Genomic DNA, 144179 nt, shown 5'->3' with positions numbered 1-144179 from the left:
ACGTCGGCAAGGGTTGGCATATAATCATCCCGGATGACAAATGATAATAATCAAATACCGGATTATAATTGAAATTAATGATAATAATAAAATTAATTGATGGTAGTCAAAGTATATGCTAATGATCAGACAGAGAATGGTAATGATATTATTTGATAATCATAGGAGGATATGCTAGGGACAATCATCCTGTGTCGAACTGCTCTGAACCAGATGTTGGGTTTTCACGCGGAGATAGCGATAGATCCGTAAATAACCCACGGACGGCACATGTTTGCAGGGTCAGAGCAGAGTAATGAACCTTTCCGTACGTCTTGTCGTATTGACAAGTGTAAATATTAAAGTAGCTTTTGAGTTAATGAACTCTACCTGGTGTGTTTGTGAATCTGGAAATAATAGGCTAGAGTTTGTCCGTATTATAAGTTCCCGTTTTTTCGAGGCGATAACATTTTCTACGGTGGGTGTCCGGCTCACCAGAATGTACATACCGGAAGTGTCTCATGTCCAAACGGAACGAGGAGACGACAGTAAAAGGTTACTGTCGTGCCTTCGTCGCCGAAAGAATATCTCCAGCGGTGAAACGTCCAATCATACGGATGTGAATTCGATCCCCAGTAACCAATTGGGACGAATTCACCAGATGTTTTACACTACCAGAGTAGTGAGGTAAAATCCAAATATTATGTCATTTATTTTTCAGGATTAAAAGTGTCCCAATGTAAATTTGTCATCATGTGTAGTATGCAAAATAAGTGAATAAATTGCTCCTCATTGCAATTTCAATAGGAAACAGCTTCCATATCTTTTCATTGTAGTTAGTCCAGTATGCCCACGGAATTTAAGTTGTCACTTCCCAGTCCTATTATGGAGTCAGAATTTTGTATCCATGAATGAGTCGTCCCCCGTAACCTTAAATTTTCATGCCCCGTTCATCCCTGTGTTCATTTGATGAGCCGAGATATAATTTTTTTTTTTGATATAAATTTTTTTTATTCGTTTTCGAACTGATCACCCCTGAGATAAATGCTAGTCTGGGACTCAGGAGGTGGGCGGGTGCAATACCAATCGGAGGGAAATGCCACGGTAATTGTTAACATCCCTTTCGTCCCCTTTCTTATGCAGTGGGTGAATCCAGGCATAAGTCATGTTATGTGAAAGTTTCTCGGTTTCCCAAATCATGTTGATGACGTCAGTCAATTTATCAATTATTCTGTCACCAGCATAACTTCCACAATTCGGTAGTTATCGAATCCTCACCTGGCGCCTTGTTATTTTTAAGAGATTGAATAATCTGTTTGATTTCTTCTTCCGTTGGAGGGGATGAATCTGAGTGGACGTGTATGTTATCTTCAAGTGTGAAAGTGGATACTGGAATTTCACAATTGAGAATAGATTCAAAGTACTTCGCTAGAATCTGGCAATTATCTTTGTCATTGTAGACTAGTTTCCCATCCGAGCTTTTGAACCGTAAGCTTGTTGGATTATACTTGTTTGGATTATTATTTATTTATTTATTTATTTATTTATTTATTTATTTATTTATTTATTTATTTATTTATTTATTTATTTATTAGTTCCGTTTGGGCCTGCTATGGACCACGCGGTTCTTATCTCTAGCAGCTTTCTTCTTTGACCAGTACTCCCTCATTCTTGCACTGTGAATGTCTATTTATTTATTTATTTATTTATTTATTTATTTATTTATTTATTTATTTATTTATTTATTTATTTATTTATTTATTTTTCATTCGTTAAGATCATCTATGGACCACGTTTACACTATCCACCGGATCTTCTATTTCTCAAACTTAGTCCCTTTTCTTTGCACTCCTTACGGATATTCTTAACGTTAATTTCGAGTGCAGTTTGAGGGTTGTATTTTAAAACAGGGAAATCTTTCATCAACCAGTTGGTATTTAACAGCAAGTTCTTGGAGCAAAATCTTGGCAACCAAGTCGTGGCGTTCCTTATACTCCCTTTCTGAGAAGTGTGAGCATCCGCAAGTAACATGATGGATGGTTTCTTGCGTTTGGTAGCCAAACAGGCACGAGATCCTCATGACTGTTATGCCTCTCGCCACGTTTTTTTTTCAGGTAGCTTCTGGTTGAAATGACTTGGTCTTGTATAGCCAACATAAAACCTTCTGTTTCGGGGAAATTTGCCCTGCAGTCAGCCAAAAGTTCGATGCTTCTTCATCGATATATTCTTGTCTAAGTAGGGATGATTCCCATGCGTGGTTTTGCTAGCCATGCTTCCAACTTTTACAAATCAGTTCTTACTTCTCGCTCTAGGTCTCGGTGGTTAAGAAGTAATGGAGTGACATCATCCTCTTCACATATCATTCGGTGAAGATTTGACTTTTCAGCTGATGTATGAAAATACTCCCTCAGTGATACTACTCGTATTTGCCGTGCTAGCTGAACTCCAATGTCCACAATACCACGACCAACTAGACGGTGTGTCAGGCTCCTTTCACACTACACGGTTTCGACCGTACGGCAAAAAAACCGTACGGCGACATTCCATTAGTGGCGTGAAGAAGAACATTAGACCTTTCACATTACACGGCACGGCGACCGTGCCGTTGCCGTGCCTTGTAGCAGCCGTGTCTTGCCACTGGAATGGACGGCTGCCGTTGACTCAGTGGCGCACGCAGCTAAATGCATGCTTTCACACTGCACGGTTTTTTAATCGTACGGCAGCTCTCGAGCAGCTGTAGAGGAGATAACGCGAGGGTATCTAGACACAAGTTATACGTATTGGTATCGTAGTGTTTTATTGTTTTACTTTGTTATTAAAATGTTCAGTGCATTGCTTTGTAGGATTTATCGTTGGTTTTGTGAAATGGCTGATGCAGATTCTGAAATTCTTATTACTCTGGTCCATACTGGGACATAACGCTAGACATTTATACAGTAGTGGCGATTGTATTGGACGTGTGTGTTAGGGGAGGGGGGCGAAATGTACAAACAACAAAACGTACCCGGGTTTGTGGTGTATAGCGTGAGGGTGTCGGGGTGTGTATATACACCAAAACTTTTAAGATAAGCTCAAAGTGGTAGGCTAATATCGACAGAGAGGTAAAGATTGTCAGACTACCAACTTAAGTGCGGTAATAGTTTTTTTTTTTTTTTTTTTTTTTAGATTTTGATTCAATCATCATCATCATCATCATCTGTTTACCCTCCAGGTTGGGTTTTGCCCTCGGACTCAGCGAGGAATCCCACCTCTACCGCCTCAAGGGCAGTGTTCTGGAGCTTCAGACTCTTGGTCGTGGGATACAACTGGGGAGAATGACCAGTACCTCGCCCAGGCGGCCTCATCTACTATGCTGAACAGGGCCTTGTGGAGGGATGGGAAGATCGGATGGGATAGGCAAGGAAGAGGGAAGGAAGCGGCCGTGGCCTTAAGTTAGGTACCATCCCGGCATTCGCCTGGAGGAGAAGTGGGAAACCACGGAAAACCACTTCGAGGATGGCTGAGGTGGGAATCGAACCCACCTCTACTCAGTTGACCTCCCGAGGCTGAGTGGACACCGTTCCAGCCCTCGTACCACTATTCAAATTTCGTGGCAGAGCCGGGAATCGAACCTGGACCTCCGGGGGTGGCAGCTAATCACACGCTAACCACTACACCACAGAGGCGGACTTTTGATTCAATTCCATACAATAAAACTTTCATCAAAGGAACAATTTTACACATGCACTAAAATTAAACAGAAGTACGGTGTGATAATACAATTAAAATTCGTTTAGTATTTGACTACACACTACGAAACTAACACACTAACGAGATTTCCAGATAGACGAAAACGCGCGGCAAGCGAGTGAATCATACCTCAGCGTCCATGACCTTGGCAATAAAATATACCCCTGCCACCCTTCCTCACAGGACATGCAAAGTCTTCACTACTTGGTATGGCGCTATACAAATCGGTTAGCCGCGACAAACTACATTCTGTGCGTATTTCCGCTAGTAATTTTATTGATAATTAAAGAAAATAAAAGAAAGATTTATCTGATAAGACAACAGGGCTTGTACAAATTGCTTTTTTAAACAATTAAATTAAGTCCTAGTTTCAGCCACCTAAAATGGAATAATAATGTAATGTTTTCTCCCCTAAGGACGTGGATTCGAATCCCCGTCAGGAAGTCGTAAAATTTAAGAAACGAGATTTTCACTTCCGGAGGTGCATATGGCCCTGAGGTTCATTCAGCCTACTCCAAAAATGAGTACCAGGTTAATTCCTGGGGGCAAAGGCGGCCGGGCGTAGAGCTAACAATGGTGTAAGCCTTTACCTTCCACTCCTCCAAAGGCCTTCATGGCCTGTACGGAGGTGTGTCTGTCTTTTTCCTCCACAAAGTGGGGCGGGGGCGATCGCACCCCCTCGCCCCCTAATCGCCGCTGCTGCATTTATAAAGATCCGAATGCGACAAGAAAAGCCTGGCGTGAAGTTTACTTAGAAATAAAACCAGATTTTGATCTAATTTAAGACAAAGAAAAAAGTGTGTTTGGTAACTTAAGTGTATTTTCAGTATATATATAGTGTATATTATTACATAATACAGATTCACAAATATATACTTATGATACAATTTCACAGTTTAATATTCAGCCACAAACTACTAATATTAAGAAATCATCCTATTATTAAAATGACTCTCTTGTATGACTAGCATCAAGACATGCACTGAGCTTCCCACGGCAAAAAAACCGTACGGCAAAAAACCGTTGCAGTGTGAAAACAACATCCACGGCGAAAGAGCCGTACGGTTTTTTTGCCGTACGGTCGAAACCGTGTAGTGTGAAAGGAGCCTACCACGACCAACTAGACGGCCAGAGTCAGTCGCTCAACTGCTGACTTCCTTGGTGATTATCACTCACCAGGCAGCGCAGTTTCTTCTCAAGATTTTCGTTGTTAGTCTCATTCCACTTAATAACTCCGAAGGAGTAACTAATAACTGGTATCGCATAGGTGTAGATTGCTTTAGTCACGTTATTGCTTTTCAGGCCTGATTTTAGGGTTAAACGGGTCCGTCTAACAAATTCCTCAAGCAACGCACACTTAACCACTGCGTGTTCTGTGCGCGATGCTTGCATTATTATTATTGTTATTATTATTATTATTACTATTATTATTACTATATTTTTTGAATGTAAAGAAGACGTTTGTACATTTCTTCTTTTCCTACCGCTTTTCTCACACCTGTGGTGTCGCTGGTACGAACTGCGTCGCACATGTGGATTTGGCCCTGTTTTACGGCCGGATGCCCTTCCTGACGCTAACCCTATATGGAAGGATGTAATCACCATTGCGTGTTTGTGTGGTGATTGGTAGTCTGTTGTGTGAATATGAAGAGAAGAGTCTTGGGATCGACACAAACACCCAGTCTCCGAGCGAGAAGAATTAATCAAAGGCGATTAAAATGCCCGATCCGGCCGGGAATCGAACCCGGTACCCTCTAAACCGAAGGCCAGTACGCTGACCATTTAGCCAACGAGTCGGAATGTGCAAAGGATTTTTCTTCAAGATGCATTTTCAGGAGGGGAGCAGTGGCTTGTTGTCCTTCCCCCAGTGTTTGAAAACCGAACGTGTTTTGTGTTGTTCAAGTACCAAAGAAACCGGCTCATATTTTACACAGAACTGGTCGTGAATCCCATATACAGTAGTCCATGTAAGGAAATGTAGACAATGGCACGCCAGTCGGATAGCGTGTCTCACAGTACGTTCGCCACCTTATTTAGAGTATAAGCTGCAGATTCAGCAAATTGCGATTCAGGGTGGATACAAGTTCACGTTCAAGAAGGAGGCTTTAAATGGACTTCTCCTTAGAAGTGGAGCTATAAAAAAAAACAGTGGGTGGCTGTTTCGAAGAGATGATTTGTTAGAAAGGCAAGCTGTATATGGAGCTGAGAGAGAGAATGTTGCTTTGTCCGCCTTTCAGAAAAGGTTTCGTAGGGCTGTGATATTCAACCGGGGTGTTCTTAACATTTTAAAATGTCGACCCTTTTGTACGAAACGTCCGGCTCCTTGGCTGAGTGGCCAGCGTCCACAGTCGCGGCGGTAGTGTGGGGAGGACAGTTCCTCCCCCGCCCCCTCCTCTCCTAGAAGTTTGAGCTCCAAAAGTTAATGTAGTCCATCCTCTCAGAGGTACAAGATTCTTACAAGGTTATGCCTGACAAACTTCAAATATATTTACAGCCACTTCTGCTCAACAGTTTATTACACACTGGTCTATAATCAATTACAATTTAAACAGGGGCAATGAGTGCCCATTCTAAATGGCCTTAATATAAAATGAAAGGGTTTAACATGATCGGCCATAAACAAAAGGCTAGGAGGTGAAACACTTGCGCTCCGTTTAGAAAGACTCTTAAAACCCTAAATGGGCGTATGGCCCGAAGTTGAAGAGGCTAAGCATATTCTACTGAGGTGTGACTAAACGAGAAATATGAAATGCCAAAAAGGTGTTAAGAATTTAGAGGTTTAGAAAATTTTAGTCACTCTATACCAAGTTGAATAGGAATCAAGAGAGAGTAATCACTCTTTGATCCCGTAGTTTACATGTTTCCCAGCCGGGATTTGAACAGAGTCCTCAGACTTGCCGAAAATTTACATTTAAATCATGAAATGAAAACTCTACACGAATAAAAGAAGCTTGAAACCTTCCCCTCAAGCTATATGCATGGAGCTATCACATATTAAGAATTTCTGCCATTATCTTGTTTGGGCCTTCCGAATGCCGACCTGCGGCCCCTGCCTCCTTAATACACGCCGCATAGGATCAACTGGGGCGATGAAGATGACAATATGGCCTGAGCCTGAGCCTGAGCCTTGCGGAGCGGCTGCTGCCGCTGTCGAGCGGCAGCTGTGGTTTGCTTGAGATTCCCGACCTCATTGAGTCCTTAATCTCAATTTAACTTGTGGCTCTTAGAGCGTGGATTTTTGGTTTTGTTTGGTATATTTTTGTAGTTATTTACATCTGAGAAGTGTGGTTGGTTTATTTACATGTAAAAATGTAGGCGATTGGTAATTGGGAGGTTGTGGGTGGGTCTCAACAGGTCATGCAGTATTTAAAAAATGTTGGAGTGAATAGGGGAGGGTTGTTGCTGTACAATTATGTACAGTCGTGCTGTAGTGTAGTGCGAATAGCTTACTTCCTATGGTATTTACAATAATTTGCAATATTTACATGGTATTTAGATTTGAACTGCATTTCTTTCTTCCTATGGTATTTACAATAAGTACAGTATTAACATGGTATGTGGTTCTGTGTTTGTGTTTTCTATTGTGCAATATTTACAAGTGGTTTTAGGATAGTGTGTTTCTTAGGGTGATGTAGCCGTTTATTAGGGCTTTAGGGTGTTTAAAACGGTAATACACGCCTGCGTCCATGTCGTTAAGTTGTTGTATTATGGGATCAGAACGTTCTTGATCTGGGTGGTAGAAATGTTTCGCAGCTTTTTTTTATTTATTTCTTGATAGAGGTAATTTTTAGTTAAATAAATATGAAACAAGTACGTTTATTAAAGTGGTCAGCCTATTCAATACAATACATTCGTGTGAATGTTTATAACTTAAGCATGGCACTTAAATTGGGACATGTTTCGCCCTTGTTTTGGGCGTCGTCAACCTATCTCTGAGCCTAAAAATCAATTGACATCGGGATCCCGATACATTCATATTAAACCAACATATAACTAAAAAAGTAGTATGGGTTAAAAACACAATGTGACGGTTCTTTACTGACAGGTAAACAAGGTTTAGTCTAGTTCCTGAAAGATCCTTTGAAATGTTTGTACGATATCTGGTGTTGGCACTTCTTAAAATAATGATCATGTGGTAAGGCACTCTCAGTGTTATGAAACAATGTTTAATGTTTAAAGAGTACATAAACACCTGATACAAAATAAGACACTATGTACAATAACTTTAACACTTGATATAAAATAAACATCATGTTAAGACACTATGTACAGTCACAAGGTAAGGATTTCGGATGTCTGGTTGTTAATTACAATGTTTGACGTCTGATAACATCTTTTAATCATCCTCGATGGATGTTATAAAACCTTTTGATGTTTCTATAATCGTGGTCGTATTTTAAGTTGAAGTCTTCTTACAAAAGGCATATCAACAGATTGTGGAATTGAAACAGCTTACGGACCAACCATGAAGTTTATTACATGTAATTATTAGTTGTCTGTGGATTTCTGTGTTCCCTAGATGGTAGGGGGGATTGACGTTAAAGTGGGTAAGAGACAGGCACGCTACCCCTACACCGCGGGGCCGGCCAAATGTCATCAGTAACCTTAGTAAAGTTTTTCAGAACGAACTAATCGAATGCTACTTGCATCTCTTATATTCACATGACAATTTTCGTACTAACACTGAACCAATAGAATGAAAGGGCAGTTCAGTTATTGAAGTAGCTGATATTTTTATTGAGATAACTTCAAACCTGAAACTGAGACACACCGAGCTTGATAGCTGCAGTCGCTTAAGTGTGGCTAGTATCCAGTATTCGGGAGAGTATTCGGACCCCACTGTTGGCAGCCCTGAAGACGGTTTTCCGTGATTTCCCATTTTCACACCAGGTAAATGCTGGAGCTGTACCTTAATTAAGGCCACGGCCGTTTCCTTCCCTCTCCTAACCCTTTCCCGTCCCGTCGTCGCCCTAAGACCTATCTGCGTCGGTGCGACGTAAAGCAACTTGTAAAAGAGAAAAAAAGAAAAAAAGAGGGACGGAGACTGGATCATAAAGACCAAGAAGTTTTGTAAAAGGCAGAGGATGAAGGGTTAACTTAAGTAATACACCGAAGCATCGGAGACATTGTATATTTCATACAATGAATACTTCAAGACCTGAAGTTGAGTTTTTTTAATTTAAATGAGACGTCACATGGGTGTTAGAAACAAGTTAATGCACAGAGGCCTTTGACAGGGTAGATCATGGAAGATTCTTGTCAAAAATGAGGGCTATTGGAATAAACATAAAAGTGACTGATTGAGTGGCTAAATGTCTCAAAAACAGAACTCAGAGAATTAGACTAGGTTAACCTTTATCTGAACCTCTAATAATTAAGCGTGGGATCCCGCAAGGCAGCGTTATGGGACCTTTGTGTTTTCATATATATCAATAAGGAATCATAGATAAGGATGTTGGTATACTGTACAGAATAATAAATAATTTACAGGATTGTGAGCGACAGCAAAAAGATCTGGACAAAGTTGTGAGATGGAAAACAAGCAAAGGTATGATGGTTTACGGGATGAAAAGTCAGGTTGTAAGTTTCACAAAGAAGAGAAGTACTCTGAGTTTGAATTACTGTGTTGACGGAATAACAGTACCTCACGGGGATCACTGCAAGTACCTAGGTGTTAATATAAGGGAAGATCTTCATTGGGACAATCGCATTAATGGAATTGCAAATAAGGATTAACGATCTCTTCATATGGTTATGGGGGTATTCAGGAATTGTAGTAAAGATGTAAAGGAAAGGGTGCATACGTACTGGCAAGACCCAAATTAGAGTATGGTTCTAGTACATGGAACCCTCACCAGGATTACTTGATACCAGAACTGGAAAAGATCCAAAGGATCGCTGCACGATTTCTTTTCCGTGATTTTCGACAAAAGAGTAGTTTTAAGAAAATGTTAAAAACTTTCGAGCGGTCAGTGGTGAAATGTCTTGGAATGATATTGGATGTCTGTTAGGTCATCAGCCCAGAGGCTGGTTGGATCCTCAAATAGCACCACCAAAGGTTATGTTGTTATAAGGAAACTCCAAAAACCAATGGCAGCACCAAAATGAGGCGTACTAGGCAAGATGAGGAGTGAGGTAGTTTGCCATTGCTTTCCTCACTGGGTCAGAAAGTACTATTGCAGCACGACTGATCCTATGAGCAGCACCTTTCATAACACTCAGATGCACTAGTCGTGCTCTTAATGTCATTACTCAGCACTACCCATACCGCAGCAGCTTCCATATTGTCACAGCCATGGATGTTGACTGGGACTTCAGTGGAAACTACACTTTACTATGGCCTGTGCCAAGAGATGGATGCAAAAGTACTGTATCCATCAAGAAATGACAGCAGGCAGAGGAATGATATTAGTAGACGAATAAGCTTGAGTGGAAGTTTTAAGAGTAGGAAAGGCCACAAAATGAAGATACAGTTGGAATTCAAAAGGACAAATCGTGGCAATTGGGGGAATTAGGCATTGGAATAATTTACAAAGGGAAATGTTTTATAAATATCCAACTTCTTTGAAGTCATTTAAAAACAGGCTAAGTAAAGAACTGTTAGGGAATCTGCCAACTGGGCGATTGCCCTAAATGCAGATCAATGGTGATTGATTGAATGATTGACTGAGTGAACTGTGGTCTCCTGTTATGAATGTTGTGAAATCACACCATCTCCAATCTCCATCGATTCGACTACATCTTCTGTGTGTTTTCGGGCTTATCTACTGTATCTCCGCAGGCCAGATGGGAGCGATGTCAAGACCTACTCGGTTGCAGCTCGTGAAGCTCAGCCACCTCGCCTTTCTTACGTTGTAGATAGACTCTATTACATCTTGGACTAGTTCAGTTTTGTTTGAATAAAAATTCTACATGTTTTCATATGCAGTAGACTTGAATCTTCTTTAAATTAAGATATTGAGACATTTAGGTCCGTCTCTGTGGTGTAGTAGTTAATGTGATTAGCTGCCACCCCCGGTGGCGCAGGTTCGATTCCCGGCTCTTCCACTAAATTTAAAAAATGGTACGAGGGCTGGAACGGGGCCCACGTAACCTCGGGTTGTCAACTGAGTAGCGGGTGAGTGGGTCGATTTCCACCTCAGCCATCCTCGACGAGTTTTTCCGTGATTTCCCACTTCTTCTCCAGGCAAATGTCGGGCTGGTATCTAACTTAAGGCCACGGCAGGTGAGGCTGCCTGGGCGAGGTATTGGTGTTCTTCCCCAGTTGTATCCCCGACCAAATGTCTCACACTCCAGGCCACTGCCCTTGAGGCGGTAGAGGTGGGATCCCTCGCTGAGTCCGATGAAAAAACCCACCCTGGACGGTAAACGGATTAAGAAATAAATAAATAAATAAATAAATAAATAAATAAATAAATAAATAAATAAATAAATAAATAAATAAATAAATAAATAAATAAATAAATAATAATAATAATAATAATAATAATAATAATAATAATAATAATAATAATAATAATAATGTTTTTGACCTCATGCCCCACTAACTACTTGTACGATTTTCGGAGACGTCGAGGTGCCGTAATATAGTCCCGCAGGAGTTCTTTTACGTGCCAGTAACTCTACCGACACGAGGCAGAGAGAAAGAAAGAATGAGACATTTAGGGAATTTTCACAATATTCTCAATTATTTCACAATTTTCCACGCACCAAGTCAAGTTTCTTTACAGATGTTATTTTCGGATACCAACAGATCTCGCGTAGACAAACGAACGGCACCCCGCGGTCCGTTCCATTAGGTCGCGGTTTCGAGTTCTACTGGTTGTGCCGCAGGCTCCGCACTTCGATTTTACCATAAAATGACGGATACCTACGCCGTTCACCATTGCTCCATATGGCTCTGAAAGCTATTCAGGTAGACTCGTTCGACGAAAAGAAGGATTTTCCTCCCTTCAAGTTGAAAATTCTTGTCCATACCACGCATTCAAGATTCGTGTATGGAGCCTGTGATCCGCGACTTCCGGGGTCGCTTTCGTGCGTAACCGGTAATTCATTCACACCAGAGAAACAGCGACGCTTCGCCGATTACTTGTTAACTGTTCCTCACAAACCGCAAATGCCGTATTGCGCAGTTAATGTTGTACAAAATTCGAGTTGCAGAGTATTTTTTGCTTCAAGAGAGGAAATGTTTACTTCGAGAAATCGAGAAATTCGTGTAACTGAATCTCGAGTGATAAAGAAATAAATACACGTGAAGAATAGAACAAACGGCCGGGAAATTTTGAGGCTTACATAAATGTGGACTCTGACGCTATAGCGGCCGAGCTTCCTACGGATACCATCAACGCTGAAGAAAGAGAAGATTCCCAACAAGAAGAGTTGGAGCTGCCTTCTCCTGTACCGCCAGCTTACCAGGCGTGAAGTGCAGCGACTATTTTTGCACGTTCAGAAACGGTATTCTCTATACCTGGGAATTTCGATAACTCGAAATAAAATTTAGCTTCCATGGTGATTCGAGATATCGAGGTTGCACTCACGGTAATTAAAGTGAGACGGTAGGTGTCACGCGCAGCCGGCCAGGAGCGTGTGACGTCAGCGGACTCTAGTCTGCCAGGCGCTGTAACTTACGACAAATCTATGTGCCGAGCGCCCCGCTTATCTTCCTTATCACAAACACGTTTACTTCATAATATAATATTTTCACACGAAAATCACTAAGATATTGCATAAAACTATTATTTTTATTAATTTGTTTGTGTGCTTTGCCGGCCCCGTGGTGTAGGGGTAGCGTGCCTGCCTCTTACCCGCAGGCCCCGGGTTCGATTCCCGGCCAGGTCAGGGATTTTTACCTGGACTTGAGGGCTGGTTCGAGGTCCACTCAGCCTACGTGATTAGAATTGAGGAGCTATCTGACGGTGAGGTAGCGGCCCCGGTCTAGAAAGCCAAGAATAACGGCCGAGAGGATTCGTCGTGCTGACCACACGACACCTCGTAATCTGCAGGCCTTCGGGCCGAGCAGCGGTCGCTTGGTAGGCCAAGGCCCTTCAAGGGCTGTAGTGCCATGGGGTTTGGTTTTTTTTTGTGTGCTTTCGTGAATATTGCAAACCTACTTCAAAAGCCAGAATAGTTTAAACATCATTTTTAAATGTTCTAATACACCGGAAATTTTAGTATATACATTTCCCATTTACCTGAAAGAATTTAAAGTAAGTACACCAAACACGTACAGATTAAATAAATCAAAGCTTAACAATCAAGAGTCTCCCATAAGGACAACCCCTCGTCCACGTCGTGGGAGATGGGCAACGTTAGAAGTAGGGGAATGCCTGTAAGGATAAAATACAGTGGGACCTCGTGTGACTCGGAACCGCTACGGCAGTTGTAAAGGCATTACAGGAACCCTGAAAATAGCGGCTAACGGGGCTCTGGTGAAGCCACTGTCTTGTAGTGTAGTATAGGGAGTGTGTTATCCAAAGGCTAAGGGAAGAAACCCTGATAGAAAATCAGCACGCCTAGATCCTATAGGAGACAATCCCTCCACTGGGCTTTAAGTGCTGTGGGCTAATAACTTGCACACCCGAGAATCAAGTATTGCAGAAACACATACAAAAGTAAACCGGACGTATATCTCGATGACAACTTTTGGAACGAAAACTCGGACTCGAATTGGTTTCTGGAATGTACTAACAATGTATGAAACAGGGAAGTTGGAACAGATTTCAAAGGAAATGGATCGCTATGAGATGATGGTCCTTGTACTGAGTGAAACACGATGAAATGGATTTGGAGAGCATCAGCTGAGGGATGGCAAAACATTGTTATATTCAGGAAAGTAAGAAGATGATGACCACCAAAGCGGAGTGGGAACTGCTGCTGACAAGAGAAACACGAAAATGCCTCCCTGACTGGAACCCTGTTTCAGACCGCATCATTAAAGCACGGTTCAAGACAAGAGTTAAAAATATTCACCTGGTACGGTGCTGTGCACCAACAGAAACAGTAGAGCCGGAAGAGAAGGATCATTTTTATGGACAGCTTGAAAGTGTCCTGACAAAGATTAAGAAGAAAGAGATCAAAATGCTAGTGGGTGATTTGAATGCCAAGATTGGGAATAAAAATGACGGGGTGGAAAGAGTTCTAGGGAAACAAGGAATAGGAGTCCTGAATGGCAATGGAGAGCGTTTTGTTGAATTCTGCCTAAATAACCATTTGGTGACTGGTGACAGGACATGTCACAAAGTAACACGGGTTTCGCCAGATGGAAGAACACAAAATCAAACTGATCACTTTGCAATCATCCAGACGTGGAGACTATCCCTCTTAGACACTCGGAAAAAAAGAGGCGCAGACTGTGGAAGCGACCACCACCTGGTAATAGCTGAAGTTAAACTGAAGATTGCTGCAGTAAACCGAAGAAATAAGCGAAGTGGAAAGAGAAAATACAACGTCTAAAAATTGAAAGATGATGACATTAAAAAGGATTTTGTAATCAAGCTGAAGAAGAGGTACAGTTAACTCGATCTAGATAACGCAGGAGGAGGCTCAAATGAAACGAGAGTGAATGGAAAATGGGAAATGATAAAATCAGCCTTCCTGAATACAAGTGAGGAGATATTAGAATTTAAGAAAAACATGAGAAAGGTGTGGATATCAGATAATACCTGGAAGAAGACAGAATAGAGAAGAGATATCAGCTAAATCATTGCAAAGATGAAACAAAGAAAAGAAGCTTAATAGAACTGTTCGGTGAAAGCAGCAAGAAATGATAGAAGAAATCAGGTAAATAGCCTAGCAGAGTTGGAACTGGAGGCAGCACTTAAAGGACACTCAAAACAGCTCTACAACATTACAAAACAGCTGTCTCAAAATAAATTCAAACAGTGCAGGCCAATCAAATCCAAGGAAGGTAAGAAGCTTACGAATAGTGTAGAACAAATGAGAGGATGGAAAGAACGTTTCAGCGAAGTGCTAAACAAAGTCATGGTACAGGAGGATCAAGGAGAGGAATATTATCGAGAGTTTCCGGAATTGAGAGTGAATATCAACCTGCCGACGAAGAGCGAGATCATAAAGTCACTGAAAAGCTGCAAGGCAGAGAAAACACCTGGCCTGGATAATACTGTGACGGAGGTGTTGAATGTAAACTACGAGGTGACTGCTGAGATGCTTTTGCCATTGTTCGAAGACATATGGAAGACGGAGACACTCCCAGAGGATTGGAAGAAGGGCATTTTGATAAAACTACCAAAGAAGGGGGATCTGACTTGTTGCACCAACTGGCGAGGAATTACACTCTTGTCTATAACAAGTAAAGTTTTTTCCCAGAATCATACTGAACCGATTGAGAGAACCGTTGGAGGCTAAGATTCGGAAAGAGCAGGCAGGTTTTAGAGAACACCGATCCTGTATAGACCAAATAAATAGCTTACGAATTATAGTAGAACAGTCCATGAGAATATCTCTTCACTGTACTTGGCATTCGTTGACTTTGAAAGAGGTTTTGATGGTGTACAGCTCCAAGCAATCTGGAGAGCGATGCAGGGGTATGGGGCTCCAACGAAAATCATCAACATGGTAAAAAAATGTTATACAGAGGTTACACCTGCCAAGTGCAACATGATAGAGACCTTTCAGAGCCCTTTCAAATAGAGTCGGGAGTGAGACAAGGGTGCCTGCTCTCACCTTTGCTGTTCTTCTTGACATTAGATCAGGTCATGAGAAAAGTGGTTCAATGGGGGATGACGAATCGTCTGTAAGATTTGGACTTTGCGGATGATATATGTCTATTAACTCACTCATTTAGACATATGACTGAGAAAATGAAAGACGTCGAAACGGAAGCACAAAAGGTGGGACTCAAAATAAACATTGCCAAGACAAAGGAGCTAAAGATCAATGCCAGAAACACGAACCCACTGGTATTAGTGAACGAGATAGAGCGAGTTGACAACTTCTGTTACCTAGGAAGTATTATTTCTAGAAGTGGAGGGGCCTTTGTCCAGCTCTGGCCGGTGTGGGAGTCCAGAGAATTGAGAACAACGACTAAATTGAGGATCTTTGAGACAAATGTGAAATCAGTGCTCTTCTACGGGTGTGAGACGTGGAAGATGACTGGAGAGATAACACGCAAGGTCCAGACATTCATTAACAGATGTTTAAGAACCATCCTAGGAGTGCGATGGCCAGATATTTTATCAAATCAGGAATTGTGGGAGCGTACCCAACAACGCAAGGCTGAAATCCAGATAAAAGAACGTAAAACACCGCGTAAAGGTCCTTACAGCATTCCAAAACACGATCTTGAATGGAATCCACAAGGGGCTAGAAGAAGAGGGAGACCAAGGATAACATGGCGTCGAATAGTAGAAGCGGAGGTGGCGTCAGTTGGGAAGTCCTGGAAGAATATAAAAACTGTGGCAGAAAATCGAGTCAGATGGAGAGCTCTTGTATGTGCCCTATGCTCCACCCAGGTGTAATAGGAATTAAGTCAAGTTAACAATCAGGGAAGTATATTAACCGAAAAAGTCTAAATAAAATACACATTAAATACTGCATGTTGTTACTTTTCCTGAAAATAGTAAGCACTGTACTAACATCATTGTTTTTTTTTATTACTAGCAAAAATCTATAATAATAATATTGTATATGCAGTAAAATATGGGGCCCTATTTTACAAAAGTACATTAAGACTGTAGTTTGTCTGTCTGTTAGGTCATCAGCCCAGAGGTTGGTTGGATCCTCAAATAGCACCACTAAAGGTTATGCGGTTATAAGGAAACCGCAAAAACCAATGACAGCACCACAATGAGGCGTACTAGGCAAGATGAGGAGTGAGGTAGTTTGCCATTGCTTTCCTCACTGGGTCAGAAAGTACTATTGCAGCACGACTGACCCTATGAGCAGCACCTTTCGTAACACTCAGACGCACTAGTCGTGCTCTGCATGTCATTACTCAGCACTACTCATACCCCAGCAGCTTCCATATTGTCACAGCCATGGATGTTGACTGGGACTTCGGTGGAAGCTACACTTTACTCTGGCCTGTGCCAAGAGATGGATGCAAAAGTACTGTATCCATCAAGAAATGACAGCAGGCAAGACTGTAGTTTATAAACACAAAATGTTTCAAAACAAAAGATTAAGAGTTCATTTTACTAAAGATAACAATAATAATAATAATAAAAACTACATAAGAAAAATAACATTACTATTAATTTAGGCCTACCTTTCAGGACTTAATTTTGTTCATCTTCTTCGACTTTTCCGTGCAGCGTCAGCATGCGCATCCGTAGTCCAGTTTTCATTCGCTGACCTCTCGTGTGCTCTCCTTTCATTCAGTCCCGAGCGAGTTAGCCGTGCGGTTAGGGGTGCGCGGCTGTGAGCTTGCGTCCGGGAGATAGTGGGTTCGAATCCCACTGCCGGCAGCCCTGAAGATGGTTTTCCCATTTTCACACCAGGTAAATGCTGTGGCTGTACATTAGTTAAGGCCACGGCCGCTTCCTTCCAGCTCCTAGGCCTTTCCTCTCCCATCGTCGCCATAAGACCTATCTGTGTCGGTGCGACGTAAAGCCACTAGCAATTTTTTTTTATCCAGTTCTTTCCTTGTAATAAATTAATGAGTTCTCACCAAAACACGTAACAGCGAAGTCATCGACCTCGCTATACTTAGGTCTGATGATATCTATCAGTTCCTTCATCACTCTTGGGTACTTCCTCAGCCCATTTCCGCAGAATCTTTGAACATCTTTTTTCTAGTTCGCAAACAGTGTCGAACCATTGGGGAGATTGATTCATAAGGCCTCCTCTAGACAAAGCCGAGATCCAGTCAGAGTTCCTAATATTGACGCATTTTCCAGTTTTTCCTCCGCAGATGAAGCTAGTGGTGATTCCTTTTTTGTAACTCGGTATGCAATATACCCCGCCAACATTTTTCAGTAAGTCCTTATTTTCATTATCTCATTATTTCATGTCATCTTCGAGATTGTGCTGCTCAGTAAACTGATCTATTAATGACTCAGCTATACAATTCAAGACTTCATACTCTGAATCAAAAATTTGCAAGTTAGTTTCCACTGATTCTATGGTGTCATTAATAACAGCACAGTTTACTCGGTCCAGGACGTATACAGTTAATGTTTCACACTCTTCCCTGTTGCAGTTTGCAGTTTTATTGATATCAGACACACTTTTGATCAGTAATAGGGACTTGAGTTCGCCTCTGTGGTGTAGTGGTTAGCTGCTACCCCCAGAGGCCCGGATTCGATTCCCTGCTCTGCCACGAAATTTGAAAAGTGGTACGAGGGCTGGAACGGGGTCCACTCAGCCTCGGAAGGTCAACTGAGTAGAGGGGGGTTCGATTCCCTCCTCAGCCATCCTGGAAGTGGTTTTCCGTGGTTTCCCACTTCTCCTCCAGGCAAATGCCGGGATGGTACCTAACTTAAGGCCAAGGCCGCTTCCTTCGCTCTTCCTTGTCTATCCTTTCCAAACTTCCCATCCCCCCACCTACGCCCCTGTTCAGCACAGCAGGTGAGGCAGCCTGGGCGAGGTACTGGTCATCCTCCCCAGTTGTATCTCCAGACCCAGAGTCTGAAGCTCCAGGGCACTGCCCTTGAGGCGGTAGAGGTGGGATCCCTTGCTGAGTCCGAGGGAAACGATGCCCACAACAGGTACCCAGAGAATCAAGTCCCTATTCGTAATCTGTTTTCCCTCTAAGGTCGGTTTTTCCCTGAGTCCCTGATCATAGAAAAATATGTCCGGGTCCATGGCTAAATGGTTAGCGTGCTGGCCTTTGGTCACAGGGGCCGCGGGTTCGATTCCTGTCAGGGTCGAGAATTTTAAACATCATTGGTTAATTTCGCTGGCACGGGGGATGGGTGCATGTGTCGTCTTCATCATCATTTCATTCTCCTCACGACGGCAGGTCGCCTACGGACGTCAAATCAAAAGACCTGCATCTGGCGAGCTAAACTTGTCCTCGGACACTCCCGGCACTAAAAGCCATACGCCATTCCATAGAAAAATATAACTCTAAAACATCTTGATTACATTTCGATGCTAGTAGATATTAATACCCTCCAGATTTTAGGTTTCGAAATAATCCTTGCTGGCCTTTGAAAAGGGAGTAAGTTAGTCTTTCCAAGAACTCTTGCTGATGAAAACAGGTCGTACATTTTATTTAGGATAATATCCTGTTCCTCTAACCTTGTTCCGTAAGCATTTTTGAACTTGTTTGTTGGATGATGAGGGATTCTGTTATTAAGAAAATCAAATCCATTATTAACAGTTTCAACAAACTGTGCTACATATTCATTCCCAGAAAAAATATACGATATAGCCTTAGTCACAGCACCAGAGAGAAGTTCAGCAGCTTTTCTTACGTTTTGTCGTTCACTAACAGTTACCAGCAAATGTTGCTCGGTTGGTTATTTTGTGAGTGAATTTTAAGTCGCCAATTTTCTGGTACTGTACTAAGTCCTTTTTTTTTTTTTTTGCTATTTGTTTTACGTCGCACCGACACAGATAGGTCTTATGGCGACGATGGGATAGGAAAGGGCTAGGAATGGAAAGGAAGCGGCCGTGGTCTTAATTAAGGTACAGCCCCAGCATTTGCCTGGTGTGAAAATGGGAAACCACGGAAAACCATCTTCAGGGCTGCCGACAGTGGGGTTCGAACCCACTATCTCCCGAATACTTGATACTGGCCGCACTTAAGCGATTGCAGCTATCGAGCTCGGTGTACTAAGTCTACAAAGATGTTTTCGTATCCGTTTTTCCAGATACAAGCGTGTATCCTTGGTCTAACAGATGGTTTCTTATTAACTTAAGGATGTGAGGAACGTCACAAAACGCCTAAATAACACGTTCATCAGTACATGGATTTTTTATGGAAGACTTCTCTGGACTTATTCCCAGGTCGATACTTAACTTTCGGTTGGAACCACCCGTATCACTCACAAAATCCCTTACGCGAAATCCCGTTTCCTTATCAAGTTTTACCGTTTCATGAAATAAATCAGTAGTGACAGTTTGTTCGAACAGGCTGTTTCCATTTGCGAGTTAGACTTCTTATTATGATAACCTGCACATTTACATGAGGCCCTCTATATACATCTTCGACACTATCGTAGCATATATCAGATTTAACTTTCATCTCGTCAATGCTCATCACTACATCTCTTTTAAAATTGTCATCCATAATATTTGCTTGACACTTTAGTAGGTTAAAGCTGATATCCAAAAACGCAGATGGAGTTGAAAATTGTGACAACCGAAGTGTTATTGTTGTTTCACTAGGAAGGGGATGTTTTAGAGTCTCCCTAACATATGACAAAGCTTTTCGGCTACATCTTCAGGTGTCCAGTTTGTGCACTTTCCCTTTGGTAAATACTGTTTTTGATAGTTAGAAAAAGATCCTCATAGTTCTTTAAAATTGCCCTCAATTTGGTTTCTTTTGTTCGGGATCTTTTAAAATTTTCAGTAAGTAATTTTATTCTTTCTTTAAATTCTTCATTTTCGACCACAACACCAGCTAGTTCACACTTCAAGGCCAAGTTGTCTTTCTTTTGGTGTAACTGTTCGTTAATTTGTCCTTCCTGAGGAAGGTCCTCAAGCTCACTTGATTTCTCTACAGATTTGCTTATTAGCGGTTCTAGAACTTTTTTACAATCCCGCTTTTCGTCGGATGTATTTCTCTCTAAATTGTCCATTGATGAAGAAAACTTGGGAATGTTTTTGGAAGGAACTGTTCCTTTTTTCAATAAGCGCTTAGGGGAAAGGCCTAACAGTTCAGATTGTAAATATTTTTCGAAACCAGAGGGCAGAAAGTGTTCGGAGCATATACATGTGATTTTAGAGTTAAAAGCATATTTTCTTTTACAAAAATGAACCCATTGTTTGTGTAGAGTTGGGTCTTTTGGGAATCTATAAAAGGAAAACTTACGATTCTTTGCAATGTTGGGATGGTTTGTACAGCTTGCAACCACACAACACGGCATTTTAACAGCATATACACGATATATACACTGGAATTCACTTCACTCACGAACGATAAGCACAAGTTCACGCCTTTCAAAACATTCGCAACCCTCGAAAGTAATTAAATAATTAAAGAAACAATGTGCAGACCACAGACAAACAACAATGCACCGAAATTCACTGCTTGAGTGAAATCACAGACACCAAAGAGTGTATAGACTGATATTAGCGCACCTATCCGTGTCGGTGCGACGTAAAGCAACTAGCAAAAAAAAAAAAAAAAAAAAAAAAAAAAAGAATATTTGCTCGCCAAACAATACGTAGTGTAATGGGAGGGACGGTCCAGTGACGTCACGACCACGGCAGTCTACTATGCACCCGTCTCGTGACACCTACCGTGTGGTTCCACTGTACTTCAAGCGGGTCATACAGCCAAGTGAAGCAGCATGGGCTGGGTGAGTCAGGTGTTAGTTAGGTAAATGCGGAAACCTTATGGATGGAAAAATACTGTTTCAATCTATGGGTATGAAGCAGATTTTCTGTACGCTGGTGGATGCTACATTCAGTATATACAGAATGACAGAGTGAGGTATAATTCCTTTTAATGCTGAAAACATTTTTTTAAGCATAAGTTACTACTAAAAACGTAAAATTAAGCAATTTTCTCAATTGTGCCGAAATTTGAAGGGCTAAAGGGCCCGGAAAGGTTTTAAATATGTGAGCTATATCAAACTTTAAAAAAATTCGAGCATCACTTCCGGCCAAAGTGCAGTTCCGGAAAAACAGCCTAAAATCAATAATTTAATGTTATTTGCTTTACGTCCCACTAACTACTTTTTTAAGGTCTTTGGAGACGCCGAGGTGCCGGAATTTAGTCCCGCAGGAGTTCTTTAACGTGCCAGTAAATCTACCGACACGGGGCTGTCGTTTATGAGCACCTTCAAATACCAGCGGACTGAGCCAGGATTGAACCTGCCAAGTTGGGGTTAGAAGGCCAGCGTCTTAACCGTCTGAGCCACTCAGCCCGGCCAGCCAGCCTAAAATCGCTTGTTTCTTTACTCGTTTTCTTTTTAAGTCAGATCCTAGCCAAATTAAGTTAATCACCGGTACATAATTATTTCTGTAAAGTGTTCCTTGGTTCAATACCCTCAGACATTTTTGACTTTTTGTAAAAACACCGAATGTAGTTATAAGGCCTCAAGTGAAACTCTGCATTGACTCACATTAGCGCTCGTAGTGGTAGAAAAGGGCAAACTACTAATCTAATCGACCAGATAACGATGATTAAGAAAAGGTTTGTAATTTTTAGGAATAAATAAGAAAATATTCTCATATTTTGTTATATTTCATTTAATTAAAATTCGTAGCTCATATCCCTAGGATGTTTTCAACACTGAGTCGTTTAAACAAAGGACTAGAACTCTGGATTTTTCTGCACTTCAGTTTGAGTGGTGTATAACATAATCAGCCTAATTTCAAGGCCACGAATAGGCTGACGCTTTTAATAACATTTGTGATTAACATGAAAGGCGTGCTTAGGAAGCGACAGATTTATTTCCTCTCTTTTGATGTCAGCATTTCTGCTTTACTTTTAAGATGACCCAACAATAAATGTCACGTATTACATGAAGTCAAATAACAGACATTGCAACAGCGAAGTGTGTTAAAGCCTTGTTGCTAAGGAAGTTCAAAGCCGTCCTTGAAAAGGATTCCTTAGGCCCAACGATACTAAAATGTTCGAGATCAAAGGGAAGCATAAATTGACCAATGGCGGTGAGGGATGGTACATGAAAGATAGAGGCCTAGAAATAAGGTTTCAGCAATTTCAGACTGAACTGAGGCCCAGTGTAGTCCATACATGTAAATAAAGTTTGGAGCTCGGAATGATTTTAAAAAATATTCTAAATTAACATATTTCTACTTTTATTGCAGAAATTAAAATTCAATTAAAAGGGGCATAGACTACTGGATACTTGATGAAGCTATACTTAACGTCGTTTTGTGCGTCGCGATTCTGTAATCTTAATTAAGTTTCGGATGTTAAAGAAAAGTCATATTTCTTTCCTGAGGTCCTTTTACCCGAAATCTGAAAAATAAGTGTGTATGATGCGCCCCTGAGCCCGTTTAAAGCAATTTGATGTTGCACATAAATGCATATTTCGGCCATTTTATTGCTTTTGTCATATTTTGCTTATTTTAGTGATATAAGGTTTTGTTTAAATTGAGCCGCCGTTTTCAACAAGGTACATGTTATCTGCGTCGAGTTTCAAACACAGGACTTCAAAATACTGTAGTAGACGTATTTTTTGTCCACCTCTGTGGTTAGTGGTTAGTGTGATTAGCAGCCACTCTGGAGGCCCGGGTTCGATTCCCGGCTCTGCCACGAAATTTGAAAAGTGGTACGAGGGCTGGAACGGGGTCCACTCAGCCTCGGTAGGTCAAATGAGTAGAAGTGGGTTCGATTTCCATCTCAGCCATCCTGGAAGTGGTTTTCCGTGGTCTCCCACTTCTCCTCCAGGCAAATGCCTGGATGGTACGTACCTTAAGGCCACGGCCGTTTCCTTCCCTCTTCCTTGTCTATCCCTTCCAATCTCCCACAAGGCCTCTGTTCAGCATAGCAGGTGAGGCGGCCTGGGCGAGGTACTGGTCATCCTCCCCAGTTGTATCCCGACCCAGAGTCTGAGGCTCCAGGACACTGCCCTTGAGGCGGTAGAGGTGGAATCCCTCGCTGAGTTAGAGGGAAAAACCAATCCTGGATGGTAGGTAGCAGTTTAGAAGATTCTGAAGAAAAAAAAAAAATGCTGTACGAACGTACGCCGGCAGATGCCAAAAAGAATGCTAAAACTTGGTTTTTTTTGTTTTTTAGGAAAACAGAATGAGAACCGCGCCTCAGGACTATGATAATGATTGAATGTATAAAGTTTTGATTTGCCTACTGTAGCTCTGTCAGTCAATTACCACCGGACTGAGCGAGGATGGAACCTGAAAAGCTGGACTCAGAAGGCCATCGCTCTACAAAAACAAACACGTTTCTTTCACTGCGTCCGTTCGCATTCTTTTGTTCACGACACGCGGGAAGTACCAACTTCTGAAATGAGCCATCTCACAAGATCCTCGTGCAATTATTAAAGAAATTATGATTGATTGACTAAGCATGTCAATAGTGGAGTTTGAAAAGTGGGGCGTGGCAAAAACAAGGCTTCACATTATTCTTAATTTATTTGTGAAATCATATAAAAATGCATATAAATCATACATATTCTTGTTCAGGAAGGCGCGTTTTTCAAATTAAGAGCAAAATATTTGTTTTCGAATTTTCCGCTCTATTCACGTACTTCTGCCCTGAGCCACTCAACCCGGGGAATGGAAAAACGAGAACAGCTATCCAGTATGTGAGGAAGCTTCAAATCATTTCGGATTCTGGTTAGTGTCGCTGAAGAGGACTGGAATACTGAAAAATAGAGACCTTTTTTCTTTTACTTGCATCCTGGAAGAGACCGTTTATTTTCCCAAATAAGACTTACTACAAGTGATAATGTAAACAGAAAATCTAAAAAAATATATATATTTTCCGGAGTCCACCCGTTTGGTGTAGTGGTGAGTGTGATTAGCTGCCAACCCCGGAGACCATGGTTCTATACCCGGATCTGCCACGAAATTTGAAAGGTGTTATGAGGACTGGAAGGGGTTTCACTCAGCTTCGGAAGGTCAACTGAATAGAGGGGTTCCATTCTCACCTCAGCCATTCTCGAAGCACCGGGCGAATTGACCGTGCGGTTAGGGGCGCGCAGCTGTGAGCTCGCATCCGGGTGATAGTGAGTTCGAACTCCACTGTTGGCAGCCCTGAAGATGGTTTTCCGTGGTTTTCCATTTTCATATCAGACAAATGCTGGGGCTGTACCTTAATTAAGTCCACGGCCGCTTCCTTCCCATTCCTAGGCCTTTCCTGTCCCATCGTCGCCATAAGACTTTTCTGTGTCCGTGAGACGTAAAGCAAATAGCAAAAAAGTAGCAAGCATCCTCGAAGTGGTTTTTCGTGGTTTCCGATTTCTCCTGCAGGCAAATTCCGGGATGGTACCTAGGTTACGGCCACGGCCACGGCCACTTCCTTCCCTTTTCCTTGCCTATCTTTTCTAATCCTCCCATCCTCCACAAGGCCCCTGCTCAGCACAGCAGGTTAGGCCGCCTGGTACTTCTCCCCAGTTGTATCCCGGGCCAAATATCTCACGCTCCAGTACACTGCTCTTGAGGCGGTAGAAGTGGGATATCTCACTGGGTCCGAGGGAAAACTAACCCAGCACATATACGAACTAAGAAAGAACGAAAGAAAGAATATTTTCCGAAAGTGTTAATGTCTACATTGGCCTGGCAAACCCTAATATCGTCGGGGTAGGAAAAGAAGAAGACTTACCCAAGGATGGTCGGATAGGAAATATGAAAGTGAGGAGCCTTGCACAAGTTAGTGGAACCGATGCCAGACTCAGCCAGGAGACCACTGTCGCGAATTGAAAGTCTACTTGCAAGTTGGTTTACATCGCACCGACACAGATAGGTCTTGTGAAAACGATGGGACAGGAACGGGCTGGGAGTGGGAAGGAAGCGGCCGTGGCCTTAATTAAGGTACAGCCCCAGCATTTGCGTGGTGTTAAAATGGGAAACCACGGAAAACCATCTTCAGGGCTGCCGACAGTGGGGTTCGAACCTACTATCTCCCGAATACTGGATACTGGCCGTACTTAAGCGACTGCAGCTATCGAGCTCGCTGAAAGTCTACTATGAGAAGCATAGGGCACGGGGATTAGCTCTAGCCCACCTCCCCCACCCCCACCCCTTCGACATTTGCGCCCTACATGCAGGAAGCCATGGAAAATGTAAATTTTACCTCAATAAACTATGGCAACTGAACAATTGTCCTATCGAAACTACCCTAGCAACAAGGAAGCGAACGTACAAAGATGAATTATGCTGTCCAATGATTTAGCTTGGGCATATCTCGGTCAGTCCAACTCAGCAGTACCGTGCTGTTCATGTCACGTCCGATAATCAGCTGTTTATCTCCGGCGTGCGCAAGGGCTGACATCATCTATTGTGCTGCATCTATTGTTTCAACCCTATGTAAGCAGTGGTACACGTGCCCAAGTTTTTGCACGTCTAGCAAGCAGCTTCGAGACTATCGATTGCAGCCAGAAATGGAAGCTGCTGAGAGCGGGAAGTGAAATTCTGGCGGAGAAGAAATAGTGCGTTTTATGGCAATCATCTTCATCCTTCTCTTATTAGAACTGTTGGTGAGAACAACCAAATACATAAATTGAGTTCATTCCTCCAAAGTACTCAAAAAGTGATATCGAGGAGTCATTTTAGACTACAACCCAGCAACCATCCTCTCTTAAATCTTAACGGCTATCAGAAAGTAAAAAAACCCGGAGGCCCAGAGTCAATTACCGGCTCTGTCACGAAATTTGAATAATGTTATGAGGACTGGAACGGTGTCCATTCAGCCTCCGCAGGTCAACTGAGTAGAGAGGGCGCTATTCCCACCTCAGGTTTCCTCGAAGTGGTTTGCCGTGGTTTCCCATTTCTGTACCTAACATAAGGCCCCGGCCGCTTTCTTCCATCGTTCTTGTCTATCCCTTCCAGTCTTATAATTCCCCACAAGGCCCCTGTGCAGCATAGCAGATGAGGTCGCCTTGGGGAGGTACTGGCTCTCTACACCAATTGTATCCCTGACCAAAAGCCTCACGATCCAGGACACTGTCTTTTAGGCGGTAGAGGTGGGATTCCTCACTGAGTCCGATGGAAAAGCCAAACTTGGGCAGTAAACGGATTAAGAAAGGAGAAGAGTACAACTGAGCAACCATCCTCTCGTAAGTCTTAACGGTTAACAGTAGGGTTTGGAAGTTTGTGACGTAAAGAAGTACAAAATATGCAAATAAATATGCCCTAAATATTAGCTAAATATGAACTAAAAAAGGTAAAAATGACTTAAGCATTTCAGGTAGCAAGTATTAGAGTATTCTTTCTTAATCTGCTTACCCTCCAGGGTTGGCTTTTCCCTCGGACTCAGCGAGGGATCCAACCTCGACCGCCTCAAGGAGAGTGTCCTGGAGCGTGAGACATTCGGTGGGGGATACAACTGAGGAGAATGATCAGTACCTCACCCAGGCGGCTTCACCTGCTATGCTGAACAGGGGCGTATGTGGGGGATGGGAAGATTGGAAGGGATAGACAAGGAAGAGGGAAGGAAGCGGCCGTGGCCTTAAGTTAGGTACCATCCCGGCATTTGTCTGGAGGAGAAGTGGGAAACCACGGAAAGCCACTTCCAGGATGGCTGAGGTGGGAATCGAATCCACCTCTACTTAGTTGACCGCCCGAGGCTGAGTGTACCCCGTTCCAGCCCTCGCATAACTTTTCAAATTTCGTGGCAGAGCCGGGAATCCAACCTGGGTCTCCGGGGGTGGCAGCTAATCACACTAACCACCACACCACAGAGGCGGATTAGAGTATTACTAACATTCAACGTGTCAAAAAAGTGATATGCGATAATACAGCAGACACATTTCATCATGCAAACGGACGGAGTTTCAGTAAGTACAGTACTTTAAAATGTTAAACATACATTCAGTATCATAGCACTGAGACGCAGTTCTTATCCTGTTTTCCCGAAAAATAACAAAAAAACAAAAAAAAATTAGTTTGTATTTTGGTATCCGTCGGCGTAAGTTCGTACAGCATCGCTTTCTCGGAATCATGTATTCTAAACCTGTTACCTATCTCTTTCAGGAAAAGAAAAAAAATATGTGTACTACTGTATTTTTAAATCCTGTGTTTGAAAATCGAATCAGATAATACGTACCTTGTTAAAAAAAAAAAAAAGACTCCCCAGTTTGAACAAATACATTCAAAATATAACCAAATATGACTATATCACTAAAATGAACAAAATATGACCAAAGTAATAAAAATGGCCGAATTACGCATTTATATGCAAAGAAAGTTACTTTAAACGCGGTCAAGGGCTCACCTTTCAACGTTATTTCTAAGACCGGATAAAATGAAATATGTATAACTTTTCCTTAACATCCGAACCATATAGTTGGGCCCAAGAGAGTTGAAGTCTGACGTTTAGCGCTACCGGCGAGAAAAAGTCGACTGACGCTGCTCGAAAATGGTCGTGTTGCTATGGCAACGATAACAGAGATGTCACATTATTTTTAAGCACGCTGTCGCCATGTGAGTAGGCTTGCTCTCAGTCGCTTTTGTGATAATATTCGGAGTAGTACTGTGTTACCTGCGTTAGTTGTTGCTGGTTTATGTAATAATTTAAGTGTGTGTTTCTTCTTCTTCTTCTTCTTCTTCTTCGTCTTCTTCTTCTTAATCTGCATACCCTCCAGGGTTGGCTTTTCCCTTGGACTCAGCGACGGATCCCACCTCTACCGCCTCTAGGGCAGTGTCCTGGAGCTTCAGACTCTGGGTCGGGGGATACAACTGGGGAGGATGATCAATACCTCTCTCAGGCCGCCTCATCTGCTATACTGAACAGGGGCTTGGTGGGGGATGGGAAGATTGGAGGGGATAGGCAGGGAAGAGGGAAGGAACTAATAATAATAATGTTATTTGTTTTACGTCCCACTAACTACTCTTTTACGGTTTTCGGAGACGCCGAGGTGCCGGAATTTTGTCCCACAGGAGTTCTTTTTACGTGCCAGTAAATCTACCGACACGAGGCTGACGTATTTGAGCACCTTCAAATACCACCGGACTGAGCCAGGATCGAACCTGCCAAGTTGGGGTCAAAAGGCCAGCGCCTCAACCGTCTGAGTCACTCAGCCCGGCAGAGAAGGAACTGACCGTGGCCTTAAGTTAGGTACCATCCCGGCATTTGCCTGGAGGAGAAGTGGAAAACCACTTCCAGGATGGCTGAGGTAGGAATTGAACCCACCTCTACTCAGTTGACCTCCCGAGGCTGAGTGGACCCAGTTCCAGTCCTCGTACCACTTTTCAAATTACGTGCCAGAGGCGGGAATCGAACCCGGGCCTCCAGGGGTGGCAGCTAATCACACTAACCACTAACCACAGAGGCGGACGAAAAATGCATCTACTACAGTATTTTGAAGTCCTGTATTTGAAACTCGACGCAGATAACATGTACCAAACGAGGTCGAATAGGAAAGGAAAAGTGAGGATTGCTCATGATGGTAGAGGTGATGGCAATTACTGATTTAAGAGTATGTATAAATGGGCAAATTAAGGAAAAAAATTATCTAGGCTAAATAATTTTTTCTTACTAGTGACAGTCGCACTAACACATCGAGGGTTTTCGGCGGCGCAGGGATAGGAAAGGACTGGGATAGTAGAGGCCGTGGACTCTAATGGTGCAGCCCCAGCATTTGCCTGGTGTGAAAATGTCAAACCACGGAAAAACCACCTTCAGGGCTACCGATTCGAATCCACCATCTCCCGAATTCAAGCTCACAGCCACGCGACCCTAACCGTAAGGCCAACTAGCTCTGTAGGCTAAATATCAAAGATTGGTGATTTCAGGCACACTATAATAGAAATTGTACGTTAACATGAGCATTTAAATGATGTCTCATACGAATTGATCCCTCCAATACCGAGAAGTCAATGACGTGCATGGCATCGTTATAGATTCTGAATCTGTTGTAGAAGTCAACAAAGAAAGGCGTAATCGTGCCCCCTGACTAAAACTATAAGTCCCACAACTTCAACATTATCGAGGTGATATTTGAATGGTCCGCCTCTGTGGAGTAGTGGTTAGTGTGATTAGCTGCCAGCCGCGGAGGCCCAGGTTCGATTCCCGACTCTGCCAAGAAATTTGAAACGTGGTACGAGGGCTGGAACGGGGTCCACTCAGCCTCGGGAGGTCAACTGAGTAGAGGTGGGTTCGATTCCCACCTCAGCCATCCTGGAAGTGGTTTTCCGTGGTTTCCCACTTCTCCTCCAGGCAAATGCCGGGATGGAACCTAACTTAAGGCCACGGCCGCTTCCTTTCCTCTTCCTTGTCTATCCCTTCCTATCTTCCCATACCCCCCGCAAGGATCCTGTTCAGCATAGCAGGTGAGGCCGCCTGGGAGAGCTACTGGTCATCCTCCCCAGATGTATCCCCCGACCCAGAGTCTGAAGCTCCAGGACACTGCCCTTGAGGCGGTAGAGGTGGGATCCCTCGCTGAGTCCGAAGGAAAAACCGACCCTGGAGGGTAAACAGGTAAAGAAGAAGAAGATATTTGAATGAGTATCTCCGACAACATTGTAAACAACAAAATAAGAATTGTACAATAAGAAAGAAAAAGCTTTTATCTGCATTCAATTTATAACGCACTCAGAGATAAATATTCGGGAGGTAGTGGGTTCGAACCCCACTCTCGGCAGCCCTGTAGATGAATTTCAATGGTCTCCCTTTTTCACACCAGCCAATGCTGGGGCTGTACCTTACTTAAGCCCTTTCCTGTCCTATCGTCGCCATAAGACCTTTCTGTTTAGGTGCGAAGTAAAGCAACTTCTAAAAAAAAGTAAATATTATAAACACACCGACCCTTCAGTTTGATTTTCAAATAGCTAAAATGCCTTATCTGAACATTTTGGGTGAATATAACTCTGCTGGTCTCGAGTTGCTCAGATGTTTGAGGCGCTGGCCTTTTGACCCTGGCTCAGTCCGGTAGCATATGAAGATGCTCAAATACGTCAGCCTCACGTCGGTAGATTAACTGGCACGTAAAAGAATTCCTGCGGGACTAGCTTCCGGCACCACGGCGTCTCCAAAACCGTAAGAAGATAGTTAGTGGGAAGTTACGCAAATAATTTTATTATAAAAATAACTCTGTTACAGAGCAACAGTTTTTAAGTGTGTGCTGGTTACAACGTTATTGCTAAAACAACCCTTAATATGTACGACTGTGTTAATAGTATCAAAAGCTTGTACTCCGTTTGAGTATATAACTTAATTTTGTCGTGATAAACAGCAGAAGGACATGAAAATAAAGCCCTTGTGATACAGTTTTAGTAGCTCAGTTCAATACGTCTTATAATGAATATCAAATAACAGTATTTGGGAAGGTAGTACATAGGTAGTCCGGTGTAGTGGTTAGTGTGATTAGCTGCCACCCCCGGAGGCCGGGGTTCGGTTCCTGGCTCTGCCACAAAATTTGAAAAGTGGTACGAGGGCTGGAACGGGGGCCATTCAGCCTCGGGATATCGGACAGACATTTAGAGAAGTAAATTTAATAAGGTCCGCCTGTGTGGTGCAGTGTTTACTGAGATCAGCTGCCACCGCCGGAGGCCCTGGTCTGCCACGAAATTTGAAAAGTGGTACGAGAGGTCAGCGAGGGATCCCACCTCTAACTCCTCAAGCACAGTGTTCTGGTGCGTGAGACTGAGTCGGGGTATACAACTGGGGAGGACGACCAGTACCTCTCGCAGACGGCCTCACCTGCTCTGCTGAACAGGGCCCTTGCGGGTGGATGGGAAGGTTTCAAGGGATAGACAAGGAAGAGGGAAGGAAGCGGCCGTGGCCTTGAGTTAGGTACCATCCCGGAATTTGCCTGGAGAAGTGGGAAACGACGGAAAACCACTTCAAGGATGGCTGAGGAGGGTATCGAACTCCCTCTAATCAGTTAACCTCCCGAGGCTGAGTGGACACCGTTCCACGCCTCGTAACACTTTTCAAATTTCGTGGTAGAGCCGGGAATCGAAATCGGGCCTCCGGGGGTGGCAGCTAATCACACTAACCACTACACCACAGAGGAGGACCCTTATTAAATTTACTTCTCTAAATGTCTGTCTGATATCGGGAACTCATTGGCTATGCTGGAAACCATTGCACGTAATGGGAAAAAATTCATGTCTGTAAGGGCGTTGTAGTATTACTGCCAAGCATGTGTGGGGATGTAGCTCAGTGGTAGAGCGTTCGCTTTGCATGTGAAAGGCCCCGGGTTCGATCCCCGGCGTCTCCATTAATTTTAGATGTCACAGAGTGCATAAAACACATTGATGGAATCTTCAAGAGTCTAAGTAAATCCAAGTTTACCGTCCAGGTTTGATTTCTCCTTCAGACTCAGCGAGGAATCCCACATCTACCGCCTCAAGTGCAGTGTCCTGGAGCTTCAGACTCTGATTCCTTAGCGGCCTTGAGTTAGGTATCTTCCAAGCTATTCCCAGGAGAAGTGGGGAACCCTGGAGGCGCTGGTTCGAATCCCGGCTCTGCCACGAAATTTGAAAATGTGGTACGAGGACTGGAAGGGCTTCCACTCAGAATCGCGAGGTTAGCTGAGCAGAAGGGTGTTCGGATGCCCATCTCAACCATCCTCGAAGTGTTTTCCATAGTTTCCCACTTCTCCTCCCGGCAAATGCCGGGATACTACCTACCTTAAGGTCACGGCGGCTTCCTTCCATCTTCCTTGTCTGTCCGTTCCAATCTTCCCATCCCCCCCCCCCACTCCAAAAAGGGCCCCTGTTCAGCATAATAGGTGAGGTCGCCTGACCGAGGTACGGGTCTTCCTCCCCTGCTGTACCACCGACCCAGTCTCACGCACCAGAACACTGTGCTTGAGGAGTTAGGGTTGGGATCCCTCGCTGACCCCTCAAACCAGTTTTCAAATTCGTGGCAGACCAGGGCCTCCGGCGGTGCCAGCTATTCTGACTAAACACTACACCACACAGGCGGATATTATTAAATTATTCTTTCTCTTCTTCTTCTCCTTCCTCTCCTGCTTTATCCATTTACCCTCCAGGTACAGGTTTTCCCTCGGATTCAGCGAGGGATCCCACCTCTAACTCCTCAAGCGCAGTGTCCTGGTGCGTTGCACGGTGGGTCGGCGTTACACCTGGGGAGGAGGACCCGCGCCTCGGCCAGGCGGCCTCACCTGTTATGCTGAACAGGGGCACTTTTTGGATTAATGCGCGAGGGGGGGGGGTGAAGATGACCAATACCCCGCCCTGGTGGCCTCACCTGTTATTTACTTCTCTAAATGTCTGTCCGATATCCGGAACTCATTGGCTATGCTGGAAACCATTGCACGTAATGGGAGGTGGGGGGGGTATATTGTGTTTATGGACTTTGTAGTATTCGCGCACTAGATGTGTGGGGGTGTAGCTCAGTGGTAGAACGTTCCCTTTGCATGTGAAAGGCTCCGGGTTCGATCCCCGGAAGCTCCAAGAATTTTAAATGTTACGGAGTGCATAAAACACATTGAAGTAATCTTCAAGCGTATAAGAAAATTTCTTTCTTTCTTCGTCCGTTTACCTTCCAGAGTTCATTTCTCTCTCAGACTCAGCGTGGAATCCCACCTCTACTGCTGTGTCCTGGTGCATGAGACTTTGCGTCCGGGAGGTGGGGATTCATCTGAAGTGGAAGACCAGTACCTCACCCGGGTGACCCTGCCTGCTATGATGAAGAGGGGCCTTGTAGGGGGATGGGAAGATTGGAAGGTATAGTCAAGGAACAGGAAAGAAGCAGCCGTGGCCTTGAGTAGGAGATCAACCCGGCTTTTCCCAGGAGGAGAAATGGGGAAACCCGGAGGCCCGGGTTCGACTCCCAGCTCTGCCACGAAATTTGAAAACTGGTACAAGAACTGTAGGACACTGCCCTTGAGGCGTTAGAGGTGGGATTCCTAGCTTGAGTCCAAGAGAAAAACTGAGGCTGGAGGGTAAACCGAAGAAGAATAAGTTACGGGGACTGGGACAGCGTCCAATCAGCCTCGCGAGGTCAACTGAGCAGAGGGGTGTTCGGATGCCCCCCTCAGCCAACCTCGAAGTGGTTTTCCGTGGTTTCTCACTTCTCTTCCAGGCAAATGCCGGAATGGTACCTAACTTAAGGTCAGGGCCACTTCTTTCCGTCCGCCTTGTCTGTCCCTTCCAATTTTCCCATTCCGTCCCCTTTCACAAAAGGCCAGTGCTCAGCATAATAGGTAAGGCCGCCTGGCCGGCGTACAGGTCCTCCTGCCCAGGTGTACCGTCGATCCACAGTCTCAAGCACCAGGACACTGTTCTTGAGGTGTTAGAGGTGGTGTCCCTCGCTGAGTCGGAGGGAAAATCTAATTCTGGATGGTAATTGGATTGACAAAGAAAGAAAAAAGAAAGGAAGAATACATGTGCTGGATTACGTAACACTGTTTAACACCTAGCCCAAAATACAGTGAGTGACGTTTTGGAGAATGGGTGTATACATGTATGTATGTATGTTGGATATTCAGCCCGAAGGCTGGTTTGATCCTATGTAGCTCCGCCAACAGCTGTCATAAATAGCCTAGGCGTCACTGAAGAGGTGTACTAGGGAAATGAGGAGTGAGGTAGTTTCCCGTTGCTTTCCCCACTGAGCCAGCCGTTGCTATTACATATCAGTCTACCAAGGCCACTGAAATGCATGCACCAACCGACCCTATGAGCGATATTTTCACACCATTCATAACAGGGATTGGCTGCATAAGGAATGGTATTACTAGCATCACTCATACCTCAGTCACTTTCATATTGTCAAAGCCAAGGATGAGACTGAGACAGGTCAATGAAAGTAACAAATTTGATATAGCTCATACCAGAAGACATAATGCACTGTAAACACTACATCTCGCCAGCAAAGGCATGGTGTATACATACTGTATATTAGGTTTATTATAACGTTTAAATTAACTGTAATAAGTTAAAGTCCGCCTCTGTGGCGTAGTGGTTAGTGTGATTAGCTACCACATACGAAGGCCCGGGTTCGATTCCCGTCTCTGCCACGTAATTTGAAAAGTGCTACTAGGGCTAGAACGGGGTCCACTCAGCATCTGGAGGCCAACTGAGTAGAGGTGGGTTCGATTCCCACCTCAGATATCCTCGAAGTGGTTTTCTGTGTTTTACCACTTCTCCTCCAGGCAAAAACCGGGATGGTATATAACATAGGGCCACGGGTATTTCTCTCCCTCTCCCTTTTCTATCCCTTTCAATCTCCCCATTCCCCCACAAGGTCCCTGTTCAGCATGGCAGGTGAGGCCGCCTGGGCGATGTACTGGTCATTCTTCCCACTTGTATCACCGACCCAGAGTCTGAAGCTCCAGGACACTGCCCTTGAGGTGGTAGAGGTGGGATCCCTCGCTGAATCTGAGGGAAAAACCGACCCTGGTGGATAAACAGATGAAGAAGGAGAAGAATAAGTAAGAAGGTAATTGAAATGCGCGTATCAACAACAGAAAATCAGTTTAGATTACGCTAAATGATTTCTCTGTCCCCATTTGAAGGTGATCCGGAACTTTTTTTAATTCGCTTTACGTCGCATCGACACGTCATATGGCGACGATGGAATAGGAATGGGCTGAGAGTTGGAAAGAATTGGCTGTGGCTTTAATTAAGGTACAGCCCCAGCAGGTGCCTTGTGTGAAAATTGGAAACCATGAAAAACCATCTTCAGGGCTCCCGACAGTGGGATTCGAGTCCACTATCTCCCAAATGCAAGGACATAGCTGCGCGCCCCTGACCGAACGGCCAACTCGCTCGGTGATCCGAAACTACGGGGTGGGAGTATTCTATTCTAAAAATAAGTTATAGCTCCAAAATTTGCTTGGTGTGCAGGTGAGAAACCACTAAGAAACATCCTTAGGGTTCTCGACGGTTGGATTCGAGTTCACAATCTTCCGAATGCAAACGCATATCTACGCGACGCGAACTGTGTAGCCAACGTCCTCAGAAAAAAAAGTATAAATTCAATACAGACTCCCCTTGAGAAGTAAAAGAAGCCGGTCAAATATTAATTGTCTAACTTTATTTGATGTACTAAGTTCGAAAACATGACACAAGAAATATCTGATCTTTTGACACGTCTCTTGAAAATATTTATTTTGAACCGTACCCAAGGAACAAAGGGAAATATATTGTTGTGGTCAAGGGAGACCAGTCTAAATCAACATCCTGTCTAGATACCGTAGCAAGATTCCATTCGGTACAAGTCGTTATCAATGAGATGCGACATTTACTTTTCTTGGACATTGCCCTTGTGATGTCATTCCACAAAACGTACTGTACCTCAAGAATCAGTGACTGAACGTTTTCGCTTAATAAAAGTAGTTTCTAGCGCATATTAATGTCAATGAAACCCAGACTTAAAATATAAGAGGGTTGATTCACAAGTCAAAAATACCGGGCGAGTTGGCCGTGTGGTTAGGAGCGCGCAGTTCTGAGATCGCATCCGGGAGATACTGGGTTTGAACCCCACTGTCGGCAACCCTGAAAATGGCTTTCCATGGTTTCCCATGTTCACACCAGACAAATGTTGGGGCTGTACCTTAACTAAGGCCACGGCCGCTTCCTTCCCATTCCTTGGCAATTCCCGTCCCATCGTCATCATAAGAACTATCTGTGTCGGTGCGACGTAAAGCAAAGTAGCAAAAAAAGAAGTCAATAATAGTCTTCTTTTTCTTTCTTTCTTTCTTTCTTTCTTTCTTTCTTTCTTAATCTGTTTACCCTCCAGGGTTGGCTTTTTCCGTCAGACTCGGCGAGGGATCCCACCTCTACCGCTTCGAGAGCAATGTCCTGGAGCATGAGAATTTAGGCCGGGGATACAACTGGGGAGGAGGCCATTACCTCGCCCAGGCGACTTCACCTGTTATCCTGAGCAGGGGTCCTTTGTTGGGTGGAGGGGGGATGAGAAGATTGGAGGGACGGACAAGGGAAATTGTGTGGAAGCAGTCGCGAACTTAAGTTAGTTACCATTCTGGAATTTGCCTTGAGGAGAAGTAGGAAACACGGAAAACCACTTCTAAGATCGGTGAGGAGGGAATCGGACCTCCTGTCTACTCAGATGACCTCCCAAGGCTGAATGGACCTCGTTCCAGACCTCCTGCCACATTTCAAATTTCGTGGCAGAGCCGGGAATCGATCCCGGGCCTCCGCCGTCGATAAGGAAGGCGGAAAATACCATTGACGGCATGACGGCATGAGATTCATCAACGTGCGCTACTTTGCTTCAAAATGCTCATATGATGACTTATTTGTTGGCAAAGCTTTTCCCACGCAATGAATATATCACCTTGAGAATAACATCGAATTCACATGGACTGAGGTTATGAACGCTGCTAGACTGTAGTTACTTCCATCACCCACCACTGTCATCGGACAATTGACATAAAGAGCATGATCACGACCAGAATTATGCACCCATACAGTATCTGCCACCAACGTTACAAAGTTCGAGTAACTGACTTTCAAATATACATTACATGTTTGGCGTTGACAAATATCTTCTTCTTCTTAATCTGTTTACCCTCCAGGGTCGGCGAGGGATCCCACCTCTACCGCTCCAAGGGCAGTGTCCTGGAGCTTCATACTTTGGGTCGGAATATACAACTGGGGAGAATGACCAGTACCTCGCCCAAGCGGCCTCACCTGCTATGCTGAACAGGGGCCTTGTGGAGGGATGGGAAGATTGGATGGGACAGGCAAGGAAGAGGGAAGAAAGCAGTCCGTGGCCTTAAGTTAGGTACCATCCCGGCATTTGCCTAGAGGAGAAGTGGGAGTCCACGGAAAACCACTTCTAGGATGGCTGAGGTGGGAATCGAACCCACCTCTACTCAGTTGACGTCCCGAGGCTGAGTGGACCACGTTCCAGCCCTCGTACCACTTTTCAAATTTCGAATCAGAGCCTGGAATCGAACACGGACCTCTGGGGGTGGCAGGTAATCACACTAACCGCTACACCACAGAGGTGGACGTTGACACATATCTGGGGGGAAAAAATTGTCATGACTTCTGAATCGACCTCGTATTTTCAATGCAATACGCTAACGAAAGAGTGGTTGATGGGTCGTGACCAGCGTAACCAAATTTTAAGGAAGGAATGATGGACAAGACAGTAAAATCCCCTCACAAGGCCCCTGTTCAGCATAGCAGGTGAGGCCGCCTGGGCGAGGTACTGGTCTTCCATCCCAGTTGTATCCCCCGACCCAAACTCTCGCCCTCCAGAACACTGCCCTTGGGGCGGTAGAGATGGTATCCTTCGTTAAGTCCGAGGAAATAAACGACCCTGAAGGCTAAACAGATTAAGAAAGAAAGAAAGAAAGAAAGAAAGAAAGAAAGAAAGAAAGAAAGAAAGAAAGAAAGAATGTTAAAACGAGAATTTTGTAACAGTTCCAAATGCATTGCGTTGCCACATTCCCTCTTTTTTGACCAAGAACACTCCTACTGAAGTAATAACACACAAAAATGCACGCCTCCATAGCGTAGCGGTTAGTGTTATTAGCTGCCTACCTCGGGTTCCCTGGTTCGAGTACCAGTACTGCCAGAAATTTAAAAACGGCAGGAGGGCTGGTAGATAGTTAAAATTGTACATGCAGCTTGTACAGTACAATATATTTTGTACCAGGAGGTAACCTCACCCCCACCCCCGCCCGCTACCATCTTCCATTTAAATCAAGCGCCTCGAAGAACACTGCGATCCTAATGTGGACAGGAAGTTTGGATTTTTCTCTACAGATATCTCTACCAAAAAACTTTTGTTATGCTCTCTGGTGTGAAGAGGGACTATTAAGATTGCAAAGTAATTTGTTATTTTAAGGTTTACTAAACTGAATCGTTTATGCCTCGTTTTTAGTATGTTAAACTTTACAACACTTCTGTCTTTGTCCGCCAACTTCAAATATTGACCAATAGGAAATTCTGTATATGTATTTTTCCACCAATAGCATACATCTTGTATCTATTTAATTACCCAATGGAAATTGGGGATGTGTCGGGCCTTAGCCCAGAGTCTTCTGGATCTTTCCATTCGGGTACAAAAGTTGGCACATTTTTCGACAAGGTTGTCTTATTCATTGCTCTAGTTTAATGTGTGTGTGGTTACAAAAGAGGCGGGGAGCCTCGTCCATCATCGAGTAGACCAGCAGCTCAAGGTAATGGCAGTCCTATAGAAATGATACTCCTTGAAAAATAGCTCGAGGGGAATGTTTCCAAACTTTACTAATCTAACTTTAATTTTATAAAATATAACTTTCAAACTAGTCGAAAGAACTTAGCCGTAATTTGGAAGCAGAGTGTTTGACACCCTCTCGAGTTCCCTATCAACTTGACTTTGAGGTGACTATGACTTTGTAACCGTTTTCTGTCTGTAGCTTTTGTGACTTATGTTTTCTCCATGTAGTCACCTCATTAGTACAGGCTTAGCCTCTGTAACTTCGGGCCAGAAACCCAATTAGGGTTTTAATCTTTTAATTGCAAATTTCAAGTAGTGCAAGGATCCGCCTCCATATCATGTTGATTTTGGGTCAGTAACTTTAACCTGTTGTTTTCCACAAAGGCCCGGTAGAATGGGTTTTTAAAACCCCTGTAAAATTCAATTTCATTTTCTTCTTATGCTAAGAGGTTAGACTATTGAGTGTCTAAGACAGTGCATACTGTTGGAATTTCGCCAATGTAGGTTGAGCCTTTGATAGGCCTGAAAATTTCTGGAAATGGATTCCTCAATGTAAAATGTATATAGCACAGAATGATGCTCTTTCTATTTATGTACAGGTGTTGGTGTAAATATTGAATGGGGCCTTTGGAAGGCCGTAACGTTGTAATGTTTGGGGAGTAGTCTCCTAGGTAATTTTGTGGAGCAAAAGGTGTTCTGAGTCCGCCTCTGTGGTGTAGTGGTTATCGTGATTACCTGCCATCCCCGGAGGTCCGGGTTCGATTCCCGGCTCTGCCACGAAATTTGAAAAGTGGTACGAGTGCTGGAACGGGGTCCAATCAGCCTCGTGAGGTCAACTGAGTAGAGGTGAGTTCGATTCCCACCTCAGCCATCCTCGAAGTGGTTTTCCGTGGTTTCCCACTTCTCCTCCAGGAAAATTCCGGGATGGTACCTTACTTAAGGCCACGGCCGCTTCCTTCCCTCTTCCTTGCCTGTCCCATCCAATCTTCCCATCCCTCCACAAGGCCCTTGTTCAGCATAACAGATGAGGCTGCTTGGGCGAGGTACTGGTCATTCTCTCCAGTTGTATCCCCCGACCCAATGTCTGAAGCTCCTGGATACTGCCCTTGAGGCGGTAGAGGTGGGATCCCTCGCTGAGTCCGAGGGGAAAACCGACCCTGGAGGGTAAACAGATTAAGAAGAAGAAGAAAAGGTGCTCTGGAAACATTGGATATTTTGAATACTCTGGCTTCGTGTGAAGTAAAAGAAATTGGGAGGTTCGGCTCCTTGGCTGTTCTTTGAAAGGAGCCGCAGCGCTCATGAGAAGTGTATAATTAAGGAGCTTCAAGATCAAGCTTGTTAATTGATTGTTTAATTCATCATTATTCGATATTCTAAAATTGTTACCCCATCCTATGAACTTCTGTACCTGAATTGTAAAGTTATTTTGAAAATGAACTAAAAGATAACCGAGAAAATAAATATAACCCTATTTTTAAAAGTTTTTAATTCATCTTTTGATTGTCTTAGACCCATTCTTGCTTGCACCTTCTTTCACCTCTGTCCACCACGGTATCCCCGTAACATAGTTTGTTACCGTTTAGACAACATAAAGTTGCAATAGACAAAGTCAGATACAATATATATGTTACAGTTTAAAGATATAAATACACTCATATTCATGAAAAGGAGAACACCTTGAAAGACTAGAGATAGGAAGTTCATATTCACAGAACATGGTCATTGGTATGTTTTGCAGAAACGGTTAGCATTTCAGTCACCTATGTTCAGCCTGTGTCCTGTTGCCTAGTAGGCACTTGGTACCCCATGGGCACTGATAACTTGTTCCATGCGTGATGGCTTCTACGCGTATAAGACGCGAATGACGTCCTGGGGATAGTTATCCATGATGCATTCACCTAGTTCCACAGTCCATTTTTGGTGGTTGGCATTGGGTTACAGCACCGCACCAGTCGTTTCACCATATTCCACACATTTTCGACTCCTGACAAGTCCGGTGATCGCGTGGGCCAGAGCAACAGTCTGATACCCCGTGACAACAAATGCGATTTGTGGTTGTACCCAATAGCACCCCACACCATAAGGCCTTGAGTTGGCGCTATATGTCTTGTGCGAATGCAGTCAATGTCTTGCCTCTTCCCCTGCCTGCGGCGAACCAAACTGCGGCCATCGTTTTCAAACAAACAGAACCTGGATTCTTCCCAACACTACCTGCTGCCATTCCTGTCTCCAGTGCCATCGTTCCATACACCATTGCAGTCTAGCATGTTTATGCACATTAGACAAAGGTAGGCGGAGAAGTGGACGACGCGCCGGTAAACCAGACCGTCATAAACGGCGACGGACTGTCACGCCTGATAGTGTACGATGTGTTGCACTGTTCTACTGTTGCGCCAGAGCCGAGGAGGACGCAAATCTGTCTTGCAAAGCCATTCGGATGAAGTGTTCGATCTTCTCGAGGGGTGTTCTAAGTGGTGCGACCAGACCCATCTTGTCGTGTTCCATGGTCTTCTATGATCCATTCTGTACAGAACCGTTACACTGCCGACACACTTCGTCGCACACAAGCAGCAATTTCCTTGATGGTGCACCTGTCCCGGGCATCAAAGTCCCATCCTCCTTACTTTCATTGTCTCCACGGCTAAACTCAAGAGCATACGTCAGAATGGTCTGTTCGACTAAAATGGGCACTAATTTAAATATATTGAAAGTAGAGTGTCCTACAACATGAGAGGAATACACAAACTACTAAATAAGAAGATTTTTGTTCCCAAGCAAAAACATAAAATTGTAATGAACTGATAGGTTCGATTTCCGGCTCTGCCACGAAATTTGAAAAATGGTGCGAGGGCTGGAACGGGGTCAACTCAGCCTCGGGAAGTCAAATGAGTAGAGGGGGTTTCGATTCCCACCTCAGCCATCCTGGAAGTGGTTTTCCGTGGTTTCCCACTTCTCCAGGCAAATGCCGGGATGGTACCTAACTTAAGGCCACGGCCGCTTCCTTCCTTCCTTCCTTCCTTCTTTCCTTTCTTCCTTCCTTCTTCCTTTTATATCCATTCCAATCCTCCCATCCCCCTCGCACGGCCCCTGATTAGCATAGCAGGTGAGACCGCCTGGGCGAGGTACTGGTCACCCTCACCAGTTGTATCCCCGACCCAAAGTCTGAAGCTCCAGGACACTGCCCTTGAGGTGGTAGAGGTGGGATCTGTCGCTGAATCCGAGGGAAAACCGACCCTGGAGGGTAAACAGATTAAGAAGAAGAAGAAGAATAAAAACTGTTAAATATCAGTCATTTTTATAGACATGTAATGAAGTTACTTAAGGACATATCTTTCCACTGCGTAGGTAGCTTATTGAATAATTCTTTCCATTATATCTATAATTTTCTTGTGTTTTTCAATTTAACGTGTGACAAATCTAGATCATTTCTTCCCCGTGTACGGCACATTTCTACAAGATGTCACATCATCAAGATTTTCTTTGATGTAAAGGATGCAATGAAAGATGTATAGTGATGGAAGAGTCATAATAGCAAGTTCTTGAAACATGCTTCACTCCCTACTCGCCTTACCTTTTATAAATCTTATTGATTTTTTTTGCCACTAAAACACGTCTGGCACATCTGTCCAATTCCCCCATAATATGGTACCGTATGGTGAATGAGAATGGAAGAAAGCATAGCATGCACACAACATCTGGTTACTACTAACTGACTCTTACAGTCTTCGAAGTAAAAATAACCCTCTAAGACAGTCTTTTACATAAATTTTGTGTGTGAGTGTACCAGATTAACTTAGAGTCCAAATGTATTCCCAATAATTTGACAGAACTATGTTCATTCTCATCTAAGATTGATTTAATTAAGTGAAAATAAATAACCTTTGTATTGTTACTACTTAAAAATAGTTTATTAGCCTGCAACCAATTGCATAGTTTGTGTAGCAACTCTAACCTGTCATCTGTCACCTGTCAAGAATCATATAATGGGGTTACAAATAATAATTTATTCAAAATATGACATAAAAAACAACCCTATACAATGAATTCTTCGCATATGGGAGGAAAAGAAAATGATTAGCACTTTAAATTGACTCGCCTGAGGGCGTCGTCTCACAAAGGTATAATTGAGGTTTTGGGACCACTATCGTCTATCTTTCCCTCATTAGTTCGTACCTTTGTCGTTAAATTTATTATTCTGTCGATCACACCGTGTTAATCTGAGCTGATGTCCCCCTACTTGATACATTCCATTCTTAGCACGTAATTAACCGGTTCCTACACTACATGATTGCCATATAAAAAATATTTACATAATACACAGACAAAACACATATACACTGAGCTAAACCCCGGACTTCCCTATTTGGCACCAAGAAAAACAACGTTGAACATCGGTTCTGTTTGAACTCAAAATAATGCACACTAAACACTAAACACACTCATATGTACACATCTTATATGAAAATGGGGCCATTCCTGTACGAAAAACATGGTTATCAATATCTTCTGCCCCAGCGCAAGCTTAATGGAAGCTCGCACAAGGTGGCCCACTCTGACCTGGGCTCGAACTTCTCTCTTGCTGCACATGTCACAATCATATGTGTGAGCTACGCATACGTCGTCTGACTGACCCCTGAATTTCCCCAGCATATACGATAGCCATATTGGACATTAACTAACAACCTGTGGACATGGTTTTCCTTGCTCATCAACCCAATTGTTCCAACCACCCGTTGACGAACTCAAATATTCTTCTATCCTTGTTTCCCATACTTGCTAGGATATTCTACGTATTACTAATAATAACCCCTCAAGAAAAACTAATCACTAAGGAAGAAATGGATCGTCCGGGGAGTTAGCTCCCTTGAATTTATATTATCATGATAAAGAACAATAAAATTTCCATATTAGGACATGCATTATTTTACAACATTTAGGTATTACAAAGGAAAAGCTCATCCTATGACCCGGTTACACTTTAACGTGCTAAGGCTAAGAAGATTATATTTTGACATCAACTCATCTGTTTGGTGGCCGTGGTTTTTCATTCCACGGACATGGCGGAGCTTACTGCTGCATGGCCTCGGCGCTGGAAACGAGCGTGTTGTCCTTCGACCCTGGTCCACACAAGTCTGTCATCCTGGTTGGCTCGTTCACTGCTGCAATCTGAAAGTAATCCAAAGGGGTAACACTCCACAACTCGTCACACGGTCCTCTGTTTACCGCGACACACACACGGAATTTACACAATAAACAGGCAGGCCATTCTAATCACAGGCGATTGCCTTCAGCCTGAATCGGGTGGCTCACAATACTTGAGTACCCTGACTCAGAGTAGCGATTTGGATGATACCAATTTATTGATATCACATACTCACTTACGCCGGCATTGTCCATAGCCGACTCCCGCTACTCGTTCATAAATTATGCTCGTCGCTTAATTAATTGGCACGCGGCACTGAGACATTTGCCTAGGCTCGCTTGGCTATTACGTGACTTCCCATCTACACTTCACAAGGCTTTTATACTCCACGGCCGCGACGGACACAACAACACTGTCTTAGTACGCAGTCAATAGTTTTCGGACTGTAAAAACTGGAACACAATGTAACACACTGTCCTCTCTCAACGACCCGCTAGAAACTGTGTCCAGCGAGGGCCAGCCCGGCCTTTATTATCTTCACATCGGAAGACTGGGGGCGTTGATCTTTCACGGTTCATTAAGGACAACAGCTCCTTTCATCCTAGGAATTCCAGACATTTAAATTGAACCAGGTGCGATCGACCAGTGATCGGCAGTTCTCACGTAATTTGATTCCCGCCTTTTAATTATTCCATTAGCGTCCTCTGGTGTGTGAAGTTATCTTTGAGCGCGATTCATAGCTTGGGGGACGCTTTACATTCACATGTGTTTGCAATATGTTACAGCTGGATATCTGGTGGCCTCATTTCCCCCTTGAATAAAGTATTCCATATTTTCAGTCCGAGATACGCAGAAATTCAGCTGTATTCATTGGTGTGCCTCCCATAATTTTCCCATGTCTGGATCAAAATATCCTATAATTTTTACGCGCCAAAATTCGACGTTGGGATCCGTGAAACGTGCATAAAAACCGGAAGTTCCTTCTGTTAGTTTGGAACCCTGGGATACTAGGCCACACCTCGGGGCGTGTTTGACTACCGTAGCGTCGCGTCGTATCTCCAACTCTGTCTGCAAGTTGAGAGGGCTTTTTCACGAAGGCTTGGCTCCAGTCCAACCTCTCCTTTGTTTTCCAGGCGATCTTTCGTGGGTTTCGTTCTGGCCACACGCCGCTCGATCCCCTTCGCCCATCATCCTACCAAAGACGCGACTTTAGAAATGATTTTAATAGGGTAGAAAGGCACCTACGATTTCAATGAGCTGTACAGGACACTGCACGGTTTCATTACCCTCCAGGGTTGGCTTTCCCTCGGACTCAGCGAGGGATCCCACCTCTACCGCCTCAAGGGCAGTATCCTGGAGCTTCAGACTCTGGGTTGGGGGATACAACTGGGGAGAATGGCCAGCACGTCGCCCAGGCAGCCTCACCTGCTATGCTGAACAGGGGCCTTGCGGGGGGGATGGGAAGATTGGAAGGGATAGACAAGGAAGAGGGAAGGAAAGCGGCCGTGTCCTTAAGTTAGGTACCATCCCGGCATTTGCCTGGAGGATAAGTGGGAAACCATGGAAAACCACTTCCAGGATGGCTGAGGTTGGAATCGAACCCACCTCTACTCAGTTGACCTCCCGAGATTGAGTGAACCCCGTTCCATCCCTCGTACCACTTTTCAAATTTCGTGGCAGAGCCGGGAATCGAATCCCGACCTCCGGGGGTGGCAGCTAATGACACTAACCACTACACCACAGGGGCGGGCCAATTTTCACAGTTACTTTTTTGAAGTAGTGACAGATGTAGCAGTTACACAAAAATAACCGTTTGTCACACCTCTATCGCTCACTGTCTCCACACATCCATCACCACCACAAACCTCCTGACCTGATAGACGTCACCGTCTAAGTGGCCCACCTCCCCCTTCAGAAGAGGAATGAAAACAGTTTAGTAGTAGTGAAAAAGTATTATTTATACTTCCCAGCTAATTGTTCACTGACATCTGCAACACAGATGTTAAAATAATTCTTCAGTAATGAGAGATTAAGATTCGGCGCTCATTGTTGTAATCGGCTTGTAGGCCATTTTTATGAACGGTCATAAACAACGGTAATCCCGTTCACGAACTTTGAAAAATTTATAGTCTGAAAATTCCCCGATCACTCACAAATAAGTGACTTGGTGACTGGCATTTGCTGCACAGATGTCATTGAGTTATTTGGAATTTAGAGACGATCTGGATCTACATTTTTGGCTTTGCTGACAAATGTTCTATAAACAAAACCAAAGAATATATGGTTCGCTTTTGTAAAGTTTTGTTGACAAACCAGTTATCCTGAAAAAATCAAAAACATAAAACATAAAAATGTAGGTAAATATTGTAATATTGTAATGCTGAAATGAAATGGCGTATGGCTTTTAGTGCCGGGAGATCCCAGGACGGGTTCGGCCCGCCAGGTACAGGTCTTTTGTTTTGACTCCCGTAGGCAACCTGCTCGTCGTGACGAGGATGAAATGATGATGAAGACAACAGTCATGATGGTTACAATTCCCGACCCTGCCGGGAATCGAACCCGGGACCGTTGTGACCAAAGGCCAGCACGCTAACCATTTAGCCATTGAAGTGGAAAAACTTCCAACAAGAAAAAAGAATATGTTTATTGAAAGCCCAATCTCAAACTTCGTAGTAGTAGCTGGAATCTATATAGAGAACTTATCTCTAGCATAATATGGCGCTCTGGCAGATCGTATCTAAATATTATTGCAGATCTTGCTACACCAGGGACTCCGAAGTTGAGGTAGAAATCCTTCAATAATTATTGATCGCATGCGGCACGACTTTTCTTTTCTTTTTTTAAACAATTTTCTTTACGGTGGCCTTCATTGAGGTGTGAAAATGGGAAACCACGGAAAATCATCTTCAAGGCTGCCGTCAGTAGGGTTCGAACCCTGGATACAAGCTGATAGCTGCGTGACCGAAACCTTTCAGCCACTTACTCGATACTCTCCGTTCTGCATAGTTTTAGGAATGTAGCGCAGTTTGGAAAAATGAATAAAATAAATTGTCCTTTCCTTATCTTCACAAGCTTACAATGACGCAAGGTTTGTTCTGTACTCTACATCTAAATACTGTATTGAACTTCGACTCGCTCTGTGGGCTTGGCCTACTTCTGTTTCTGCGTGACCTTTTGAATCATCCTGTAGAAAACCTGGTCCAGGATCAGGATCGTCCGGCAGGGCCTTAGCTTCTTGGCCTCTAATTCTTAAATACACCTCTATAGTTGTACTCAACATGTCTTTTTCTTCTTCTTCCACCTCATCTTTCCTCTTGTTGGAGAGGTTGCTAGAATACATCTACGGTATCCCCTGCCTGTCGTAAGAAGTGATTAAAAGGAAGACTCCAGGAGCTCTCAATTCAGGAGCGTGAGTTGATGAACACGGGGCCCCTTAGCTGAGTCTGGTATTGCTTCCACCTCCCTGTGCCAGGTTCCTGACTTCTATATTTCCTCTCCCACCTCACTTGGTCAATTCTTGTTCTCTTCCAACTCTAAAGACCTAAAGAGTCGTTCACTTTCACGCCTTTCTTGCTACTTCCCTTTCTTTTGACGAAACCTGAATTCTTCGAAGGATCGAAACTTCCTATTTCTCCTCTAACTAGTGTTAAGAGGGGATGGTTGTCTGGTTAATCCCCCTGAGGAGGGGGGCAGTAGATTAATACCCCCGGTATCCTCTACCTATCGTAAGAGACGACTAAAAGGGGTTACAGGAGCTCTGAATTTGAGAGTCTGGATTGGTGACTACGGGGTCCTTAGCTGCGTCCTGGCATTGCTTCCACTTCCTTGTGCCAGATTCCTACTTTCATCTATACTACTTATCCGACTTCCCATGGTCGACTCTCGTTTCTTCCCGACCCCGACGGTATTAGAGCAATCACTTTCGCGTCCTTGGAGGCCCTTGTCCTTCTTTGGCCGATATCTTCATTTTTGGAAGTGTTGATTCCCTTCCATTTTTTCTCTCTAATTAGTGTTATATAGAGGATTCAATCTGTTTTTTATTTACTTTTCTGCTGTGGAGAGGTTGCTAGAATACATCTACGATATCCCCTGCCTGTCGTAAGAAGCGATCAAAAGGGAGACTCCAGAAGCTCTCAATTCAGGAGCCTAGTTGTACTTCCTCTTAAAACAATAATCACCACCACCACACCACCGTTCCCTCTTACAAATAATCACCACCAACTTTTCTCACACCCTAGTGAGGTCGGAGGTTGTGATCGGTGTTATACGTGTGAATTTGGCCCAGCCTTACGGTCGGGTACCCTTTCCCATGCAAACCCTTTTGTGCAGGGATGTATCCACTATTTTGTCTGTGGTGGTTGCTAGTGTTGTGTTGAGTGTATATTAAGACGAACACGAATATCTGGTCCCCAGCCAGAGGAATTAACCAGACGCGGCTAAAATCGCCGACCCGACCGGCAATCGAACAAGGGACCTTTTAAACCTAAGTCCAGTTAACGTTAATTACTCAACCAAGAAGCCAGACTTATCGTACTCAGTTCATCATATTTTATCGGTACCGGTACTTGAATAGCAGTCCTTGCGTAATGTCATGATAAGGCTTTTTGAATGGAAGGAACTCACGATAACTATGGATGGACGTTGGGGAAATATTCCTAAGTACAAGCCAGTAATGCATAATAAAAATAGGACAGCAAAAATAATTGGAGGAGCTGGGATTTGAACCCAGGACTTTCTGCATGCGAAGCAGACACTCTACCACTGAGTTACACCCCCAGGGTCACTGAGAACGTTTTAGCAAGTGTACTGTTGGCGCTTACTCAAACTTCTCATCATGTTAAACTCATTTCATCGTAATGCCTGGATAATAGATCGATCATATTTCACACTCGCACACTGACTTATGCAGCTGTAGGACTCCTTGTCGGCGACCGATCCCGTGTCTGGCAGACGATGAAGGTCAACGCACGATACAGAAAGTCTGACGTAAGAACGCTATACACGAACAGCGATTCTCTAAATCAGTAAAACACTCCAGATTAGAATCTATTCATATATATATTGTCATTAAACCACACATAAAAAGTCGAACACATAGTAAAATACCTAATTTATGTTTGTACATGGAAACAAATCAGTCTCTTACTTTATATCGATACTGAAAGTTTTATCTTCAAATTAGACTACTGAAATGTCAGAAGACAGTGGGGGTGTAACTCAGTGGTAGAGTGTCTGCTTCGCATGCAGAAAGTCCTGGGTTCAAATCCCAGCTCCTCCAATTTTTTTTGTCCGCCTCTGTGGTGTAGTGGTTAATGTGATTAGCTGCCACCCCCGGAGGCCCGGGTTCAATTCCCGGCCCTGCCACGAAATTTGAAAAGCGGTACGAGGGCTGGAACGGGATCCACTCAGCCGCGGGAGGTCAAATGAGTAGAAGTGGGTTCGATTCCCACCTCAGTCATCCTGGATGTGGTTTTCCGTGGTTTCCCACTGCTCCTTTTCAGCACAGCAGGTGAGGCTATCCCCCGACCCAATGAGGCCTTGCCCTTGAGGTGGTAGAGGTGGGGTCCCTCGCTGAGTCCGAGGGAAAAGCCAACCCTGGAGGGTAAACAGAATTATGATGAAGGAGAAGGAGAAGAATTGTTTGAAGAAAAACCAGACTGAACTTAGCCCACCTCAAGCCTTGAAACAGACCACCGAGCGAGTTGGCCAGCTATGAACTTTCATTCGAGGAGTAAGTGGGTTCGAATCCCGTCGTTGTTTACAACAGTACGGTAGATATCTACATCTGTACAGTCCTTGGTATGCATTCTCATTATCATCCATAACAACTGTTACTCATTCTTACAGTCGGCTACCCCCTGTGAGTGGGGGCATCTGCGGTATCCCCTGTCTGTCAAATAGAAAGACCTGCACCTGGCGAGCCGAACCCATCCTGCGATATCCCAGACTAAAAGCCATACGACATTTCATTACTGACTTACACCCCCCCCCCCCCAACCACACAAATTCTCTTCTGACAAATCTAGTTGAGTCCATAACTCGCTAAGAATTTGACAAGAAGTTTTTCAATTTATGTCGCACCGACACAGATAGGTTTTATGGCGACGATGGTATAGAAAAGGGCTATGATTGGGAGAGAACCTGCAGTCTCCTTATTTAAAGTACAGGCGCAGCATTTTCCTGGCGTGAAAATGGGAAACTACGATAGACACAAAGGGCTAACATGTAACTGCAGAGACCTTTCCTCTTTATGGACTTTTTGTATTGGACCAAATCTCTGGGAATGGTCTGCTCTTCCTAAATTATTATTTCTTTCTTATCCTTTCTTTCTTTATGTGTCTACCCTCCAGGGTTGGTTTTTCCCTCGGCCTCAGCGAAGGATCCCACCTCTACCGCCTCAAGAGCAGTGCCCTGGAGCGTGAGACATTCGGTCGGGGATACAACCGGAGGGCAACACCAGTACCTCACCCACGCGCGGCCTCACTTGCTATGCTGAACAGGGACCTTATGGGGTAATGGGAAGATTGGAAGGGATAGATAAGAAAGAGGGAAGGAAGCGGCCGTGGCCTTGCGTTGTTTTCCATCCCGGCATTTGCCTGGAAGAGAAGTAGAAAACCACGGAAAACCACTTCGAGGGGGAATAGAACCCCCCTCTACTTAATTGACCTCCCGAGGCTGAGAGGACCCCATTCCAGGCTTCGGACCACTTTATACATTTCGTGGCATAGCCGGGAATCGAACCCGGCCCTCCGCGTGTGCAACTAACCACTATACCGCAGAGGCGGACAGTAATATCTAATCCTTGCAAATTTTATTTTATTCGGGGAGAAATGTCAGTAGTTTCCTTAGACTAGCTTTCTGTAAAGTAATAGTAATTTTACTGATTCTTCTTCCTCTTCATCTGTTTACCCTCCAGGTTCGGTTTTTCACTCGGACTCAGCGAGGGATCCTACCTCTGCCGCCTCAAGTGCAATGTCCTGGAGCTTCAGACTCTGGGTCGGGGGATACAATTTGGGAGGATGACCAGTACCTCGCCCAGGCGGCCTCACCTGCTATGCTGAACAGGGGCCTTGCGGGGGAGGGGGGGATGGCAAGATTGGAAGGGATAGCCAAGGAAGAGGGAAGGAAGCGATCGTGGCCTTAAGTTAGGTACCATCCCGGCATTTGCCTAGAGGAGTAGTGGGGAACCACGGAAAACCACTTCCAGGATGGCTGAGGTGGGAATCTAACCCACCTCTACTCAGCTGACCTCTCGAGGCTGAGTGGATCCCTTTATTTTACTAATTACTTGTTGGAAAAAAAGGAATTTTAGTTGAGTACAATATTTATCCGGTATCTGTAATTCGTGTCAACTACTTTTTTTTTTCTTGTAGGCTAAACAAATACAGCACAAGGTAAAATTAATCTTATTAGTAATCAAAATTAATCATTAATCTCCAGACTACTATCGCGTTGTTGTAGCCATTCCTGTTAAACTCAAATTTAGATGAACATGTCTAAATAAATTAACAAAAAATTTATGGAGGAGCTGGGATTTGAACCCAGGACTTTCTTCATGCGAAGCAGACACTCTACCTCTGAGTTACACCCCCTGCTACAGCGCTCTGCTCCTGACAAGTGTAGTCTAGTCGTTGATTCGCTAACAATGTTTACAGTTTTAAACTATGTTTGGTTCTAAGAGTGCAGCTGATTTAAATCATAGTGTCTGCCTTCGTCCGCCTCTGTGGTGTAGTGGTTAGTGTGATTAGCTGCCACCCCCGGAGGTCCGGGTTCGATTCCCGCCTCTGCCACGAAATTTGAAAAGTGGTGCGAGGGCTGGAACGGAGTCCACTCAGCCTCGGGAGGTCAACTGAATTGAGAGGGGGTTCGATTCCCTCGTCAGCCATCCTCAGTGTGGTTTTCCGTGGTTTCCCACTTCTCCTCCAGGCAAATGCTGGGATGGTACCTAACTTAAGGCCACGGCCGCTTTCTTCCCTCTTCCTTGTCTATCCATTCCAATATTTCCACCCCCCGCAAGGCCCCTGTTCAGCATAGCAGGTCAGGTCTCCTGGGCGAGGTACTGGTCATCCTCCCCAGTTGTATCCCCCGACCCAGAATCTGAAGCTCCAGGGCACTGCCCTTGAGGCAATAGAGGTGGGATCCCTCGCTGAGTCTGAGGGAAAAACTAACCCTGGAGGGTAAGCAGATTAAGAAGTACAAGAATAAGAAGATTTAGAGACCACCATCACCGATACAGGAGTCGACGAAAAGAAAATTAGTAGATTCACAGTATCTCCCGTGTCTGTTGGTAGCTACCATGACCCATTATTAACCTGATCAGGCTCCTGGAGCAGTAATGTATGTACTATTAGCAATGAGTGTGCTGTGTTCGTCTCAACAGACTTCAAGTTACAGTAGAAGCATGTTCTAGGAACTCTTCAGTGTTGAGAAAAAAATGCTGGCCAAGCCTTGTTGGGATTTCCGAGTCGAGTTCCTTCGAATCTCATGCAGTTTTTACCCATGCAACTTACTTTCTCAAGGATAAGTTTAGAGGAGAGAGGCTTAACTAGCAAAGTGATATAACATTCTTGGACGTTTAATTTACTGAATGTAACCGGATACGCTGCCTGTTGTCATTAGTTGACGGATGCAGTATATTTGGATCTGTCTCTTGACACAGGCCAGAGTAAAATGTAGTTTCCACCGAAGTTTCACAAGGAGAGGCCAGACCCTGCGTCCAATCGATTTCAGCAAGCTTCGATGTACCTGTTGGGGGACACTCAACAGTAACTCGTGTAGAAAGGAATTTTTTTTTTTTTTTTTTTTTTTTTTTTTTTTTTTTTGCTAGTGGCTTTACGTCGCACCGACATATATAGGTCTTATGGCGACGATGGGAAAGGGCTAGGAGTTGGAAGGAAGCGGTCGTGGCCATAATTAAGGTGCAGCCCTAGCATTTGCCTAGTGTGCGAATAGGAAACAACGGAAAACCATCTTCAGGGCTGCCGACATTGGGATTCGAACCCACAATCTTCCGGATGCAAGCTCACAGCTGCGAGCCCTTAACCGCACGGACAACACGCCCGGTAGAATGGTTTAGGTCAATGGGCTTTCGTTTTCGAAAACATTGAGGTGAAATGTCAAAACGCAGGATCCGCTTCGGACCAAGTGGAGGTGATAGAACACTAAAAGGCGAACAAATTTTACTTAAACATGTCAGGTCCGCAACCTAATAATTTCTGAAAAAATAATGAATTCCCTATTCCAAAGCAACGCATAGGCCTACCTACTTGGAAAGTTACATCGCAACCAACCGGAACGGTCGGCGGACGTCCGCGGACGTCGACGGCGTGAGTTCGAGGCTCGTGGCAGCTATATTTCAAATATATAAGTTACTTTACGTCGTATCGACACAGATAGGTGAGAACGTTCTGGCCTATATTAATTTCAAGTAGAAAATAAAGTGTATTACAATTTGCCTGATGTTTTTGTTCCATTTTATCTTCACGTTCCCTCAAATAATAATTTATTTTACGAGCGAGTTAGCCGTGCGGTTGGGGGCGTGCAGCTGTGAGGTTGCATTCTAGAGATAGTGGGTTCAGCCCCATTGTCGGCAGCCCTGAAGATCGTTTTCGATGGTTTTCCATTTCCACACCAGGCAAATGCTGGAAGTGTAAAGGCCACGGACGCTTCTTTCCAAATCATAGCCATTTCCTATCCCTTTTTTTTTTCCTTCTTTCACGGGTGGAATCAGAAATCAATATGCATCCAAGGAACCGGGCAATTAAATAAATATACATGAGGAATGTCTGTTCAAAAGGTGCTATTTCCTCTTCAAAAAGATTGTAATATTTCGTCCACATGCATTGCAGCAGTTGAATACTATCGACAGCCATGAGCAATCCACGCTAGAAAGATGTAATTTCTTAAAAATACGTAGTACCATACCCGATCATGTGTTTGTTCCATGTACCTTTTATTATACGTTTTCTTGCGCCTTTTCCACAACTAGCGCCTTTTGAACAGACACTCCTTAAATATGAGCATTAAAATTGGTGGTGTAATGAATACCAGACACGTTCGAATCTTCAAGTGTACACTTAGTTGGAGAAAGTGTACACTGGTATACAGATGATCTGAAGTTTGTTCCACATCGTACTCACATTCAGCAGATGCTGTTGAAAACTACAATTTCTTCAAAGAAGCCTTGGATTACCACAGGATACGCAAATTCATCTTTTACTTTTTCAACACGACTCTGACACACACACTATCTATCTCTGTAAAAGGGGCTCACTTACTAGTTTCAAGAACGTTGACAGTAACATCTGTACCGGTTGGTACACCTATACGCCGCACATTTGAATTGTCCGCCTTATATTACTCCTCTACAGCTGAAACTCTGAACTTTAAAACAGAATTAATTCAACCGTTTATCTGAAAATGTCACTGTGTTAATTTCGAATTGTTTTTGTTTACTAATTATCAAGAAGTGTGGACATTCTCTCACAGGTGTATCTACCAAAAACTATGATCATGCACCCTGGTGCGAAGTGAAGGAACTTTTCTTGAAGATATTTTGTATTCATAAGTTGTTGTCTTTACTAAATTTCGTTCTTTCGTTGGTGGGTTGGCAATATTAATCCTTTCTTTCCGCCTGTTTTGAATTTACCCAATAAGGAATTTCTGTAATTAATTTCCCTCCAATCACAGGTTTCTTCTTCATTTTTGACTTGTAACTTTTAGCCGACCAATAAACGACTGTGGGTGTGTCTTAATTATTCATGAAAGGTCTCGAATCTTCCACGAGGGTATAAAAGCTGCTTATTTTCTGGTCTCTCGGCCACTTCAACAACATCTAGCTTAGTGTATGGAAGTATAGCAGGGGGCGGGTTGCGCCTCTTCCTTCGAGCAGCAGCTCTTCAGCTAAGGTAATGGCCTTTTAACATCTTTATTTCTTTCTTGGTCAGCAGTTTAACCCCCGGGGAAGGTTCGAAACCTTTTCAAAGTACCCTACCTGTTTAAAAATGTAACTTAGTGCCGGCTTATGTAAACATTTTCTTATTACTTTAACTGTAAATCGGGGATAGAGAGTGCTTTTCCCTCTCGAGCTCCCCTTCAATTTGGATTTGAGGTGACTACGTTTTCATAACCGATTTTTCTTCTCTTCATTAATGTGTTAAATTATTTTTCTTATACGAGTCACCTCCCTAGTGTGGGAATAGCCCCTGTGCAATCGGCCTAGTGCCCCTTAGGTTTTAACAAGTTGCATTTAGGAGTGCAAGCAACGCCTCCATTCATATTGGTATTTTGGGCAATTTCATTAACCTATTATATTTCTTTTAAGGCCCGGTAGGCTGGGCACGAGATACCCCTGTTTAATCCGTGTAAGTTGCGCCTCGATGGCAAGTGATTGCAAAGCTTTGTATTGCCTTTAATAGGCTTGAAAGATTGAGAGCGGGTCAGCTATTTATGGTGTTGTGGTAAAAGTGCCTCAGAGAGGCTTGAGATGTGAAGGTGGGAGCAAGTGCTCCATGTTATGAGGGGTTTTCTGCTCTTTGGTAATTTGTGGTTGTGAGCTGAGAGCTCAGAAATTGTTAAACTTTGGGGCTCGTAGCCCAGAATTTGTAAAGACCCCTTAACTTGTGCTTTCGTTTGTAAAGTTACAGTACATTGTACCTGATTTTTCTTTGTTATTTCACCTAGTGAAAATTGTTAAATTGTGTTGTCTATTGAAAATATAACCTTTATTTAAATTATAAATTCATCTTTCGGACTTGTAGTTAGACCCATTCCAGCCCGCACCTTCTTTCACCTCTGCTGATCCACCAAAACACGGTAACAATATCTATTAGGTAATAATTGAATTTCCGGATTGTTATACATATTGTTTCGAATAAAATGCTGTATAATTTACTGATCTAATTTAATGGGGGATGACCCAATTAGCACACACACGCACATAAATACGCAATTATATTTGAGAATGACTGACAAATGTTTCCTAATTAATGGCTGTATACAAAGTCTTTGTCCTCTTCACAGTGGGTATTACCTGAGATGGGCGATCATTCTGATTAACATGCCTCACTTTCGCCTGCCCCGCACGCTCAATCACTTCAAACAACAGCTGCACACAGAGAGGTTCAAACACACAGTCTGTTAACAATCACGACACGCAACGACGACTGTTCCTTGGCTCGACTTCAGATGAGTCACGTTAACTCAGTCAACGTGAACTACTTAACACTGACAACTAAACAGCAGTCACTTAACAGTAACAGCTTAACAGTATTAATCAGCATTACGATACTCCTCACAACAACAATTAAATGATTCCAGAATGGTACACACAAATACACACAGTACTCACACATTGTACTAACCTTCGAACTCCAACAACACTCCAACACTGCGGTACTCTGACACTGACTCCGGTGGGACACCGACCACACCAAGCCACTCCGATGACAGCCAGCACTACTGCTGTCCCACTCCCCTAAACTGACTGTCTCTTCGCGGAGAGCCTATTTTATTTCCCTGGTGACTTTTCTAGGTGTGGCAAGGATGAGAACATTCTGATTATTTTTATTTCACCTTCCAGAAGATTCAACAGAAACAAGTCGAAGGGAACAATACGTCGTTATGCCCTCTGGCTGGGAGCACCCAGCTGACTCACTAGTTCCTTCCAGGACAGACCGAAAGGGGCCACAGGAAGAGGGCTGGCACGTAACATTTTTATATTTTAGATTAGCCTTTCTTCAAGCTATGCATGCCTATGCTGGCGGGACCTAGTGTTTACAGTGCACTATGTCTTCTGGTGTGGGCTAGAGCACTGCCTCTGTCACCCATGGCTTTGGTAATATAAAAGTGGCTGAGGTATGAACGATGCTAGTAATGCCATTCATTATACAGCCAGTCCCTGCTATGAATGGTGTGAAAATATTGCTCATAGGGTCGGTTTGTTTATGCATTTCGGTGGGCTTGGCAGACTGATATGTAGTAGCAACTCCTGGCTCAGTGAGGAAAGCAACGGGAAATTACCTCACTCCTCATTTCCCTAGTACGCCTCTTCAGTGATTCCTAGGCCATCTATGACAGCTAATGGTGGAGCTACTGAGGATCCAACAAGCCTTCGGGCTGATAACTGAACATACACATACATGCACTATGCAAGAATGCTATGCAAGGATCATACAAATACAGTAAGTTTCAGCTAACATTTTGTGAATACTATTATAGTCATGTTATAACAGTGTAGGCCAAAATCATTCTCATCATTATCATAATGTATTTCTTACTTTTATTATATCAAAATACTGTATTATTTACAGTAGTAGATGTCTCATTTGTAGAGTATTTCTTTAATTTCTGCACATGTAAATATTGTATTTTCTGGTTAGATGGAAGAGAAAGCATGGCTTTTATCATGCCAGAGAAAATAAATATGATCTTTTCTTCTCTTGGTTCGAATGGGCCTATTTTTGACCACGCTTTTTCAACTGATGGGCTTTGATCTTTGCCCATTTTTCTCGCATTTTCTGTCGATGTAACTCCTTTCTTTCATCTGTCCAGGGGGTACCTTCCGTTTTTTTTTCTTGCTGAAATCCATGGAATTCTTTCAGGGTTACCGTACAGACGTCTATCTTGAAGATCTGATATTCCCCGTTCTTCAATGTCCTTCTCAGTTTCTGTCAGACAAGTGGTACGAATCTTTTTGTTCTACCAGAAGATGAACAGGCGACTGGTCAGTCTTTTGGGAGGCAGTCTTATTATATGGTCATAGAAAGCTACTCTCCTTTCCCTAGCGCAATCATAGAGCTTCTCTCTATGTTCGTGTAGAGCTCGGAATTGTATCGTCTACGGAATTCTTCGTCATCCTTTACCGGACCTAAGATCTTCCTGAGAATTCTCCTCTCTCTGATTTCCAGTTTCTCCATCATACCTCCTCGGTTCAATGAAAGACACTCCATGGCATACAGAGCTTCTGGTCGTATGACTGACGTGTAGTGCTTCAGTTTCAGGTTGTGTGACAGGCACTTTTTGTTATACGGTGAGTGTTCTTTGTCAGTCGGTAGGCCAATTACAACTTGTTGACTGTCATGGATAGTGATGCTCTTTCTGATATGTTGGCTTCAATCCATTCGCCGAAATACTTTCAGTCCTCTATACTATTCTAATAATAATAATGTTATTGGCTTTACGTCCCACTAACTACTTTTTATGGTTTTCGGAGAGCCGAGGTGCCGGAATTTAGGCCCCCGGGAGTTCTTTTACGTGCCAGTCAATCTACCGACACAAGGCTGACGTATTTGAGCACCTCCAAATACCACTGGACTGAGCCAGGATCGAACCTGGCAGGTTGGGGTCAGAATCTATACTATTCTATTTAGCAACCCTGTGCGATGCCTATAGAGTGTCCGCCATACAGGCCAAATCCGGTAATGCCCAGCAGATAGGTTTTCAGATGGTCTCGTGCAGTATTGTAGCGTGCTGTTTTCCCTTCATCTCTACTCTGGATATCTTCTACTGAATGGCGGCCCCAGTAACACTCGTAAAATTTTTCCTTGTCTTAAAACGTCGTGACCGGGCGAGTTGGCTGTGCGGTTAGGAACGCGCAGCTGTGAGCTCGAATCCGGAAGATAGTGGGTTCGAACCCCACTGTCGGCAGCCCTGAAGATGGTTTTCCGTGGTTTCCTATTTTCACACCAGGCAAATACTGGGGCTGTACCTTAATTAAGACCACGGCCGCTTCCTTCCAATTCCTAGGCCTTTCCTGTCCCATCGTCGTCATAAGACCTATCTGTGTCGGTGCGACGTGAAGCAACTAGCTAAAACGTCATGAAATGGGCTGATAGTCATGCAATGGGTGTCGCTCCTTCAAAGACACTATTTCTCAGCAGATATTAGGTGGAGGAATGTCAGCTAGATGATAGTCTGTCACGAGGAGTTGGCTTCAGACACCCTGTTATGAACCTACATCTACAAGCCTCAACAACGTCAACTTGAAGCTTTTTATGATGGTCGGATGGGAAGCAGTATCCATCTTTGCTGCCATCGAAAGAAATAGAAATACATAGTTTAGAAATAAATCTACCCAGCAGATATCCTACTAAGGGCGATACATGTGTCACTTCTGTGCATTAGGCGACATACAGTTGACCTGGGTTTCGTTCACCGGATTTTAAATGGATATATCCACGCGAAATATCTTGAATTTCACTGCCCTCTGTCCGTGTCCCTTCCCGCTCCACCAGATTCAAAGACGTTCCCCACAGCTCCCACACTCACGACAGCACACAATAACCGAACAATTTCTAATCCACCTCCCAACTCCCTTTAACAATATTAGCTTAGTATATCATCAAGTAAAGGTATATTCCAGAACAGGGTGAAGAATCTCTTTACGTCGCACGGAAACAGGTATGTCTTATGGCGACGATGTGATAGGAAAGGCCTACGAGTGGGAAGAAAGCGGCCGTAGCCTTAATTAAGGTACAACCCCAGCATTTGCCTGGCGTGGAAAGGGGAAACCACGGAAAACCGTCTCCAGGGTTGCTGGCAGTGCGAAAGAGTGTCTTGAGAATAAGTTAATATGAAGTGATTTGCCGCCAACTTGACTTACGACGACTTAGCTATGAACAAAGAAATTCTCGTGGTTTTCAGTTTGGACATTTGCTGTTTATATGAACCTGATCTTACTCATTAATTGTGATGTATTTTATTACCAAAGTTTTCGTTTGATTCCAGAACAGGGATGTCTGTTGGCAGCACAAGTGATATGTGTCTGTATATTTTGGATAATAAATAAATAAATAAATAAATAAATAAATAAATAAATAAATAAATAAATAAATAAATAAATAAATAAATAAATAAATAAAGTGGTGATATCAACACGGTTGAATTTCATGCACGTCATAGCAACCTGAACTAGAGCGTTCCTCACTAATTTAATTGATGACCCTTCCCGTACTTTTTTCGCCTTCCTGGGTGCCACCCGAGTAAGCCGAGTCAATCGCATTACGAATAACAATGCTATTGACAGGAAACCTCAAGGTCATAGAGTCGATGACACATGGTCTTGTATCGTAGAAACATAAATATCATAGCAGAATAATTCATTATTCGTCATCACGGTCTCTCATAGATGAAGGTCACCGGAAGACTTTTATCACGGGAACTTGCGTGCCATTCATACTACGTACGCATGAGTAAATTTCCGGATGTTTGCATCTGTTGATAGTGGAGTGTAAATACATTGATGACATTCCTTGCCGATTGAGAAGATGTTGAATTAGATCTAACCAACAGTGGACGGGGTCAGGAGCGGGCAAGGAAGATCTAAAGACTCCAGGTGAAGAACACAGAACGAAAGCAAAGCCATCTCCACACACGCCATAAAGGCCCTTGGAGGAGTGAAAGGTAAAAGCTTCCACTATAAGTAACCTCGTCGCTAACAAGGAACCCTTCCCAATCAACAGCCCAGATATCGAGATGAGTTTCGGTGGACAAGAAGTAGTTTAATCATACGTTCCATATAACAATTCAGCGGTTTATGACGAATAGTTTCGGACACTAACAGAAAGGATAACTTGACCAGAATAAGTTAAATACATGAAAGTGTGGCACAATTTATTGTTTTATAACTTTATGCTCAATGAACACGTGTAGACAAGCAAACCGTAATCATGTCCCACTTTCACCAAAATACAGTACAAACCTTCCTATCGTCAAGGCATGAGACACCGTGGTTAATTGGTTCGAATCCCGTTGGAGGAAAAAGCATTCACAATCAGAATGTTGGCCGGCAGGGTAGGAGAGATGGTGTTACACAATATCTAGTCACTAATCACGAGTGATAATCGGAGGATATCAGAAGTCACGAAAAGGATAGCCGATGGCAAAGACAGCCTTCCAAGATAAAACACATCTGCTGGCCAGCAAACGTAGGCTACAGATATACAAACTTGGAATGTCTTTCCAAAAAACTTTGTATGGAGAGTGCTTCTGTACAGTTGCGAAAACTGGACATTAGGAGAGCAGGAAAAGAAAAGACTAGAGGCAATTGGAATGTGGATCTGGAGAAGAATGCAAGGGATAAGTTGGACTGAAATGAAGAGCAATACCGAAGTCATTAGAGAGATAGCAGAAAAACGGAGTCTGGTAACTGAAATTGGAAAACGGAAAACAAAATTTATTGGTCACATTCTGCGGCATGAGGGGTTCCTTTGCAACATCATTGAAGGAAGAATTGCCGGGAAAAGAGAAAGAGCATGACCTAGAGTGTCTTATTTCAAGAACCTGCTTCTGAGGATGAACTGCAAGACCTACCTTGAGTTGAAAAGACTACCTCAAGATTCAGTAGACATCTATGGCTGCGGTCTTGAGAATATGATGATGAGATTGGGCAGCAAAATTCTGGGTTGGGTTCCAAACCTCTTCGCAGTTTTTATAAGGAGTGAGAACATATGATTCTGTTGGTGGTAAATCGTCCGTCGGATGCGGACGTTAAGCCTTGGATGAACCCCTTGGTTTTATACGAGCAGGCTATGCGCGGACACCGGGTTTCACCCTCTCTCTCCATTATCATCATCTCATACATACAAATGTGAAGTTTGTCATGGGTGGAGACCCACGCCATCTCATCTACGAAAGTAGAAGTGGCTAGCATTCATCATAATTAATATTATCAAGTTCTCTTCGTTGCCTAGAAAGAAGGCTAGAATACGAAACGAAGTACAAATGCTACTATTTGCAAAATACGATTTGTAAATACTTTTTTTTACGCTGCACCTACACAGATAGGTCTTATGGCAACGATGGGATAGGAAAGGCCTACTGTAGGAATGGGAAGGAAGCGGCCATAGCCTTAATTAGGTACAGCCACAGCATTTGTCTGGTGTGAAAATAGGAAACCACGGAAAAACATCTTCAGGGCTGCCGACAGCGGGCTTCGAACCCACTATCTCCCAAATGCAAACTCATAGCTGCGTGACCCTAACCGCACGGTCAACTATATGACTGAAATCAGTATTCGAATAGCAAATGAAATGGCGTATGGCTTTTAGTGCCGGGAGTATCCGAGGACAATTCGAATAGCAACAGAACTTCAATATTATACAGTAATTACATACGTTCATTCCCATGCCTCTTTCTTTATCGAAAAGCTGGACGATCCTTTCTTGAAAACTCATCTCAGCTCATATGGTAGGAAGCTGGCAATATATTACGTTGTTGATCGCTATTACTGTACCTCGCACCGAGCAAGTTAGCCGTGCGATTAGGGGAGCTCAGCTGTGAGCTTCCATTCGGGAGATAGTGGGTTAGAACCCGACTGTCGGCACTGTGGTTTTCCGTGGTTTTCCGTGGTTTCCTCTTTTCACACCAGGAAAATGCTGGGGCTGTACTTTAATTAAGCTCACGGCCGCTTCCTTCCAACGCCTATCCCATCGTAGCCATAAGACATATCTGTGTCGGTGTGTCGTAAAGTAAATTGTGAACAAACTGTACCTCGCAAGAAGAGCAGTACAGGCGCGTTACCGCGTATATATGTAAACGTCAAGCAGTTACTTTGTTTTTTGTTTTTAAATGTTTCTGTCGACGCGACACAACTAGCCAAAACCCTCATTGGCAGATACCGCCCAACTACGACACCCACGGTGTTGTAAAGGGATCGATTTGGAAAGTTTCCTGTTTAGTGGAATACAGTAGTTAGCTCAATGTTCAGCAGCCTTCGCCCCCAGAATGTAACTGGCTCTCACTTTGGAGTGGGCTAAGTGAAGCCCAGGGCCATGTGCCCCTTAGGAATTGGGAATCTCGATTTTAAATTTGTCGACTTCCTGACAGGGAATCGAACCCACGTCCTTCCGGTTCCGCGTGAACCAAGCTCGCCTTGACCGTCTCGGCTAGGCAGCCGTTTGTACTGTAAAGGCAGGACACGCGGTTATTTGCTTTATTACTTGAATGCTGCACTACAGTACGATAAACTAATGTTTCAGCAACTTGCATCATATGATTCTGGGCCGGTTGGTCAGATGGTAGAGCGTTAGGTTTCTGAGCACTAGTTGGCGGATTCGATCCTGGCTCAATTCGATGGTATTTGAAAGTGTTGAAATACGCTAGTCTTGTGTCAGCAGATTTTCTGGCACGTAATTTGAACAAAATTCCGGCACCTCAACAACCGTAAAAGTAGTCAGTGGGGCTTAAAAGTATTATTATTATTATTATTATTATTATTATTATTATTATTATTATTATTATTATTATTATTATTATTATTATTATTATTATTATTATTATTATTATTATTATTTTACAATTTGGTTTACGTCGCACTGACACAGGTAGGTCTTACGCCAACGATGGGATAGGAAAGGGCTAGGAGTGGGAAGGAAGCGACCGTGGTCTTGATTATACTTAACTTTGCCAATCATATCGTCGGTTGGGGTATGCGTTTCAGTGCGCTGACTAATAAGTAATGGCACCTTCTATCTCGGTGAGGAAAATAATGGACATCATTTTCTTCAGTGACGACTAGACTATTTATGACAGGGCCCCTCAGGGTGCATGCGCCTGGTGCATGCACTGTGCACGGTGCAAAAGACGACTTCGCTTGGTTGCCCAGAGTGCAGACCCCCACTCCTCGATTTGGAGCAATAGCGCTGCCTCTCTCACGCCTGTCTCGCTCGCTCACCCTTCTCCCTCTTGCTCACTTGCTCCGTAGCGCTCCAAATCCGAGCCGAGTTGGGCCGAGCTTAGCCGAGTAGCCCAGAGACGAAGCGTTGGTCCGAGCCGAGCCGAGTGGAACCGATGCACTGTGCACAGGAACTCTGCGCCGTTGTTTGCACGCGTGAGAGGCTCTGATCTATGACATTGATGTTTACGTAATGTCAAAGTGCGAAAAATGTACCTAAAATGTAGTAAATATCTGTGAAATAAAAAAAAACCATGACACTGAAGCCCAGGCCACCACTGCTCAGCCCGAAGGCCTGCAGATTACGAGGTGTCACGTGGTCAGCTCTATCGTTGCCTTCGTAATATACAATGCCTGGAAATGCTGGCCAGCTGATGAGGTCGCGGTGTGTTTCAGAATACGCCGCTAGATGTCAGGTTTATGGGCTGACCAACACAATGCTCCTAGTTGGGGAAAAACACAAATATGTTGATATTCACCAGACTCGTGAAAATACTGTAAAGAAGGTGAAAAATACACAAAATGAAGATTTTTGAATCACACAATACTTAATATATTACGGACCGTCATTTTTTCCGTACGCTACTAACTACTCTGCAAGAAATAGTGATTTTTAATCACCATTACTGGCAATTTTTTCAATTTCATTTATCCTCTTCTGTAAGTTTGTCATTTTCACCTACTTCTCGGACTTTAATTCTTCCAGTTTCTGTCTTAGCTTACAAATTATTTTTATGCCTTCTTAATCTGTTTACCCCCCAGGTCGGTTTTTCCCTCGGACTCAGCGAGGGATCCCACCTCTACCGCCTCAAGGGCAGTGTCCTGGAGCTTCAGACTCTGGGTCGGGGTATACAACAGGGGAGGATGACCAGTACCTCGCCCAGGCGGCCTCACCTGCTATGCTGAACAGGGGCCTTGCAGGGGGATGGGAAGATTGGAAGGGATAGACAAGGAAGAGGGAAGGAAACGGCCGTGGCCTTAAGTTAGGTACCATCCCGGCACTTCCAGGATGGCTGAGGTGGGAATCGAACCCTCCTCACTCAGTTGACCTCCCGAGGATGAGTGGACCCCGTTCCAGCCCTCGTACGACTTTTCAAATTTCGTGGCAGAGCCGGGAATCGAACCCGGGCCTCCGGGGGTGGCAGCTAATCACACTAACCACTACACCACAGAGGCGGACTATAAATTGACTTCCTTAACAAAATAAGGTTCCCTCTGTTTCTATTATATTTAGCTCTTCGGGATGCTTTTAGAGGTGGGGTATATACTTGAATTCCTAATTCTTTCGTAGAAGTTTGAGGAGTTTCTTCGTAGGTGACACTGTCATTGTTTGAAATTCTTATGTTTTTACATTAGACTAATCTGGAGGTAGGATAACTTATGCGTTTGGTACATTTTTGTTTATGAGTGAGGTAATCACTAAACACGGATGGTACTTTATCTGGAAGAAGCCTCTTCTTTGTGGTGCTAACACTAAAAGAGCACCGAAAGTGCGTAGCAAGCATTTCCTGGAATCAGGACCTAGTTTTTCACCTTGCCTCGAAACGGAAATTTTCCACTTCTCGAGTAAACTTGGATCCACTACACCACAGAAGCAGGCCAATTATTTTACTATAATCTGAAAATTAAACGAGCTGACACAATTTTGTAAAAATAATTGCCGAAATAGGTACAGAAATGTCACATTCCTCACATAATATGTAAAATATATGAAACACGGGTATATTAACCATATCAGAACCACAATTCGCTGACACTTTTCGTTTTCAGTTGTCTACAAGTAAAGGAATTGAGTACGGTATGTAGTCTAATTATATAAAAATCCGGGCCCTGCTGATGATGTTAGGGATTCAACCAGCTGAGGACTCAATAGCAACGATAATGGTCACTTTCTTTCTTTCTTTCTTTCTTTCTTTCTTTCTTTCTTTCTTTCTTAATCCGTTTGACCTCGCCCAGGCAGCCTCACCTGCTAAACAGAGGGCTTGTGGGAGGAGGGGAAGATTGGAACGGATAGACAAGGAAGAGGGAAGGAAACGACCGTGGCCTTAAGTTAGGTACCATCCCCGGTATTTGCCTGTAGGTGAAGGCGGAAACCGCGGTAAATCACTTCAAGGATGACTGAGGTGGGAATCGACCCACCCATCCCCTCTACTCAGTTGACCTCCCGAGGCTGAGTGGACCCCGTTCCAACCCTCGTACCACTCTTTTCAAATTTCGTGGCAGAGCCGAGAATCGAACCCAGACCTCGTGGGGGGGGGGGGGGCAGAAGCCAATCATGCTAACCACTACACCGCAGAGGCGGGATAATGGTCACTAACGGTTAAAATCACTGCATCATGTTTGATACGGTAGGGAGTTTACAATGTCTCATTTCTTTCTTTAAAAATATGTTGCTGTGTGAAGAATAAGGTGGCTTTAGGTCTCACTTGTCCCCGGTGTTCTCCGCACAGGCACACCAAGTTATCTCAGAGTAGATAATAAATATTTGCCCTCGTCAAATAGTATCATTATAAGACCATACACTTCTTCCGTATTCAGTTGTCCAAGTTATCGTATGCAAGTTAGAACAATTTGTTCATATCAGAAAGCATACGCTCTTAGATTTCCCTTGCATCTGTCATTAGAGAGAGACATATTTCAATGAGCATATGTGTTAGACGGACTTTAAAAATGTGTACAAGTTTCCTCGTAATATAATCTTCTTCTTCCTGGCCTTTCTGCAACTACATGGGTCGGCACTATATGTGGATTAAGCCCATTTTTACAGCCGGACGCCAACCCTATGTGGAAGGATGTATTCACTATTGCGTTTCTCTACCGTGGTTTTGTAGTGTGATGTGTTGTATGTAAATGAAGATGTGTATTAAGACGAACACAAACACCCAGAACCCAATACGATTAAAATCCCCGGATCGGCCGGAAATCGAACACGAGGTCCTCGAAACCGACGGCTACAACGCTGTCCACTCAGCCTAGCAGCCGATATTCCTTGTAATATCATATGTATCAAGGGTAGACTTTGGTTATAATTTATCTCTTTAGTTATTGCATAAGTTAATGTAATTAGCAAGTTTGCTACACGGAACGGGCCATGCAGCTGTGGCCTTGTATTCGAGAGACAGTGAGTTTGGACCCTACCCGCCGGCAGCCCATCCACACCTTTTACTGGGACTTTTCCGGTTCTCGAATCAAGTATTTCTGATGAGGGTCCCAACTACAACCCCTAAATACCCACCCTCAATAATCATAACCATTCGAAGAGATCTGTCACCTTTATCTTCGATTTTCTTAATCTGATTAACATGGCCCCGTGGTTCAGGGGTAGCGTGCCTGCCTCTTATCCGGAGGCCCCAGGATCGATTCCCGACCAGGTTAGGGATTTTTACCTGGATCTAAAGGCTGGTTCTACGTGATTTCTATTGAGGAGCTATCTGGCGGTGAGATAGCGGCCCCGGTCTAGAAAACCAAGAATAACGGCCGAGAGGATTCGTCGTGCTGACCACACGACACCTCGTAATCTGCAGGCCTTCGGACTGAGCAGCGGTCGCTTGGTACGGCATGGCCCTTCGGGCCTGTTGCCCCGTGGGATTTGGTTTGGTTTAATCTGATTAACCCTGGAACCGTACACCGGGGTGCCCCAGGAAATTTTTAAATCGCAATAATTTGGTGTTCGCAAACCCTCCATGACTTTTCTTTGATGTTCGTACTCTCTCGGCTCGTCCAGTAATTCTAACGAGTGACGACTGCTTGTATATTAAAACATCTCTTTGGGGCATACAGTTCCCCGGTGTACAGTTAATGAAACTTTATTTCTTTGTAGCCAGTTTGGCTTTTCATACTGTTTAATACGTACCTTTGTACTTTGCATGAAGAGTGTTTGAAATATATTGCCTTAAAAGTGGTAAACAGATTGTACCGGAATCATATAGGTCTGAGCCAATATCCTTGATGAATTTATCGATACTCTAGACGGCGATGGAAATAACCGTTGTTGAAGAAGATGATGCGATTGAATATACATATTTTCCCTTGGTTCTTCAGATAAACTTATTTTCACGTTGGTAGAAGAATTAATGAGATCCTGGGTATGACGAGGACTGGAAATCCCACCAACACGCAGAGGAATCCGCCTTTCTATTGTGTAAAAATGGTATATTCGATACCAGTGAGCCAACACCAGTCAGTCTCAGGTCTGGAATAAGTAATGACTGTCCAAATAGTCTATTATGGGCTTATGGGCTTTAGGGCCATGTTTTTTTTAATTTCACCGATATTTACTACATTTGAGGTACATATTTTGCACTTTGACATTAGGTAATCATCAATGTCATAGATTAAAAAAAAAATTAAAAAACATGTACGGGAATTGCACCCAAATTTTTAAAAGTGAACCTTACAGTAGTACCAAAAGCCAAAAGATGAAATTTTTTAATGCGACCTTTTTATTTTATTTCATTACCAGCTATTAGAGTGCTGTTCTAATTTGCAAATATATATTCACAGTTTGAAAATAATCCCTTTCACTGATTTCATGAGAATTTAAAATGAATTGTAAGTTTGAATGGTGTAAAACACGTGTTTCTTTTGTGGGGTACTCAGTGGCCCCGGTGCCCCTGAAACATAGGTGATCGGTTCCAGAGCTAATCCAATGAAGATCTTTCCTTATGTTAACATCTAGATACAGTTCTTACAGTGATCCCATTGAGTTACTTTCATCAATACAGTAATTAAAATATAGCGGACATTTCACTTTGGTGAAACTTACAACCTGACTCTTCATCCCGCTTGTCTGCTGTCCCACAGGATACAGGCTGCCTTAATCTTCAAGGTAAGTGACTTTTTTGAAATTTGTGTTCATACTTCTCACTTAAGGCGACACTCCGGAGATAAAAGGATATTTTTACCTACTGCATGGATTTTCACGAAACTTGGTGGGAATGTCACCTACATACTGTGAAAGTAGAGATATCACGAACATTTCTTTCATATACCGGTACAATTATTAGTTTTTCCAAAAATATTTTTTTGAAACTTTTAATTCCATTTTTTCATGAAATTTAATCAACATGTTAATGTAAATTCATAATTAGGTAGATAATATTTCTTTTAAAAGCACTACTAATCGATTTTTCGGTACATAATTTATATAAGGAGATATATCGTACTCAAGTTTGTGTAGTTTTTACATTATCATTATAGACTGTTATGCCTTTCAGCGTTCAGTCTGCAAACCTCTGTGAATTTACTAAACGTCGCCACAATCCTCGATTTGCAAGTAGTGTTGTGGCCTCATTTAGTTCTATACCTCTTATCTTTAAATCGTTAGAAACCGAGTATAACCATCGTCGTCTTGGTCTACCTCTACTTCTCTTACCCTCCATAGCAGAATCTATTATTCTTCTGGGTAACCTATCCTCCTCCATTCGCCTCACATAACCCCACCACCGAAGCCGGTTTATGCGTACAGCTTCATCCATCGAGTTCATTCCTAAATTAGCCTTTTATCTCCTCATTCCGAGTACCCTCCTGCCATTGTTCCCACCTGTTTGTACCAGCAATCATTCTTGCTACTTTCATGTCTGTTACTTCTAACTTTTGAATAAGATATCCTGAGTCCACCCAGCTTTCGCTCCCGTAGTTTTTACGTTCTAAAATTTTAAACTTAAAAATCCCTATTACTTGAAAAAATTCTGCAATCAAAAATTCCATACGCAGGTTTCTTAATATAGGCGTGATACATATACCATAGAAATTTTGTTACATTTAGCAGAGTATTATGGGAGAAAAATGGGATTTAAATGTCAAATTACAATTGGTAAACGAAGCATTATTATACTGATAAAGTGTTTGAATTCAGCCGAATAACTTCGTGACAAGAAAAAAGAAAATTATTCCTTTCAATTTCAGTCATTAAAAAATTTCACCCCAAAATGACCAAAATATCGATTTTTTTATCCCCGGAATGTCGCCTTAATTGGTCACTGACATCTGCAAAACAGCTGTTATTCCATTCCGTTTAAACAGAGGATTCACCACCCATTGTTGTAATCAGCTTGCGGGCAATTTTTATAATCGATCACAAGCAGCGGTAATCCCTTTCCCGAAAGTTGAAATATTTAAGTTTGAAAATTCCCATCATTTAAAAATAAGTGGCTTAGTTACTAACAGTTGATACACGTATGTTATTTACTTGGATATCAGAATTTAGAGTCGACCTGGGTATGCTATTTTCGACACAACCACGAATATTCTTCTTCTAGGAATGTTTCCACTAGTGAAAAAATGCTTTAAAATGAAACAAAACCCAGGGGAACATCTCGCAGCCCGACGATTGAGATATACTGCCACCTACAATAGAAAGAAAATGCATTTACTTTCAAATGGATATAAGAAACATGTTTCACCGAGCTCGATAGCTGCAGTCGCTTAAGTGCGGCCACTATCAGTATTCGGGAGATAGTAGGTTCGAACCCCACTGTCGGCAGCCCAGAAAATGGTTTTCCGTGGTTTCCCATTTTCACACCAGGCAAATGCTGGGGCTGTACCTTAATTAAGGCCAAGGCCGCTTCCTTCGCACTCCTAGCCCTTTCCTATCCCATCGTCGCCATAAGACGTATCTGTGTCGGTGCTGTAACCGTACAACTAGGTTACAGATTCCATTCAGTATTTATTATTATTATTATTATTATTATTATTATTATTATTATTATCATTATTAACCCGATTCATTAGATTTATATATTCTGTTTCTCATCATTTAGACTGTAATAATTAGGTATCACGTATATTATTGTATTTCATCATAGGTTAAGTGAATATGTTTGTAATTATTCTGTATTGTAGTAAGTGAGATTTGTTGGTTTCATATTGTCATGCTGTGGCTTGTAACTTTGGCTAGATGAGCTGGCATAGTATTTTGCAATCGAGGCTATGTTTAACTGTGCAAGGAGTTTTCCCGGTGACGCATTCGGCATAGTCATTCCCGAACCGCTTGGGTACGCTTAGACGACACATGACTGATGACATCAGTGCGTGGACACGTGATTGCGACCAAGTGTCAGTATTCGCCAGCTACTGTATGTTGAAGTGGAAGGGATGAACAGTGAGTGGGGAGATGAGTCGTCATCGCGAGGTGATATAAGGTGATGCTTCGATGGGGAGAGGTATTCTGTTCGTACTCAGTTCATAAGCAGTTCATATCGTGCAGATCATATGTAACAGTCAGATGTATCAAATGGAAGAAGTGGTCTTAGTGTGATGGTCAGAGCTAAGAGTTGTGTTTGAAGAGGTAATCATCGAGGAAGTCTACAAGTGGTGCTTGTATCCGAGCAGAGACGGGTACTATGCTGATAAAGAAACATCATCTTCTTGTGAGGATGGACTTCACAAGATGTCTCCATAATATTTTCAAATCTCTTATAATATATTGAGTGGACGTAATTACATTGGAGCTCCCTACACGCGTACATGGTATGTAGGCCAACTCCTTGTGACATAAGAAGATTACAACAGACGGCTCCCGACTTCAGCTCACAGGTTTTCCCAAGAATTTTCAAGTTCAACAGCGGTGTATGCAGACAACAGGTAATTGAAGCATCAGACATGTTATGCATTCATAACATGAAGAAGAGTGTAATCAGCGGCGATATCACATCTCACTTCAAGTTCATGCCAATAGCTTTTTTGTTTAGATTAAATTTTCCTTTTCTTAGTACCGCAAATCTCACAATATATTTCTTTAGTTAAATTAAAAGACGTCAATGATTGTTCATTGTGACGTAAATTATAGTCATAAACTCAGTTTTATTTTAATTATAATAAGTGATTCCAGTTCCATGTACAATCCTCAATTGTGGAAATGCAACAGTAATTTAATATTGTCCTGATCCATATCCCTGTATATTGCCAGATATGTGAGTTTATCACCTCACACCTTGAGATAATTGATATAAGAGGTATGCTCTACCGAATTTTGTTGTTTTTCTTAAAAAAGCAACTGGCGCTCAAACAAATGTTATGTATATTGTGTGAAGGAGATGTAAGTATAAGAGTAGTGGTCAGAGTAGCCACAACGTGTCGCCAGCAACGTGGGACTCGAAAGGTTCAGAAAAAGTGTTTCTGAATGGCAATATACATGGATCAGTTCTTTTAATGAGTACGCACATGTTAAATTCACCGAGTAATGTTAGAAAGGTCATTTTGTTGAAGTTTGTATATAAGGGGTAATGTCAGAGGAATTGCAAGGGGAAATAGCTTTGAGATCGCGAAAAATTAGTAGGAAACCGAAGATGGACAAGGATAGCAATATGCAGTCAGGTGATGAGGCTGAGGTTATTGTGTACAAGGAAATCCAAGGTGGTAACATAAATAAGAAGTTGGTGACTAAGGTGGGACCTGCTGAAAGTCAGAAAATAGTAGAAACTGAGGAAAACGCTGTCACGCAAGATCAAAGTAAAGGGGTGATTGACCTGGGTTTATTTAATTTGCTGATGTCCAAAATGACTGAGCAGAATAATGCCATTAGTGAGAAAATTGAATCTCAGAGTAATATTATGAGTGAGAGAATTGAATCTCAGAATAATATTATGAGTGAGAAAATTGAATCTCAGAATAAAAGTATGAGTGAGAAAATTGAAGCGGTCATTAGTGAGAAAATTGAATCTCAGAATAATATTATGAGTGGGAAAATTGAAGCTCAGAGTAATGTCATAAATAGTATTAATAAGAAGATCGATGATGTTAGTAATAAGATAGATCATAAGGTGTTAGAAATAAGTAAGCAAATTAATAATTTAGAAAGTAAGGTAAATAGGGAGTGTAGTGACATCAGAGCTGAGATGGAATTGGGTCGGAGCAATCTCCATACGGAAATAGAGCAAATTAGTGAGACATGCATCAAACAGATTGATGAATTAGGCGCCAAGATCGAGTCTAATAAAGGAGAAATCAATGAGTTAGTAGAAGAAAGGTTTGAAAAGATAACCAATACAGTGGGGCAAGAAACTAGGAAATGTATTAGTAGGGTAGAACATGTGGAAAGAAAACTTGGAGAAGTAGGTGATCTAGAGAGTGAACAAAAATCATTATCACAGAAGGTGAGAGAATCGGAAGAAAAGTTGCAGGAGGAATTAAGAAAAATTCAAGAAAAGGCTGAGGAAACAGTGGAAGAAAAATTTCTGAGTTGCCAGAGAGTACTCCAGCAAGAAGTGCGTGATAGTAAGAATGTACGTGAGATAATTGTAAATAATGGTTTAATCACTAGAGATCATGATTTACCTAAGTTTTCTGGGAAAGAATTTAACCCGATGGAATTTATGAGAGTAGTAGAGAAGAAATTTGCTGTTCAATTAAGAGACAATATTATTAGCTGGGAAACTGTATTGGAGATCTTATCTAATGCTTTCGTAGGAGAGACTAAGTCTTGGTTTCAAGTATATAAAAGCTCGATGTCTAGTCTAACTGAATTTAAGGAGAAATTCATGGCTAAATTTTGGAGTGAAGGTGTTCAGAGTAGAGAGAGAGAGAGAGTAATGTTTGGCAGGTATAATTCTAACGAGGGTGTTAGAATGACTGAATACTTTTTGGCTCATGTGTTGGTGTGGAGAAATTTAGAATGTATTGGACCTGAGGCTGATATAGTTAGACTTATGGCTAAGCACTATCCCGATAGAATAAGAGAAGCTGTTTGTATGCAAAGAGTGGAGACTATTAAGGAAATGGAGATTTTGTTGGAAAGTTTTGATGCTTTAGGTAGTAGCTTGAATAATAGTAGAACACTAAATAGGAATGTAGAAGGAAGGGGTGACCAATCTAATAATCAGGACAGGCCTATGAATAATCGTAACTACAGAAGAGAATATCAGGAGAGACCTAATAATAATTTCCACAGGGAGAGAAATTATCAAAATAGTTCGGAAAATTTCAGGACTGGGAGGCGTGATTATGGTAATCAACCAGAAGCTGGGAGGCGGGAGAATACAGGCCATAATAATTATAATAATGAAGCTAGAGGAACTAGGCAACAGGGGAGGCCGACTGAGGTGTGTAACCAACAAGTCGTCACCGAACCAAGTACTTTAAACGCGCAACGGACTGTATAAACAGGTCACTGAGACAGTCCGTAAATGGTGAGTTCACGTATAAGGTAGATAAGTATGGCAATGTCGACCAGCCTATAGTTGTAAGTGAACATGATTGTGACCTAAGTAGCAATAATTCAAATATTTTAAGTGACGACTTAATCGTAGACAATAAATTTTATAAGTGTAATTTAAATTTAGATATAAGGCAAGATTTGTTAAGTGATCTTATATTATGTAATGAGGATAATTTAAGTAGTGTTACTGTTACACCGACGATTGAACTGCTGATATGGGGCAGAAAAGTTAAGATTTTGTTGGACTCTGGTAGTGAGAAGTCATGTGTAAATTCCAAGCTGTATGAGGAAGTTTTGAGAGAGAAGTATGAGGTAGCGGAAATTCCAGTGAGGAATACGTTCATCGTAACAGCTGTTGGAAACAAGTCTCAAAGAGTGAATAAACAAATAGCTGTCCCCATTAGCATAAGTGGAGAATGTATTTTCCAACCATGCTTAGTTGTGCCTAATTTAGTTTATGCCGTTATTTTAGGTACTGACTGCTTAACGTGTCACAAGGCTAAATTAAATTTTGATCTGTGTAATGTCAATCTTATTTGGGGAAAGAGTAGCAGGGAAGTCAGTTTACCATATGATGTTTTGTCAGAAATTAGTGCGAATAAAGTGTGTTCTAGTACGGAAGGATCTTGTGAAATTCCTAATATGAGGAAAAATATTGATGTGTGCCATGTGTCTATACAGAGAGATTCTAGAGATGAATTGTATGAGACAGTGGAGAAATGTAATTTAGCGGAAAGTCAGAAGGACGAATTGTGTGAATTATTGATATCACATAGTGATGTTTTTAGCGATCGGCCTGGTAGAACACATCTTTACGAACACAAATTTAATGTTATTGATAACTCAACTTTTGTAGGACCGAAATATCCCATTCCGTTAAAATACGCTAGCGCTGTTGAAGAGCAGATTGACATTATGCTAGATTATAATATAATTGAACCATCATGTAGTCCTAATTTAAATCCACTTGTTATTATACCTAAGAAGGATAACACGGTAAGACTGTGCATTGATGGCAGATTAATGAATATGAGGATAGAAGCCGATCAGCAAAGGGCGGAGACGGTAGAGGAACTTATTCAACGTTTTGAAGGTAGAAAATGGTTTTCTACTTTTGATTTGTCGTCATCTTTCTGGCAGATTCCACTTAGAGAAAGTGACCGTCCACTTACGGCTTTTGCATACAAGAATTGCTTGTATCAGTTCGCCAGGGTGCCCTTCGGGACCCGTACTTCATCTGCAGCATTAATTAGAGCCATGAATAAAGTATTAGGGAGAGATACGGATAGTTTTGTGACCATGTACATCGATGACATTGTTATAGCATCCCACACGTTTGAGGAACACATGAAACACTTACAGATTGTTCTACATAAAATCAGGGAAGGGGGATTTACATTAAAACTGAGTAAATCGACATTGTGTTCACAACAGATCACATTTTTGGGACACACTGTATCTGAACAGGGGGTAAAACCGGAACAGACGAGATTAGACAAGATAAACAACACTCCTACTCCACGTAATGTTAAGCAATTGAAATCTTTTCTGGGAATGTGTAATTACTTTCGACGTTTTGTGGGTAAATATTCTGCGCTGTTAGAGCCGTTTCGTGAGCTATTGAAAGGAGGTGCGAAGTGGAAGTGGAGGAAAGAACATGATGAGGCTTTCCAGAAGTTGAAGGATGGATTTAATGAAGCTGTTATGTTGAGATATCCTATGTCAGATCGTGAATTTATTCTCATGACTGATGGTTCAGAGAAGGGAGTTGCTGGATGTTTATGTCAGAGAGATGATAACGGCAATTTAGGCATAGTTTCCTTGGCAAGTCGTGGGCTCAGTATGGCAGAAAAGAGATATACGATCACTGAGATTGAATTTCTTGCAATCATGTATTCATTAAGTAAGTTTAGAATGTATGTTTTAGGTAATAAATTCGAGATATGGACTGACCATCAGGCCTTGGTATTCTTAAATACTTATAAACTAACTAGTAATCGTATGACTCGTTGGATTTTAGCCATAAGTGAATATGATTTTAAGATACGTCATATTAAAGGGAAAGATAATGTTATGGCTGACTTTCTCAGCAGGTATCTCCCTAAGGAGGAAAATACTGTCTCTTTAGAGGTGAAAGAAGGTATTTTGATTTGTGTTGGCTCGATGACTGATAATACTGCAGAAAGAGATAGACTGCGTTATCTGTTGTCCGAGCAGGAAAGAGAAGAAGAGTTGGCGGGACTGTTGACCTCGCTTAGAGATAAGGAACCAGGTACTGTTCTTGTGAACGGTAAATTTACGTATAATTTATGTAATGGTTTTCTCACTCGGAAATGTTATTCTGGGAAGTTCAATGTATGTGTACCTAAAGCCCTACAAGAGGATATGATTTGGTTTTATCATAAGGAGCTGGGTCATTTTGGAGCAAATAAGGTCTTATATGCTATTCAGGGTAACTTTGTGTGGAGGAATATGGGAAGGCACGTGAGGAAAATACTCGCTACGTGTGATCTCTGCCAACGCTCTAAGCACCCGACTAGACTTCTAGAGGGGCCCAGGCAGGCTGTTATTGTTGACAGACCCGGGAAGCTTATTAGTGTTGATCTGTTTGGACCGTTAGTCAAATCCAGATATGGTTACCAATTTGTTTTTGTCTTGATTGATGCCTTCAGCAAATATGTCAAGATGTACCCATTGAGGAAAGCTACAGGGAGGGGTTGTCTCAAACAGGTCGTGGACAGATATATTCCTGAGTTCGGATGTCCCCTCAGAATATTATCTGATCATGGCAGCCAGTTTATTTCGAAGATCTGGAATACCAAACTAAATGAACTGGGGATCAAAACTATATTTTCATCGGTACGTTGCCCGCAAAGCAATATGGTTGAAAGAACGATGCGTGAAATAGGACGTATATTTAGGGCATATGTGCATGACAAACACAACTCGTGGTTTTCACAGTTGAGTAATGTCGAACGTTGGTGTAATATCACGTTGCACGAGTCCACTGGATTTACGCCCTATGAAATTCATCACGGCAGGAAGCCTACTGATGAAATTGCGAGTATGTTAGGCTTGGACTTGGGAGAGGAGAAAACTAAGGATTTTTATATCCAGCTGGCTAGGGAGAATTTAAAGAAAGCAGGAGATAAACGTATTCGCCAGCAGAAAAAGACTAAATTGGATGAATTTGAACTTGGTGACAAGGTTTTACTCAGAGTACCACTTCCGTCATCAGTAGAAGCTGGTCAATTTTCTAAGTTTTTCTTGTTATATCAGGGATACTTCACCGTAGTGAAACGGATTGGGAAATGTGCTTATTCATTAGAAGACAAGGAAGGAAATATCGTAGGCACATACAATATAAGAAATCTTAAGAAATATATCATGTGAGTTTGTTGATAAATTTTCATTATTATGTTAATTCACCATATTTTATGAAGCTGGCATTGCGAACAGGACTTCAGTGAAATTAGCGTGTGTTGTGATATTAAGTGAGGCACGGCAGTGCAATAAACTCCAGTGCTTGGAGACAGTGTATATACTGAAATGTCTTCGAGAATTACTTTTGAACACTCAATGAACGTTTGAAACGACAGAAGTGAGAAAGAAATGTAATCTGTATGTAAATAATACTGGATAATCAAAGTGAAAATGATAATTGATAAATGTTTTATATGTGTAACAACGAACATCCAGATGGATGATACTATGTACCAAATTTGTAAAGGGCATTTTTATACATGTATCTATGGTGTACTCGATTTCAGGTGATTGTGTAGATATTTCATGAATCAATCGATTCATTTAATCGATTATTTCATGAGGGAGGCGTTCTGTAACCGTACAACTAGGTTACAGATTCCATTCAGTATTTATTATTATTATTATTATTATTATTATTATTATTATTATTATTATTATTATTATCATTATTAACCCGATTCATTAGATTTATATATTCTGTTTCTCATCATTTAGACTGTAATAATTAGGTATCACGTATATTATTGTATTTCATCATAGGTTAAGTGAATATGTTTGTAATTATTCTGTATTGTAGTAAGTGAGATTTGTTGGTTTCATATTGTCATGCTGTGGCTTGTAACTTTGGCTAGATGAGCTGGCATAGTATTTTGCAATCGAGGCTATGTTTAACTGTGCAAGGAGTTTTCCCGGTGACGCATTCGGCATAGTCATTCCCGAACCGCTTGGGTACGCTTAGACGACACATGACTGATGACATCAGTGCGTGGACACGTGATTGCGACCAAGTGTCAGTATTCGCCAGCTACTGTATGTTGAAGTGGAAGGGATGAACAGTGAGTGGGGAGATGAGTCGTCATCGCGAGGTGATATAAGGTGATGCTTCGATGGGGAGAGGTATTCTGTTCGTACTCAGTTCATAAGCAGTTCATATCGTGCAGATCATATGTAACAGTCAGATGTATCAAATGGAAGAAGTGGTCTTAGTGTGATGGTCAGAGCTAAGAATTGTGTTTGAAGAGGTAATCATCGAGGAAGTCTACAAGTGGTGCTTGTATCCGAGCAGAGACGGGTACTATGCTGATAAAGAAACATCATCTTCTTGTGAGGATGGACTTCACAAGATGTCTCCATAATATTTTCAAATCTCTTATAATATATTGAGTGGACGTAATTACATTGGAGCTCCCTACACGCGTACATGGTATGTAGGCCAACTCCTTGTGACATAAGAAGATTACAACAGACGGCTCCCGACTTCAGCTCACAGGTTTTCCCAAGAATTTTCAAGTTCAACAGCGGTGTATGCAGACAACAGGTAATTGAAGCATCAGACATGTTATGCATTCATAACATGAAGAAGAGTGTAATCAGCGGCGATATCACATCTCACTTCAAGTTCATGCCAATAGCTTTTTTGTTTAGATTAAATTTTCCTTTTCTTAGTACCGCAAATCTCACAATATATTTCTTTAGTTAAATTAAAAGACGTCAATGATTGTTCATTGTGACGTAAATTATAGTCATAAACTCAGTTTTATTTTAATTATAATAAGTGATTCCAGTTCCATGTACAATCCTCAATTGTGGAAATGCAACAGTAATTTAATATTGTCCTGATCCATATCCCTGTATATTGCCAGATATGTGAGTTTATCACCTCACACCTTGAGATAATTGATATAAGAGGTATGCTCTACCGAATTTTGTTGTTTTTCTTAAAAAAGCAACTGGCGCTCAAACAAATGTTATGTATATTGTGTGAAGGAGATGTAAGTATAAGAGTAGTGGTCAGAGTAGCCACAGTGCGACGTAAAGCAACTAGCAAAAGAAACATGTTTCTGAGGCCTTTTACGTGGAGCGTGCCACTCACTGTATGGGAGTGGTATATGGGCATAATTGGTCAAGAAAGAAATAAAAAAAAGAAAAATGAAATACTATGAAATGTTGAGGGTGAGATGGATCGATGAAAGAATAGTGAATCGAGCTGGAGATAGAAAAAATTTTTGGTGGAATTTGATCAGAAGAAGAACCAGATTAATAATAATAATGTTATTTGTTTTTACGTCCCACTAACTACTTTTACGGTTTACGGAAACGTTGATATGCCGGAATTTAGTCCCACAGGAATTCCTTTACGTGTCAGTAAATCTACCGACACGAGGCTGATGTACTTGAGCGCCTTCAAATACCACCGGACTGAGCCAGGATCGAGCCTGCCGAGTTGGGGTCAGAAAGCCCCGGCATTTGCCTGGTGTGAAAATGGGAAACCACGGAAACCCCCAAATCATGTCTGTATTTTCTGGGCTTGTAGACCGTGGTGCAGGAGCATGTGATGGTCCCCACGTTTCACCGAAGACTGCATTCGGCATTATCAAGGCTTCCGACTGACTTCGATGGATGTTTGTGGACCACGCCCTACAAGCCCGGAAAAAACAGACATGATTTGTAACGCCGGCCGTGAAAGCCTCGACTGCTACACAGAAACCTTCTTCAGGGCTGCCGACGGTGGGATTCGAACCCTCCATCTCCCGAATTACAAGCTCACAACTACGCGATCCTAACCGGACGGCCAACTCGCTTGGATGAATCAATCTAGCTCCAGACTCGACCTGAGAACATTCGCTGCTGTCCTGCATTTTGGATAGAATCTCAAGTTACTTACATGATGATTGCCAGATAACTGTATACGATGGTTTAAAACAAGCACATTTGTCACTGTGATAGAAATTTGGGGAGGGGCTGCGAACCGTCAAATGGAAAGATAATCTACAGTACAGGAAAAGGGAGTTACAGAGACCTCTGTACATTTGGAATGAAACACGCAAACGTACATTTCAGAAATACAAAATGTAAACAGCTTTCAACATGTTCTTCAAAACATCCGTTTAGTAAGAAATAGTGTCTTTAAATTAGCAACAAATAAGTGTTCATGGATATAGAACAAGAAGCTAATAACGAATAAGGTACTCTAAATAATAATAATAATAATAATAATAATAATAATAATAATAATAATAATAATAATAATAATAATAATAATAATAATAATAATAATAATAATAATAATAATCTGCGGAATGTGGTCCTAATGAAAAGGAGCTATGTTTTATAAGCTTCCTATTAATCTGAATTACTAACGGTTAATGTATTTAAATAAAAAGTATGAATAATTAATACATAGGCCTATATGATTTTGATTCGTGAAACAGGTTCGTTGGTCACATAATGCAAAATATATGGTTGTTTTCTTATTCATCTCGATCACTTGTGAATTACATTATACAAACTGCATTATTAAACAAAGCTCTTAGAGAATTTATTAGGTTACGATTGTTCTTTCTCACGAGGCATTTCTAAATGCCCGCGTTCTGCCACGAGGAGAACTTGCGTTTGGGAGAATAAATGGAGACCTGTGTTGGAGAGTAGAGGACGTATGGTGGGGAGTACACTACGAGGAAGGGGGATGTTTGTAGGGGAGGTCGTTTTTGTACGACGGAGCGCGCGCTGTTGCGATTGGCGGTGGGGGCGAGGAAATGAGCTGTTGTATGTTCGCTAGCTGAGTGGAATACCTCCTCCGATTCTACAGGCATCGAGCTGTAGTGTGTGTGCTTACCCGCCTGTCCTGCTGCGGGGCAAAACAGAAAACCTCGCTGGAATACAACGTGCTCCTCGAACACGTCGACTTGGTATATATTTCTCTCTCTTCTCTTCAAGGGAATAGAAGAGAAGGGAATGAGAGAAAGGTGAAAGAGAGAGAAACATTTTTTTTAAACCAGGCAAATAGTGCCGCAGGCAAGGGAACTCTGTAGCGGAGGCAAAGGTAAGGATGTCTACGATACTTCCAGTTACCAACTGAACGTAAGCGGCTGCTGTAAGGAAACGTACTGCGAGTGAGAAATATTTTTAAAGCGGTCAGGGTGGTTTTAAACTTCGCCGCCATATTGGAAACTTAATAATAAGGTGTTATTTGTTCAAGTGCATTAAGTAGTGGCGTTGTGAGCGTGTGTGTTTATATAATAATTCAAAATGTATAAACTATTAGGAGGTTTAAAGGATTATCTCAAGTGGCAAGATATAGTGATAGACAATGCCGTATTTCGGCTCCATAATATGTTCACAACAGTTCTGTTATTGACGTGTTCCATGATAATTACTGCTTCCCAGTTCGTTGGCAATCCCATACAATGTATTGTTGGCAAAGGGCTACCCACTCAACCTATCAACACGTACTGTTGGATCACGTCCACATTTACCATGCCGGACGCATTTCTCAGGCAAGTGGGTCGAGAAGTGGCGCATCCGGGCGTCGCCAATGATTTTGGTGACGAAGATGCAAAGAAATACTACACGTACTATCAGTGGGTGTGTTTCGTGTTGTTCTTCCAAGCAGTGATGTGTTATGTACCGAAATGGCTCTGGGATTGTTGGGAAGGAGGCCTGTTGAGAACGATCATAATGGGGCTCAACATAGGCATGTGTAAAGAAGAGGATAAATGCAAGAAGAAGAAGGCTCTAATCGAATATCTTCTCAAGCATGTTAAGGTAAGAATTGTTTATTACCTGTCAGTAATCATTTTAATTCTGTCATGAGTAGAGTAGAGTAGTAATATTTGATAAAGGATTGCTGTTCATAAACTATCGAAGGTACATTTCGACCTTTCAGTTTGAACTAGTGTCCTATTATTTCGATTGTAAACCTACATGTATGTGCTAAATTTGTTTTGGCAATGTGTCTAGTTTGTAATCTGTGATAATGGGCCATAGAGTATGTAGCTCTCAGTATGGTTAGCTGTGTGCTGTCTAGAATATGAGTAACAGCTAACCACGAATCTGCTTGTTGGTAGTAATATTAATATTATACACTTAAAGGATGTGCACTTAACAGATACTTCTTGTCAGAGGTTACTGCTAACATGAAATCACATTGTTAATTTGTTATTGTTTTATCAAATTCCAATGCAATAATAATAATAATAATAATAATAATACAGGTTGCAGTAGCTCCTTGCATTTTTATAATATTTTAAGATAAGAGAAGGCAAGCAGAATGATTCGTTTTTCAAACTAAAGGGAGATATTTTGCCATTTTACTCTGTGCATGTTTCTACAAGCAGTTTCCTTCTCTATTTTAAGTTGTGGTACTTTATGTTGAAGTTGGATTACCATGTTTCCTCGTCAAACCTTATAATTGTCCAGTACTTTTCAAAGAACCTCGCAATTGTTATTCTTGACAGTATGATTCGAAGTTAGTTGATAGGACTATTGAGCGATTCAATTCGATTATGAGTATAGTTTTATTAATTGTATGGGCAAGTACTTGAATCACTGTCCCAAATTAATTTTCGATTACATTGTTTTCAAGCCCACTTCCACTGTATTTAAAAAGCGATGTTGACCTTGTATATTAATTTCCTTGTCATAATAATCCTTGCAATTATTGTCATAATAAAATTTAAATGTCATGAAATTCTTTTGATGAAATTCATTAGGCTTACTTTTCTTTAAATTCTTTATACTACTGCGGTGTTATTTTGGGATCTTACCCATGCATAGCATGTGTTCTATCCATGTAGCGTTTTTACAGAGAACTGTCTCTGCGGCAGAAGGTGACGCAATCACTCGACATGACATAATCATCCTAAACCATGTGGTACGTACTTCCAATGTCATCCCAGCGGAAGTATATTCACCCTGGTACTTCCGGAATTTAAACTGATCACCGAAAATGTTAAAGTTCATTATGTATCTGACTCGTTAACTGTTACACAAACAGGTTTCGTTAAGTTTTATTGATATTGAATTCTGTTATTCGGTTGACTCGTTGCAGATCGGTGCTTGTCGAAGCGCCGTTTGCTTAGAAAGCTTTCCCGGGAGGGGTAAAATGGAGGAAGTTATATTTGTCATCGTAAAGACAAAGATTTATTTTGTTCCTCTAACTTGCTCGTTTTTATGATTATTGCTGAAACAAGGTGTCAAGGTATTTAAATTGCAATTTTGTGAGTCGAAAGTTCTTTGCCATATACTGAGTAATGAAATACTCTTAACATGTTACATATCCTGTCACGTCGAGTAACTTCACCCCAGGTCGTAGGTCTACATTGAATAGCGCTGTGTTCCAACAGGAGGTCGATAACACAAGAGGACGAGTTTGGACCAGTCGCTCCATTACAAACCCTGAATAAAGGCTGTCACTTCTGCCAATTTCTCACGCTTGTAAAAGACTACCCGGCGTGGGGGAAATGTCCATGCATTATCGAACAGTTATTCTTTCATGTTGAGTTTTCTCGCTTGGAACTGTAGGAGTGCATGTGCACTCACATTTACGTCTGTTAGTTGTTGCCGCGATACCTTCTCGTGTCAGGTATTAATAAAACGGGGCTAGTTTATGAGGTGTTAATCAGCATCTTGAACGGGTCGTAAAGCCTAACCAGCTCTCTTGACCTCTCATAGCAGCTGGGTGGCTCATGCTATGCGGTTTGCCTCATTTGCAAGAAAATAAGAATGCCGGAAAAAATAAAGGGATACGCTAGTTTTGTATTTAATCATGGTAGTAATTCAGTGTATTTTCTATGTCTGTAAAACAAGTGTGAATCTGAATTGTTTAAAATTATGTATAGGTAACCTATGTGTGATTTCGGATGGCTCTCAGGTGAAAGTCGAACCTGGGCCCTGTTTCGTAAAACATCTTTTACTAATATTATTATTAAGAAATCAATATTATTAACTAATAACATTAGTGTTATGTTTCATTTATTAGGTAATAATATTAGCAATTAGTACTAGTCAAAATTTTAGTACATATTCCTAATGTTAGTAGATTGTTTCATAGACAACATGACTATATAATAAAGGTTACGCAACCGGGCGAGTTGGCCGTGCGGTTAGGAGCGCGCAGCTGTGAGTTCGTATCCGGGAGATAGTGGGGTTCGAATCCCACTGTTGGCAGCCCTGAAGATGGTTTTCCATGGTTTCCCATTTTCACACCAGGCAAATGCTGTGGCTGTACCTTAAGGCCACGGCCGCTTCCTTCTCATTCCTAGACCCTTCCCGTCCCATCGTCTCCATAAGACCTATCTGTGTCGGTGCGACGTAAAGCATGAGTGTATTTTACTCCTAATCCATACTTTGGCATAAAATTGTGAAGATCAGTGAAATGGTCGATTCTGATTCAAATAGTGTAGGTATTCACCGTTCAATAAATGTTGGGTTAAAAACAACCTGTACTAGTATGTATGTAACAAACATATGAATACAGTGAAAGATTTAGATTAGATTACAGAACTTTTGAGTATTTGCTTGATAGGATTGGTAATATAACGTTCCGTTGCAAAGAATGAAGCGTAACCTCAAAACAGCAGCTTCACAGTGCACTCTACGGGTTGTTAGTGATACACATTATCATTGAGTTTCCCTAGTGCAGTTCTGCTCGGAGACTCCAGCTATCATTTAAAATATTGGTTTATACCACCAGTAAATCAAGATGGTAGTGATGATTATTTTAAGAGGAAGTACCGTACAACTAGGCAACCAACACTAATCATATAGAAAAATGGAAGGGAACCGACACTTCGAAATATGAAGGAAATCGGCCAAAGGAAGAGAAGGACCACGAAGAGCCTTTAAAATGAAAGTCTCTAGGCCTCGCAACCTAATACCGTCGGGGTCGGAAAAGAACATGAGTTGAACAAGGAAGGTCGGATAGGATAGATGAAAGTGAGGAGCCTGGCACAAGTAACAGCAATGCCAACCCACGCTGCCACGTTGAGAGCCCCTGGGGTCCCCTTTAGTTGCCTCGTACGACAGGCAGGGGATACCGTGGATGGTGCAGAGTTACCTCTTCAGACTCTTAATGGCAGGGTGAAACCAGTAGCATAGCCAGGATCGACCAACTGGGGGGGGGGGGGGGGTTATAGTGGTTTATAGTTACAAAATGATAAAAGTGATGGTAGAACATAATGAGGGTGCTTGTGCGTGAGTAGGCCTAATGCATGCCTGCACAAGTGTCATAAGGACATTGATACAAGTAAATTATGTTCATACTGCAGTACCGGTTCATTACAAAATCGTACATTATAACACAGAACAAGAACAATATGATAAAAACGAATAGTTTTACGGCGAATGATTTGTTCAGATTACAATCTAAAATCCAACTTTTGAGGCTTCTTAGAAAATATTCAAGAAATCTGTTGGGTTTGCAGTTTTGTCACTGAATATTCATATGAACCAGCCATGTTTGAGTCTACTTTCACTTGTTTATTATCAGTATCTGTTTATTTTATTTTATAAAAATTTCATTGGGGGAAGGAGTTCTAACCCCCAGTACCCCCCTCCCCTGACTACCCCCCTGTGTGAAACTTAATTGTCGGTATCCGTATTTAGTGAGGTGCAGACTTTACAGTGAATCCTATCTTCTGGTAGGGGTAGAACAAGATTGTTGCCTTCATAGATCTGTTTTGGTCTCTGGCTTTGACAATAAGAACATGATTGGGGTGGAAGTATATTATAGTAATGCCATTCCTTGTACAGTTGGTGCATAGTATGAATATTTCACTAATAATCAGTTGGTGTATACATTTCACTGAGCTTGGTAGCTTAATATGTAATAATATCACGTTCTGGCTCGATGCGGAAAATAACTGGAAATTACATCATTCCTATTTCCCTAATACACCTTTTCAGTAATGCTTAGGCCATCTGTGATAGCTGTAGTGGAGCTATTGGGGATCCGACCAGCCTTCGAGCTGAGGAGTTGGTATATTTACATATCTTAATAATAATAACACCAATAATAACAAATATGGCGTGGTCGGTTCACCCTGAAGGATTTGCTTTAGATTCGACGTCAGAAAACTGAAAACTTCAAAAATGAATATCAGGTTAATTCCTAAGAGGAAGGGGGTGAGGGGGTGGGGGCAGTTGTGGCGGGTATAGGGCTAACCACTCCATGCAACATAGTATCGAGGTTACAGATGGTGGATAAAGTAACAATAATATATTTTTGAAAGATGGAAGGAAATCCATGTACGATTTCGGTACGGCAAAATATAGCTAAATCGTTGTACCTGGATGGTCGAAGGTGGGGTTTAGTATTCACTTCCTTCTCACTTGTATTTCATCCTTCTGTTCCCCAGGCTGCAGGATCAAATCCCGACGCAGATGGTAGGCATATATTCAGCATATATATGTTAAATAAGTCACTTTAGTGAACGTTCCAGAGAAGACGCGAAGGTGGCCAATTTTTCTCCTGAAAGTTTTTAACGTCCCGGAAGACAATGACAAGAAGATGTGGTTTTTAAAAACCTCGGACGGAATGGAACCCATCATCTTGAGAATAGCAGTAAAACGACTGAATCTCCCCGTTGGCTTGCTGAAGTTGTGTTTTTGACTGGACGTTGATAGAAATTTCACTGTTTGTTGAATGTTCATTTTTGGACCAGCTGTTGTACCCATCTTTGACTCTTTTTGCGGTGGGATCGTGTTTGTTGCTTTCATCTTTCTGCGATGCTAGTAATAACCATTCCTTGTGCAGCCAGTCCCTGTTATGCATTGTTCATAGGGTTGGTTAGTGTATGCATTTCAGTGGGCTTGGTAAACTGATATATAACAGCATCTTCTGGCTAGAAGAGGAAAGCAGTGGGAAACTACCTCACTCGCTTATTTTCCTAGTATGCCTCTTAAGCGACTTCAAGGCTACCTATCACAGCTGGCGAATATGTTTAGGATCCAGCCAGCCTTCGGGCTGTGTAACTTACTAACGAACGTGCATAATATACAATAGCTTAGATGACTTGTAGGAAAGACAGAGCACACGTAAAGTTAACTATAGTTACTCTATGCCGTATTATCGTTCGTTGTTAAGAAGCTTAAGATGTAGCAGACTTTCACCTCCCCCCCTCCCCCCCATGTACTTCAGTGTATCTTAAGGTTTCTGATGGGGGGGCGGGAGCGAGTGAGTGAGTAGGTAACTTAGAACTTGATCCCAGCAATTCCGTGGCAAGTATGGAATACCCCAGAAGAAAAAAAAAACTCATTATAATCATATCCTTCAAGATTATTATTTCAAGTTTTCAGTGTGGAAAAATAACATTTTTTCCGCAAATAGGCTACAGTATATTGGAAATGGCTCTAGGTACCAGAAAATGAAATCTATAAAATATTCAAAATGTTTTCCTACTTTTATTATATTCACTTTTTCAAAATATTAACCAGTATGGAAATATATTCAAAATACATTTAGGACCTCCCTCCCTCATCCCTCGCCCATCACAGCCTGATCACTTTACTTTGAAGTGAAGGCCTCTTCTGTTTCTTCAAAGTTCATATAAATAACATGTATGTCCTCTATAAGGGTAAAACATATGCTGATTTTGTGGATGGCAGGTAATCTGAGATGTAACAATCTTGAAGATCTCGACGTACAGTACAGCAAAATCGCGCACTTTTCATGAGTATCCCCCCCCCCCCTAACATCTATATTTGTTTTGGTTGTTCTCGCCGCACAGCAAAGTAAATCATATCAAACACTGTGCAGTTTTACTTTTCAACAAACTGCTATTTCATGAGTATTTTCCTCCTGCCCTCTACGTTTGTTTTGGTTAGAGGATAGGCTATTTGTTATTTATAATCGAAGAACTATTCACAGTGTTCATACGGCTTTTATTGACTTGGTTTCATGTTGGAGGCTGCGAGTGGTAGGACCATCAGCCATAGTATGTACTGTTTGTTGTAATATTATTTAAGTTTTCTGCTGTTAATGTACTAGTGCATGACTAGCCCGTAGTGTAGTGGCAGATAGCGTACATGCCTCTTGCCTGTACGCCCTGGATTCTTTTCTCGGTTCACTCAGCATCTTGAGAACGCCCTAAGAGCTGTTGATAGGGGTGTCCGGACATTCCGTACTACTTTATTTTTGAGGACATTTCGTACCACCTAGGTCGTTATCTACCTGCGAACGGTTTTCCCGTAATCCCCAAATATTTACGCCAGGACAAGCCGTACCACTTGCCCGATGTCAAATAGGAATTCAATTTCCACCCCAGCGGGTGTCGAGCCTAACAGGTACACTTTAGAAATCAGAAACAAACATAATTTACAACATTTGCTGAAGACAACTTCTATATTATTTTAATAATTACAGTTTAAACTATACTTATGTTTGCGTAGATATCACAAGAAAGTCTATTTTTTGAGGTATAAAGCTTGAAACAAAACATTACAATAGAAATATACATTGTGTTCGGACGCAATGTGCCTGACGGGCACAAGGATGGATAATATTACTATTACTATGAATATGTATAAACTACTGCATTATTTCATTGTCAAGTAAAATAAAGGATTCTGATGAACTGGCAGATATGGGCTTTGAAGGTAACGCGGAAACAAACTGCTGAAGGATGGAAGTAGCTAGGTCCCCGCGAATGGTGAATACGAGATAAAAATTAACACGTACACCAATCAGGTCAGTTGTCCCCGACGGAAAGTTAACATCAGCAGTGGTCACACCGTGCGAAGGCTTCTGCGCCAGTAGTGGACAATGGATATACAAATGAATACATTCATTAGGAGATCGTTTTTACTTCGCAATAGTCCATTCTCTTTCAAGTGGTTCGGAATGTCCTCTCCTAAATATTTTAATAGGAAAGGTAGCGGACCCAGCAACGAAAGCTGAGCATTACGACTGAGAATGTCGCCATGCTTACCAGCTTCTATCCAATACAAACTGGCCGCCTGACTGGCTGTGTGCGCCATGAGTTGTTTGTACTAATGTGTATAACTGTAATTAATGGGAGTGATGATTAGGAAAGATTCACTATTCAACTTTTCTATCAAAGCTGTTGGATCACTAGGTCTCCATTTAGTGTATGCCCTTCCTGATGCTTTCCGAAAATCCTGTCAGAAGTCGAAATTTGAACCCCTGATTGTAGAATTGATGCTGTTTTCGGAGGAAGTACGACTGGGCAACCGTCCTTTATTACCACTAATCACAAGGAAAGATGGAATTGATCCGAAACTAAGAAAAATGAAGGTATCGGCCATTTAAGGAAAAGTCCTGCGAAGGGCATGAAAAATGAGATTCCCTACGCCTCAAAAACGCAATACCGTCGGGGGTCGGAAAAGAACGAGTTGACCGGGGGAGGTCGGATGGGAGGGAGCAGCCTGGCATAGCTGGAAGCAATGCCAGATTTTGCTGGGTGATCCGTGATCGCTAATCCACGCTCCCCTTTATTTCCATTTTTCGTCAGGATGCCGTGGATGTATTCTACCACCCCCACCCGCAGGGAGGTTCCAGAATTGGGGCGCCAGAAACTAGAACTCCATAGGGTATAATATAGTTGACAAAATTCATAGTGGCATCGTGTCGTTCATGTCTGCATGTTAGTCCTAATGAACACATGTGCTCGTTGTGCTGAATTCTCTGGCTGCACAGTTTCCGTTCCTGTCAGTGTAACGTTGACGGTACCTAACCACTGTGTCGCGAACTATTACTGAGAATGCGTCGTTGTCGTTGCCTAGATGCGTTAAGCCAGAAAGTTGCATTTCGGCAGCTGTTGCGTCATGGACCCGGAGGTAGGTTCATATAGTACCATCCAAGATACGTGGAATGCACTCTTTAACTACCTTGGTACCACCGAGGGTTATGCGAAATCCATGGGAACCGATGGCGGCGCTGTAGTGTGGTGTGATAGGCAAGATGAAGAGTGGGGTAGTTTACCAATACTTTCCTCGCTAGACCAGAAAGTGCTATTGTAGCACGAATGAACCTATCAGTATAACTCCTTGCATAACATCCAGAAGCACTAGTCGTGATTTGAATGTCATTACTCAGCAGCTTCCATACTGTCATAGCCAGTGATGGGAAAAGTGCTAAATAAAAGTAAATGGGCTGAATTACGGCCTTTCTTTCTTAATACATTTACCGTTCAGGGTTGGTTTTTCCCTTGGATTCGGCGAGGTATTAATTCCACCTCTACCGCTTCAAAGACAGTGTCCTGGAGCGAGAGACATGCTGGGGATACAACTAGGTGGAGAACCAGTACCTCGTCCAGGTGGTCTCGCCTCTGTGCTGGAAGAGGCGTTGTGTGGGGAGGGGTGGGTGGGAAGATGGAAGGGATAGACAAGGAAGAGGGAAGGAAGCGGCCATGGCCTTAAGTTAGGTACCATCCCGGCATATGCCTGAAGAACAAGTAGGAAGCGACGGAAAACCACTTCGAGGATGGCTGAGGTGGGAATCAAATCCCCCCTCTACTCAGTTGACCTCCCGAGGCTGAGTGCTTGTACCACTTTTCAAATTTCATGGCAAAGCCGGGCCTCCAGGGGGTGACAACTAATCACATCAACCACTACACCACGGAGGTGGACTGCATTGCAGTTACCTGAAGAAAAATATTTCTCAATTATGTTATTTGCTTTACGTCCCACTAACTACTTTTTAAGGTCTTCGGAGACGCCGAGGTGCCGGAATTTAGTCCCGCAGGAGTTCTTTAACGTGCCAGTAAATCTACCGACACGGGGCTGTCGTATTTGAGCACCTTCAAATACCACCGGACTGAGCCAGGATCGAACCTGCCAAGTTGGGGTTAGAAGGCCAGCGCCTTAACCGTCTGAGCCACTCAGCCCGGCATATTTCTCAATTACAAATACTAATTACTTTTTCAACAAGTAATCGGTAAAATTGCAGTTACAATTACTTCACTGAACACGAGTCGTTGGGAAATCACGGATTCTTTTTACATGGAGCTAGAATGATACTAAAGTTTGCAAGTAAACAGATACTACTAAATGTTTTAAACATAAACATAGTGTCTATCATCGCCGAATGAAACTAAAGACTTTCAAAATGATTAGGCCCTACTCCCAAGCAAAGTTTACATGTCACATTCTTGTTTTAATTAATTTTCAGGTCCAACTAATTCTAAATATTTATTCAAATATGTGGATGGAAATTCCGTAACCCCTTCGCCATCACATGTTTATTCTGGTTCTGTTCTTGACCACGTAGGACTATTATCTACATATCATAAAGTCTTTGATCTCAACCCGTGATAACAAGAAGCTGCGAGTAGCTCGTTGTATCCTTGGAGCAACACCTTGCGAGTGCCGGGGCAGCAAAATTGCCACATTCTTGATGCGATTTAAATAGATTACTACCGGATACAGAATGTTAACGATTACAATTGTATTTCAAGGGGTAAATTACGAGCAAAAATTACATTCTATGAACTAACGATAGTCCGCCTCTGTGGTGTAGTGGTTAGTGTGATTAGCAGCCACCCCCCGGAGGCCAGGGTTCGATTCCCGCATCTGCCACGAAATTTGAAAAGTGATAAGGCTGGCTGGAACGGAGTCCAATCATTCACTGAGTGGAGGCGGGTTAGATTCCCACTTCGGTCATCCTCGAAATGGTTTCCCTCTTCTCCAGGCAAAATGTCGGGTTGGTACCTAACTTGAGGCCACAGCCGCTGCCTTGTCTATCCCTTCCAAACTTCCCATCCCCAGACAAGGCCCCTGTTCAGCATGGTACGTGACGCCGCCTGGGCGAGGTACTGCTCCTCTGACCCCAAGTTTCACACTCCAGGATTCTGCCCTTGAGGCGGTAAAGGTGGAATCCCTCGCTGAGTCCTGAGGGAAATGCCAACTCTGGATAGTAAACAGGGTAAGAAAGAAAAGTAAGGATTAAGTAAAAATTACTGAAAAAGTGATTACTTCCCAACTCTGGTCACAGCCATAAATGAGACTGACGAGGGGAAGCCACAACTTGAGGGTTACAGTACTGATTTCGTTTTAACTTTGAGAGGTTGAGTTTCTACATAAAAAAATAAACCCCCACTGCCGGCAGCCCTGAAGATGGTTTTCCGTGGTTTCCCATTTTCACACCAGGCAAATGCTGGGGCTGTACCTTAAGGCCACGGCCGCTTCCTTCCCAGTCCTAGCCCTTCCCTGTCCCATCGTCGCCATAAGACCTATCTGTGTCGGTGCGACGTAAAGCAACTAGCAAAAATAAAAAATAAACCGATGAATATCAGAGGGCTTGTCCCAGTGGCCCTTAAGCAGCCTGCTTACGTGTTGCTCAGCGTCCCTGACTTTTACTTCTCTCTGCGTCTCTTTAAATCGATCGGAAACGGAGATACTAGCATTCGTTGATACTATTTTTTTAAATACAAAATATGCCGAATCTCTTCCAGCTACTGTAGTTACCCTCATAGCTGAGTAATTGTGATACCACGACCTGACTATTGCCTCTGCATTTCAGCCGATCTGAGGTGTTGGTGGTTTTAAGAGGAAGTACAGCGTGGTTTTAAGAGGAAGTACAGCTGATCTGACAGAAATCCGTAAATGTTTTCTCCTGAAGCATTTAATCTCGTCAGGTGCGACGAGTTAACTGCTGTTCAACTTTTGTTCCGCTTTCCATCTACCTTTCCTTGGACTACTAGTTTCTCAAAACTAGTTCCATCACGGCGAATCACATGCCCAAAGTGCACTGATGAGCAATTGAATGAGAGATGGTTGCCGTTTTCGCGAAATGGCTCTCTAGACGGCCCGGCGGTTGTATTAATCAGGCATGACTTTTTCGTAATCGGTAATATAGGCTTATCGAAACGGAACAAAAATCGTTCTATTTACCGAAATAGATCTTGGTCCATCGCTAAATTTAAATATTTCGTAAAATCATTCATAAAATGTCTTGTTCGTGATATTTGTGAATTACTTTGGTGAAAGGTAGATCTATAAATATATCGATAATCATTCATTATTCCTTTATTACAGTCCTAATTAAGATTACTGATGAAAACGATTGTACCATCGTATTTATTCTTTACTTTGTGAAAGATAACATAGCACCGTTAAGTGTCGTCGTTCACCCAATCTACATATGGCCACTTTATTTTACTTGAACTAGAATTTTGTTATAAATCCACCGAAATTTCGTATACACAGGCAATGGAACAAAATCAAAAGCCGAGGGTACATCTGGTAATATGTCATTAAGAATATGCGAGAATTTTAGTTTTAGTGACACGTGACAGCTATGAAAAAGAAGAATAGAACTGTACAACTAGTCACTGATAAGAATTAACTCACAACGAAAATAATATTCAGAAAACGAACACGTAAATACATAAAGCAGGAACAGCTGACACAGTACTACTCCGAATAATATCACATAAGCGACTGAGAGCCAAGGTTGCCACTGGGCAAAACGGTTTCGTACTAAATTTCCCTCTAAAAAGGTACTAGATTATGGGGAAAGAGTACTATTTTTTTTTTTTTTTGCAGTGGAGTACGATTATTCATAAAGACAGTATAGAAAACAAAGTATACTTATTAAAAATACATATTTAACTGAGCAATTTGTATTGATATCTATTATGGGAAGCAGCAGTGTTGCAGTTTCAATCACCACCGTAGTAACACTTCCAGTTCCAAGCTGAGTTCGAGTTTATAGTCATTTATTTGTGTTTAAATTATGAACACCATGAATATTCTCGCGTATTTCAGTTCAACACACACACACACACACACACACACACACACACACACACACACACACACACACACACAGAGTGCATTTTGTCTTCATACATACCCAAAAGTTGGCTGTCTTTTAGAATATATTCACATGCATTTCACATTTTGCTCTTCTCTTAAACCTTGAAAAACATTGCCAAAGCAATAAACTGTTTTGAAATGTGAACATTTTGGGCAGATGAATGTTTTAGTTTATCCTATGTTAAAAGGTGCCCAGTTAACATACAGGATACGAGTTTTGTTTCTAAATTTGGTCTTATTTAGGCTATAGTAACAGAAATTTTGTTGCAGCAGAAAAATGTGGTAAACACAGCACTGCCTTCAAAAAATTCGTCAAATTTGGAAAGATGTAGTCGCCTACGGGATTTTACATTTTAAAAGCAAAGTTCCAAAATTTCATAAATTCTTAGTTTTCTTTCAGGGATTCTGTGGACTTGTTTGTTAAGAAGGAACTTTCCACTGTCGTCTCAGTTAAATGTAACTTTAAAACTCTTCAGTCTGTCGAACACAGAAGTTCACTATAAATATTGTGTAATAGTGTGTTTTCTTACAGGTATGTTAAAGTGTAATATTTATACTGAGCTTGTGTGTTCGACAGACTGAAAAGCTTTTATATTTCTGTGGATTTGGCTAATCACCATTTTGTATCTAACTTCATAAACACTTCCTTAAATACATTAGAGAAATAATATAGCTAATGGGATTGTAATACCATCTCCTTTCGAACTTTCTGGGTTCAACATGGACAGATTTTTCAAGTAGGATCACAAAATTAATCCTCTTAAAAATCTGTTCGCAGAATTCAACATGAAAAGATAGGTACTTGGCTTTGAAACTTCTTATCACTTTCTTTCTTGTTCTTCAGCTGCAGTAGAAGAGCTTCTACTCTACCTCCATAAAGGGTACTAGATTTCCATAAAAAGAACTAACGTACCAAAAATGTCCATGAAGTACTAGATGTAGTACGAAAGTACTAAAGGTGGCAACCCTGCAAGCCAACCCACGTGGCGATAGCTTCCTGAGATGTGGCATCGCTGTTATCGTTGCCACAGCAACAGTCTATTTTCGAGCAGCATTAGTCAACTTTTTATCGCCGGTGGCGCTAAACGTCAGACTCCCAACTCCAGTGGGCCTTATAGCTCGTTATTTTCTATGATTATCGCTACAATTTCGCACGTTTCGCAAGATAAGTACATTTCGCTTTATACTGACCTTACCCCTGTGGGTGGGGGACGCAGACGAAGAGTACACCCACGGTATCCCCTGCCTGTCGTAAGAGGCGACTGGAAGGGGCGACAAAGGGATGATCGAATTAGAACCATGAGACTACTTGTAATTAGTACCATCACGCAGGGACCACCATGGGTCGCTTTTACGTGCGCGTAGTACCATTATGATAGGTTTGTGATTGGTAGCGACAGGGTGTGAATCCGGGTGGGTTTTACAGTACCTTTGGTTAGAACCACTATGAGCGACACCATGGGTCTGTCCTGCCTATAATTAGTACCCACTATGTGAGGAACACAACGGGATAGTAAGAGTCCCTGTGATTAGTAATATACACCTATGTGAGGAGCACCATAGGTTTGCGTTGCCTGTAAATGGCGCCGCAATGAGAGAAACGCCATAGGTCTGTGTTACATGTGCGCATTACATTACGTGCGAGTAGGTACCATAATGTGCGGAATACCGCGAGTCTACACTACTTTTGATTAGTAGCGCAAGTACCATTATGAGGGGCCGATGACCTGGATTTTGGACCCCTTTAGACTAAAAGTATCATCGATTCAGTATTGTGCTTTAGAAGCAGTGCCTTGGTCAGTAATACTATCGTTGAACGCTAGTTTCTGGTAATGTGGGGCATTGCGGGTCGGATCCACAGATTAAAAAAAAAAAAAAAAAAAAAAAAAAATCATATCCATCCATTCATTCTTCGTCATCGCGTTTCGAATTCTGGTCAGTGGATGATTTTGAACTTTTAAATTGGCATTACATTTCGTTTCATGTCGTACCATTACGGGTTGAATGACATAGATGTTAGGCCCCTTTAAACAAGCATCATCGTATACTGACCTTATCCCTTTAATTCGCTAATTCTCAAAAGTAAAATCTCTTTTCTTACCCTATGGCTGTTAGTGCTGGGAGTGTCCGAGGACATGTTCGCCTCGATTGGTGCAGGTCTTTCTGTCTGACGCCCATGTGTTACCTGACGGGTCTGGATGTGGGAGGATGATTATAATGAGGGAGGTAGAGGTTGAAACCCGATGCCGGCATGTAGCCTATTCCTGTCGAATAACATCAACAGCTCAAAGCTTTACGTCCCCATCCGACGGATGAATTACAATGAACAGCATCACAGCCCTCAGTCCATATGCGAAGAGGTTTGGATTTTAATCCAGGCTTTTGGCACGCAATCTAGTGATTATAAATTGTATACCACTACCTACTCCTACCCTGCCGGTCGACATTTTAATGGTGAAATTTTTCCACCAAGGGGACTCGAACCGCCTAACGACGGCGTCAGACCATGTTGATTTGACGCCTTAACGATCATGTCCACCAGGCGGGCTCGTTATTTTCTTAACCAGAATCACGTGATTCGTTAAGATATCCCAAAATTGCTTCAAAATATTGTTTGTCAAATGTATCGATAATGTGAAAAGTCTCATATAACATGACTCACCCTGAAGATTGTTTCGATAAATCTTAGTGCGTTATGGGAGGCTGCGCAGCGGTCGTAAATCAGGATGGCTCCTCTGTGCTTCCTGTGTGTTACCGGACCCATGCCACACCATATCGCTGCAGTCATCAGGGTAAAAGATGTTCCTACATGCTACCAGCAAAGTATCGCTGATTCCATTGCTCATCAGTATACGTATTGTAAAATGCAGCGTCGGTAAATTGTGCATAGCCTGTGCTGAATATCTAGTTCATTTAAAATGGAAATGTTAGTTCTTCCGACTGTCCAAGGAATGCGTATCATTCGCCGCTGGCACCACATTTCAAAAGCGTCTATTCGATTTATATCTGATACCTTCAACGTCCATTCAGCACGGAACAGAAAAATATTCACTGTCAACGTTTTCCATTAGTTGATTGTGTGTTCTGTAATTTTCTCAAGGCTGAGCTGAGCTTCGGACATTTGCTGCATGCTGTTAATATTCCACTAATTACATAACAAAATTGTCTGCCCTCTTATAAATGTCTTCAAATCCTAGTGTCTTTCATTTTCGCGCCCTTCGTGGCCCTTACCTTTCTTTGGCCGATACCTTGATTTTTTGAAGCGTTGGATTCCTTCCATTGTTTTCTGATTAGTGTTACTTCCTCTTAAAACAATAATCACCATCACCATCTTATAAATGTCTAATTAAAATGTATTTATTTGCAGTTCATACACAGGTATGCTATACCTTATGATGTTAATTCGTACTGATTTTTTTCTAAGACAAATGAAAGTCGTGAAATTACCAAGAAAATATGTGGGAGATTTGTACAATTAACATTGTAAAACAATTCATAGCAAGTCTTATGCTAAATTGTTGTAAGACCGAAACAATTTCGCTCTCTACCTCTTACAACTGCGACAGTAGAAAAGCCATGAGTAGAAGGACGAGATTATTGTAAAAGTGTTTATGATTAGGCCTAAGCCACAGTTGGGAAGTATTTTAGTTAAAGTAATCTAATTACTTGGAACGAATACTCTTAGTAATCTTTGCCTTGGGAGCTCAACTGAGCTAGAGAGGAATTCGATTTCCACCTCGTCCATCCTCGAAGTAGTTTTCCGTGGCTTGCCAGTTCTTCAGGCTTCCTTGCCTGTCTCTTTCAATCTTCTATTCTCCACAAGGCCCCTGTTCAGCATAGCAGGTGAGGCCGCCTAGGCGTGGTATTGGTTCTCTTGCTGAGTCCGAGGGAAAAACCAACCCTGGAAGGTAAAGTGATTAAATAATAATAATAATAATAATAATAATAATTGTACTTATGTTCAGTCTTCAGCCCTCAGTCTGGTTGGATCCTCGACAGCTCCGCCTTCAGCTGTCGTAGATGGCATAGGCATTATTGAAAAGGCGTACTAAGGAAATTAGGAGCTATGTAGTTTCCCGTTGCTTTCTTCACTAAACCAGAAGTTGCAGTTACATATCAGTCTACCAAACCTACTGAAATGTATGCACCAACCGACCGTGTGAGAAACATTTTCACACCATTGGTAGCAGGGACTGGCTGCAGAAAGAATGGCATTACTAGCACTGCTCATATGTCACTTTCATATTGTCAAAGCTAAGGATAAGAGAGACAGATCAATGAAAGTAACAAAATTTTTGCTAGTGGCTTTACGCCGCACCGACACAGATAGGTCTTATGGCGACGATGGGATAGGAAAGGCCTAGGAGTTGAAGGAAGCGGCCGTGACCTTAATTGAGGTACAGCCTTACGTGGTATGAAATAGGGAAACCACGGAAAACAATCTTCAGGACTGCCGACAGTAGGATTCGAACAGACTATCTCCCGGATGCAAGCTCACAGCCGCGTGCCCCCACGGCCAACTCGCCCGGTAGTAACAAAATTGCTCTAGCCCATACCAGAAGACATAGTGCACTGTAAACACTAGGTCCTGCCAGCTTACTTCTTGAAATAAAGTTGTAATTGTTACATTCTAGTAATAGAGAAACATAGCATACAAGCAGGGACGGGGAAAAATAAATGTGATCAAAATGAAGAAAACTTTCATTTCTACTACAGCAGAACCAGTAGTTTCGCCATTGTTGGATGAGGCACTTCCTTACCTCTCCATTATTTCCAGACACATCATAGGCATACTTATCGTACAATATCCATCGATGCTGGGAATATTCTTAAAATTAAACAGATATTCCTTAAAGTGCCTCTAGCGCGTCTTTTCTATTATTATTATTATTATTATTATTATTATTATTATTATTATTATCATTTGATGTATCATTGTAGTATTTTCGCGAAGCACGTGGGGATAAAGGGAAAGGTAGGGTGGTGGTGGTGGTGGTGGTGGTGGTGATTATTGTTTTAAGGAAATACAACTAGGCAACCATGAAATGTGGAAAAAGTTGCCGTAAGTCGCCTTGGTATGAGATTGAACTTCTAATACTTGGGTTAGCACGGCCGGCTGTGAACATACTACCTCTGTTTTTTTCGTCCAGAAGGTTTAAGATTAAGGATTGTTTTTAAAGTGGTGTTAACTGTGCTAATGATTTCAGTTTTTTCCTTCTTTCTATAACTCTTGGCAAGGAATTTTCAGCTCTGTGAAATTCTGTATCTCACAGAAGGTGCTCTGGTCAAAGGTTCGTCTGTTACGAATGTAGTTGGGATGCCATGTGCTTAGGAAGGTTCCTCTGGACTTGTGACAATCATGTCATAGGTCTACTGTGTTATAAATTAAATTATCAGTAAGCTGACCTTGAGGACTTGTAGGATAATAGACTGACTGATATCGGTGCCCTCCAAGGATGTCTTTAAACTAGGGGCAAGGTCAGAATTGGTAGTAAGCAATTACTAAAAGTAACTTGCTTGCTCACTCTTGGTCGAATAATTTAAAGGCATCTCGTTGTTTGGGATATATATAATCCATTCGTTTCGCTGGCATTCGATTCTCATGAAGAATTCATATCCTGATATGAAGATGGAACGGACAGAACAAGAAAATGGTTTCTAATTCTCACGATCGTCTTAGAAAAGACTTACCCTCTATAAAAAATTACTCTTGGCGAATGCTACAGAGTAACGTCTAATGTCAAGTCTATATAGAATGTCACCCGACTGCAATTTCTCGCGCAGATTTTTGACCTCTGTCTTGGAGCCTAAAAGACAATCTGAAGTAGGATGGACCATTGGTTATATTATGACAATGAATGCTGGCAAATACTGTAATACGGTAAATCAGGTGTTATTAATAGAAGTACATATGAATTCTGTAAAGTGCTATTCAGTAACAAACACATGCCGGAAATAACAAAATATTCAACAAACTTTGTGATGGTAGGAAAATCCTAAGATTGTGGCAAGAAGAAATCTCCTATATACAAATGAAAGGGAGATGGATTGAATACAAATGATTACAGGGGTTTGTTGGTTTATACTTGGTAACATATATGCCGGGATATTAGCGAAAGGAATTATAAAATGGGCAGAGGATTACTCTATACTCTCCGTATACACCTGCCGGGAATTGGGAAAGGAATGAGAAACACAGATAATATATTTATAATTAAAACACTCATTTTGATAAATACATAAAAACAGTGGTGGATTATATGTTACAGCTCTAGACCTACAAAAAACTTTCGATTCGGTCAGCAGACGGGCTGTCGCTGCGAGGCTGGCTTGAACAGAGCTGTCAAATAAAATGATTAGGGCTATAGAAAATCTGTGCGTGGAAATGATATGCACGATTAAAGTAAAGGAAGACATGGCGGTAGGAGAGAGATACATTCAAATACTGGACTTAAGCAGGGACGTAAATCATCACCAATATTGTTCATACTTTTTTAACGATATTTTGGATAGGGAAGGGAAGGAGGATAGGACAAGCCCATGTCTTAGTAATAGAGGCGTTCCTGGCCGGGTTTTCGCAGACATCCTTCTGCTGTCTTTGACATCAATTGATATGCAAAATAGTATCAAGAAAGCTGCTGAATATTGCAGGGAATGGAATTTGAAAATTAACATTAAAAAAGAAATGTAGTGGTTTGTAAACAGGTGGTGGTTAGAAGGTGTAGAACTTGGAAGTGGTCAGTAAAATAGAATGCTTAAGGTATTATAATATCAAATGGGATGAGCAGCTGACAAATAAGACTAGCTAAAATGTCTTTTCCAGATGAATATACTGAATATAAGCTACATAAAAATATTTTGTGGTAACAGAGCTTTGTATGGGGTTGAAATATGGAGTATTGAGGTTGATAGAAAAGAACTAGATGTAATTAGTAATACATTCTGCAAAATAATAGTTCTGTTAGAATGTACAGCTAATAGCAGAATCAGAATACTATGTGAAGATGTAAGTATACAGTCACATATAGCTTAAAAAGTAATAAAATACTAATTGAGATTTAGAAGGGAAAATGGGAGGGAAATATTGAAGTTAGCATACCAACACCAGATGAAACATTTAACTGATTACTAGCTAACTAATGTTAAAAGGATGCTTGATAGAATAGGAATGAGAATACTGGGATGAAGAGATTCAGAACAAAGATAATAAGTGGTGATAAAAGTATGGTAATGATTAGAGTGAAATGGATTGAGAAGCAAATGCTTATGGCATAATATAAGAATTAAAGGACCTTATCTGAATTGTGATATTATCCAAAAAATGTCAGTTAAGAAAGGCTTCCAACAGAGAAGCAAGAGATGTGGTATGGTGGTTAATGGGGCTATATATGAATATGTCACAGGGAGAAAAATGACAAGAACCATTGTTACTTTGTGGGGAAATAATGGAAGAGGTGCAGCTACTGAGAGTTTACAGTCAGAGTAAAATAACTAGGTAGGGAATATAAAGCAAAAATATAAATAATTCTACACAATTGTTAAATAATTTAATAAAGAATGGATTGCATCAGGAAGAACTACAAAATTCTTCTTATTAAAAAAGTATGTGATGAAAGGAAATAAGAAAAAAACATTAATGAAAGCAATGAAGGATAAGACATGTTTGTCCTAGAGTATGTAACACTATTACATCTAGGACAAAAATAAAGTGAGGGCGGGGTGACAACATGGGGAATGGATATTAACTACTAGTAGGTTTAAATATTATATTAAATGTAGTAGTACATAAATTGTTGTATTCTTATCTTTCTTTCTTTCTTCCTTCATTTAATTATTGAATTACATCTGAATTTAAATGAAAACATACATTCATTCAAAACGTTTGAATACCACTGGTCTAGGACAACCTGTATCATACAAATGCTTTATTCATTTTATCCCAGTCATTTCAGGGGTCGCCGTAGCCACTGTATTAACAATAAATAACAGTTACAAATAATAAAAAAGTTTCGTAAAATTTGAACTCTTCTTGGTGTGCCTTGTTTTGGCCACTTAATGTCACTGAATTATTGTTTCATTTTAGAGGCGTACTTTCCTGTAGGCCTACTTCTGTATCTGTACCTAACGGGGGCAAGGAATAATAATAATAATAATAATAATAATAATATTGGTTTTATGTCCCACTAACTACCTACTTTTACGGTTTTCGGAGACGCCGAGGTGCCGGAATGTAGTCCCGCATGAGTTATTTTACTTGCGGTAAGCATTGAGGACGATGCCGTGATGTGGGTGACCAGAAGTTACAGTAAGTACATTGTAAACACTCCCATCTCGCCACAGATTTGATTTGGGCTCGTGAAGGTAGACAAATGTCAAAGAAATGTATTGTAAAGCAGTAAATTGATAACGTTTTTACGTTATTATTATTATTATTATTATTATTATTATTATTATTATTATTATTATTATTATTATTATTATTTTTCTAGAATCATCCTATGGGTTATACATAACTAAAGCCTCATAACCCAGTGGTCTTAAGCAGCTCACTAGGGTGTTGAGGCTAAGGAACACCAGACTTAATAATCAAATTTCTTGATCACTAGAGGGAGCAAGTTAATAAATGCATAGGCTATATGGTTGGATCCTAATATAGCACCACCAAAGTTTATGGGGTTATTAGGAAATGGAAAAAACTGATCGCGGTGCTGTAATGAGGCATGTCAGGCATTATGATGGGAGTGGTAGTTTACCATTGCTTTCCTCACTGGACCGGAAAGTGTTGTAGCACGACCCGGCCTATGAGTTGAATCTTTTGTAAACACTCTGAATGGCATTACTCAGCACCACTCGTACCTCTGCATCTACCATAAATGAGACTTGAGACCTCGATGGAAGCTATGTTTTGTTCTGGCCTGTGCCGACAGAGACGATGCCAAAAATAGCAACTGCATACATCGAGAGACATAAACAGGCTGATATCTCACTAGGAGACGTTTAAGAAAAATACACTATTAATTTTTGACACTCCATTTTAAAGTACATGTGTCATTTCATGTATTAAGTTTCTTCCAAAAGTATTCTTCCGGATGGTATAACGAGAGAGACCGAGCAAGTAGCTGTGTGGTTTGTCACTTAGCTATCATCTTGCATTCGGGAGATAGTGAGTTCGAACCCCACTGTCGGCAACCCTGAAGACGGCTTTCCGTAGTTTCCCACACGGTCACTTCCTCCCCACTCCTAGCTCTTTCTTACCTCATCGTCGCCATAAGACTTATCTATATCGGTGCAACGTGAAACAAATGACCTCAAAAACGCGGGGGAGAACTAATATCTGTTGATATCTGCTGTATTTTTCAAAGTGAAACTGTTACCAATTATTCATTTCTATGCCATTCTGTATTTACTCAAATTCTAATATATGGAAGCACAATTGGAGATAGTCAGGACGCATTATGCTCAAGCTGGAAATCATTCATATAAAAGGAACTACTTTAACATGAACGCTCATTGGTAGGAACAACGATAGGATGGTATCTGTAACGAAGTGGGGAAGGTAAAGTTATGTATGATTACTGAACACTGTACACATAGGCCTATAGCGATTTGAGTGACAGTCACGGATACACAGGAGGAACCCCCCCCCCCCCCCCCCGCTACTGCCCAAATACATCTTGCAAGAAAGATGTAGGCCTACCACCTTGTCTGCAGTTGCACTTTGAACATTTCAATTTTCTAAAATATTTAATGTCTGTTGGAGTTACAACTCAATTTTCGGAATATAATTACTATTTTAAAATTATTTAACAATCTTAATTTAAATATGTTTACAAAAATACCGTATTTTACGCTTTGACAGTTATGTAGATGAACATCAGTAAATAATAGGCTAATATTCTTCTGTAGTTCACAAATGGTCCGCCCCTGTGGTGTATTGGTTAATGTGATTAGCTTCCACCCCCGGAGGTCCGGGTTCGATTCCAGACTGCAACGAAGTTTGGAAAGTGATACGAGGGCTGGGACGGGGTCCACTCAGCCTCGGGAGGTCAACTGAGTAGAAAGGTTTCGATTCCCTTCTCGGCAATCCTCGGAGTGGTTTTCCGTGGTTTCGGATTTCTTCTCCAGGCAAATGGTGTCTAACTTAAGGCCACTGGCGTTTCCTTCCCTCTTCCTTGCCTATCTCTTCCTATCTCCCTCTCCCCCACAAGGCCCCTGTTCAGCATAGCAGGTGATACAGCCTGGGCGAGGTACTGGTCCTCCTTCCCAGTTGTATATCCCCGACCCAAAGTCTCACGCTTCAGGACACTGCCCCTGAGGCGGTAGAGGTGGGATCCCTCCCGGAGTCCAAGGGAAAAACTAACCCTGTATGGTAAACGGATTAAGAAAGATAGAAAGTTTACAAAATGCATTACTATATTTGCTGAAAAAGTTCTCTATTAGGCTGCCATGTAGTAAATAGTATAAGTAAAACTAGAGAATACCTTTTCCTTTTTCGAAACAAACCAGTTTTTTTTTTTTTTAATGACGTACGCACATGTGTTCGCCAGCATCCAGTGTTGTTGGCTATTGCCAGTCCTTGTATTAGGAGCGAGAATCTGTACACAACCATTTCTGACGTCTTTAAAATAATTAAACAACTTTCTCGAAGTCGAAACTGTAATCAGAAGACTGTCTTGACTGTTACTCTTGGTTTTTCCTGTGGGATTAAATCTTGCTTATATACCGGAGAATTATTGTGCTTCAGTATAACGCGCCCTCTATTAATTAAAGGTGAGATTGTCGCAAACCTTAATAAACCCGTTCTAGTTGCTCTTAACAGAACTGTTAAGTCATCAAACTGGCCATTTGGGACCAGTTCGATGAGAACATCACTTTCATAGTTTTGCCGAAGGCGGAGTATTATTACCTTTGCCCAAAGCGATTTTGACGAACTACAGATCGGGCAATTGTAGAATGGAATCTTAAGATTCCATAACGTGGAAGCTGAAAGCAAGACGGAGACTTGAACGTTTCTTTCTGAATCCTGTGTACTCGTTCGTAAGTTTGTGAGAATTATTACTTACGCACTTCTCTATTTATGCCGTTGTTCCAAAAGTTCATTAAATACAGTTTCTTTTGAGCCTGTGTTTTTTCATATATCTCTCATTCCCATTTCATGACGATTTAAATATCCGTATGAGAGAATGTGTTCATTGGCTCTTCGGCTGCCTAGAGATGGTAGCTTCGGTGACCCACTAATATTTTGTCCCTTGACGTAGAGTTTCGTGCGTCCCATGACGTGAAGAGATAGTTTCGTGTTATCAGTGTGAACTGTATGTTAAACAGTGACTGGTAGAATCATAATTCGTACGTTTAGAAGAGTCATGATAAGTTAATTTTTGGGTAGGATTTTTTACAGTAGACGTAGGGCCAAAATGTACCTCTTCTGGATTACTTTAATTCTGGTAGGGCACCTTTCTTTAAAATCTGTGTAGTTACTAATGCAGACTCCTGAAATTACCAGGCGTAATTTCCACTCTCGTTTCATCACATGAGGATGATGACCATGACATCCCTAGATCTTAAATGAAACAAGTTGGAAAATTTGAGATAATATATTCTCATAGCTACTTGTCGTAGACTCGCAAACCACTGACTTGGAAGCCCAAGGGCGTTCCCGTCTCCTTAATAGCATTTAAGTGTTAAATATGGTGATATAAAACTGGTGGGGTCGCGGATGCGAACTGTGTAGTGTATTTGGATCTGTCCGTGTTTTACTGCCGAATGCCCTTTCTGACGCCAACCCTATGTGGCGGGTTGTATTTACTGTTACGTGTTTCTGTAGTGATTAGTGTGGTGTGTTGTGTGGATCTGAAGAGGAATGTGTTGAGATAAACACAAACACCCAGTCAGAATAGTAGGAATTAACTTTACACAGTTAAAATCCCCGGCCCTGTCGGGAATCGAACCTGGGGCCCCCAGAACCGAAGGCCAATAGGCTGACCATTCAGTCAAGGAGCCGGATATATAGATACAATAACTCGGGCACTGCGGCATATCGGAAGCTCTTTTGCTGTTAATGGAACATTAAACGCCCGTGAGTACTTTTTATCTTCGATCTAAACTGGTTGGAGGGTGGGGATGTTGAAATTGAGCGAGGTCGAGGCATGCAGAGCCTCTTGTTCTAGGCGCCTTTGCTACAATTTACTTCCTATTTTGTACCATATGCTCCATACGGGTGTGCCATACACTTTTAGGGACACTGTACTTGAGGATTATTAACTGCGGCGGCACATTGCTCCCAAAGAGTTACCCCACACGACCTTGGATGGTTGCCTGGACTGAATCTAGGTTGTATAGCAAGTTGTGGCTGCAATTACTTATGCTGGACACTAAAAGGAATATCACATCCTGCCTTGTTTACGTTTTGCCGTGTCTGAATGAGCTGATTAGTGGAAGGAAAAGGGGCATGAACCCAGATCCCATTTTGATATAGAACTCAAAGTTACAGGAGACGGTGTAGGTTACGTTAATCCACCCTGTAGCTGGAGAATTGTCATTGAGAATACACTGAAAACTTACGGGAACCATTCTATGCAAAAATGTGAAAAGTTTGACTTTTCTAAAAATCATCTCATTAAATTACTAGGACTTTCCTTTCGAATAGTGACCCATAATTTATTACAAGAATAGATTTAGAACTTTAAAAAAAAATTAAAATGAAATTCTTGCATTCTGTTTTTATCTTGGCATGAAGCTTGAACACCATATATATGCGACGCTTCATTTTCTTTTTCCACTGCTTCCTTTTATCCTCTATTTTCGAGCGCACGGACAAACCTCTTTGAAAGTTGTTTAGGTGCTGTGGTAGCTGACATCCTGAAAAAAAAAATATTGTCCAAAGAAATGTTATGGCAGAAAGGCAGGACCGAATTTAACTACTGCAACGCGTCTGGGCCCAAATTTTTATATATATATATATATATATATATATATATATATATATATATATATATATATATATATATATATATATATTTGAAATGGCTGAACATCGGAAGGTTGTGGTTGGGAGCTGTCTGTAGAGAATTTTACAATGGCTACAGGAGTGTACACGAGTTTTCCGAAATAATGGATCGTGTGTAACAAAAAAGACAATCTTGGTACGGATATTGATTAGAGCAAGACAGAACTGATGATTGTCAACAATGGCGCAGAGATTCAGCGACCTCATAATGTAACCAAAGAATTATAGAATTATCTGGTACACAATTTTGCAGATACTCTTTTATTCCAACCTCCTGGATGGCAGTCATTAATCATTTGTTCGTCTCGCTGTCTATGGAATTCGCAACATTCTCCTCCATCACCACATGTCGAAGGCGTTAATTCGGTTTCTAGCTTTTATGGTTCAAGTTCGCATCCGTACAGGAAGTATGAGAAGAGTAGAGTGGAGTATTTGTTTCTTCCTATTCACTGTTATTGTTCTATCTTGCCAGATCATCATTGATTTTGCGATAGTTGTACGTCTCAGCAAGATGCGACGCTTCATTTTCTTTTTCCACTGCTTCCTTTTATCCTCTATTTTCGAGCGCACGGACAAACCTCTTTGAAAGTTGTTTAGGTGCTGTGGTAGCTGACATCCTGAAAAAAAAATATTGTCCAAAGAAATGTTATGGCAGAAAGGCAGGGCCGAATTTAACTACTGCAACGCGTCTGGGCCCAAATTTAACTACTGCAACGCGTCTGGGCCCAAATAATTTTGCGCTCCCCTCCCTTTCTTAAACTTGATAACTTGATAAGACTTGATAAGGGTAATCGTTTGGTTTCAAAACATTGATACTAGATCGTCTTCACGATTTTCACTTACAGTTCTAACAGCAGACCGACTAATGGAAAACGGAACTAAAACTGGGCGTACACTCATCAAAGTTTTCTGTGCCGGTACCATAATTTTTGTCATTGCATGAGAGGAAGTTGTTTGAGTTATAGTTTGGATCCCGTGAAAAGAAAATCTAAGTATGGTGTCTGAGACATTCACTTTACCTCCTCTTCTCTTCTGCTAATCTGCGACAATTTGCGCCACTTACTGTAATCGTTTTTGACCATGCATGTTGTGTACGTAACACGAAAAACACTTAATAAAACTCACAAAATGAATACGAACGGCTTTCACTTCGACGGACTTCTCCGGAACTCTTGGTATTATGGGAGATTTTCCCGAGTCACTCAGCACATGTGGTTGTGTCTAGGTGGCGTTGATTCGCCGCCGCTTGAATAAGTTGCAGCCCGAAATCATCTTGATACCCGTACGCAGAATCGAGGGGGCTATGTTTCAACATTGTGGTGGTGTTTATCATTACACACAACTTTCACATACGCGGAACGAAAATTCCATTATTCATGTCGGGAGCTTTCGCTTTTGAATTGCACGTATTCTAAAAACTCGTTTTCAAACTATTGGAGATTTTAATTTTTGCTGCCCTGGTCCCGGGCCCATAAGGCTTATGCCTAAATACGGCTCTGGTAAAAGGTCACGAGGACAGGTTGCAAAAAGATGGGTTGATATAATACGAGAGATGCAGAACTGCTATCTGGAAGACCCAAGACAATACAGAATGACGTTAACTTATGAGAGAAGCAGAAAATCCTTGGTTTACGATACTCACTTATGCGAGAGTTGGAAATAGAACTGAAGGATAGAAAGGGTGATTGGTAAATATGGGGAAGATTGGAAGCTAATAGGAATGGGAAGAGTTTCCGGACTTCTGTGTTAGTATGGGTTTAGCAGTTACGAATACATTCTTCAAGCATAAGGCTAGGGGTACCAGATCCCTCAGACTAATATCTTAACCGACTTCGAAATCAGGAAATCTGTTAGGAATGTACGAGTTTTCCGGGATTTTTCGATGATACAGACCACTGTCTGCAAACGAATAAGGGTAGAAAATCTCCAGGACGAGGAAATTAGACATAGGTACATGGATATGATTAGTGAGAAGTTCCGAACAGTAGACAGTAAGCAGGTTCAGGATATAGACAGAGAATGGGTGGTATACAGAAATGCTGTAGTAGGAACAGCAAGGGAATGCCTCGGAACAAACTGTGTGTAAAGATGGGAAAAGACGAACATTTTGGTGGAATGATGAAGTGAGAGCAGCTCGTAAACGTAAAAAGAAGGCTTATCAGAAATGGCTCCAAACAAGGCCCGATGCAGACAGGGATTTGTACGTAGATGAAAGAAACAGAGCGAAACAAATAGTTGTATCCAAAAAGAAGTCGTGGGAAGATCCAGGTAATAACTTGGAAATGCTAGGTCAAGCAGCAGGGAAACCTTTCTGGACAGTAATAAAGAATCTTACTAAGGGAGGGAAAAAGGAAATGAACAGTGCTTTTAGTAATTCTGGTGAACTCAGAATAGATCAAGGGAATTACTGGGCAGGTGGAGGGAATATTTTGAACATCTCAACGTAAAAGGAAATCTTCCTGGTGGTGTTTCGAACAGCCAAGCTCATGGGGAGGTGGAAAATGATGTTGGGGAAATTACGCTTGAGGAAGTGGAAAGGATGGTAAATCTGTATATATAAAATAAGAGTTTTGTCTGTACATTGCTCAGAATTTGAAAATAATGCTATTTCTGTATCGATCATGTCCACAGTAACAAGAAAATGCAGTTTTTACTTTTCCGTAATTTGTCTGTCTGTCTGTACACGCATCACGAGAAAACGGCTGAAAAGAATTTAATAAAAATCGGTATGTAAAGTCGGTTGCTGAGCCGCTGCAATCTAGGCTATATATCATTTTATTCACGCTGAGTGAAATGGTAGTTTAGGGGAAGGCCTAAAATTATTTCTCAAATATTTATATTATTAGTGGTCATATCGATAAATACTACATAACTAAAGTTATATAGAATACAATTTCCGATCATTTGTTTTATTCAGTTTTACCGTACCGACTATGATAAGAGTGGTATTTCAGGACCGGAAGACAATTAATAATGTGAAGGCCTACAATATCGAAAGCGCGTAACATTGATCATCAATAACATTACACTGACCGTTGTTTGTTGTAATGATCTTTGTCTCTTAACGCTGACTTCAACCCCGATAGATGGGATTACTGCTGCACACCGAGTATAACAGCCTAACTGTGTATTGGCGGGAAATAGCTGAGGAGTTAGATAACTTTCTTCTTTAGCATGCCATTCCTCTAATTCATACATTTTCTGATACTGCTGGTACGTAACACACCGGTTCATCATAGTATTCCAGCTATTCGATACCTACTCTGACGCGCTGTTTTGAATGAGCAGTGTGCGCACTTAAGTCAGAGGCTCAGTTAGTAGTAGTAGTAGTAGTAGTAGTAGTAGTATGAACTGGTCTAGAATTACAATTTAGGCCTACTCCAAATTATAGTACCACAATTCAATAAATGACTCAAAATTCAACCCTGAAAAGAGCAGTTTCTTAAGAAAAGCTTCTTCCTCTTCATTTTTATTAAATCTACATTCATTTTATTCCAAATTAGCAGCGAAGATGTGGTTTTTTCTCTGGCTTGGAGGAAAAATTGCCTTCCCCGTCGTGTTTCTAAGGCAACGTTAAGAGCTATGCAACTTAATACAATCTTGCTCACAACGTTTACACTACCTAACCTAGAATTCTGTATACAATTTAGAATTCCGTAGCGAAGCACGGGTACATCAGCTAGTAAACTCTATTGTCATAAAGCAGCAGGAATAGATGAAATTAGACCTGAAATGGTGAAGTATAGTGGGAAGGCAGGGATGAAATGGCTTCATAGAGTAGTAAGATTAGCATGGAGTGTTGGTAAGGTACCTTCAGATTGGACAAAAGCAGTAATTGCACCTATTTATAAGCAAGGGAACAGGAAGGATTGCGACAACTGTCGAGGTATCGCATTGATTAGTATACCAGGCAAAGTATTCACTGGCGTCTTGGGAGGGAGGGTGCGATCAGTAGTTGAGAGTAAGTTGGATGAAAACCAGTGTGGTTTCAGACCACAGAGAGGCTGTCAGGATCAGATTTTCAGTATGCGCCAGGTAATTGAAGAATGTTACCTGAGGAATAGACAGTTGTGTTTGTTTCGTAGATCTAGAGAAAGCATATGACAGGGTACCGAGGGAAAAGATGTTCACTATACTGGGGGACTATGGAATTAAAGGTAGATTATTAAAATCAATCAAAGGCCTTTATGTTGACAGTTGGGCTTCAATGAAAATTGATGGTAGAATGAGTTCTTGGTTCAGGGTACTTACACAGGCGTTAGACAAGGCTGTAATCTTTCACCTTTGCTGTTCGTAGTTTACATGGATCATCTGCTGAATGGTATAAAATGGCAGGGAAGGATTCAGTTAGGTGGAAATGTATTAAGCAGTCTGGCCTGTGCTGACGACTTGGTCTTAATGGCAGATTGTGCCGAAAGCCTGCAGTCTAATATCTTGGAACTTGACAATAAGTGCAATGAGTATGGTATGAAAATTAGCCTTTCGGAGACTAAATTGATGTAAGTAGGTAAGAAATTCAACGGAATTGAATGTCAGAATGGTGATACAATGCTAGAACAGGTCGATAATTTCAAGTATTTAGGTTGTGTGTTCTCCCAGGATGGTAATATAGTAAGTGAGATTGAATCAAGGTGTAATAAAGCTAAGGCAGTGAGCTCGCAGTTGCGATCAACAGTATTTTGTAAGAAGGAAGTCAGCTCCCAGACAAAACTATCTTTACATCGGTCTGTTTTCAGACCAACTTTGCTTTACGGGAGCGAAAGCTGGGTGGACTCAGTATATCTTATTCGTAAGTTAGAAGTGATGATGCTTGTTGTTTAAAGGGGCCTAACATCTAGGTCATCGGCCCAAGTTAGAAGTAAGACATGAAAGTAGCGAGAATGATTGCTGGTACAAATAGGTGGGAACAATGGCAGGAGGGTACTCGGAATTAGGAAATAAAGGCTAATTTAGGAATGAACTCGATGAAGCTGTACGCATAAACCGGCTTAGGTGTTGGGGTCATGTGAGGCAAATGGAGGAGGATAGGTTACCTAGGAGAATAATGGGCTCTGTTATGGAGGGTAAGAGAAGTTGAGGTAGACCAAGACGATGGTTAGACTCAGTTTTTAACGATTTAAAGATAAGAGGTATAAAACTAAATGACGCCACAGCACTAGTTGCAAATAGAGGATTGTGGCGACGTTTAGTAAATTAATTAATTTATTTATTTATTTATTTATTTATTTATTCATTTATTTATTTATTTGGCGTGGTTAAGGCTTAAAATAACCAACAGAAATAAGCTTAAATTTAACCTCCTATATTGAAAATGAAAATCCACAGCCTGTTTCCAGTCATTCGACCAGGTTAGGAATGGAATGAATGAAGCCCCCATCTAGCGGCGAGGATAGGAATTGTGCCGGCTGCCGAAGCCTGTCGCACTCCTTTGGGGCAATGATTAATGAATGACAAATGAAATGATATTGGAGAGTGTTGCTGGAATGAACTATGACTGGGAAAACTGGAGTACCTGGAAAAAAACCTGTCCCTCCTCCGCTTTGTCCAACACAAATCTCACATGGAATGACCGGGATTTGAACCACGGAACCCAGCGGTGAGAGGCTGCCGCCTGAGCCACGGAGGCTATTAACCTGCTTTAATAATACTAATAATCCTAATATTGATAATAATAATAATAATAATAATAATAATAATAATAATAATAATAATAAAAATAAAAATCCAGTTTACACAATCACTAATTGTCATGACACATTGTCACATTATTATTATTATTATTATTATTATTATTATTATTATTATTATTATTATTATTATTATTATTTCCGGCTCCATGGCTAAATAGTTAGCGTGCTGGCCTTTGGTGCAAGATGTTGAATGTTGAGGAATAGCTAGGGTACTATATTTCTGAGTACGAGAATTAACGTTTATGAATGGAGGATAGCTTGGTAAATCAAGCTCAAGTATGGAGGAGTGTGCAGTAGTCATCTGTTTCTCAGATTGAGCCATGAATTTTGAGAAAAGTGAGGTGATAAGCGCACGTCAGCCTTCAGGCTCAACATAAATCTGATACAAGCATTATATATCATCTGTAATCTGTTAGTAAAATACGCACCTAAATCGTTGTACACCACATCGCAATACTCGAACAAAGGCATGACTAAGAACTGTATGAGCTTTGTTTTTATTTTTCCAGGTAAAAATTTCCTCAACCTCTTGAAAGGATTTAAACAGCTGTGCATCTTTTTACAAACTGTTTTTTTTTTTTTTTTTTTTTACAATTTGTTTTACGTTGCACAGACACAGATGGGTATTATAGTGACGATAGGATAGAAACGGCCTTAGTGTAAAAAGAAAAGGTTTCACATGACCGGTCATAAGCAAAAGGCTAGGCGGCGAAACACTTGCCTCCTTATAGAAATAGTTAAAACTGTAAGTGGGCTTATAGCCCAAAAGTACAGAGGCTAATCCTCTGCTACAACGGGGTGACTAAATGAAAAACATTAATGTCAGATAAGTTTTCAGAAATTAATGGAGGTTTTGAAAACTTAAGTCACCCCATGCCAAGTTGAATTGGAACAGACAGAGGGTAATCACTCTTTGTTCCCTTATATTACATATTTCCCAGTAGGGAACTGAACACAGTCCTCAGACTTGCCGATGATTCTACATTTAAACCATCAAATGTAGACATTTACATTAAATAAGAGGTTGAAACCTTCCCCTCACACTATCCGCAGGAGCAATCATACGGCCTTCCTTACGCAGGCCGTACCCCTGCCTCCCTTAGGACACGCTGCACTCACAATCACTGGAACAAATAATACGGACCTGAAGGGCACTGCTTTTATAGTACTTTTAGGTGAAGCTTCCAGAAGTCTTTACTGATAGGCTGGATTCCTATACACACACCCGGTTTTAATTGGCTAAAGATGTGTCCAAAAATCTGGTAGGTTGAATATCTTTGAAGAGGAAACAGCTGAAGTGTTGATAACTTCGGTACATTAAAAAAAAAAATCCTACGAATAAGGTTAATAAGATAAGCATCGAAAGTAAATATTTTTTAATGAAATAATTAGTTTATCCCGCCAGAGGGAACAATTAAACCGATGGTAGAGACCGTATCGTCTCAAAACTCGAGTCTCAAAATTCACGAGTGCCAAAACTCACGAATTCCAGGAAGAGAATTAATAAGAACAGGTTTCTCTATCTGGGCCAGTCTCAAAATTCACGAGCAGGGCCCGTTCTTCTTTGAATGGATAAATTTCCACCTTATTAATGATGGGATAATGGAATACTTTTATTAATCGAATAACTTCCATCCGATTATTTAAATAAACGAATTAATAATCAATTTAAATAATCGAATGAGTTTTAAATATATATCGCACAGAATAATCGGATGCGTCATGAATATTTTTTTTACTGGGCGAGTTGGCCGTGTGGTTAGGGGAGCGCAGCTGTGAACTCGCATCCGGGAGATAGTGTGTTCGAACCCCACTGTCGGAAACCCTGAAGATGGTTTTCCGTGGTTTTCCATTTCCACAACAGGTAAACGCTGTGACTGTACCTTAATTTAGTCCACGGCCGCTTCCTTCCCATTCCGAGGCCTTTTCCCTCCCATCGTCGCCATATGACCTATTTGTGTCGGTAAAGCAAACAGAAAAAAAAACATTCGGTTTGAGTGTCGGGTTGCCAATCTATTGAAATAAGCGAATAGATTAACTCTTACGACAAATAGAAATACGGCTTTTTTCCAAATGAATCTCCAAATGTTGAAACTAAATGAGGTGAATTAACCGTCTTCATCTTTAATATCTCTAAATAAAATTCCTTATTCAAGTAAATGCTGCCTTCTGGCCGCATAATGGAACTAAGCCCCAGTACTACTACTGACCAGTTTCTTTTAACCAGCAGCGGGCAATATACCTACTTCAATTTTATGTCGTCGCTGCATGCATAAATTGTTAGCATGCTGGCCTTTGGTCCAAGGGGTCCGGGGTTCGATTTCCGATCGGGTCGGAGATTTTTAGTTTCATTAGTTAATTCCTATGGCTTGGGGACTGGGTATTCTTGCTGTCTTCAGCGTTAACTTCGTCTTTAAAAATGCATTATATTAGCTTTAAGACACCAGCAAAATGTTTTAATAATAATAATAATAATAATAATAATAATAATAATAATAATAATAATAATAATTAATACACCTCGGTCTCTTGCATTCAACAGCCCTTATTCTTCCCCTGTGGGGTGGTAGAATCACATCCACAGTATCCCCTGCCTGTCGTAATGGAAGCGTGAGTCATCGCGCACCTCATACCTCCTGCGATCATCGCAAGCACCTGCTGTCCGGAGTCGTGAATTTTGAAACTCATTAGAATGTTTACTTTAGCTACCAGTTTGTAGTCATGAGTTCTGATACTATTTGTAACTAATTTAGCCCGTGAGTTTTGAAACTCGTGAGTTTTGAAACGTAACCGGTAGAGACATCTAACAGTTGAAGACCAAATTATCTTGTAGTACATCAGTTTGTTTGTTTACATAATAATGAATGAATGAATGAATGAATGAATTAATTAATTAAATTCGGTTCGTATCCGCTGATGAGTCTGTCCTACGTTTTCTTTAAAGCCCCTGTCTCCAGGCTTGTTTGTCACTGGTTGATGTTGGTGGACTCATCCCTAAGCCAGATTATCCTTCCAGCTCCTCGCAAGCCAAGCCAGTCCCATCCGACGATAGTATCTCGGAGACTGTCACCTGACGGGAATCTAGAGCAATCCCTGGTTGGGATTAACTCATTAAATGAATCACCAGCTGTTTATTCTACAGCGGTGTTAGTACTCGTCGGTGCGGATAGAACAGACAGTGTTCAGGACCATAATGTATACTGTATGGTCATGCTTCATGTTGCTCACGTGTAGACGATCTGTCAACAGGTCATAGCGCATGACTGATCCCCCGTCGATAGGTTGTGGAGGTGCTGACAGTTGCCACATGCGTCATCTGTCATCGCCTACAAGTGGTCTTTTTGAAGCAGCATTTACTGTTTATCGCTCGCCGCGCAGTACCAGCTCCTGAGGCACTGAGTGGTAACTGCCATCCTGAAAACGTGGCACTAGGGAGATATTCATTAGCTATCAGCTTTACTTTTTTTTTTTGCTAGTTGCTTTACGTCGCACCGACTCAGATAGGTCTTATGGCGACGATGGGACAGGAAATGGCTAAGAGTGGGAAGGAAACGGCCGTGGCCTTAATTAAGGTACAGCCCCAGCATTTGCCTGGTGTGAAAATGGGAAACCACGGAAAACCATTTTCAGGGCTGCCGATAGTGGGGTTCGAACCTACTATCTCCCGAATACTGGACACTGGCCGCAATTAAGCGACTGCAGCTATCGAGCTCGGTAGCTTTACTTTTAGTTAAGAGCCCTGCACGGATGCGGATATCAGCTGATTGAAGATCAGCGTTCTTGGATTAGCCAGAAAACGAAATCTAATAGTAATTTCACTTCTACATTTTGACATTTGCGCGCGCGCGCGTGTGCGTGTGCGCGCGCGTGGTTCACCTTCAAAGTGACGGGTCATACCTTACGGGTCATCAGCGTTCCACCAATGAAATATGTCAAAGAAATACTCCTTGAAGATTCAGAGGTAAGCACCTAAGACATCACAGCCATTGACAGTCATAAGCTTACATATTAGGCCCTACCGTAATATTTCAGGCATCGTCCAGTCAACCAGAAGAGGTTGATATAGAACAGAAGGCAATTTATGAGCCTACAGTTCAGTAATACAATGAACTTGACCACATTAATAATATTAGAGTAATTGAACTGTTAATAGGCGCTCGGGGAACAATCTCAAGATTCGTTGCTACCTTCTTAAACTCAATAGAAGTACCAAAATGTGTGTTTAGATTGTTATTCGGGATACTAAGGAATCAGATCAAATATTTCGGAACCAGTTAGGAACCCCCCCTCCTAGATAAAAGCCACTTTGGACCAGTTTTAACTGATCTGTCTTAATTATACACATGCACTGAATTATTTCGAATGGTTTCTTAATCTTTTGTAACACACATACAATAATGTGATTTGTATACTCAATCATGAAGGCAACCCATGATTATGAGAAGTATAAACAATCTCACAAATAAATATTTTTTTAAAAATAACCAACTTTTCCCTTTTCGATGTCGGTGTAGTTGGCGTTCTAGTTTCACTGTATCGATGTATATTTGAGTTAAATGAAAATACGAACACATTTTATACGTAATAACACAAGGAGTAAATTAGATTTGTACATACATATTTTCAGCTCGTTGTTGCAACACCCATCGTTCATCATTTTTGGGACACAGTACTGTTGTGAATTGACTCTGGAGGATTAACATGTGACGATGTCCGATGAATCTAGGTACCAGTTATGTAGTTGGTTTGAGAGATATTTGTACATAGGAATCGAATCTTAAACCTCTAGCCAAACCAGTAGTGTCCTTTATATACAGGGTATTTCCTCATCTCGGTAGGAGACAGGCCTGCTTTTTTTGATACCTAATCAGAGATGAAAGCTATGTACAGTATTGGGCTAAAATTTAAAGGATACAGATAACATAATTATATTTATATTTATATAGATTTCACCTTGTAGACTAAAAGTCAAATAATTTGTTTTCAAGTCGAGAGCATATTACTTTGTAGTAAAGTCTTGATTATCTAGTAATTCCGCAGTCTCTGTTATGAAATAATCCCGGATGTAATGGCCAGATAATAGGTAAGCTATACTGTATTTTCCAACCTAGCCCGTTCCTGGTTGATCGGACTGCCGGTCGTGTATGCTGCTTTTGTTGCTTTCTTTAGTCCTATTTCAGTCATTAACATGGATTGTGTAAGGCACACCGTGTGGTAGTCATACATAAAGTACAGGAACACAATTCTGCATGGCCGGGACTATAAACTTCTCAGCCACTAAATCTAGGCTACACCTTTCCGCTCTGTCCACACTTAACTTCTCCATGTTATTTTATGTTTTAAGTTTGAATTATTTATCATACAACTCCTTCATTACTGATGAACTTCATGTAGACAGTAACTAGAGTAACATTTACAAAAGGAACCTTCCCTCATTCCAACCGTAGTCATCTGTAGGGACATGATATTTTCTCGTTAATTATGTTCAATTTCGCAAAAAGGAAACGGTTCCGCGTTATTTCGCAAAATAGGGCTGACTCCCATCGCTTTCATTTCGCATTAATCAATTTCTAAAATAATTCATAAAAATGTTAATTCGTGAGATATGTGAATTATTTCTGTGAAAGATAAAGAGAAACAATATTGATAACCATTCATTATTCCTTATGTAATCTTCATTAGAACTATAATATAGCCGTAATCAAGATTACATCATAAATTACCCTTTCACCCTATATGGTCATACTATTAAGGGATTTTATAGAATATTCATACGAAGAGATACTTCTGTTGAAATTAGAATTCCTTATTCTGTCTTTGTTTCCCTTCACACACGTGGTATTTTAATACAATTTCAAAATTATTTTCTATGAATTTCGCTGCATTTTCACATTTATCGCAAAATCAGTAAACTTCGCTTTAAACTGGCCTTGTCACTTTAATTCGCGAAAACAAGATCACTAATTTCTTAACCGGAATCATATCCTATCGCTTCAAAGTATTTCTTGTCGCGCTTATCATTAATGCGAAAGAAATCATGCCTCTAGTCATTAGATTCAGCACATTACAATGTAGCCATTATGGCGACTATCTCGAAACTAGACCTTGCCTTCGAATTCCAGCGTTGAGCGTCCTGATTTTTAAAAATATTTGTATTAATGAAGTTATTAGAACACCTTCTTAAGGGCAGTGTGTCCCAAGATTCAAGCTCATGGCCTTCATGGTTTGAATCATGGGAGAAAATGAACAAGGCACTGGTCGTGTAGCTAATAACCTTGCATTCGGGAGATAGTAGGGTCTTACCCTGCAGACAACGTTCCTGTAGAGTTTTCCATGAATTCCCATATTCGCACCAGGAAAATACCGGTGCTGTGCCTTCAGCACACAGCCGCTACCCTCCTTACCTATCCTGTCACTTTTCCCGTCCCACCGTTGCGAAAACCTGTGCGATGTTAAACTGGAAGCAAGGAGAAGGAAAAGTACTGGAGATAGTTCTGTCCTGTCACACCTCGCTCCACGAAAGCCGGAAACACATTCAGATTCTGTTGTTTCCAAAGTATATATTACCCGTTCTCCAGAAAAGTCATCTTCCTCAAGCCTTAATTTCAAAATCACAGTAAGATCACTCATCTCTTTCTAGCTAGAATACTGTCATGCTTTCACCACCGCCGCCGCTTGACTCTCTAACTTTCTTCGAACGAGAAATGGTGGGTTCCAACCCAACTCTCAGCAGCCCTGACGGTTTTCCGTCGTTTTCGGGACTATCTTAATTGAGTTCAGCCGCTACCATTCCCGCTCAACGAAAAACCTTTTTTAAGTATTGGTGCGATTCTTAAACCGGTAGCAAAAATATAAAATACGATTGTAATGGCCACGAAATGTAGTTAGATAAATCATTCTCCGTCTTAAAGTACATATTACTTATCAAGGGTTTAAACTTATATTCATCGGGTGAGTTGGCCGTGTGGTTAGGAGCGCGCAGGTGTGAGCTTGCATCCGGGAGATTGTGGGTTCGAACCCTACTGACGGCAGCCCTGAAGATGGTTTTCCGTGGTTTCCCATTTTCACATCAAGCAAATGCTGTGGCTGTTCCTTAAGGCCACGGCTGGTTCCTTCCCACTCCTAGGGCTTTCCTATCCCATCGTCGCCATAAGACCTATCTGTGTCGGTGCGACGTAAAACAAGTTGCAAAAAAGAAAAAAAAATCCGGGACCTGTTTGAGTAGCCTATTCGTTATTAAAATAAGAGGTAATAATCTGTCCTAACCTAAATACAAAATCTCAGAAATCATCGTGAGTTCTTTTGTTTGCTGCATAATAAATTGCAAGACAAATGCACCAAATCAAGAATACATATAATCTTTAAATTCCCATTAATCGTATATCATACTGAATCTAACTCAAGATCTTAACATTCTGGAGCAAAAATCTAATATCTTGCGTCCTACAAACTCCATTCGTGAACCTAAATTTTGAAGTATACTGAGCTGTACATTACAGAAATTATTTTAAGATATGACATTGATAAATACAAATTCCATGCATGCTTCTGTAATTTTCTTGAAATTCTCAATGTGAAATATTTGTAACTTGATCTGGAATTTGAGATTTAATGATTAGGTGATATTCATTCGAAGTATAAATATTCAGAAACAGTTTTAATTTGCTTGTGTGAAAAATTCCAATCCCCTGATGGGCTATATAATGATTCAGTGTGTGACTTACAATAAATGTTTTTTCTATTATCACAGTCATTGGAGTTATTAGTACCTTGTTTAGGATTGTAACCGAAAGGTCTCTCGCCAAGAAGCTATTCAAATTATTACCGTTGCTGAAAGACACTTCTATAATTAACATGTGTATGTTCGTAATGATGTCTCTTTTTACAGAAACACACGTGCATACTGTGTAGTGCTTCCGAAATAATCTCTTCTCATGGTAGTTTTTTCTTTCTCTTTTCAGAAACACAACATGTATGCATTCCGCTACTGGTTTTGTGAAGTCCTCTGTCTGGTGAATATCCTGGTGCAGCTTCAGTTAATGAACCACTTCTTTGATGGAGAGTTCTTTAGCTACGGTTTAAGAGTGATGTCTTTCTCTCAACAGTCTCAAGAAGAGAGAGTGGATCCCATGATCTATGTTTTCCCCCGTGTTACAAAGTGCACCTTTCATAAATATGGACCTTCAGGTACCATCCAGAAACATGATTCATTGTGTGTATTGCCACTCAACATCGTGAACGAAAAGACTTACATTTTCCTGTGGTTCTGGTACATTATTCTTGCCACTATGTTGTCAATTCTTGTGGTGTACAGAGCTGTCATCCTAGCAGTGCCTTCTGTTCGACCACGTCTGCTCCATGCACGCAACAGGATGGTGCCGCGTGAAGCAGCAGAGGCGATAGCGCGCAAAACAGACATAGGAGACTGGTGGATACTGTACATGCTTGGTCGAAATATGGATCCTTTGATATATCGGGAAGTGATTGGTGAACTGGCAAAGAAAATAGAGACTGCTGCTAGTAATAACCCATGAGAAAGGCCTTTGCTCTCAGAGCAGAATGTCGCAGACAACGACAATATAGAGATTTATACTCTCTCTTGAGTACAATTTTTATGTACTCATACTAATTGCTCACTATTGTTTTTGTATTCACTTCTCTATTATACATCCATTTTTGGAAATTGGAGTTCATATTTTGTGATACATCAGAAAATGCATTTCGTCAGCAATTTGTATTGGGGATGATGGAAATCGTACAAGATTCCTGGGTGCTCATACAATTTGTTGCTCATGTAATTAAAACTGATTAAATTGTGTTTACTCCAACGTTATGTCCCTCGCCTTCGTGAAGAAGTGGGCAGTGCTGAATTCAGTCTGATATTTAAAAAGAGACCTAGATATATCAAAGATTTCTACATTCCTCTATTTTGTTAAAATGTTGTCACTTGCCACATGAGTAGAGGATTAGAAAAATTCTTATATTCATATACTATAGCATTGTAACAATATTCTGTCCCATAGGGCTTGTAATTACCATTAAATTTTACATTTAGGGTAATGTAACAATCTTGTCATATCACATTTTTGTATATATTTATTATACATACCATATATGGCAATGGCTAAAATTCAGAAACGGATCGCCCACTGGGTTCAGACGTGTATGATGTTTAGTAGTCCTTGAAATGTACATTCGATTTTTAAAATAATTTGTTTTATTAAATCAATGTGTTGAATGTTTTATGGCAGGAAACTGCATGTATTGTAAAATATACATTTTACATGGATGGTTATGAAAGATGCATGTTAGTGTCATAAAAATCAATTTTCTTGATATTTATGAAGTATTTTATCAGTCTCAGGACTGAGTGATACAATAAGACTTGAAATATAATGTTACTATAGAGGTTGCTATTTTTTATATGTCATTAAAATTCGGTTATTTAAAGAATTTCATGTTTTTGATACCTTAAAAAAATCGGCAATCACTTCACAGTTAAATTTAAGGCAATGTTACAAAGCCTTTATAATATATACTTCATGTAATAAAACATGAATGAAAATGCAATTTTTATCTGTTGCTGAAAATTGTAGCTTGTTGATATTTTTATAGTTTTAGTCTTATATGCTGAGATAGAAATATCACATGTTGCCTTTTCGGATAGTCGATCATATTACCACACATTCCAATTTAGAATCTTTTGTACTTTTATTATGTTGGTTGATTTTATTTGTCCTTTCATAAATACGTATTTCATCCATTTTTGAAACTAAACAGTGCTTCCATTCATTTGAAAATTATAGTATTTATATCCTATAAAGAATCTCTGGGAGGAAAAAGACTGAATAGGTCTTCCAGAACTCGTGTGACTGAAAGTAAGTAAATATTAATCATTTGGCATTCAACCTAATTTACTGTATGTGAAATGACACTTGAAATCTCCTAGTATCTGATGTATCTGCAAGTATTTTGACCTTTTTAATTTATGAAGTGCTCATTCGGTAAAAATATAGTGAAAAATTAAAAATATATTTGTTGTAGCTTTTGAGTAACAGTAATAAAGTTCTGTAGTATCTCATTTTCTAATGAAATGTTTAGCAACTCCTATTATGGCTGGTTGCTGTGGAAATTCATAAACCTATTCTTTGGAGATTTTAACTGTCAGGTGTCAGTCTGTCACTGTATCTATCCTTATGTAATCAGAAGTTCTGTCAGCTTCACAATATCTTGCCTGGAACGATACTTTCACAACAGTCATGTGTTATTTAAGGAGAAAACCTGTTTTCTAAATAAGGAAAATAAAGGGACTTGTGTGTTCCTAAATTTCTTTTATAGACACTTTGTCTGAATCTTTAGATGTGGTTCTTGTAATTTTTAAAGGTTCTTGCTTTTGATACACCAAGTGAAAGGGATAATCTTCTTGCATGAGATGTTTGTTCATAATAATACAATTCTCCATCAGTCATTCATACTACCAAAAATGCCTTGATTTTTCAAAGATTTGCCATGCATGTTACAAAATTGGCACTTTGGCATTTTGTCAAACTGTCAGCTGTTTCTGTTTTTCTATTTGTTAATGTCCACTTGAAAGTGGAAGTTAAAAATACTGTTTGTAAGAAACAAGAGTGCACTTGGCAAATCTTTGTGTTGAAACAGAAAAAAAAAATCAAACAATAATAATTGTGCCAATTTTCTATGATTCCAGAGATAAAGATCTGATAATAAAATGAGTACAAAAAGCTTACTTGGGGTTAAATTAAGATAGTAGCCTGCAATTAATTACTGCCACTAATTTACTTTTCACAATACATATACATATATTTATTTTAAATGTTTATAATAATTGTATGTGGTGCAGCCGTATTCTCCTGTGTAAATTTATATTTTTCTGTGTAAATTGGCCTTTGTGTATCTCATTGAAATTGGCTTGCCAGATTTTGGTGCTTAACATATCAAGTTGTAAAGATTATGTTTGGAGTTCCTAAAGAAGGAAGGACGTGAATGTGAGTGTGTTATGTAGAATTTTTTTTAACCTACATGTTTCATCTTTGCAGGACAGACCATTTCTACAATTGACTATCCATCAAAACAGATGCTTTTTTTTTTTTTTTTCTGCATAACTGTGTATACTATTTTACAATAAATATGGTTGCTATATGTATGTTGAAGCTTTGTGTTTTGTGCATTTCCATACTACCTGCCTTAAGTTATGATCATAATCATCAGATTCCCCTTTTCCAGCTGGGTTGGTATGTTAATGAGACCTTTCAATCTTCCTTTATCGAATTACCATTGCTGCTTCTCAACTGTGTTCCCGTACAGGTTCCTTTATTCTCCTGAGGCCCAGACCATTTTTCTTTTGGTCAAATCTCATAAAAGTGTTTACTTCCTTAACAGTGCCTTGGTGGGTGATAGTGAAGTGAGAAGCATACCACACCAAGGTCAATGAATTTATGAAAAGTGGTAACACAACTTTTGCTAAAAATGTTTAATTTAATTTTTTAAATATAAATAAATGATCCATATTTGAACAGTGTCCTTTTTAAAAGGACGCCAGGCCTCAGGAGGTTACATGCTGTTCTAAGTTGAGTCCAACCACCTTAGTCAGGATGTGCCTCTTTTTAAAAATATATATAGTATATATATATATATATTCCTTTAATCTAGAAAGTTTCAATCATCCTTCCCTCTTCCAGTGTTTTAACATGTCCAAACCATCTGTTTTCCATTCTGTTTGAAAACTTTTCTTTTCCAGTTTCCTACCTTACAACCTTATTTCTTACCTTATCCTTTGTTTTCTCTCCCATACTTGTACTCTCCTGTCTTTTAGTCTGTGTTCTGGTCTCTGCTGCACAAGTCATTATGGGGCAATAATAAGCCTACGTCTTGTACATCACCTCTACATCACCATGGTACTTTCTTCCTCCAAGTACAGTTCCCCATACTCTGGAAAATAGAATTTCTCTGCCTTAGTCTCCCTGGAAATTTAGAGAGATTTCAAGGTGCTGTACTCCAGAGTGAGTAGTATTTTGAATTGTTATGCATGATTTCGCGCCAAAAAAAAGTGAATTTGGACCAGCATTCTTACATTATTATAGCACACTGGAGGCTTTGACCTCCCAGGTACCGAGGCTCACATTCTTTAATTGCAGAGATGTTTGTCTCGTGTTTACCTAGCTAGTACCCTAGCTATCCTCGCAAAGCTAACAAAGGATGGTTGTAGCAGAGACTTGAACAAGAGTACATTTTTTAATATAGAAATTATTTTCCGGCCCTGTATACCATTCATTATTGATCTTCGGAGAGAGCTGACATCTTGAGAATGCCGATCGTAGTTTGAGTGAAACGTTGGGAACTACTGGCCCAGTTCGAACCCGGCCTACAAGCCCGAAAAATAACTCCTGCTCTATTCATAGAGACGCCAGGCGTAAAAGCCTAAGGTATGAAAGACTAGATTGTTTTAATTTACATTCTTTAATAGGTGTTTAGGATATGGATCTTGAAATATTCATTTACTGTATGTTTTTAATGCTGCGAGTGTTCGAAGTCATGCTTGGCTCGCCTGGTGCAGGTCTTTAGATTTGACTCTCACGGGCGACGCGTGCATCTGGATGTGGGATGTATGATGTATAGAGAGGGTGAAATCCGGTGTCTGCACATGGTCTACTACACCTGCCGAATAACACCAAAGGGTCTGCTTGTGGTGGTGGTGGTGGTGATTGTTTTAAGAGGAAAACTGGGCAATCATACTCTCTTAACACTAATCAGAGGGGAAAAAATGAAGAGGTCTAGTCCTTTGAAGAATGAAGATATCGATAAGAGAAAGGGAAAGACTCCCTAGGCCTTGCGAACCTAATAGCATCGGGGTCGTAAAAGAGAGTTGCTCAAGGGAGGTTTGATAGGAAAGAGGAAAAAGGAAAGATGGAAACAGCTGGGTCCCCTTTTAGTCGCCTCGTACGACAGGCACGGAATACCGTAAATATGTTTACCACCCCCATCCAAGGGTTTCACCGAGAAGTCTGCTCAAGAGTTGGTCACCATTCGACGGACGAATCACCATAAACAGCGTCATACGCCCCTAATCCATATGATCACTATAGAGAGGTTTGGAGTTGAATCCAGGCTTTGGCACGCAATCTAGTGAATAGAAATTGTGTGCCACTACCTCTTCTACCCTGTCGACCAACATTATGATTGCAATTTGTTCTCTCCGCCAGCGGGACTTGAACTGGCTTACCCGTTTGCAGACCATATAGCCTTGACGCCTCCAACCGGGCTATAAAACATTTATTCAAAAGCACCATGAAGTTTATCGCAGTTACAGTGCCATATACCTTTTTTAACGTAACTAAGTTACTGACAAAGAAAATATTTTAGAAGTACATTAGGTAAAATGCTGGCCAGACATGGTGTCCAGTGAAAAACTTCGAGGAAGATCATACCGATACACCAGCAGATCAGTCCGCCTCCGTAGCGTAACGGTTAGTGTTATTAGCTGCCGTCCTTGGGGGCCCGGGTTCGATTCCCGGTACTGCCAGAAATTTAAGAATGGTAGGAGGGCTGGTATGTGGTTGAAATGGTACATGCAGCTCACCTCCAATGGGGGTGTGCCTGAAAAGAGCTGCACCACCTCGGGATGAGGACAAGAGTTTTTTTTTTTTTTACCAGCAGATCAGAAACGTTACCGGCTATAGACTGGACACACATTGCGAAAATTTGACATCGTCAAACAAGCTATTGTATGAAATGCAGAGGGACATAGGGGAGGCGGAAGATGAGACCGAGCAAATAACTACGCGGTTTGAGTCTCATACCTATCAGCTTGCATTCGGGAGACAGTGGGTTCGAACCCTGACAATGGTTTTCCGTGGTTTCCTATTTTCACATGTGGCAAATAATATACTAAAAGAATGTCACTTTCTAATGTAGACATTTAAATGAACATCCAGGACGGTTTTAAATGCCTAATAGTTTTTCAGTAGTATTCTTATTGGTGAGTTTTCTGGAGACATTAAGACCAACTTGCTCTCGTATCGGCGATCTTTTAATTGTACAACCTTCAGATCTACTGTTTGTACCTATTATGGAAAAGTAATATTTTATCTCTTTATTCTTTTAATATTGCCGAAGTGTTATTCTTCAGCAGTCATTGTAGTCTCATCAGTACACCTCGGATTTTAGGTGCCTAAAATAGGCTCTCAGATATGCAAAGATAGGTTCTAAAAATATATTTAATGCAGCTTCAGTTTCTTATAATAAGCATTTATCATTTAAAATTTTGTTTTGCTCTAGGGGAAAATACAAAACATATTTCACTCACGTCTGTGCTGCAAACATCACAGAATAAAATTTTATCATCCTATATGAAATGGGGAAACTTCTGTAACCACTGTTTAATTAAAGACGTCTTGGAAACAGACACTTTCGGTGTAATGCATACACTGAGCAAACGGACGTAGTGATATATTCTCGCAGAATGAAATGAAACGAGTTTTGTTTCTAGCAGGTCAATCCGTGGACACTTGTCTCCCGCCTCGTGACATCCACCCACTACGATTGTTTAACACTATCCTCCACCACAATCACACGCAGTTACCTACACATGGCAGATGCCGCCCACCCTCATCGGAGGGTCTGCCTTACAAGGGCTGCACTCGGCTGGAAATAACAACACGAAATTTTAAAAAAATCTACGATTGTTCACCAAAAAGTTGACTTTGGGTAAGTCAGCGTATGCTGAGACGCCCGTTTCTCCAAAGGAGTGAGAAGCCCATGTATGAAAGGCTTTCTCCTTTAAGGCTCTTCTTAATCGCCTGCCAGTCCAGTTATCAGCTTCCTAGATATTTAAAATGCCAAAGACAGATTTACTCTCACTTTCTGACAAGTAAACAAAGTAATACGGCTAAGGAAGTCATTACGTTACCTTGTGACACTCCAATATCTGCAGGCCATGTGAACGAGCAAGTCGTCGAGGCCCTTCGAGGTGGAAAAAACGCCCTTAAAATGTCCAATATCGCGGCGGTTCGAGCAGTCCCTGGAAGGTGGGTAAGTACAACACGCTGCCGGCATCCTGACTGTGGCGAGACGGAAACTTTAGGACACATGCTTGGTATCTGTCCCAAGGGAGCACTGCAAAGTAGTGATGGGATAATCGAATACAAAATAATAGCTTATTCGATTTTGGGTGGCTATTTCTAGCCGGGTGCAGCCCTTATAAGGTAGACCCTCCGATGAGGGTGGGCGGCATCTGCCATGTGTAGGTAACTGCGTGTTAGTGTGGTGTGGGAGTTGCAGGGATGTTGGGAACAGCACAAACACCCAGCCCCCGAGCCATTGTAATTAACCAATGAAGGTTAAAATCCCCGACCCGGCCGGGAATCAAACCCGGGAGCCTCTGAACCGAAGGACAGTACGCTGACCATTCAGACAACGAGTCGGACATTCGAATGAATGAGACAATCGAATGGCGAATACTTTTTTCCATTCGATTATTTTTCGATTATTCGCTCGAAATTGTATTTGAATGAATGACGCAATTGAATAGTGAATCTTTCGAAATAATCTAATGAAAAGTAATTATTTTAACATTCATTCGCTTGAACCGAATGAGTGATTATGCAGAAACAATCCAATGAGATATTTGAAGGAATAGTTTGTGAGGAATAATCGAATTAACGATTTGAGTCCGCCTCTGTGGTGTAGTGGTTAGTGTGATTAGCTGCCACTCCCGGAGGCCCAGGTTCGATTCCCGACTCTGCCGCGAAATTTGAAAAGTGGTACGAGGGCTGAAACGGGGTCCACTCAGCCTCGGGAGGTCAACTGAGTAGAGGTGGGTTCGGTTCCCACCTCAGCCATCCTGGAAGTGGTTTTCCGTGGTTTCCCACTTCTCCTCCAAGCAAATGCCGGATGGTACCTAAGTTAAGGCCACGGCCGCTTCCTTCCTCTTCCTTGTCTATCCCTTCCAATCTTCCCATCCCCCCACCAAGGCCCCTGTTGAGCATAGCAGGTGAGGCCGCCTGGGCGAGGTACTGGTCATCCTCCTCAGTTGTATCCTCTGACCCAATGTCTCACGGTCCAGGACACTGCCCTTGATGCGGTAGAAGTGCTATCCCTCGCTGAGTCTGAGGGAAAAACCAACCCTGGAGGGTAAGCAGATTAAGTAAGTTAAGTAACAACGATTTGTCCCGTTGGCAAGAAAATGACTGATAAATTAAATGACTGTTTGAGGGAGCGTGTTAGCTCAGTGATGTAATCGCTGCCTCCTCACACAGACGGACTGGGTTCGATTGCTGGTCGTTGCATATTTGTGTTATTCGAAGTCCACGCAAAAATACGATGACTCGTGGCTTATAATTGGAAGATTGAAAGTCACGTAATACTGTGAACTAGGCTTTTTTGACTCATTGAAAGGGATTTTCTAATCACTCTACTCCCAATTGCAGAGTAGGTAAAGTTGAATTTGAACTTAAACAGCTCACACTGCAAAATATTCCAAATGTATATTATCTTGTTATAGCAACACATGTTACGTAATATTAACATTTAAAAAATTAAAAATGTTTTTACTTTTGTTTCCCAAACATATATTGCTTTATATAATATACGTGAAATTTTAAACAAATAGGAATCAAAGAAGCTGTTAAACAAATTCACTGAAACAGTAAAAAATGCCATATACAATTTCACATGAAATTATCAAAAACCTGTAGAAAATGAATTCTATAAACTTATGCACGCACTTGAAACTTACTGAAGCGTAACAGAAATTGTAAAACTACCTGTATCTGAATGCAAACGCTTCTCTATGAAAACGGTAGATGGTATTGAGAAAAAAAAATGACCGAAGAGCTACAAATGCTGTCCTATCCAAAACAATAAAACAAGGCACATACTTCTGTAAAAAGAAGAATAAAACTTTTAAAAATACACTTTAGGAACTTGTAAATATATGTAAACAAAAATACACTTTAATTTCATTCAACCATACCGAAGCTATGGAACCAATTATTGCACCCGAAAAATTTAAATTTAACATACATTTCTTGTATAACAGAAAAAATATAGATGTTTAAGACCTAAAAATAGCCCAAATAAGCAAGCAAATATGGCCTCAAAAGTGACGAAATATGACGTAAAAATTACAAAATATGACCCGAAAATTATTAATATAAATATGGCCATTTTAAAATAAATTATGAGTCGAAATGGCAGTTCCTTTGATACATATTTGTTTACTTAATTTTTTATTCTTACTTTCATATTAATTTTCTGAATATACAGTATATGTTTAGCAGTTATTCACGGTCTATTGTCCTTGATTCACTTATCAACCATTTGTGAATACATACCTATAAAGTACAAAGTTCGCTAAGATTATGAGAACACACATTTTAAGTCAAAACATGTTTGCTCCATGAATTGGTGGTTTGAGATACGAGAAAACTAGATATCCATCTATTTTTTAAAAAATATTTTGGAACTTTTAAGGTCCGATTTCATTAAAATTACCGACATACGTTAAAGTTTAAATTAAGCACCACGAAACGAATTAAGTAGATTATATTAGACATGTTTGCGAAATTGATAACTGATTTGACAGAAGTCAGTTTGGGTTTAGGAAAGGTTATTCCACTGAAGCTCAGCTTGTAGGATTTCAGCAAGATATAGCAGATATCCTGGATTCAGGAGGCCAAATGGGCTGTATTGCAATTGACCTATCTAAGGCATTTGATAGGGTAGGTCACGGAAGACTACTGGCAAAAATGAGTGCTATTGGGCTAGGAAAAAAGAGTGACTGAATGAGTGGCTATATTTCTAGAAAATAGAACTCAGAGAATTAGAGTAGGCGAAGCTTTATCTGACCCTGTAATAATTAAGAGGGGAATTCCTCAAGGCAGTATTATTGGACCCTTATGTTTTCTTATATATATCAATGGCATGTGTAAAGAAGTGGAATCAGAGATAAGTCTGTTTGCAGATGATGTACAGAGTAATAAATAAGTTACAAGATTGTGAGCGGCTGCAGAGTGACCTCGGTAGTGTTGTGAGATGGACGGTGGGCAATGGTATGATGATAAACGGGGTTAAAAGTCAGGTTGTGAGTTTCACAAATAGGAAAAGTCCTCTCAGTTTTAATTACTGCGTTGATGGGGTGAAAGTTCCTTTTGGGGATCATTGTAAATACCTAGGTGTTAATATAAGAAAAGACCTTCATTGGGGTAATCACATACATATGATTGTTAATAAAGGGTACAGATCTCTGTACATGGCTATGAGGGTATTTAGGGGTTGTAGTAAGGATGTAAAGGAGAGGGCATATAAGTCTCTGATAAGACCCCAACTAGAGTATGGTTCTAGTGTATGGGGCCCTAACCAGAATTACTTGATTCAAGAACTGGAAAAAATCCAAAGAAAAGCAGCTCGATTTGTTCTGCGTGATTTCCGACAAAAGAGTAGCGTTGCAAAAATGTTGCAAAGTTTGGGCTGGGAAGAGTTGGGAGAAAGGAGACGAGCTGCTCGATTAAGTGGTATGTTCCGAGCTGTCAGTGGAGAGATGGCGTGGAAGGACATCAGTAGACGAATAGGTTTGAGTGGTGTCTTTAAAAGTAGGAAAGATCACAATATGAAGATAAAGTTGGAATTCAAGAGGACAAATTGGGGCAAATATTCGTTTATAGGAAGGGGAGTTAGGGATTGGAATAACTTACCAAGGGAGATGTTCAATAAATTTCCAGTGTCATTGAAATCATGCAAATGTGTGTTTCTTTATTTTTAGAGGAGATTCCAAATAATAATTTTCACGTCTGTAACATTTTCAGTTTTGGGATAGAAGTATCCTCATAAAAGTAATTCAACTCCTTTTCCATCCCCCTTCCTACCAGTGGCGGCCGGTCAGTACGTGCTACCGGGCTCCAGCACGTAGCTTGGAACTGTAAGGAATATTATTTATGTACAGTACCATTATCCTGGTGCCTTTTCTTTGTTTTGAGTACGATATGAATTTGTGTTTTGTGAAAATCAGGACGAGATCTGTCGAACACCTAGCGCCGCTCTCCCGGGGAATAAGGCTCGTGCTCATGTGAAGTGAGCCCTTGCCTGTAGCCTGAAGGAAGCAATACGCAGGCGCAGCCAAGCTTGCAACACTCCCCCTAGCCGGCGGAGTATACCGTAAACCGGGATCAACTTTCACTGATCCCGTTTATAGTTACTTCCTCTCCCGCAAGGGGGTAGAATTACTCGATGTCTCCTGCTACCCTTGCGTTCACGGCCGACTTGATGCGTCGCTCTAGCTACCTCCTTGGAGCGCAACGAGGGATCCAGTCGGCCGTGCTTATGTTGAACGTGGTAAGCGAATCTGCCACTAGAGAGTAGCATCGTCTGGGCTCGAAAGTAAAGCGTAAGTGGAGGAAATCTATCTCACACATGCTTATTAAAATATCCATCTTGCTTTTGTGTCAAAAATAAGGAATTCGTAGGTGAGTCAAAGAATCTTTGACTGACCCTAAATGTTATCCCGCATTACAATGTAATTTACTCTGGTGAAATGAAATAGCGTATGGCTTTTAGTGCCGGAAGTATCCGAGGACATGTTCGACTCGCCAGATGCAGATCTTTTGATTTGACGCCTGTAGGCGACCTGCGAGTCGTGATGAGGATGAAATGATGATGAAGACAACACGTACACCCAATGATGGTTAAAATTCCAGACCCTGCCGGGAATCGAACCCGGGATCCCTGTGACCAAAGGCCAGCGCGCTAACCATTTAGCCATGGAGCCAGACATTTACTCTGGTAATAGGGGAGGTCTCAATGAATCAGTTGGCAGCTCTTTCAGTTGCTTTGTGCGGTTTTTAATCTGGCGGTTATATTACTGGTGCGTGTTTTTTCTGTCATTGTGTTAGTGCTAAAGTTTATACGAAGATTTATCAAATTATTTATCCACTGCAGTGTATATAAAGTGAAATTAAATTAGTGTTCTTAGTGGGGATCTATATTCCCACGATTCTATTTGCACTGATGTAATTCTCCAATGAATTATTTATATAGTAGACAGTTGTCGAAGAATTCATCTGCTTCCAAATTAGTTGTTTTTGTTTGTTCTGAGTTATAAATTGTGAGAAAAGTTGTATTATTATTATTATTATTATTATTATTATTATTATTATTATTATTATTATTACCAAGTTTGAAGTATGCGTTGTTCATCATGGCAATATGCAGATTTAAAACAGCGTATTTAGCTTGTTTTTTGTAGCACGTAGGACGATTTTTTCACGAGCCGCCACTGCTTCCTACCCGTTAAGTTGATTCACCCCTCCCCAAATATGCGTGTTCCTTCATTTATAAAGGAGCTTCCAAATGCCCATTATCACGGCTGTAACATCTTCAGCTTTGAGATATAGGTCTATCTGTTAGGTCATCAGCCCAGTGGCTGGTTGGATCCTCATATAGCACCACCAAAGGTTATGCGGTTATAAGGAAACCCCAAAAACCAATGACAGCACCAAAATGAGGCGTACTATGCAAGATGAGGAGTGAGGTAGTTTGCCATTGCTTTCCTCACTGGATCAGAAAGTACTATTGCAGCACGACTGACCCTATGAGCAGCACCTTTCGTAACACTCAGACGCACTAGTCGTGCTCTGAATGTCATTACTCAGCACTACCCATACCCCAGCAGCTTCCATATTGTCACAGCCATGGATGTTGACTGGGACTTCGGTGGAAGCTACACTTTACTCTGGCCTGTGCCAAGAGATGGATGAAAAAGTACTGTATCCATCAAGAAATGACAGCAGGCAGGAGGTATAGGTATCCTCATAAAAAGGAATTAAACTCCTTTTTCACCGCCCCCGCCCCTAGGTTGCACCCCCTCCCCCCTCCCCGCCCAATGCGTGTTTCTTTATTTTTAAAGGAGATTACAAATACTAATTTTCACGTCTGTAACATCTTTAGTTTTTGAGATATAAGTATCCTCATACAAAGTATCCAACTAATTTTTCAATTAATTCACCCCCCCTTAAGTGGATTTTCCAAAGACAAAAAGTTACATGTTCTTTACTTTGAAGGAAAATTCCAAATACAAATTTTAATGTCTGTAACATCTTCAGTTTTTGAGATATAAGTATCTGCATGAAAATAATTCAACTCCTTTTTCACTCCACCTCCGCCGTTAAGTTGGTTTCCCCCACTCAAAACATGCGTGTTTCCTTATTTTTAAAGAAGATTACAAATACCAATTTCCACGTCTGTAGCCTTCAGTTTTTAGGTATAACTTTCTCCAGAAAAATAATTCAAATCTTTTACTTCCTTTCCGAAAACAAACAGTACCAGTTTCTTTAAAAGAGCTTCCAAATACCAATTACCACGCCTGTAACATCTCCAGTTTTTGAGATATATGTATCCTCGTAAAAGGAATTCATCTCCGTTTTCATTCTTCCCCACCACCATCACCAAGTTGATTCCCGCCCAATGCGTGTTCATTTATTTTTAAAGAGATTCCAAATACCAGTTTCCACGTTTGTAACATCCTTAGATTTTTTGATATATATACATTCTCATACAAATACTTCAACTTATTTTTCAATTCTTTCACCCCCCACCTCCCGTTAAGGTTTTTTTTTCGAAAACTAAAGAATACGTGTTTCCTTATTTTAAAGGACATTCCAAATACCAATATTCACGTCTGCAACATGTTACGGTTTTGAGATATACCGTAGAAAGGCTACTTTTCAAAATTCACCCCCTTTTTCAGTCCCCCTTAAGTGGATATTCCGAAACAAAATTTATGTTCCTTTAATTTTACAGGAATTTTCAAATACCGATTTTCAAATCTGTAATATGTTACGTGTCTGAGATAATTTGCGAATATAGTTTTTTCTAAATTTCACCCTGTTTGTCACTCCTGTTCACCCCCTATTCATCGGATTATCCCAAAACACAAAAATACTTGTTTCTTTATTTTCAAAGGAGATTCCAAATACCAATTTTCATGTCTGTAACGTCTTCAGTTTTTAAAATATAAGTCTCCTCATAATAGGTGTTCAACCCCTTTTCACCCTTTTTTCATCCCCCCTAATGAGATCTTCCGAAAACAAAACAATACGTGTATCTTTACTTTTAGAGGGGATTCCAAATACCAATGTTTACGTCTGTAAATTTTTAAGTTTTTGAGATATAGATATCCTCACTTTAAAATTCAACCCCCTTTTCAGCCGCTTAGCGGCGGGATATCCAAAAATCCTCCCTTAGCGAGCACCTACATGTTAATATGAATGTATCTCCAAAATTTCATTTCTTTATGTCCAGTAGTTTTGGCTCGGCGATGATGAATCTGTCTGTCAGTCAGTCAGTCAGTCAGTCAGTCAGTCAGTCAGTCAGTCAGTCAGTCAGGACAAGTTATTTTATATATATAGATGTCAAAGCTTAGCTGAAATGGGTTACTTTTCCCTCGTCTTCCTCACATTCATAAGGTCACTGCGCGAGTTATGGAATCAACATGGATAATTCTCATTTTACTCGGAAGACAGCATTAAAAATCTAATTTCTGTGACTTTGGATATAGCCTCGAGATTAGATGGTTTTCAGCAGTGCACGCCAACAAGAAAGTCGAAGTTCATCGTGTGTACTTTAGGGGAAAAGGGTGTATCGAAAGTCAAGTGTAAAATCATTGCCGGAACCAAGAAATGTAATAGCTGCTGCTGAGAAAATTTTCATTCCCCACCCTGAAGGGGTGGAGCGGGTCACTGAGAAAGTGGCCAAAAATATCATAATCTCACAGAGCGGTAGAACATCGAGTGAAGTGAATAAGTGATGGGTTAGGAAGACAATAAACAAGTAAAACGAACTAGATCCGCGCAGTTCTAAGATTCTACCAATGGGTCGTGATTTTCTAAGGGGAGCGCCAGCTATTTATTTATTGAGATAAATATGTCTTATAGCTGGGGCTCATCTGAAATTAGCGATAAAACATTATAACGCGATGTTACCTAGCAACCGTTGATGGATGGCCATAGAGAGACATATAAGACATATTTATGATAATTTGATTTTACCAAAGGGAAGTGGTGTGGGTGGTGATTATTGTTTGAAGATGAAGTACAACTGGGCAGCCATCCTCTATTAACACTAATCAGAGAGAAAAAAATGAAAGGGATCCGACACTTCGAAAAATGAATGTATCGGCCAAAGAAAGACAAGGGCCACGAAGGGTGTGAAAATGAAAGACTCCATGAGCCTCAAATGTTCTAATGCTGTCGGGGTCGAGAAAGAACAAGAGTTGAACAAGAGAGGTAGGATAGGATAGATGAAAGTGAGGACCCTGTCACAAGTAAGTGGAAGCAATGCCAGGACTCAGCTGAGGGGCCCCGTGGTTGCCAACCCACACTCCGAAGTTAAGAGCCCGTGGGGCTAGCAAAGGGAAATTTGACACTCTTTTCTTCTTTCGAGTTTATTCTTCTTAGCGTGTATCCCGCGATGGTGTAGGATCCGCTTTCTTTCGAGTTTATTATTAAATTGATTTATTATAGACAGAAATTGTTGTGAGATATTGGTACTGTGATACCTCTTATTTCTAGCAACAAACAGCCTAATTAAAAACGCATTTAGAGATCGTGTTTGGACTGTTTACGTCGGTTAATTCGATGGTATTTGTTACAGGGTTACCCGTGGACCAGCAGAGGTGAAAGAAGGTGCCGAGGTGAATGGGTCTAACTACAATATAAAAGTTAATTTAAAACTTTAAAAAAGGTTATATATTTTAGAATTTAAAAAATCAGCAAATAACAGTTACAATTAGCAAATTTGGAACAAGTTAAGGAAAATACAGTACAGGGAATTCCACAAGTCCTGGGCTTCAAGCCCCTCGCTTTACATTTCCTGAGCTCTTAGCTCAACTTTACAAAGAGTACAATTTTACTGCAAGGGCAGAACTCCCCTAATACATGGAGTACTTGCTCAGTCAATTTCAATATCAAGCCTCCCAGAGGTATTCCTTAATCTTACAAAAACTTTGAAAAAGAGCTAATCCCCTCTCAGTTTTCCAAGCCTATTCAAGGCAGCACTAAATTACAAATCCTGGCCTCTGAAGGCACAACTTACAATAGGAAAAATTATAATACAGGGGTATTAACTACGGTACCCAACCTACGGGGCCTTCATGTAAACGGAAAAACGGTTAACTAAATGGCCCGAACACAAAATGAATGGAGGCGAAAGCTTGCACTCCTTGAAATGAATTCTTAAACCCTAAAGGGCACTAGGCCGATGACCCAGGGGCTATTCCCAAACTATGGAGGTGACTCGTATAAGAATAAATTAAGACATTACCGAAAGGAAGAAAACCAGTTACAAAACGTTGTCACCTCAAACCAATATGAAGGGGAGCTCGAGAGGGTACATTACTCTCTATCCCCGATTTACAGTTAAAGATTTTATGAAGTTTTTACATGTGCCGAAAGGAGATTTATATTTTAGAGAAGTTGATTACATAGTTAAAGTTTCGAACCTTTCCCTCGGGTTAAACTGCAGAGCTAGCAAGAGATAAAGATGTTAAGTGGCCATACCTTGTCGGTGTACTTCTGCCTGATGAAAGAGGCGCCTCCCGCCTCCTGCTTGACACACACACTAAGTTAGATGACGATCAATTGGCCAAGAGACGAGAAAATCCGCAGTTTATAAACCCTCGGGGAAAGTTCGAGACCTTTCACGAATAAACCAGCCCCACCCTATTAATTTTATTGGTCAATTCAAAAGTTACACTCAAAGTCGAAGAAGAAATACGGGATTGGTTGGAAATTAATTACAAAAATTAGGGATTGGCTGGATTCAAAACTGGCGGAAGGAAAAGATAAATATTGCCAACCCAAAAATAAATGAACATCAATTAGTAAAAAAACTTGTGAATACAAAACTTCTTCAAATCAAAGTTCATTCACTTCGCACCAGGGTGCATGATCATAGTTCTTGTAGTGACATCTGTTGAAGAAAGTCCAAACTTCTTGATGAAGGGCTAACAAAACAAGCAGCAATTCACACAGTACTGGAAACATCACAATAACAAAATTACGTCAAATTACTGTAGTGGCATCTTCTGAATAAAGGTTTAAGTAGGTCTAGTTTCAAGTTCACTGTTTCTCCTGTAGAGGAGGTTTTTTTATTTTTTTTATTTTTTATTTTTTGTGCAAGATTTAAATGCGCGGCGTAGGGGTGTACCAATCGGTACAGTATTAAAAATCTTCACGAAATGTTTAGGGAACTGTGTATGGTGTGATTTTTACAAGTACTTGAAAATATGATTTATGAGGTGAATGAGACTGTTATGCATTAGCTGTTTAAATTCACGGAACAAGGTCATTGCTTAATGGTTGAATTTTGTCCTTCAAATGGTATACACGTATTTCCGCCGGGATGTTTCGCCTGTTCAAATCTTCCAACGTATCACTAAAATCATTTAATAGAAATCGCTATTACAGTGATTGACTTGGCAGATATAAAGTAAATTGCCATTATTCCCACAATATTCACGGGATAGAAGGGATGAAGTTTGGTTGATCTCAATTAGTAAAAATACTAAGCTCAACGTGTAGTACACTTAGAGTAAACTGGGCGAAGTGGGAGTGATAGAACGTGATGGATAATTCCGAAATTAGGCTATACGATATGAATCACAGTAGTACACTGTTCTGCAATTTATTCTGAATTTGGTTTATAGTACTAGATATTTGGAAGTCAGGTTCCTTGGGTGAACGATCAGCGTTGAGGGATAAGGTTCAGAGGGTCCCAAGTTCGATTTCCGGCCGGGTCGGGGATTTTAATCGCATCTGATTAATGTTATTTTGGTTCGGGGGCTGGGTGTTTGTGTTTATCCCAACACCTTCCTCTTCATATCAATCAATCAATCAATCAATCAATCAATCAATCAATCAATCAATCAATCAATCAATCAATCAATCAATCAATCAATCAATCAATCAATCAATCAATCAATCAATCAATCAATCAATCAATCAATCAATCAATCAATCAATCAATCAGCCTTTAGGCTGTCGCCCAGGTGGCAGATTCTCTATCAATTGTTTACCTATTTTCAAATATTTTCAATGAACTTTGGAAATTTGTCGAACATTGCCCTTGATAATTTATTCCAATTCTTACTCCTCGTCCTATAAATTAATATTTGCCCCAATCTGAATTCCAACTTTATCTTCATATTATGATCTTTCGTACTTTTAAAAGCTCATCTCATACTTATTCTCCTACTTATGTCATTCCACGCCAACTCACCATTGACAGCTCGAAACACACCACATAGTCTAGCAGCTCGTCTCCTTACTTCCAAGTCTTCCCAGCCCAAACTTTGCAACATTTTAGCAACACTACTCCTTTGTCGGAAATCACCCAGTTGAAAATCGTGCTGCTTTCCTTTAAACTTTTTCCAGTTCTCGTATGAAGCAGTCCTGGTGAGGGTCCCATACACTAGAACCATACTCTGCGGTCTTACCACAAACTTATACGCCCTCTCCTTTACATCCTTACTACAACCCCTAAATACTCTCATAACCATGTGAAGAGATCTGTAACCTTGCTTAACAACCTCGTTAATATGATTACCCCGAGGAAGAGCATTTCTTATATTAACACCTAGTACTTACATGGAGGAATAGAGTAGCGGACGACGATTACAGTCTACGAGATGCTATCTTCGGATGGGACTGGCTTGGCTTGGGAGGAGGAGGAAGTGTAATCTGGTTTAGGTCGAGTCCACCAACATCAGTCAGTGATAAATAAGCCTGGAGATACAGAAAATGTAGGACACACGCATCAGCTGATACGAACCGAATTTAATTAATTCACTAATTATTATACTACTGTTCATAGTTTAGTGTCCCTTTAATAGATAATTTTAAGAGACCGATGTTTCTTTCCCGCAGCAGTTCCTTAACTTGTCAGAAGCTAACGGCATAGACTTTTCGAGTGGAATCGAACCCGCTGGCTTGAGAATAGGACAACGACTAACCGACTGCTCCATAGAGATCAGTGAACATTAATCAACATACAGTGTAATACAGTAATACAGCACGAAGAGAGAGATCACAGGCACAGCCACATTCATTTTAAATTATATTTAAGGGAAATTTGAACTTAAAAACAACAACAAATAATTTGATATTGTAAGATTTCCCTCCCAAAAAATAATTCAGAATTTCTTGTTAAATCGGTGAATCCCTTGTTAAACTCTTCTAGATACAAGCTTTTGACATTTACTGAGTAACAGTTCAAAATAAATACAGTTTTCACTCGTTTCTCCGGAAATATCTTCATTTTTAGACCTAATGGACATAGAAGAGTCCACAAATTTGTAAAGAAAGTATTCTGTATGGTGGTAGCATCGTCATGAGTATGGCTGCCCAGAGTATTGTATTCAGACAACACACTACATTACTAACCACCACAGAAATACGCAATAGTGATTACATCCCTCCATACAGGGTTGGCGTCAGGAAGGGCATCCTGCCGTAAAACATGGGCAAATCCACATTTCCGACACAGTTCGCAATCGCGACTCCACAGGTAGGGGATAAGCGGTAGAAGAAGAAGAAGAAGAAGACGAAAAGAAGAAGAAGAAGAAGAAGAAGAAGAAGAAGAAGAAGAAGAAGAAGAAGAAGTTCGTAGGTGGAATAATACCTGTGTGTTCATGCTACGCACTGAAAGCACAAACCTGTAGAATATCGTGAGTACTGAGTAGGCCTACTCGTACACACCGCAGCCAGATACTCGGATCGCACTGTCAGGTATTTGCAAATTGACTTTCCTAGGTTTGCCATTTTATCACCATCCACATAGTCTGACAGGTCTTATGACGAAGATGGGATAGGAGAAGACTAGGGGTGGGAAGGAAGCAGCCGTGGCCTTAATTAAAATAGAGCCCCGTCATTTGTCTGGTGTAAAAATTGGAAGCCACGGAAAACCCCCTTCAGAGCTGCCGATAGTGGGATTCGAATCAATGCGAGGGCGACTTGACACACATCTCCCCTGAAGTAAATTTGTAGTACCTATCACTCGCACGGCTGTTTCAATCATACAGCAAGCAAACAAATTTGTAAGAATCTACATTTTTTTCAAATGTAATCCAAAATATCTAACTACAATAAGGCCATGCACAGGGGGGAGGTTAGCGGGGTTTGAACCCCCTCCAAAATTAAAGTGAACTTGACAAATTAAGACAGCATATGCGGGTTGTGAAAAGCCTACAATAAATTAGAAGTATTATAAAAACAAGCATTTGCAAAATAAACAAATCTGTGCCATCTTTAAATGTTTCTGTATGAATATAGTTAGCAAATTTATAGAAAACATAGACTAAACAGACATTTCAATCTTGGTGAGATACACGGATAATTTCAATAAACGTATAGAAATATTTCCATGTTATCGAGCCGCTACTAGATTTTTTAAAAATGAATCGAACATCTAAATAGTTTTAATAGAGTGAAACAGATTGTTACCTCCATTTTTAAACAAATGACAGAACTCCTTGTGTCGCACTGTACGCACTTGTTAAAGCATGTTCTGCCCACCAGACCATTATGAATTTACCTTTCTACTTCACTCGTTGAGTTGTAAAAGGTACTGTTCTATTTCAAACTTTTCTCTCTGTAAAACCGTTTGAAAGTAAAACATAAAAACATTAAAAACAGTTACTATAGTTCTTGTATTCGGAAGACCCCGCCCCCACAAATCCTAACCCCCTCCGAAAAACATTCCTGGATACGGCCTTGAACAACACATTTGTTACTCAAGTTCTGAATACTTTGATAGATTTATATATCCCTTTTACAGAGTTGCTTTCTGCATCCTAGATTTGCAAGAAGCCTTTACAGTAATGTAAATCATCATTAGCAAAGAATGTCCGTGATTTCTGACGTTTCCTGCATGCTTCTGAAACAAATTTTACTCCTGGAGACGGGAACTCATCAATCCTGATCTGGAAAATCTGGATCAATTTTGAAACATTTAAGTATTGTTTGGTTATCTGGAGAGGCCATGCTTAGTCCCTTTTCTTTAGGTGATTTAGAAAATGCTACCATGATTGTCTTTGAACTGGAGGAATATCGTATGCTTTGACGTTTAATTATTTACTTTCCTGTAATACAGAAGTCAGTGTCACGATCTTTTAGTTCCAGATATTTTCTAGGATTTTTGAAAAGCATTTTTAATGGAATAATAGTCTTCATAAACCCACATATTCATGGTGATTGTCATACTTCGTGCGCAGGCCCCGATCTTATTCAACTTAATTCCCTGAATTTGACTATTTCCTTATTTTCAGCAAGGTAAGGATTTTTTTTTCTGTGTCTGCGAAGTAAATTCAACACATGTCTCTTATGTATTTATTATTTAATGCTCTAAGTGTAAGAGTGGGCCTTAAGACGTAACTTCGCCACTAATAAAGACGAATTATAATTAAAATTACATTTACATCGAGAACTTTTGAATGCGTTTAAGAAACTGTTTATATATTAATTAAATGAAAATCCACAGCCGGTTTCCAGTCATTCGACCAGGTCAGGAATGAAATGAATGAAGGCCCCATCTAGCGGCGAGCATAGGAATTGTGCCGGCTGCTGAACCTGTCGTACTTCTGAGGCAATGATTAATGATTGACAGATGAAATGAAATGATATTGGAGAGTGTTGCTGGAATGAAAGATGACAGGGAAAACCGGATTACCAGGAGAAAAACCTGTCCCGCCTCTGCTATGTCCAGCATAAATCTCACATGTATTGGCCGGGATTTGAACACGGAACCCAGTGGTGAGAGGCCGGCGCGCTGCCGCCTCAGCCACTGAGACTTTTTTCTATACCGTTATTAATCCTAAATTTTGAATGTTTTTAAAATTAATCTATAAATTCATATAAATGAAATTATTGTGCTCTCATTTTTTGAAGAAAAATGTTAATATTTTTGAATTATTCGTGTCCGATTCCTTGGATGGATGGTCAGCGTACTATCCTTCTGGTCAGAGTGCCATGGATTCGATTCGGCCGGATTAAGTATTTTAACTGCGTATGATTAATTCCTCTGATTCGGGGACTGCGTGCTTTCGTTGGTCTTTATAGACATATCTTCATGTACTGTACATACAACACACCTCACTACTAACCATGACAGAAACACGCAAGAGGAATACATCTCTGTACATGGAGTTAGAGTCAGGAAGACCACCCGGTCGAAAACTGGGCTAAATGCGCATGAGGTGCCGGCTGTAATAAACTGAGGAAAAGGCACGAAGAAGAAGAAGAAGAAGAAGAAGAAGAAGAAGAAGAAATCAGTAGCCAGAATAAAAGGGTCCATTTCTTTGGCTTCGCCCAGGTGATCACCCGGACAGGAAGAACCTTCTACTTATCAATTAGTGTGCCTCTGAGAAGATATGGATGATGTCAAAAGTTCTACATCTCAAAAAATCATCGTATCGAAATGCGTTACGTTTGTTTAATTTTTCATGCAAGTAGTTAGTGGGACGTAAAGCCAATAACATTATTATTTATTATTTACTTTTCGTGAAGGAAAATTGCGTCGCTCAGCTCGTGCACCAGACTCCACCTTCTGTGTGTTCACATTAGGGCAAATGTCTGCGAAGGCCACAGTAAAGTAGTGGAAAATCACTATTTTTGCCATCACAATTTGGACATCAATACTTATTACAGATGGATAAGATATCATGTGCAATGAATGAACATTGCAAATAGTTATTAGCTTATTATTTACTGGTTATACTTCATGGTTAATTTTTTCTTCTTCATCTTAATCTGCTTACCCTCTAGGGTTGGTTTTTCCCTCGGATTCAGCGAGGGATCCCACCTCTACCGCCTCAAGGGCAGTGTCCTGGCGCGTGAGACATTGGGTCGAGGGATACAACTGGGGAGAATGACCAGTACCTCACGTGCTATGCTGAACAGGGGATTTGTGAGGGGATGGGAAGATTAGAAGGGATATACAAGGACTAGGGAAGGGAGCGGCCGTGGCCTTAAGTTACCATCCCCGCATTTGCCTGGAGGAGAAGTGGGAAACCACGGAAAACCACTTCCAGGATGGCTGAGGCGGGAATCGAACCCACCTCTACTCAGTTGACCTCCCGAGGTTGAGTGGACCCAGTTCGAGCCCTCGTACCACTTTTCAAATTTCGTGGTAGAGCCGGGAATAGAACCCGGGTCTCCAGGGGTGTCGATGTTTTTTAAGGCTGCAAATTCACTCCAAGCTGTCGTAAGGGTAACTCGGAAACTACTCAAGTGACATGAATTAAATTTTTACAGCTACTACCCACAGCATTTAAGTATAAAGTAGATTAAAATCATAATATTTGGTCAAATAGTTTTTGTCAAGAAAAGTTCAAATATTGTTATTCAAATTTTAATAAAAGTTGTCGAAAATTGTATGCCCTTATTTTCATAAATAAAGAGGTACAGTACATTCATGAATATAATCCATTTTTAAGATAATTGCACACTAAAAAGGGTGTTCCGAATTTCATTTGTCTGTGATTAATGGTTACAGAGATAGTAAAATTAATATGCTAAAAAATACACTTTTACAGGAGAACAATAGAAAGTAAATAATGTGCGCATGTCCTGTATCTCGGTAACTATTTTTTGTAGACCAATGTAATTTGACACAATGTTTTGGTATGCAATTGTCTTAATTGTGAACTATAGTCATGAATGTAGCTCTTTAATTTTGAAAAAAAGAAAGGCCATAAAATATTCTACAAAATGTGAGTACTTTTTAATAGCAATATTTGAAAATATCCTACCAAAAATACGGTACTTTACCAAATATGATGAATTTAGTCGAATTTTTACCTACATGCTGTGGGTAGTAGCTGTAAAAA

At 41.3% G+C, this 144179-nt stretch overlaps 1 protein-coding gene and 4 non-coding genes across 5 annotated transcripts; 3 read left to right on the top strand and 2 right to left on the bottom strand.

The window, feature by feature from the left end:
- Positions 1-31580: 31580 nt before the first annotated feature.
- TRNAA-UGC (transfer RNA alanine (anticodon UGC)) lies at positions 31581-31652 on the top strand. The gene has a single exon. It is a non-coding gene; the product is annotated as a tRNA-Ala (tRNA).
- Positions 31653-48425: 16773 nt separating this feature from the next.
- TRNAA-CGC (transfer RNA alanine (anticodon CGC)) lies at positions 48426-48497 on the bottom strand. Its single transcript has one exon. It is a non-coding gene; the product is annotated as a tRNA-Ala (tRNA).
- A 430-nt stretch (positions 48498-48927) lies between these two features.
- On the top strand, positions 48928-48999 carry TRNAA-CGC (transfer RNA alanine (anticodon CGC)). The gene has a single exon. It is a non-coding gene; the product is annotated as a tRNA-Ala (tRNA).
- Positions 49000-51241: 2242 nt separating this feature from the next.
- TRNAA-CGC (transfer RNA alanine (anticodon CGC)) lies at positions 51242-51313 on the bottom strand. The gene has a single exon. It is a non-coding gene; the product is annotated as a tRNA-Ala (tRNA).
- Positions 51314-80565: 29252 nt separating this feature from the next.
- On the top strand, positions 80566-123453 carry ogre (optic ganglion reduced). The gene is made up of 2 exons (XM_067143340.2): positions 80566-81580; positions 120250-123453. Exons 1-2 carry the CDS (start codon positions 81065-81067, stop codon positions 120820-120822), a joined length of 1089 nt encoding a protein of 362 aa, XP_066999441.1. The 5' UTR covers positions 80566-81064; the 3' UTR covers positions 120823-123453.
- Positions 123454-144179: the final 20726 nt, after the last annotated feature.

Source organism: Anabrus simplex, chromosome 3 (genome assembly GCF_040414725.1).
Source record: "Anabrus simplex isolate iqAnaSimp1 chromosome 3, ASM4041472v1, whole genome shotgun sequence".
NCBI classification, from domain to species: Eukaryota; Metazoa; Arthropoda; class Insecta; order Orthoptera; family Tettigoniidae; genus Anabrus; species Anabrus simplex.
Note: the sequence above shows the minus strand (reverse complement) of the source record. Positions and strands in the feature narration are given on the sequence as shown.

Coding starts and splice junctions, on each gene's coding strand:
- ogre (XM_067143340.2), top strand. CDS start 81,065: ATGTATAAACTATTAGGAGGTTTAAAGGATTATCTCAAGTGGCAAGAT. Junction 81,581..120,249: donor ATCTTCTCAAGCATGTTAAG/GTAAGAATTGTT, acceptor TTCTCTTTTCAG/AAACACAACATGTATGCATT.